Source organism: Fundulus heteroclitus, chromosome 17 (assembly GCF_011125445.2).
Source record: "Fundulus heteroclitus isolate FHET01 chromosome 17, MU-UCD_Fhet_4.1, whole genome shotgun sequence".
Lineage (NCBI taxonomy): Eukaryota > Metazoa > Chordata > Actinopteri > Cyprinodontiformes > Fundulidae > Fundulus > Fundulus heteroclitus.
Genome location: NC_046377.1, coordinates 12,236,395 through 12,358,290, shown reverse-complemented (window position 1 = coordinate 12,358,290; position 121,896 = coordinate 12,236,395). Strand labels below are relative to the sequence as shown.

Sequence of the window (121,896 nt, the reverse complement as noted above, 5' to 3'; positions counted from 1 at the left end):
TCACCTTCCCGAACCTCTGCAGGAGCCCGTGACTTCATTTCTTTCGCTTGATCTGAACACTTCCCGTTTTGGCAACCCCAACTGAAAGGCCATTCCCAGGCGGTCTGCTCGTTAATGTTTAAAGCCGGACTGGATGTGTCTAGGGGGTTGAAGAGACAGATTTGGACATGGTTTGTTTGAACCCAAAGCAGCGTTTTAATTCAGATAAAAGAAGCACTGTCTATCGTTGCGTTTTTTTTTTGTTGTTTTTTTTTTTTTTGTTGGAATAGCTTGAAAGAATCTACTCTTAAATATTTATACTTGTGTACTGACAGATCTAGGGACTGACAGATCTTATCTATCTATATATATATATATACTGTAATTTATTTATCCTGACCATTGTTCACTTCTTTTATCCAGACATATGCACAAAGCAGCCTCTGCATAACAGAAGTGCCCCGCCGGGCTTGCTTTGCGTCTTTATTTCGCCAACGTGAGCGATTCAGAGCCTTGTGGCGTCCCCGTGTGCAGTCGAGCAGCGTCGCCGTTAGCATGACCGATGAGGTGTTGTGTCGCAGTATAACGATATGAGCAGGTGGACACCTGCAACCCACAAGATATGCAAAAACAATGCAATAACTATGACTGTGTTCGAGGTGAAGTAAACATGTGTGAAAGTCTACGAAAAATATCAAGAAAATCTGCATCGAGCTGTATCATTTTTCATGAATTCATTGGTTGCCACATCAGAAAAAAAAAAAGCCTAACATACTTGAAATCGGGTTTATTTGACTTTCTCCTAGTAGGGTTTTGGTTGAGACAGTGATCTGAAACCAGCGCTTTTCCTGATGCTGAGTAATAAAACTGTTTCTCACAGTTGAGTAACAATATTAAAAAAAAATTCTTTGTTTTTGAATAGGCAACAAAAAAAGCAGCTGGCTTCATGTTCCTGCCTCAGCACTTTTTGGATGCGTCCATTCATTGTGCTTTTTTACTTTTTAGGTGCTTTTCTGAATGGGTTAAGCTCTGTGGTTCAGCTTTGTCGGCCCTGAGGGAAGTTGATCAGCTTCATCCTCATTAGGTATCCTGGTCACTTTTACAAACAGTAGTGTTTTCTACCTATGGCACACACGATGGTAACTAACATCAGCACTGGAATTTAAAGCAGCAGAGGGATATCTGGAGGATGATTTTGCATATCTTGTGTCTTCTGGGATCGTTTTATGCTTTATGATTCTCAAACCTGAGGTAGATACATGAGTACTCAGAAGACATTATCTCCCAAGCCCAAACAGGCGCTTCTAAAATATGTTTTATTTTGCCTGTCGCTTTGTCTTCAGTACTTTCCTCTGCAGACCAATAGAAGATGAACCGGTTGAAATTCGATTAAAAAGGACCAAATAACTCGTGTTCTCATAAAACAGTATTTTTCATTATCCCTTCAGTAATTATGTCAGTGGCTAATATGACAGTTTGCAGGATAATTCCAAGTATTATTCATCAAAATTATCAATATTTCTGTTTGTTTGTGACAAACAGATGTTGGTCAATCACTGCTCAGTCCATGCTTGAATGAAAATGACTCCCTCTGCAGGTCAAAGTGAAACAACATCCTCAAATGAAAGCAAAAGGCTCGACTTTCTTTATTTCGCCCTGTATCAGAATGAGGACAATCTATTTGGTAGCTGATGACAATGGGAAAGACATTTGGAGAACGTATTTAAGGGTACGATGTTGCAACTTCATTACATTTGAATTGTTTTTTTGGGTGGTTTAAGTTCCAACATGGTGAACTATATATGAAAATAACTTTTCACGTGCATGGGGTTCTCTCTTTAGAGGTATAAAGTATTGGTCCTATAAAGCTGATTATGTCTTTTGTCTCACCACTAGCTAATGATTGTATATTTTATATACTATATATATATATAGATAGCAAAAATTTAAAGAAATATAAATATTTAATCACTAGAATGTTATATAAGGAGCAGGAAGGGAGGGCTAAATGAGAATGTATTTGGATTTGGATGTCTTATTTAGGCCTAATGATAGATCAAAGTCCCACTTTGTTGACTGTATTTTTAACCAAAAGTAAAACCTGAAATAATGTAGTTTTCTGGACATAGTTTATTGTTGCACATGATAAGGTCGCAAAGACATCTTTGGTAAATTTCAGCAAATCATTTAAAATATTGCATATTGGAAGCTTTTCATGGGAATTGATGTTGATAAATAAGAAATTCTGGCTAAAAACAAAAACAAAAAATTACTTTGCCACAGTAGACACACATAAGATATATGCTGTTTTTTATTATTATTTGATTTAACTTTTTGTTTATATGGTTTGTCTCATTGAAATCCAAGATCTCGTTTACAAGAAAGACTGTTTTTTTATAAAGTCATAAAGGCAGTTAAGTAATCGAATAAAATGCCCTAAAAACCAAGAGCAAGTTTCATAAGAAGACCATAAGCAGCAATATAATTAACACTTACCTTCACTTTAAGTAGTCCCAGGACTCAAATGTGTGGCTTTAATATTCTGGTTCTCTGGGCTCAAACATGTGGCCTCAACGGTCCAGGGTTCTAGAAATCCTCTCTGCACGTGACAAAAGAATGTGTAAGGGGCCTTGGCCTCAATACCCCGGCAGTAGACGTTATGCTATGTGACTGAGGATTAGCCTATATATATATATATATATATATATATATATATATATATATATATATATATATATATATATATATATCATACTTGCATGAAATAGCTGTTTCAGACAAGGTTTTACTAAAATGTATATTTTCTCAAGCTAATCTTAAGAACATCTTAAGAAAGTTTTGAGCCTAGTCTTAAAATTTCAGATTCATTCCCATCAATTCTCGTTAAGTCCAATTAATTCCCATGGAGAGTTTCCAATGTTTACAATTTCTGAAATGTTGGCACAACTTTGAGTATAACTGATATAATTAATGTAATCTGAGGATGTTAACGATCATTTGGATCCTTCTTCTGCAATCCGGATTGTTCAGTCCACACTAGTACAGATGAACGTTGGGTTGCGAAAGGCTACAGGTGTCTGATCACCATCTATGTTTCAACTTGCATTAAAAAAAGAAGAAGAGGCCCTTTGTTTAAATGTTGACCATCACAGCATATTTGCAAGACAAATCACAAATTTCAGCCTAGCTCAAGCAAATGATCAATCTGAAATCCAACATGCTTTTGCTTGCATTTGTCTTCAACGCGTCAACCTACCAGCAGCCTGTCAGCACAGGTCAGGGTCTGCTCATAAACTCCAACTGTAGCACCGAGGGACGTGTCTCTCTGGAAGTAGTCCTACATCAGCAAAACACGCATTATCCTAGCAACAAACCAAAAAAATAAATAAAAAATAAAAAAATAAACCTCTAAAAAGGACTAGCGTTCCATATATTGTGAATCATCATAGTTGTAGCTTCTATGCTTATCTTCCAAGGTGAATTTGGGGGACTTGAACTACATCTGTATAGATTTTTATCTGCATTTTTTGGAGGCTAGAAAGCAGCTAGTTGATTTTAGCTTCACAGCTACAGCTACTTTTTATACTACAGGTTCCAGACGTAGAGTCAGAATAAATGGCCATTTATTTTATGGGCGTTAAAAGAATTTTTTTCATGTTTATCGACGACTGTGTTGCTTTTATCCTAGATTACGAAGTTGACAAAGTTGATCTGAATCTAGACATACTTTTGTGACAGATGGATGAAATGAGAGTTTTAATGATGGTGAAGGAAGGCTGCTGTGTATTATCAAATAAAACAACAACAACAATACATACAATCCTAAAGCATCACATGTTTGCGAGCTTGAGGCTGAGAGAGGATTCTCTTCACATTTCCTTATCTGGATCTACCATCGTTGCAACAGAAGCGCTTTCTATTTTTCTTGTAAATCAAACGTTTTGTTGTCCGTGGTATATCATGACAAAATATTTTAAGATTGCTATATTGGATAGAGATTTTATTATCTTTTCTAAGTAAAGTTAGCATAGCCTGTTGATGAAGAAATCTAATTAAAACACTGATTCTTCTTTTTTTTTTCAGAAGCCACAATAGAACCTATCTGTGTTGGTTGTTGTACAGATATTATTTTGATGACGCAGACAGAAAGATAACAGAAAGTAAAAGATGGGATATATTAATATATATATATATATATATAAATATAAATGGTTTGAATGAAACTGATGTATTTTCGATAATAAATTAAAGAAATATATCATAATTATATAATGTTTAATGGCAGTTTGGTGCAGGATGTTGCCTTCTGTTTCATGACTTTGATGTTTGAATAAAAAACACATAACACCAGGCTTTCGGATCCCACGTTGTGAGAGTTTTGGAATCGTGCAGACGTTGGCTTTTTTATTTTATTTTTTCTTCTGACCAAGAGAACAGCTGTTTTCCTGGCTTTATCACCAACAAGAGGCTTCCATTAAATTGACAGATAAATACTGATAAGTTTACTTCCTGCAAAGATTGCAAGTGTTGCAAGTTGCTGCTCGTGCAAAAGAGTGCAGGATTCTGCAGAAACCTTATCGGGATGATGTATAGGAGGTACACTTAATTTACAACCTGTAAAATTTGTTTTAGTAAATTGTGTTTTGTTTTTTTCTTTGTCAGTGTGCTAATTCTTTACTGAGCATATTAGAGGTTGGTGGAGGCGAGGTGCCCGCACCTTTTTTTTTTTTTTTCCTCTGAAAGCAACAGAAGAGATTTGCTTGTACTGTAGGATCACAACAGCATGCAGAATAACTATGTATAAATCACTCATTGTGTAGCAGCACATACATCAGCACCTTTATGTCAATACTTAGGATGACTGTTTTAATAGGTCCTTGAAAGCCTTGCGCTTCTCCCTTTGTTTTGTTAAGGGGTTTTCTTTACGGTTATGCAAACATTATAATAAACCCCAAAATCTTGGAGATCCCACAAGTCTGGCACTAAGATTGCTTTTTTTTTTTCTCTCTTCTTTTAAGGGAGGTGGGGTGATAGAAATTCCCCCACTCAACCCTCTTAAGTTGATATCATGGAATAAAACAGTGTCTGTGCAATGCAAATCAGTGAATTGAGGTATTAGAAGTTCTCAACCTCCCCGTTAGAATTGAATGTTTCTTCTTGCATTTGTCTCTCCCTGCTGATTTTACCCGCAAAATAATAATAATAAAAAAAATGCTTTAAAAGTATTAGCTTGCTGGAAAAGGTTTAGGGTGAGGAAGTGGAATGACAGAACAATATTTTACCGCCTATAATCCTAGCCCCCACAGTCAAAGTAAGACTGAAATCTGTGTTTGTCACTTAGGTCTCTGCAGAAGCACAACGAGTTTAGAAACATTTCTGTCTTGTCTGTCTCGCGATGAAATGCAGCTTTGTCAGTGTTTTCGTCGGGTCATCTTCAGCAGCACGAGAGCCATTGCTCCTTGTAAGGTGAAAGGTCCAGGAAAGCTCTTTTTCATTCTCTCGTGAGCCGAGGTGTGTGGGTCTGCTCTCCTGTCAGCAGTGTCTTCTGGTCCTCTCTGTGTCTTCAGTCACTACTCATGCAAAGTGTTAAAGGGCCATTACAGACGGGACTGAGCAGTTTGCTTTTTATTCACCTGGAAGACGTTTCTCCTCAAATCGTTTTTTTTCTTTTGGAGGGAGGTGATCCCACCGAGACCAACTCGTTGTAATGTTAGTAATGGCGCTACTGTTACATGTGATATTAACTAACAGCACTGTTTATGGTCTAAATAATGAATTAAGAGTATGTTGTTGTGCTTGGTAGCTTCGGATGCAGGTGGCCATTTTTGTAGTCCTCGAACATAAGCCACTCCCCCCTCGACAGCAGGTGGGATTTCACTGGTACCGATTTTGCAAAGCGACACTGGCCCAACATAATTTAGTTTCCTCTAGTTGTCATTTGGTCTCTTAGCGATGACTGCATGGTGTCTTAGTTTACACACCCTTATTTTCTTCTTCTCTTTCTTTTTTTCTAACAAAAAAAAGTTCTTTTTTTATTCTGTCCATTTAATTTAGATATTAGAAAGGGAAAGAATACAAATTAAATAAATCAGAATATTAATTCAATCACTTTTTCTACTCCTATTTTACATAAAAAGTGAAGTGAAAAAAATAAACCAAAAAAAAGTTGATTTGTAAATAAGTCATGTACAGTTTGTATCTGTAACTTGTCAGTCTGTCATTGGTGACAGAGTCTGTCTTGCTTATAACGCACGCTACCAGTAAATAAAAAAAGGAAAAAGTATATTTAGACTGTATGGTCCCTTGAAAGCAAGTTTTAAATTAATATCTGATGTATATTCCTGTAACATTGCATTTTTATCTGAGGAATGATGTTATTAAAAATTGCAAATAAATTGCATTTCCTACAGCTGCGTTTCGCTCTTCTTGCCACGTGTCACACAACCTCAACTGCTTCCAGGCCACCCCGCGACGGTCGGGACCCACTGGGGTCGCGAGACACAACGTGGGGATCAGGAGATGATCCACTGTGTAGAAAAATACCCTGAAGATTTCTGACTTTGCAAAGTTTGAGCATATCCTAGTTTTAATCTAGCAAATCTATGCCTTTTATTGTGGACAATTATATATTTCTTTATAGTGAATTTACAACTTTTTGACATCAGAGAACATCCAAGTTTTTTCTCACAAATATTTGTAATTGATCTCTAAATTCCTGATTTAGTTCAGTTGGGATTGCAAATACGTTTTCTATTTTCCGAGTGCCAGAATTCAGAAGTAGGCATATATTTTACATAGATATTTATTTTCTCAGTATTTGGTGGAATTTCTCTTTAAAAACTGTATGTCTTAGGTCAAATATTTTGTGTCTTCTTGTGGAAGCTCCCTGGGTCCATTGCTCCTGGCAGAACTGGTGTAACAGGGTCAGGTTTGTGGACTACCTTGGTACCACATCTTTTCAGCTCTGTAAGCAGTGCCTCCCACAGTTGGGCCCATAGACATAATATAAGAGTAGACACGGCGGGTTCTGCCTATGCTGCGATGCGTCAGAGCGTCCGCCATCTTTAATTTGGCAAATCTGCAGTTACTCAGTCACTTAAACAGTATGAGAGGGACTTTAATCTCTGAATATACTTTGTATTCATAGTATTTTTGTTTTTGTAATATTACAAGTGTATCTTCGTATCCCTTTAGCTTCATTCTCCTGAATTTATTCCTCTAAAGAATATTTAAAATAATCTAACCTGGCCCTATTACTCCAGGAGTGAAATAATTCTGCAAACTGTGACTATTCTGGAAATGTTCCCCCTTAATTCTCATAATATGACGGTTTTCTCATAACATTATCACTTTTGTGTTTGTTTGTTTTTTTACTTTATTGACCTAGTACTTTTTTTTCTCATATTAATTTTACCTCTTTAATACTCCCCCAAAAAGTCTGTTCCATTTCCATGCAGCACAGGAATGAGGCATCTTCTCTGATTCACGTTCACAATAACAGAACTCAACTTTTTTTCTGCCACATACAATATGGCGGTGACGTTGACGGGCGAACCTGACGCGTTTACGTATATATGTCTGTGGTTGGGCCTACATCACAACCAATAAACAAGCTCCAAAAAACACCTTTTCAAGTTGAGCATTTGATAAGAAAAATAAATAAATACACACACTCATAACAATACTGCATAAAAAAGGCACCAAAAAAACAATTTTACTCACCAAAGATGCTCAGTTCAACCCGAAACCATTTTTTTTTTTATCCTGTTCAGTTGAACCTTCAATAATCTGTCCAAATAGTCCCAAACGTCTCGTTGTTTTCTTGTCCTAATTTAGCCTTTGGTGCAGGTTTAATTAAACAGCCAACAGTTTAAGAGTATTTCTGGTACCACGCAGCCACCTCGGTCCAAATGCTTCTTCCAGCATATACCAATAACTGGACATACAGCTATTGGCCCAGCTCCTTCTCTCTCGCGTGCTGCTCATTCGGTCTTGCGTGTCTCGCGTACGCAATAACGCAATACTACGCGCGCGGGTTTTAGGTTGGCACGCGAGTCTCTGAGCCTAATTACGTTTTTTGACAGCCGCTAGCGGCTGTGCAAATGGTTAACAAATACAGGGCTTTAAAAATAATATTGCACCAAAGTTTGTTTTAACAACACATATTTTTTATGGTTTCATTTTCTAAATAAAAGAAAGGGGGAAAAAAGGAAGGTAACCGTTATTAGGCAACGCAGGCTTCTGCCCTGGGGGTAGTTAAGGAAACGTAAGGCGTGCAAATCAAAACGTGATTGGCTGATACGATCATCAATCAGAATTAGTTTAAAGCTGAAGGCATTCAGACTGTAGACTGTGCTCAGTGATCACAGACAAAAAAATTCTGATTGGTATATTTTGTCCCTAAAAAAAAACACTGTAAAGCACAGGTATTTAGCAAAAATGCCCAATCAAGCTTTGATTTATTTTAAACAAGCGATCTCATCATAATGTATTATATATGGTTTCTGGCACCACTAAGGCCCTTCTCTCAATAACCTGACAATAGCTTTTTCAAAAACATTCTTTGTCCCTGATTGCATTGGTAAACTGTGATATGGCTTTTTAGGTTATGGCTTCTTCCTCTCCGAGTGACCATTCAGCACATGTTGGTATAGACCTTATTCACTGTGAATGACACTTTCTTCCCAGCTTCAGCCAGCATCTTCACAAGGTCTTATGCACATTTAACACCAAAAGTTTTGTGCTGGTGAAGATTCTCAGTCATCCAGATCATGGTCATGATCATGGATAGGAAGCGAAACGTCTTCAAACTTCGGAAAAAAAAGTCCAGTTGTTTTGTTTTTTTACTTTTTTGGAATGACCAAAACTTTTACCTCTCTGATCTGTCTTCTTTTCGAATGATATGATGGCTGAAAATTCCCATGCTGTTTATACGTATGAATAAGGTCCACAATTCTCATACTGATCTTTTGTCTTATCCATAATTTAGAACATGTCAGAAAAAGGAAAATACAAAGCTCACAAGGCCATGACATAATCTGAGCTATCCCAGACAGTTTAAAGGTATAGTAATCTTGGACTATACACATTTTTAAATTTGAAGTGATAAAAATATAAAACCATCATTCTGGATTCTATCAAAATAATTCTAGTAATCTTAACACAAATAAAAAAAAATGGTCTCCTTTTATACTAGTAACATCTTGTTACATTAAACATCTAGTTTTCATGTAACAAGTTGCCTCCAAGTCTAATACATTTATAAACTCATCTAAGGACTTTTGAATAAACTATGATTATGTCCAACTTTATAAATCTGAAAAAAAGGCAGCCTACTGCTTTTCCAGGTTTAAATTATTTAATTTTTTATTTACGTTCAGTGTCAACATAAGCTCATAATCCAGTTGTGATGTAGCATAATTTGACAACTGCAGTTTTATATCTAAAAAAAAACTTTCCAGACAACAAAGAGAAGATGTTTGTGCCAGATCTCTTTGATTCCACCCTCTCTGTTATAAGACCGAGACCTGCAGCAGAATCAGAGTCAAGATGGACAGCCATCTGTCTCAGCTGATCCTGCGGCATTCATATTAGTCAGAGATTTGCTTAAATGACAAAACATTTTAAAACAGGATCTTAAACTTAAAAAAATAAAAGTGAGAAAATTCAGTCTGGAGGCATTAAATTAGACCCAAAAACTATTAAATATATTTTAATACATTTCACACTGGGATGCACAGCAGATAAACCAAAGTTAGCATGATTACAAACACGGGGATTTACTCACCGTCGCATGGAAAATCTGTCAAAGGATCTCGCAAACCATAGCTTAAAGTTTTTTTTGTGTGCGTGTGTGTGAGACCCAAGTCAAACCACTAACAGTCAGGTTTATGAGTCGTCATGTGTCTTTTCATGTTCCCCTGCTGAGAGAACGCCTGGTCGCAGTGCGGACACTTGAAAGGTTTCACCCCGTTGTGGCTGAGGGAGTGCCTCTTGAGGCAGTTCAGGGTGAGGAAACGTTTGGGGCACTCGGCGCACAGGTACGGACGCTCGCCGGTGTGGGAGCGCGTGTGGACGACCAGGTGACCCTTGCTGGAGAAGCCCTTCCCGCAGTGGATGCACGTGTACGGCATCTCGCCCGTGTGAGAGCGGTTGTGCAGCCGCAGCTCCCCGGAGGACAGGAACGCCTTCCCGCAGGTGGTGCACAGGAAGTTCCTTTCCCCTCGGTGCATCTGCATGTGCCTTATGAAGCCGTTTTTGCTGAAGTGTCGTTCGCAGATGACGCAGAAGTTGGTGGGGCCGTCGTGCACGCGCTCGTGCTGCTTCAGGGAGTAGCTGCACAGGAAGCCCTTGTTGCACTCCTTGCACGTGAACACCCGGCCTTTTTTGTGAAGCCTCTGGTGGTGGTAGTAGCCAGACTGGCTCGTGAATCCCTTCTCGCAGTCAATGCAGCAATAGCGGAAGGAGTGGAGCTTCACGTGCGTCTTCAGCTGATTGGGATGTTCGAACGTCTTCTCGCACGTCGAGCATTTCGTTTCCTCCTCCGTGAAGTTTTTGTTCACCGGTCGCGTGCTCAGGAACCTTTTATCCTCCCCGGTGGGCTCTTTCCGCTTCCGTCGACTTTTGTTTTTCAACCCTTCCTTCTTCTGATCGAGTTCCTCCTTCTTGTCGATACCGTCTTTCAGTTTGCCTCTCTGATGATTCTTCACGCCGTCCTCTAGTTTCTTGTTTTTACTCTTGATCTCTTGGCTCTTCAGCTGATTTTTGTTGACCTTTTTCACAGCTTTGGTGTTCCCAATAGGAGCTGTCCAGTGCAGCTCCTGCGGGATGTTCTTTCGAACCGCCCTCGGTATATGCTGCGCGCCTGGACTCTTGGTACAGATGAATAAACGGGAGAGAGAACCTGAAAACAGCAGAGAGCACAGAGCAGTTCAGAAAGGCACACGGGTGGCGGATTTAAGAGTATTCCTGGACGGCAGCTGACCTGATTTATTTTTTGGCAACCAGTCTTCTGATTTGTCTTCCAAGCTCTGATTTGAGTCTTCCTCCAAATCCTCAGGAGAGTCTTCGTCGCTGTCGAATTTATCGTCGTCGTCTTTATCGTCCTCGCTGAACTGGTCGGTTTGAGTGGAGAGGGCCAGCGTGGATAAAATGACATCCTCTTCAGTGCTGGAAGAAGCTGTGAAAGACACGTTTCTTACAAGCCGGAGTCGCTTTAGATGAAGAGAAGAGGACGGATCCTTGATCTCACCAGAACTGAGAGTCCCCAGCTCTCTGTGATGCAGCAGCAGAGTCTTCAGAGGGAAAGGCTCGGACAGATGAAGTCCGAGGTCCTCTGAGGCCGATGATTCATTGAGCCAATTTGCTGTCTGAGAGACCACAGACATGCAGACCCCATATGAATGTTAGGGCTACACAATGTCAGGAAATCATGTCCCACCATTTTCTAAGAGCTTTAGTACCGCAGCCACAATAAATCTACATCCAGTTTGTACACCAAAAGCAGCGAAAGCCAGATATCTAAAATTGGCATCTAAAATTGTGCGTGCTTGGCACTTGGAAATATAATTTCCTACCAAATATAGCAATTTGGTATGCGGCAGCTCTAATGAAAACAGTTTCAAAACGGACATTTATCATATTTTGACAACAAATGCGTCAAAGTTGCAGCTGTTCAGTCTGCATTAGACATGGACAGCTTTTGAGTATCAAGGAACCACACGGCTTTAAAATGTTCCGGTTTCAAAGCTACAAAAACTTTCTGTCAAACTGTTCTTACACTTCAAAATTTTTAAATTCAGATGCAAGAGATTAAAATAAGGCACTAGCCTCCCCAATCTGTTGCTAAGCACACAAGCCAGTTAGCTGGGGGAAAAAATAAATATTAATATTAGTCTGTTTGGAAACATTCTAGTAACAAAAATTGTGGTGTTGACACCACAATCCATCTAATCCCAGAGCTACAGTTTGTGAGCTCCAAGCAGCAGACTACAGGCTGGCTATTGGATCCGACCATCTGTCTTTTCAAACCAGCAAATAACTTCTTAGACTCCAAGTGTAGTTCTTAAAAAAATAAATAAATAAATAAATAAACCTGAGCGGCAGAACGGTCAATATTCAATAACTATCCAAAAGACACTGTATTATTATAGACAGCATTGTGCCAATTGTAGTAAACAACATGACGTGGAGTAACTGTTGCTTTTTGACTAAAACCAGCAGGATGATATTTAACGTTTTTGTTTTAAATTTGGTGGTATTCCTGTGAGATGATGAATTTTGTACTTTCATTCAAGGCGTTTATACAGACACACCCATGTAGGGCCGTGCTGCGCCTGTGTCCGTGGAACCTTGTGGAGTACCTGCTGCAGGTCCGGTACGGGCATCAGCTGCTCCAGTCTTGTCAGGAGCAAAGACACAAGCTGTTGGAGCCGCTGGTTGAAGGCTGAACCGTAGTGTTCTGGAAAAACATCCTACAAACACAACCGGAGGACCAGATTTAACTTTGTTTTACTTTCTTCTAATGTTAGAAATAAATACTTACTACTACCACTTATCAGAGGGTATGTTTTCAGACAACTTTGCAAAAGCTAAAAGTTTGAAACATTTGGAATAAATTTGGAATTTGCTCCAATGTGATCGTTTATTTTTGACATCTTATTTCTGTTTTTAAAAAGTAATTACTTGAGTCACACAAACATATTAGATAATAAAAAAAACTCACTTGGAAGAAGAGTTCCTTTTCCAAGGGAAAATTCAAAATGTTCTGCACCAGGCTTGCAAAGTTGCTGTATGAGGTCTTCAGAATATCACAGCTTTCCTGTCAAGCGGAGGACATAAAAATTCTCAAATCTTCAATGAGTTTTTGCTTTAGTCCCCCCCCCACGCTTTTTTTCCTATTTACTTCTGTGATTAAACAGTATGAGCACAGTCCAGTGAAGCTCACCATTTGTTCACTGGTGCTCAGTTCCAGACAGCAGGTGTGAATTTTATCCAGGTGGCCTTGGATAGTCTTGAGGTTGGCGACGGCGTTGCCCCGACACAGCTCCAGAACAAACTGCAGGTACAAAGGTCAGAGTGGCGGTATCAGGACTGAGAAAAGCTAGAAACATCTGGAAGACTGCCACAGATTTCTACATTTATGATTAAAATAAAGTGTATCCTCTTTCAAATTAAGGGTTTTGTGCATCAAGAAATAAAAATGATCTTGTCCACACTTTCCTCTAAATGTACAAAAACATAAAAGAAAACAGTTAAATCGTTTCAGTCCAAAAACAGCACAAGTTGGACAGAGGCAACCTTTTCATTAAAAACATTGTGTTTGAGATGGAAATGATGAATGGTTTTGTTGTTTAGCAGCTCGATCGACTGCTTGTTATCTGGGGTCTGTTTGCTATGATCCTACAGCAGAAACAGTTTAACGCTCAGTATTTAATGCAAGCTATATCGTTATCGCAACATTTACCTATGGTATTGCACATCACAACTTTTCCTATTATCATGCAGCCCTGTGCAGTATGCAATGCGCAGAGGAAACAAAAAAAGGCCTCAGTCATCATGTTAATGTTAACAATATTACGATCAACAAAACACTAAACTAGTATTCCTTGTTGGGAAGGGTTACCGGACGATTACTTTTCTATCTGGAAAAAATTGCTTAAATGAACCCTCTCAGAATCCCCTTCCACAATCAAACCCACAAATGCGAACCACACTTTATGCATAACTTTGTCCTTTACCACCCACAGAGTCTATCCGGCTAATTTTAATACATCAGATTAAATACGAGACAGATTGTCGAGCAACATGATAAGGTTTTGACACCAACCCTTCGGGTTTTGCAGAATAACGTATTTCTCAGATTCTTCAGAAACCGACAGACTAAATGTAAAGAATATGGACTCAAAGGACGATGTGAAACGGGTTGTTTTTTCACTTTTGGACGGATGAGACCAAAGTGTCATTTTTTTTTTTGTTGCCAAAATGAAAAGTACAATATTAATCAGCTGCATGCATCACCTCTAACAAGCCTATTCTTTGCAGGGGCCTGTGCCTGCTTCAAATGATCAATCAGCAAGTACATCACAGGGCAATACAGAGACAAAAGGTCTCTCTCTCTCTCTCTCACACACACACACACACACACACACACACACGTAGGGAGTTTAGAAAGACGAATTGACTTGACATGCATGTCTTTGGTAACCTGACAACAGCCAGCTGCATGTCGCTCCGCCTAGCTCCACTCACATACATCTGGGACACCGCGATAGGAATTGCCTTTACTGAAGGCTGGGCCTTATCAAAACTCCTTGCATATGATTGGATAAGCCACTTGTCTGTCATGTTTATCGACGTGCTATTTCAACCACTCACACCGAAGCTAACCCGTGACGCTGATGAGACCGACGCAGGAAAAAAAAAAACTTTTTTTATTTTATTGACAGTGAGCTGACAGGAAGAGGGGGGAAGACAGGCGGCAAAGCGCCGCGGGTCGGAGTCGATCCCGGGCCGACCGCGTTGAGGACTAATAGGCCTCCTTATATGGTTCGCGCTAACCGCTCCGGGGAGCGTCCGCGTTGCGCGTCCGCGTCCGCGCCCCGGAAAACAAAACTTGCCAAATCTGGTCGGGAGAAGGGCGAAAACATGGTTTCCACCAACAAAAGCCTTCAGAGGCGTTCTCTGATGTTCTTTTAATGAAACAATATCAGATAGATTGGACAACACAGAAGAAATAGCAGCATCAATGCTAACGCTTGCTTCCTCGATGCGAGCCGCCATTGTTGTTGGAATCTCACGGTAACTTCTCCACTACGTCACATCCAGGAAACACCCGCCCTGCGTCCTGATTGGCCAGACCATAAATTTGGTTGGGGAAATCACTTTCAATGAGCGGTGTCCCAGATGTATGTGAGTGGAGCAAGGCGGAGCGAGACATACAACTGGCTGTTGTCAGGTTATGTCTTTGGACTGTGAGAGAACACTAGAGTACCCAAAGAAAACCCCTGCAGCCAAACCCCCTGTCCAGGGCTGGAATCCAGAACTTTCCAGCTGCAAGGCAAAAAGTGGGCTCATCATATTAGCACAAACTTCTGACAGAATCTGCCATAATACTTGGTTAAGAACAGGGCTGGACAATTAATCGCATTTGCAATATAATCGCAATTTTACAAAAGGCAATTTACAATTCCTGCAATTTATGGCAATGCAATAATTACTGGATGGGGCACGTCCTTTACGTGTTGTTTATATCTTTAAAGTGGGTTTGCCTCCACATGACAGGGAAGAGACTTGAAGCTGTGAGATAATCTAATTTTATAACTTGTTTTAGAGTTTATATAAACATACAGTTTTTACCAGAAACTTTCAGGAATCTCAGCATAGCATTAAGTGCCGGTCAAACTGTTTAACACATAGACTTGTTTGTTGGTTGCACTTTATGCACAACAAGGATTGCTGTCCAACTCTAAAAGCTATTCCCATGAATAATAATATTCTGATTAATAAAAAAAAAGTTAAATGTCTTGTTTTAAATAGTCCTTGTTTACAAACCTCTCTATCTAATGGTCATTTTGGTTGCTTCTGGTTAATGCTGAGAAAAGCCAACATTATATTGCAATTTTTTATTTATTTTTTTAAAACATAAAAGAAAACAGCTAAATAGTTTCAGTCCAAAAACAGCACAAGTTGGACAAGGGCAACCTTTTCATTAAAAACATTGTGTTTGAGATGGAAATAATTAATGTTTTTGTTGTTTAGCAGCTCGATCGACTGCTCATTATCTGGGGTCTGTTTGCTATGATCCTACAGCAGAAACAGTTTAACGCTCAGTATTTAATGCAAGCTATATCATTATCGCAACATTTACCTACGGTATTGCACATCACAACTTTTCCTATTATCATGCAGCCCTGTGCAGTATGCAATGCGCAGAGGAAACAAAAAAAGGCCTCAGTCATCATGTTAATGATGTCTTGTTTTAAATAGTCCTTGTTTACAAACCTCTCTGTCTAATGGTCATTTTTGTTGCTTCTGGTTAATGCTGAGAAAAGCCAACATTATATTGCAATTTTTTTTATTTATTTTTTTTACAAAAATTGCACAGCCCTATTAAAAAAAACAAAGTGGCTACTTTTTTATTGCATTAAGGAGAAGGCAAGGACCTACGAATTCACCGAGATCTGGGTTTAAAGTATGTGCCTCACCCTTGCCCTGAGGCCCAGGACCAGCTGGCCCTTCTGACTGGCACTGAGAAGCTCCGGGACGATCTCTGTCACCAGGTCGATGAAGTCCACCAGCTTCTCGTACTGCACGGCGCTGTCCTGCTGCACCGCCTTCCACACGAAGGCTGACATGAGCCTCACGGGAGGGACCAGCAGCTGCAGGGAGGCTGGAGGAAGCGGGGAGCCTAGGGGGGCGACACCGCGGACAAGACCCATGAGACGTAAAGTCCATTTTGGAAGACTAAAAGAAACTACATTCACATTTCAAAGCGGAAACTAGCTTTGCAACCCTTAGGAGATCCTTAGAAATACGCTGAGTAACGACACCAGCAGGCAAGTGGGCAACATTATCAGACAAACCTTTGCCGCTCCGCACCATATTTCAGTACTGAAAACGTCTCGGCAATAAAGTAAAGCACAATTAGTCTCTACGAGCCCCTGAACTGCTTTATTCTGCTCCCTGTGATGTTTTATAGCGTTTTTTTTGCAGCTCAGTGAAAAAGATGCATCGCCTCCCACCGAAAATAACTTCAGACAATAACTTCCGGATGAAAATGTTCTTCTTCTTCTCGGGGCGATGCGCAAACAACATCACGGCGCAATACCGCCACCTACCGGTGAGCACAGTGGATCACAAAAACAAAACACCAAAAAATAACAAGATACATTGAACTCTTTGATTTTTTTGTGAAATGTGGTACTCTTTAATTCATTCACGACCCCTAATTAACAAAATTGTTTCAGTATTTTCTTTTAATTTCTTCTCAACCCCTCACTGAAAAGAGGGGGGTTCACTCAAAACTCCTGTCCAGTTGGCTGACTTTGGTCATAGTCCTCAGCAGACTCAGAGGAAACCAGCCTGGCCTTGAAAAACAAAACTGCTCCTGAAACACTCAAAAGTGAGTGCAGTCAATGCGAGCCGGTGGAACTGGGCCTCTAGATGCTCAAAGGAGGGCTTCTGCAGGTCGTTCCTCTCGCAGCTGCATGCTGTTAGACTTTATAAACAGACTCAACATGCTAATGGTTGCTTGGGTTCTGATCTCATCATGAATCGTTCACACTGTCTTTGAGATCAAGGCACACTTGCACACGCCTTGGCAACTTCAAAATGCTGCAGTAATATCGTGCATATTGCATATTATGTCATGTCGTTCTGCAAATAGGCTGATGTTTTTTTTCCCCACTTCTTTTCCACTGTTCAACGTGAATATTTCATTTTTTTTTAATCTGAGTATGCCAATGGTATTTATTTTTATTTTGGCCTTTGTGATAAGCTCATTCTCTGTCGCTTTAGAACAAACTTTAAATTAGATAACCTTGTTTTTTCTTTACTATAAACACCCATGTCTGTATTTGCCACTGATACGCTCCAATTTCCCCAGTGTGGGACACTAAGGGAATTTCTTATTTTATTTATCCTTTAGTTATCTTTCCCTTGGTAAATCACCCACTCGCCTGTACTATGGATGTCTGGTTTGCCTCCTGAGGTGATCTGACAGAGGATGTGCTTGAACTGGAACATTTTCCGGATCTTGTTGCGTTCCTTCACGTTTCTTTCAAAATAGAATTTAGTGCTTTTCTTTTTTCTTTTTTTTTTTCAGTTTCAACACTAAAAAAGACACTTAGGCTGAAAGAAGGGGGGCTTTATGAGTCATATTCAACAATGGTTTAAAATGAAAACATGGGATTAAAAATATACTTTTTAGAGTCTTCTTACTTATTCTGAATTTAATTTCACATAGAACAACGTAGGTCATCAAGGAGCGACCCTCCCATTTGCAAGGAAGCGGTTTGTTTGTATCATGTGATCACCTGGAAAGGCGTGGGTTACAAACGTAACAGACAAGCCCAATCAGCTCTAACTGTAGCTGCAGGCAATCTGTCGTTTGTTGAAGCCGATCTCATCCAGTTATCCTCATCATCATCATTTCTCATCGTGCGTATGACTGGGTCTGACTTTCAGGAACGCGTTTCTTCACTCCTTGGCTTCTCTGTGCGCAAACTTGGATAGAGCGCCTTCGCGCTGCTGGAACAGCCATGGGAGGAAGGCGCAGAGCCCCACCTGGATCCAACGAGGATTTCACATTTGTTAGTCCAGTTGTGAAGTACCTGCTGTTCTTTTTTAATTTTGTTTTCTGGGTGAGTGATCAAAGCGACTTTTCGCTCTCTGCGTGCTAGGTAATCATCCATCCAATCACGAAGTAGAGATTATCACGAAGTAACAATTTTAATACGATTGTTGACAAGATCTTTAGAAAGTAAATGTTTTTTTGAGTTTCTGTGGGCTTTCTGCGGCCACCAGCCGCTTCATTTTTGTTTGGCTTTAGTTACTTTTTAACTCGGATTAAACGTACTTTACACAGACCCAGTTGTAAAGTGACCTTTACATTTTACATTATAAAATGTAAAATGTAATCATCCTGTTGATCATCCAAACCTGTAGGAACAAGATTTTTCAGACTTAAAAAGCTCAAGTTTATTTTATGGAGTGCCCAAGCGAAAGCAGATTTTGCCAACATTCATACTTTTAAAGTCCAAAGGAATCAAATTTCTTCCAAATTGCAAAGCCTCGTCAATGTATTTAGTTAATCTATGTATCTTCACCAGGTTTTCAGCTTTATAATTCAAATGCAAATGCAAAACTTCCTTCAGTGACTCAACAAAGTTGAATACAATAGGGTTTCAGCATCAGGTGATCCCTTGCAGCATTTCCCAGTATGGTGTGTTGTTACAGATTAAACTTGTTAAGATTTAGAGAATTTAAATGTGTTGCTCCTGCATACGTGGGGAACAAAATCCCACAAAGTTCAGTCATAGCTGCCAAAACAAACTAGACCTGACCTTACAGCCTTTCAGGTGTGCTCCTCTGACATCGAATTTGTCTCTTAATGAATTTGCGTTTGGTGCTCAGTCAGCACGAGTTGCTGCTGTTTAAGTAAGATGAGGTTGTGTGAGAACTTGCAGTATGGAATGTGTTTTTGTGATTTCTACTGCCTCTGGCTGTCTGGGATCCAATACACTACACGCAAGCGTTTGCTACTGCATGTTTGGGCTGTTTTCTAATCTCGGTTGTCCAATCAGGACTCTGATAATGAGGTTTTGCTGATTCAGTCAGCAGAACCTCATTAGTTGTTAACATATTTTTACATTCCCCGGCAGAACCCATGTGTGTCGGGTGTCACAACTGGTTTGTAGGCTGTGCCTTTAGGAAATGAGGCAGATAAATCTGTTTCCTTATACTGATTACTGGGCTGTAGTCGCTCTGGTAATCGGATCCATTTCATTCTGAAGCTTTTCCTTTATTCTCTTGATAATGGGAGAGGAGGGCTGAATGAAGAGCTTTATTACTGACTTCTTTCCACTAAATACCTTCATGATGAAGATGAATGCAAGAGTGGGAATTTTTTATAGAATGTTTATCAATCCAGCAGTGACTCATAAATTCCAGCTGCACATCTTTATTATTATCAAGTTGAAGTGTTCAGATAGCACCACACCCATTACAACTAGAAACGCATAAAAACGGTTTTCAGCTGCTCTCTTGAACATAATCCCGTTTCTGTGTTATTTTTCATGCACTCCTCAGGTGATCTCCGTCATATTGGTGGCAGTCGGCGTTTACGCCCGTGTGATCAAGCACACAGGTAAAGTGTAGCATACATCTGCTGGGGTTTAGGACTGGGCCTTTGCTCGACAAGGCTTCATCAGACACAAGGATCAAGCAACCTGTAATGGAAAGCAGATGAAATGTAGCAATTCTCAGTTTCCTTCTTTGTTGCAGAGGCAGCCCTGGCATGTCTGGCAGTAGATCCTGCCATGATGATTATGGCAGTGGGAATCCTGATGTTCATAATCACCTTCTGCGGCTGTGTGGGCTCTCTTCGAGAAAACATCTGCCTCCTGCAGACCGTAATTGAGTTTTAAATATTGTTGTTTGTATTAATCAGTTATTTACTTAGCTAAGTTTTTATCTGAATTACAACAGGGCAAAAACTGCCTACAAGCAATCGTGACTACATATATATCTGGTGAAATAAAGTGCCTTGGGTACTCCTTTTTTCATGCTGACACATTACATCCACAAACTTGAAGTTTAAAGAAAAAGACAGATTTGAAGTTCTATTGCAAATAAAAATCTGAAAAGTGTGGCAAGTATAAGTATTTAGTCAGTATTTTACAGTATGTCTCCGCGAGCTTTGCTCATCTAGAAACTGACAACATTGCCTTTTTTTTTTTTTTTTAAATCAGGCTCAGGCTCCGTCAGACTGGATGGTAACCATCTGTGAATTTCAATTGTCAGGGATTACCAGTGATTCTTAATCTTGCCCATCCCTACCCAGCAAAAATCTCCCCACAGCATGATGCTGCCACCACTATGTGCCACCATGCTGTTGGCGTTTTCCGTCACACATAGCAGTTTACATAGAGAGCCAAAAGTTCAGTTTTGGTCTCATTTGATTGGAGCCCATCTCTCCCACGTGACTCATGGTAAGCTGCACAAATGACTTCTTGAAGGCCAGATTTGTGAAGTGCAAGACTAATTGTCTTGACAGCAGATTGTCAAATCTGAGCTGTGCCTCTCTGCAGCTCCTTCAGAGTTACGATGAGGCCCTTGGCTGCTTCTCTGGTTAATGCTCTCTTTGCATCGCCTGTCAGCTTGGCTAAGCGGCAATGTCTTGGTAGGTCTACAGTTGGGCCATTCCGTTTCCATTTTCGGATGATGGATTGAAACCGTGTTACGTGAGAGGTTCAAATTGTTCTGTAACCTAATCCAACTGGTTTTGAACTTCCCCACAACTTTCTCAATGACCCATCTGGTGTGTTCCTGAGTCCTTGCTGCTGTTTGACCCCTTAGTTTCCTAAAAAAAAAAAACTTCAGAACTACTGAATTCATACTGAGTTCAACCTTTCAGAGTAAAGGGGGTAGGGACTGAACACAAATACATGCCACTGTTGTTTAGATTTTTATTTGAGGGTTGGAAAATGTCGAAAGGTTTAAGGGGTGTCGTATGTCATAAATTGTAAATTAATAAGGTAGTAAAAACACAGTGACCTTCTTTGTTGTACAGTCATATTATATTACTAACATAACTTTGTTTTTCTGTTTTTTACCCGTCTCAGTTCTGCATTTCTCTGACAGTGATTTTGATAATCCAGATAGCTGCTGGCATTCTGGGATTCATCTTTTCCAATAAGGTGACTGAGCAACAAATGAACACATTTATGCCAGTACAACTGGTTTGAAGATGGTTTAAAAAATTCAAGATTACTAAAGAGGATTTAGACTCAAATAGTATCTGAAGTAGTTGTTTTTTTTTCATACAAACACATGTAACTGAAAGTAATATGTAAATGTACCCTATTGTTAAGAGCTTTGATAGTCTTCCAAAATCCCCAAAAATTCTAGACTTACAAAAGTCTTGCAAAAATTTTAAGTTGCGATCTAAATACTTTATTCTCACCTCAGATCTTTTTATTGTGTTTTATTTCTATTAACGCATCACAAGTTACTGCCTTTTAACTGGATTGGGTAAAGATTTTCACCAAAATGTTGAATTGAACAGTAATAAAAGCATCAATAAGGAATGAATCTGTACCTTGATTACAATGTAAAATTATTTTTCATTGAGGCTATAACAGAGACTAAATATCAACAGTATATACTTGTGTTATACATAACCAGTGAATATTGTCACTTGCCTTTGCATTGCTTCTTACACTTTCTCTGAAAAAAATATCCAATCAAAATGTCTTAGAATTTTGTTTCAGAAAGTCATTAATGGACATTTATGTACAAATCATTCTGGAGGGGCTGGGTGGAGAGAATTGATGGAACCCCTGTTGCACTAACTTCTGCCAACTTTGAAAAAGTTTTTCAATCAACCTGATTTACATGCATTTTTTTTTTTAAAATGTTGTTTTAACATGCGTATTGTTCCTTGTTTGTTTTTTTTTACCTTTTCTTTCAAGGCAAGAACTAAAGTAACTGAAATTATCAACAATGCAATCGTTCATTACAGAGATGATGTTGATCTCCAAAACCTTATCGACTATGGGCAGACTAAGGTAGGAGTTTTGTTCACATTTAAATGGTTATTTAACTTTTTTTGTTGCTAATTTGAATATTTCCACATCAATCAAAATTCAGTCTGAAGGTTAAATTCTTTCCTTCCCAGTGGTTGTTTTCTATTAAAAAAAATGTCTCAAGCTCTATTTAGTTTTTTTTTTATAAGAACCAATCAGAGCTAATGAATGATTCAGTCAATGATTATATTTATTTTTAATTACTGTCAAGTCTGTTTACTAATGATTTAATGAATTAAAAAGAATCCAATAAAGAAATTAACATTGAATCTACTCTTCTGCTACTCACTAGCAGTTTTGTGAGTAAGAAAATGAATGTTGAACATATCTTAAAGTAAGTTTGCTTGTCTCTGTCAGAAAGGGGTTTTATGACCTAAAATGTAATCACTGTATTTAGGTTTGTGGAGGAAAAGAAAGAAAAATGAAATTGAGGTTCAAATAACTTTTTATCCTTCAGCTTCTAATAGCGCCATAACCACCGGGGAGTAGAAGGAGTAGGAGTGCCTTACTTTGATCAGATCGGCTTTTTATTTTCTTGGAGCAAATTTATTTTACTGGGTTCCATCACCTCCATCTCTCTTCTCTTGAAGTCGGCTTTTCTGCTCCAGCAGTGGTCTGCTCTGTCCTGGTACTGGGTTTTGGATATGTCAGGTCCCTCACTTTGGTTCGGAACCCTTCAAGGAAGTTACCGAATGACGCCAAACCCTGTCCCTGTGAAGAATACTGCGAGAACTTCACACAGAGTTAGAACATCATGGCAACGTGTGTGATGCAAACAAAAAAACAATTGATTGCAGCCGAATCCAAACGGATGATCAGGCATACATTCAGGCATTTAAACAAATTCCCTGAATTTATTATTAAAATAATGCTTTCTGAACATAACAGTCATGTTAAAAAAAAACCATTACTTTTAGGGATACTGGGTTGTTTTTGTGATAATATCTAATAGAATATAAGATATTTTAAAGTAATCTAGATGAAAAAGGTTCTTATCTGTGAAAGGTCTAATCTTTATCCCTGCTTCTCTTGCGTTAACATCCTATATCTGTATTAAAATAAGATCTTTTTTTCTTCCATGTCCTCAGTTTGGATGCTGTGGTGGTATGATGCACAAAGACTGGTCCCAGAACATCTACTTCAATTGCAGCCAGTCTAACCCCAGCAAAGAGCGCTGCTCGGTCCCCTTCTCCTGTTGCATCCCCACCGGAAACAAGGTCAGCTTCTGATAAAATGCAGATTCACAATATTTTGTTTGTTTGTTTCCTTTTTTAGGGTATGTGTGTTTCTGTCGTATGTTCTGTTAAAGATGTAAAGATTTCTTTCTCTGCAGACGGTAATCAACACCATGTGTGGTCAGGGCATGCAAGGCATGGATCAGCAAGAAGCTGAGAAGCAGATCCACACCGACGGCTGCATAGACAAGTTGGTTGACTGGATCCACAGCAACCTGTTCATGCTGGGCGGTATTGCCCTGGGACTGGCAGTACCACAGGTACATTTTGGTGCCATGAATAAAACCCGATCTTGTTTGGAGCTGAGCGTGCAGAAAATGTTCACGCTTCTTTTCTCTTTTGCAGTTATTTGGCATGGTGTTGTCTCAGATGTTGATAAATCAGATCAAAGAGCAGATTAAACTGCAGAGCTACAACCTGAAGCACACATTTGATCCATGGAGTTGATCCTGGGCGAGGTTCTCATAAGGGACATAATAGCTCGTGGAGAAAACGGAATTGGCTAAAAAGCACACAGTGAATGCAAAAAAAAAGAAAGAAAGAAAGAAAAATAAAGGAGTTTGTTTGAAGATGTGAGACGTTGCTGCCACCTTCTGGACAGTTAAGGTGCTTGCATTACCAGAACTGCACCGGTCATCTTATTATTATTTTTTAATTGTTTATCTGTTTTTAGTGGATAAAGAGAAAGAGGTACAGAGTACTCATTCCACTATAATTTGTAAATTTCTAAAAATGGTTTGTGCTTCATATTTCAAGCATGCTTGATTTGTTTGAACTCAGGAATGATGTTCAGTTGATGTCCTCTGTGTTCTTCATTTAGTTTTCTTTTATATATATGTGTGGTGTGTATATATATATATATATATATATATATATATATATATATATATATATATATATATATATATATATATATATATATATATATATATATATATATATATATAAACATTTCTGTTATATGTCATAAAACATAAATATTTCAACTGTGAGCTTGAGAGGTCACTTTATGTTCATTCAGTGTAGGGTAAAGCCAATCTACCTGTTTGTCCATCACTGTATGGTTTGGCTCATCTACAAAACGGGACAGATCTAGACTGCAACAAACAATTAGGTCTGCAGAGAGGATCATCGGGCGGATGATCCTTCCCTCCATCCAGGACTGGTACAGGTCTGGATGACAGTCAATATTCCTGCAGATCCCGCACATCCTGGACACCCGCTTTTTAGACTTTTACTTTCAGGTCAACACTAAGGGGCACTGTTTAAATTTGCCCTTTTTGTATGTTTACATTTAATTACACATAGAAAGCAAACTGGAACCAAGTCAAATACCTTGTTTGTGTAACAAACTTGCCGATTAAAGCTGATTCTGATTTTCTGATATTGAAATGCATAAGCTACTTAAAATTGTTCTGACACACAGCATGATTAGATTCAGTTCCCCTCTTAAATGAGACCCCCCACCCTTTAGCTCCTGAAAATTATTTCTTTATTTTATGTGTAAGTAAATTAATCTTTGCTTTGAATATTATTTTTGCAGTCCTATCATGAATCAGATCAGTTCATTTGCATGCTCCATATTCAACACTATTTATAAATTGGTTTACCCTTTTCTGCATTAGCCTATATTTATTCTTTGTATATTACTTTCACAATAGCTCAGATAGAATCAGTCTGCAGTATGTTGTAAATAGTGTTTTCTGATATAAAATATGCCTCGTTTTCCCCAGGATAGCTATGTTCCATGGCAACTTTCCTAAACATATTTTACGTGTGGTTTCCCAACAGTTTATATGGTAAGAGGCCACACCAAGGAATTTTATTTAATTTACTGGTTGCATGTGTTTTCTTCTAATTTAAAGGGTTAGGGTTATTTATTTATTTGGAATATCTGCATTCTTTGATTTCTTTCTCTTTGTTTTGACCACCTCCAAAAGCTGACCAGAAACAAAAATATTTGTCTTCCTCAAATAGTACCAATTTCCAAATCTCTGATACTCTGCACATCAAGAATCTTTATTGTCGCCATGTCACTGGCTCAGGATGCACAGATAACATATAAATAAGTATCCGAGTCCAAAGAGTCAGATTTCAGTCCCGTTGCGAATGATATGAATTTCAGTGTTGTTCCATGAATTAATTACTAAACACTCCCTCAATGACACACTCATGCCTGCTGAAAATACTGAGCAATAATTTTAAGCCTTCATTTAAAGAACTGTGCAAACGGACATTCGTTGAGAAATTAAAGTGTAAAAATAGGTATTACCAGTAGTGTATTTATATAACGTAACAGTTTTGAGTCTATTAGTTTTTGATTTAATGTTTCTGAAGCGTTTACCTGATGGAAGTGGGACACATGCATTGCCAGGGTGGCAGGGATCTGTGGCAATGCGTCTGGCCCTTTACTGGACTCGTGCGGCATTAACCATGTCCAGATCTTTTAGATGCCATCCCACAATCCCCTGTGCTGCCCTCAACACCCGTGCTAAATCCTTCCTCTCCTGCACTGTGCAGGTCCCATACCACACTGTTATGCTGAGACACAAAATGCTTTCAATTGTAGCTCTGTAAAAGTTTTTTTAACAGTTTAATGGTAAGTCCAGTCCATTTCTAGAAGGAAGAAGGTGTCATTGATATATATAAAATGAACATTTTGGCCTTAAAACTGACCCTTGTGTTATACCACATGAGGTAATCACGAATTTAGATTTCCATCCATTATACCTGCTATTCCATTGAGGGTCACAGTGCGGCTGATGTCCATCTCCAGTGGTCTATGGATACGAGGTGGGGTACACCCTGGGCAGGGCACACACACACACACACACACACACACACACACACACACACACACACACACACACACACACACACACACATGCAAATGGAGAATTTAAAGAGACCAATAAATCTTGGGTCATGTTTTTGGACTGTGGGGAAGGAGAGTACCCAACAAGAACCTGTGCATGCACAGGGAGAACATGCAAACTCCATGCAGAAAGACCCCAGGAAGACCTCTGAACCCAGGATCTTCTTGCTACAAGGTAACAGTGCAGCCGTGAGTTCAGATTTGCACTGGTTCATTTGTACACGTCATTGTTGAGTATACCGCTTTTTAAGCAGCCCAAAACATCCCACTCAAAAGCCATACTTTTTCTAATTAACGCATCGTGGTCAATAGTGTCTCATGCTTTCTCCAGATCTAAAAACAGTCCAACTGTTTACCTTATATTTACTTATACTATAAATAAGTTTAATTCCAATTACATCTAAAAAATATGCATTTTATTAATATATTTTTTGGGCTTTTTTCTCTCCAGTTTATTGCATTGTTCTGTCTCAGCTCTGTCGTTTGCATTATCACCTCTAACTGTCCGTTAACGTATCGTTAATGCTACAGGATTTTTTAGGTATTCTTTTACATTTTGCAGTTTCACATAGTCGCCTACCAAACCATACTTCCCAAATAACTCTTGACATGTTGGAGCATTCGAATCAGCAGTGCCTTTACCTTGAAAAGGATTCGTTGATGTTTGACTGTTTAGAAAACAGGAACGTTATTGTTGGGAGTTTATTCAACTTGATTTGCTTTGACAGCAAAGACTGGTGTTTACCTGAGTAGATTTTAATATTAAAAGTGTGTATCTGAATGCTAATGGCAAACATCATTAGACCCATTTTAACAACTTTCATATGACTTAAGATGAAACGGTAAGAACTGAGGCTTCTTGTCTCCGTTTCAGTTTTTCTTTTCTTTTTTTTCCCCGATTAAAGGAAACAAACTCTTGGTTTGAAACATGATGCTCGTAATCTTTTGGAGAAGAGGCAGACCTGTATGTAAACCAGCTTCAGCGCAGTTCTTCAATCCAAACATTTCGTGATTTGTCTGTGGGTTAACAACTGCAGCGCTACCCCTACTACTCACCAGCCCGACTGCAGAAACAAATGTTGTGATTTAGTGGGGAAAATGATGAAAGCGTGACGTCTTTGTGGGTGTTTCTCTTTGTGAGGAGTATCATTCGACCTGTGTGTGTTGGTCTGGCCTCCACCGCACTGTGTGTGGTCCTGTTTTTTTTTTTTTCCTTCTTATATAGTCTGTGACTCACTCAGACAGCCATGCCATGAAGGAAGGCCCGAGCACATTCTCTTGCTTACAGGATAGAACCGATTGTACCTAGTTTTAACCGGTAAGAAGAAACAAGGAATCCAAAGCCGTCCAAATGCCACATGTGTAGTTTCAGCAACACATTTTTTACCAGATATAAATAGGTTAGCATTGAAGTCCTCTGTGGCCATCTAAGGCAGAAAAAGGAATGCCCAGTTCATTATTGTATCCGAAAATGACTCCCAAACTAATGAATCTTAGTCATTTTGAACTATAAACTTGGCTAAATCAAGCACACATTTATCACATTATCAGGGTTTGGTGCCAATGACCTCCTAAAATTCTACCATTCTCTCTGATGAGTGTGTCATGAAATGCAAAAAATATTTAGATGTCAGCCTAATTTGTTGTAGCTTGTGCAGTTTCAAGGAAATCTGCACCCAGGAAAAAAGAGGAAGAAATGCTAGAGACCTACTGATGAAAAAGCTAAAATTCTGCAAAACAAAAAGACATCAAATTAAGGCGTTTCATAAAAATTGTGGGTGCCAAACAGCTCATGCAGAGTTGAAATAACATGGCAAAGCTACACTGATAAAAGAAACGGTTAAAAATGTGTCTAAAACTTTGTAACCATTTTATTTGGGCAGATTTAATCGTTTTGAATAGAAATAGCGTCAGCAAAAAAAATATTATAGTATAACTAAATTATTGAAATGATCATTAATTCATGTCACAATTTTATGAATCAATTTAAATTGGTTCTGGTTGTTTTGGATTAAATTAATTAACCAGGGAATGCTTCAATGTACAAAAGGATTCAACAAATCACAAACTGTGTTGCCCTGTTCTTTGTGGAAAAAAATCGAGTTCAGGTGCAACCAGTGCACCGGCGGATGCGTTCTGCATTTTAGATTAGATTAGATTAGATTCAACTTTATTGTCATTACACAGGTACAGGTACAAGGCAACGAAATCCAGTTTAGGTCTAACCAGAAGTGCAATAACAGCAAGTGCAGGATAAACAATGGTTCCATAAGTACAGGACATGGGATTTTACTGAATAAATATAGAGACTATTATAAACAGAATTTTACTGATAGATTTGTCCTATCAGTATAATATATAGATAACTAGTATTGTGAACTAAATTTACAGCTGAATGTGTACCGAATATGATATACAGGTGGATATTACTATAAATAGAGGTTTACAGATATGCACAATAGCATAATATACAGATGATTGTTGATTGTTATTATAACATTTTGAATGACACTATCCAGATTTCTTAAAACAAGACGCTAATTTAGGGCACGTCCGATTTGCCGTTGGACGTACAAACAAGCAACACAGACGATTTGTTATTGCGTTTGCATCAATCCTCCCCTAATGTTGAGCCACCCTGGGTGTTGAGCCAGTCCTTCAAGTCCCATCTCAGTTTCTTATGGGAGCATAACACTGCAAACTTTGAAAAAAAAAAGGAAAACTCCTTTCACAAGAGCAAACCTGTTGGATCCGTGTTGTGTTGATCATCTGGGGGGTCCTTCAGATGAGAAGCTCTGAGCAAGGCCCCTGCCATAAGGCACATTCTTCCACTAGCAGAGGGGGGATGGGAGAGGAGGTTTTTGTTGCTCTGGCTCTCCCCCACCATGTGCATACCAGAGACAAAAAAACCCAACCAGACACTGAGCTGCAACCAACAGGAGCACAAACACCGAGGGACTGTTGCCACCAGATACCCTGCATGGAGGAAAAACAGATTCTTGGGACGTATACACAGCTTTTAGGATCATTTCTCAATTTTAGTTTTCGGCTGAAGAAGAAGAAGGGGGTGGTGCATGTGAGCAGGAGATCCTATTACAGAGATCCTTGACTTTTTCAAGTTTTTTTTTTTCCATAGGTGGGGGTAGGGAAAAGTAACATTCTCTGTTATCCTGTTCTTCCTAAACCCATCCAGCGAATACTACTATTTTCTTTTACTCATTAATACTTTTTTGGCCCCGTTGGAGCTGAATAATGAGGAACTTTAGGACGACTCTGTGGCACACGGACGGAGAGAGCAGAACCAAAAAGTTTGAGAGGACTCCGGGGAAACTTTAAAAAAGAACAGAAAAAAAAACGCCCTGCAGCTTTCCTCCAAGCATGGAAACCTCTAAATGCGGCGTAAAGGCCACCTTTCACCAGAGTAGCGTGCGGTTTGGTTGCTGAAGCCTCAAAGAGTTTGAAAACCAGCTGGATTTTTTTTCCCTCAGGTCCGTCTCTCCTCTCTCAAGATGTCTTCCCAGGGTCGGAGCTCCATTGTTGGGATGCTGTGCGTCTGGGCTGCTGCCTGGCTGTCGGGCTGCAGGGCAGTGTTGGCCCCGAACGGGACCATGTTTGAGGACAACTGCAAGAAAACCTCAACTTGTGAGGCGCTGAAATACAACACATGTTTGGGATCACCGTTACCCTACACCCATACATCTCTGATCCTGGCCGAGGACTCCAGCAGCCAAGAGGAGGCTTTTGAGAAGCTGACCATGTGGTCTGGTAAGTTAAATTAGAGCAGTGAAATCGTAAAGATGCTAAACTGATAAAGCTCCGTGAATATTTCGCATTTTGTAACAGTTCAACCACTAATTATGTTATCTGATCGGGTGTCAGTGGTGCATATGGAGTTGAAGAAAGATGATCAAAAGTCTCTTGTAACCCACAAAAAAATCTGAAAAGTGTGGTGTGCTTTTCTTTTCAGCCGTCCTTTATCAACTCTTTGCAGAACCACCTGTCGCTGTGATAATAGCTCCAAGTCTTTCGCTTTATGTTAAGATTTTGCCCAAACAAAGCTCAAGTTCAGGCAGATAATCTTTGACATTTCCTGGCCTTGCTGAAGAAGAAACAATCCCACAGCTTAATGCCGCCACCCCCATGTTTCATAACGGAAAAGGTTTATTTTAGCCTCACCCAAGCAGAATACCTTCTTTATATATTTGCTCCATTCACGACATGGCTCATGGGTAATTTTAAATTGCACTCCTAATTTTTATTTATTAGGTGAATTCTTATGACAACTTGTTGCAATGAAATTTGTTTAGGGGAATCATAGTAAAGGTGGCTTTGTAAGATAAACATGACCCTAGCTTCAGAAAGAAGAGTCATAATGTGCACACTGAATCGACTTCTAATTTGGCCTACCAAGGTTTTTAAGTAACTCAATTTAATCATAACCAAATTAAGTCAATTTATGTACTATGTTGCATTAACACAGCAACTAATGTCAAAAACAAAGTAACTTACTACAGCAGGTATAGGAAAAAAGAACAGATTGATCAGTAAAATAACAGTATAGTGTTTTACGTTCTTTAATTGTGTGCCGTTTTACTACAACAGGATGATTGAAGTGATTATGGTCTGGGATGAGCTGTATCAGCTACTCATTTGTAGAACTTCAGGGTATGAAAGTTTAAAAGGTAGTAAAGGTAACAAGGGAGACAATAGTCATTATAGTAGAAATAAATGTAGAATTACACAGTCAGAATTGTTGAAGGAGCCACATTCTCCTAAACATTTTAACCAATGAAAATTAATTTGCTGCCACACATGTGCAGACAGTCATTATCTTCTTCTGTATTTTGCAGCAGCTATTGTTAATTAAGAGTGTTGTATTTTATTAGTGGAAGGTGTGATAATTTATATTTAATGTACAAGTGAAAGAACAATTACTGCTGGACCTGATTGTGGAAATGACAACAAATTGAACCTGAAAACCAAGGAACCTGATCACTGACCATTATAATAATAATACTATCCATAAACAAATCTAAGTGTTGTTAGCAATACAAGTTAATAACAATGTCTTAATTTGCACTTTTAAACACATTAGAAACATGTTCACAAAATGAGGTTATTGTTTGCACTACTGGTTTAATTAGACATAAATTGTCTAAACTACAAATACACGTAAAGGTTTTGCTATCACTAGGTTTTATGTACAAGGCAGCCATATTGAATTTTAGGAGCAGTAAGTAAGATATTTACTGTAAAATCAACCTAAAACATTCTCATTTCTCACTTGGAATGGAAGTAACAGTCCCAATAAGCAATCGGTCCTCTCCATCAACAATGACTTTTTTGTCTTTTCAAGAATAGTCCGGAACTACTTTGGTTCAGAGTGTGGCCCGTGTTTACTTCCTGGTTCCTGAGCCAATCATATGAGAGTTCCCAGCACAGAGCGCAGTATTTGGCATTTTATCTTGGCAAAAAAGCAACAGCCTGCTAACATGGAAGCCAGTAAGAGAAGCGGACCAGAAGTATGCAAACCACATTTTTAAATGGAGAAGTTGTAATACCATCACTCCACCACTGGTGATTTCGACCATAGGATATCCTGGTAGGTTTAGTCAAGACTTTCCCTGAGCCCTCCAACCAATCTAAAATTCTTCTGTGTTTAATCGGGTTTAACTGATGAGGCATATTCTAGCTGATACCAATATCTGGTTTACCTTAAGGTCTAACGTAATGATTCTCATTTTTACCAATGCTGTTTTTATTTCTCTAAAGACCATAGTGAAAAAATGTGGTGCTGGTGTTCTGACAGTTCACCATATCCATCGGGAATGGCACACCCTCGGTTTATGCGAATGCGCTGCATTGAAACCTGCATAACTGCGCATGCGTTTGATTCCATTCATCGTTTCAGTGTACCTCTGACCAGAAGTGGTTTATGTGTGTTATGCTGCGGATTAATTACAAATTACTTAATTGCATCCCTTGTAAGAAATGTACACTGAAGTTTTCTAGAAGTTGTTTAGAAATCTCCTGTAAGCTTCGTCGATAAAATAGTCTACAACGACAGACTGAGATAAAAATCAACTAGCAGTATGCTTTTCTGGTTCTTTTGTTAGGGGGTACTTAAAAATGTAAAATCTTCTAAACCAGCCTGTTTTTGATTAAACTCATAAAAAATGCATAAAATCAGATGCTGTTGGTTGAAGCATTTATAGGCAAGGCAAGGCAAATTTATTTATATAGCACAATTCAGTACAAAGACAATGCAAAGTGCTTTACATCATTAAAATATAGCAAAATAAAACAGAATAAAAGCAAGTAGGAATAAAATATAGATAGAAAATAGAACAAAAAAGTGGTGATTCAGTTAACTAGGACAGTTGAAGGCAATTTTAAACAAATGTGTTTTTAATCTTGATTTAAAGGAACTAAGGTTTTAGGCGGAAAATGTAGAGTTCTTAGTTTTGATGCATTTAATGAATGACCAGGTCAGTTCCGATCGCTTGCTTCTTGATTGGTGCATCTCTAGCAAAAAGTATTCGCCGTTAGTCAAAAACCTCACCGATACGTTATAAAACGGGAAATGTTCACAGTCGTGTTTTGTGTAGCTTTTTGAAGCGGTGAACACGTTTGCACTTTCAGTGACGTTTTTGTGTCCTAGGACTGCGAAACGCTCCACGCTGTTGGTCGGTCATCCAGCCACTGCTCTGTGCCATCTACATGCCGAAATGTGAGAACGGACACGTGGAGCTGCCCAGCAAGAGCCTGTGTTTGGCCACACGTCGCCCGTGCAGCATTGTGGACCGGGAGAGGGGATGGCCCAATTTCCTCAAATGTGACCATTTCCCTGTGGGCTGTTCGGTATGTCTGCTTTTATGTGTCTGTATTGATCCCCCGGGAGAAACTTTCTCTGTCTGCTTGTTGAAAGACCCGAGTATAGGTCAGAAGTACAACAGTGTGCCATTACCAGCTACTTAGAATTACAAAGTTAGAAAATAAAAATCACCTTATCTTTAATTATCAGATTTTTCTTTTGTTTTACTTCACAATAAAAAAAAAATAGAAGCTGGTTCTCTTGCCAGATGGCCTCATTCGCATTGCTTTTGTGTGCAGAACGAGGTGCAGAAGCTGAAGTTCAACACCTCCGGCCAGTGTGAAGCTCCTCTGGTGAAGACCGACATTCAGTCGAGTTGGTACAAGGACGTAGAAGGCTGTGGCATCCAGTGTGACAACCCCCTGTTCACCGAAGAGGAGCACAGTGATATGCACGCCTACATTGCTTACTTTGGCACAGTCACCCTCCTCTGCACCTTTTTCACTCTGGTGAGACATAAATACACCCTCCACCAAAGGAGGAGCTGTTTTATTGGTCATGTCTTCCTTCACTGTTCGGAAAAGTATAGAATTTGATGACAGTATGTTCCAGGGCCGGATAACTAGGGGAAGATATTTTTTCTGTACAGCCTTCCTTCCTTAGAACCCTTTCTCATGTATTTCCATCAAATCATCAAATTTTTTTCTTCCTTTGTTCCTTTTGTCTGTTTCTTTACCCTGTCTTCCTTTTATTTTGAACTTTCTTTCCCATGTTGTATCCTTTCTTTCATGGTTCTTCATCATTGTCTTTAATACTTTGCATTTTAAAATGAGCCTCAAGGATAGAAAACGGTTCACATCTGTTGTTTTTAAATTTGTTGGGGCCGTGTGTCAGTTCAGGGCTACATGTCGGGAACGGCCCTTTAAGGGTCCACTGTTGGATCTCCTCTAGATGACTGTATATCCTTACATATTAACGCACGGCCACCGTCTCCCTTCTGACTCGATTCAGGCCACGTTTCTTGCCGACTGGAAAAACTCGAACCGCTACCCGGCCGTCATTCTCTTCTACATCAACGCCTGCTTCTTTGTGGGCAGCATCGGCTGGCTGGCCCAGTTTCTGGACGGAGCGCGCAAAGAGATCGTGTGCAAGAGCGACAACACGATGCGGCTCGGGGAGCCCTCGTAAGTGGAAAAGGCTCCGGCCCTGGTTCGGGTGACGGCAGGAACGGAAAACCGCAGAAATACAAATAAAAGACGCTTTCAAATCGTCGCCCTCTCTACAGGTCTTCAGAAACGCTGTCGTGCGTCACCATCTTCATCATCGTGTATTACTCCATGATGTCAGGCGTGATTTGGTTCGTCATGCTGACCTACGCCTGGCACACATCCTTCAAGGCCCTCGGTACAACTCACCAGCCGCTGTCTGGGCGAACCTCCTACTTCCACATGGTGACCTGGTCCATCCCTTTTGTCCTCACTGTTGCCATCCTTGCTATAGCTGAGGTGTGTAAAAAGCCTTCTTGAGGTCGCAGGCTTTGAGATTTATGAAATAACCTGAAACTGTCACGTTTTATCCTTTGCGTTTGTGGCCCAAAGGTGGACGGAGACTCTGTGAGTGGGATCTGCTTTGTGGGCTACAAGAACTACCACTACCGGGCCGGGTTTGTGCTGGCGCCCATCGGAGTGGTGCTTGTTGTTGGCGGCTACTTCCTCATTCGGGGTACGTTTGTGTGTTCAAATTCATCCTTTGCTCTTTCATGCATGAAATGATGATAACCTCACTCTAGATGTTTCTTCTAATGTTTTTAAGTCACCCTCATGTTGACAAAATGTGGTCAGAATGCAAAAAAAAAAAAAAAAGAAATTGTAATTTTTCCTTTAAACTAAAGTGGCCACATATTTTTCAGTTTTCCTACATTACACTGTGTGGTGAAAATAAATCAGCCTCTTCTTTCTATGTACGTAATACGTAACAAAGAGTCATCAGTAAACGCCATAATTAACCCCTAACTTTATACGCCCAAAAATACTGGCTCACCTTTCTAAATCATTAAATTCAGTTGTTCCACTAACTTCCACTCCCAAAATGATTTACATAACTAATATCCAGCGAATAGACACATATAGGACTGCTTCTAAAACAGAAAAAAAGTCCTGAAGATGAAATGATTTGGTAAGAAAATGCTTGATCATAGCATCAAATTAAATCATCACACAAACAAAAATATAAAGTTTAGTGCCAATTGTGGTATTTTAAAGAATAAAACAGATACAAATGTAAAATAAAATTATATATATATATATATATATATATATATATATATATATATATATATATATATATATATATATATATATATCATTCCAAAATAACTAAAAACATTTCCAAAACAGATTTTATTCACAACATAAAGCTTTTAAAACCAATAATCACAGTAGCTGAAAAGTGCAAAGTAATTCTATTGACAATATTTACTGTTTACCGTGTATTCACTTGGCTTAAATGGCACCACAGGCTCATCAGATAGAAGATAACTTTAGAACAAGGAAGCTTGTGTACTAATCAAAAATCTGTTTTTAACATAAGCTGTGCGGGTTTATGTCTGGGTCCGATGTATTTTTGGATAAGACAGGCTTATTCTTCATTCGGTGAAGTAATTAAGAGTTGGGTGGAGCTGAAAGTAATTGTACTCAAGTAAGAGTGAAGTTGCTTCAAAATGATGCTGCTCAAGTAAAAGGTACATATTTTTCAAAAACTGACTAAAGTAAATGTAACCAGTTGATACCTACTGTAGTGAGTGGCTCTGAGCTCCTGTTTCATAACACTCTCCTCTAAAAAAATCTCCTTTCTAGGTGTCATGACCTTATTTTCCATCAAGAGTAACCACCCGGGACTGCTGAGTGAGAAAGCAGCCAGCAAAATCAACGAGACGATGCTGAGACTTGGTAAGATCTGTCGTCCGTTGCCTCTCCCGTTCCTTTTTCCTGACATTTTGAGGGACGAACCTCTGAGCTGAGGCGCGGTGACGACTGTCTCCGGGAACAAATGTTTTGTCTGAAGCAGCAGGCAACGCGGCACAAAGAATGTAAACACCCTTAATACCGCCGCGTGATATGATGACCCAGGAGAACGCCTTGTTTACGTTGGCAAATGCCAGAGTTAAAGGAAATGTTTTTTTTTTTCTAAATAAGCATAAATCAAATAATCTGTTTTATGTTCTATCATTTGTTGTGTTTCGTACCATTAGGTATATTTGGATTTCTGGCATTTGGCTTTGTTTTCATCACATTTGGATGCCACTTTTATGACTTCTTCAACCAGGCTGAATGGGAGAGAAGCTTCAGAGAATATGTGCTGTAAGTTCTCAATATAGACTTCCTACTATTCGCCCTGACATCACAATGTTTTTTTTTTTGTTTTTTGTTTTTTTGGTTGGATAAATTACACTGCAAAAACGGAACTAAAAATAAGTAAAATGTTCTCAAAATGTATGTATTTTTCACTGATTTGAGCAGGTAAATAAGATAATTTGCCAATAGAATAAGATTTTTGCACTTACAATAGGAACAAATCATCTCCATCATCCTATTTCAAGTGCAATATATCTAATTATCTTATTTTAGGGGTCAAAATACTCATTCAATTGGCAGATAATCTTGTATACCTGCTCAAATCTAGGACAAAAACACAAATTTTAAGAACTTTATACTTATTTTTAGATCAGTTTTTGCAGTGTATAAGATGACACCAAGCAGCCAAGAGGCTCAATGTAACTTTGGGGTATGTGCAGAGATCCACAGCTCGTGTGAGATAATCTGTTGAAGGTACAAGCATTTAGTCGTGCACTCTGCAAATCGGACATTTATAATAGACTGGTGAGACGAAAGCCAGGAAAAGTCCTGTTTGATGTTTCTAGACTGATGAGACCAGAATGACACTTCCTAGCCTACATGAAAGACTAAAGAAAGGCTTTCTATGGGTAAAAATTAACACTCTGAACACAGCACCCCCCTGTTAAGCATGGTGGTGGCAGCATCATCCTGTGGGGGATAAAAAGAGGCTACACATGAAGAAGGTTGAGCCCTGAGAGCCATATTTTTAGATCCATATCCGTCATAATCACAATTATGACCTTAACTCTTGCCACCAAAAAAAACAATGAAAAGCTTTGAAATGTGTGAAAGTGTTACAAACTATTTCTTTAAAATGCATTTATTTGTTCTTTGTTTTTTGTAATTTCTATTACTTTATCAAATGCAGTTTTCTTTTAAATTTTTTTAGACTGCACCTGATTTAAATCAAACCAATAATAAAAGCCCAGCGTGACCCGTAAAAGTCAAATCTTGTCGAGGAGTCGAAGCTGAATGTTCTCTATGTGTCCGCCAGGTGCGAAGCCAACGTGACTATCGCTTCTCAAACCAACAAGCCTATCCCAGAATGCACCATTAAAAACCGTCCCAGCCTGATGGTGGAAAAGATCAACCTGTTCTCCATGTTCGGCACAGGAATCGCTATGAGCACCTGGGTCTGGACCAAAGCCACCTTCCTCATCTGGAAGCGCACTTGGTTCAAGTAAGGAATTACTGAGGGAAAACCTTCCCCTTTATGATCAAAAGTGGATCATAAACTACATAAACTACACTCTGTTCCTTTCCCAGGATCATTGGTCGCAGTGACAACGAACCCAAGAGGATAAAGAAGAGCAAGATGATTGCTAAGGCATTCGCTATGAGGAAGGAGCTCCACAAGGACCCGGAGAAGGAGCTGTCCTTCAGCATGCACACGGTGTCCCATGATGGCCCAGTGGGTTAGTATGCGTTGCCTACTGATGTGAAACTGCTGATGTCCCATCAGGTCCAGGGACCTAAAGCACCATCCTGTGAGCAGTATGTGCTACTGCATGGGTCTTAGGGAACCGTTTGGACAGGTGGTCACACTACACATATAAATATGGATTAAAGCTTGGTTATCGTTCATAAAATGCATTGTGTTAAAACACATTTTTAAATGGCTGCTTCAACTAAGGTACTAAAACTAGAATAAATAGATGATATGTCAGGGGTTTTCAAATATAAAAAGCATATAATATATACGGTATACATTTTGTTTTAGAGCAATGGTACAAACTGTAAGGTTGCTGTTGTTAAAAGTCTAATCTGCGATTTTTTCCAGAAATCTAATGAAATGTAATGTAATATAAAAGTAGGAAACGGCCAAGTCCATTTTTGAATGACTGCACAAGACCATCTTACCTTGCTCTTCCGCTCCTCAGGGGGATCGGGTAAAAACAAGTCTCCCAGATCCACTCTGTTCTTATTTCTAATTGTTCCTATTTCTTTCTACTGAGGCCTTCCTCTGCTCCTCATAAACTTTTGTTTGCTTCATGCCACGCTCAGCCATGTTTAAAGCATACGGTGAGAGCAGTGGAGCTACAGTGAAGCTAACATCGAACCAATAGATAAGGTGATACCCCTGAACTTGAGGGGCAGAGGGGGGCGTGGCCAGGACCAATGCTCTGACCAATCCCTGCCATTCGGACCGAGCAGCAGGGATTGGTCAGAGTTTTTGCAGGCCTACAGCTTTCACAGAGATCGAATTTTTTAATGTCCTTTTTCTGAATACATTATGTATTGACTACTACTACTACGCATTATGTATTGAGTTTTTCTTTCCACTATCGCTTCATGCTTGCTCAGTATGAGGGATTGCTGCAAAGCCATGTACAATGCAGACGACTCTCCCTGTGGCTCTATGCTTCTCCTGGAGTGAATGCTGCTTGTCAAGACTTGATGCAATCAACTGGTTCCCTTTATATAGGAAATTTTTGACCAATCTGTATAATATGATTGAATTTGACTTTGTAAAGTGCCTCGAGATGACATGTTTCAAGAATTGGCGCTATATAAATAAAATTAAATTGAAATTTAATTGAATTACTTATGGAAGGACCATTTCAGTATAACAAATATGTTTCTGAACATGATTACCAACTGTACCTTTAAATTAAGCCTCCAGGATAGAGTTGGACTTTAAAGTGATTCCAATTTGAAACTCCTTTATTTCTTGTTTCCTAGCTGGGATCAATTTCGACCTGAACGAGCCGTCCAACGATGTTTCATCAGCATGGGCGTTGCACGTTACCAAGATGGTCGCCAGACGGGGAGCCATTCTGCCTCAGGACATTTCTGTCACTCCCACTGGGACGCCAGGTGAGATTCCTGAGTGTTGCAGCTTCTGCAAAGAGAAGCAGCCTCGTTGAACATTTCTGCTCACATTTGTTCATTTTCAATTTGGCAAACAAAGACATCTCGCAAAAGTATTTATACCGCTTGAACTGAGATGTGTAGTGAAGTTGTCTCTAGTTGTTTATGCACCACTTTTTGTTGGTAGATTCCACAATATAAAAAATGTCCTTGAAGTTTGTGATTATAACACGACAAAATGTGACAAAGTTCAGTTTGGCTAGTGTTATGTTTGGTTTTATGTGTAGCTTTTATAGCAGTCTCTTTTTTTTTGTTCTTCTTTAAATAATTCTTCTTCTCCAACAGTGCCCCCTCCAGAGGTGAGGAACAGGCTGTGGATGGTGGAGGCAGAGATATCGCCCGAGATGATGAAGAGGAAAAAGAAGAAGAAGAAAAGGAGGAAGGAGGTGCGTAAGGCGGAGGAGGCGGTGGAAAACCCGACTCGGCTTCAGCGAGAGTTTGGCCGCAGCTCGGTTCCCCGCCTGCCTAAGCTTCCCTGCCACCCAAGCCTGGTGGCCAACCTGCGCGAGCAGCAGAGGCAGCAGACGTTGGAGCAGGAGGTCCTGCCAGGCTCTTTACCGGAACCTGAACCGTGCGAGGAGCGGTGTCCTTACCTGCAGTGCCAGAGCGGCAGAAACGGTTACCTGATGGCCCGTGTTGATTGTGCAGAGAATCTGGGCCTCAGGCCTCGCGGTCAACCTTTGACTTCAAACTGGCAGGCTGGTGGATCATCAGCGTACCCCAGAGAGGCGGATCATACTGACGGGCTGTCGGAGAGAATGGCTCACGTTGCTCGGGTGCCGGCAGGCCGCAGGGCCGGCTATGGACCCGTCCACTCCAGGACCAATTTAATGGAGGCGGAGCTTATGGACGCTGACTCGGACTTTTGAAACTGCAGAGTGAGCAGGAAAACCGGTGACTGCTGGTAACCTTAGGAGATTCTTACTGCAGTGCACCAGACCCCAACGTCACCAAGACCCTAAATGAGTCGTCAGTTTTACGTCTCTTGCTGTTTGCGTTGAGTGAGTGTGTCTGCGAGTGTGCAAAGAAAAAAAAATGTATTTGGAAGAAAAAAAAAGAGAGAAATAAACTTCTGTAAATATCTTTAGAAAAGATTAGTTTTTATACTGTATTTTGTACGTCATACTCTATTTTCTGTGATATTTTAAAGCGACTCTGTGACAGCAAAAGAGATCGGGGCAGCTAAACTGTTCATGTCTTTGAAAGCATGGGCTGGAATGAGGTTCTCATGGTGTGATTACGTTGAGTAAAAGATTTTAAGTTTCATGCTATTATGGTATGTAAAGTAGTTAGACAAAGGTTTAAAGCAATAGATGTATAATATGAGCTAATTGCTTTTATCATATACAGAAAAACAACAATTATTCCCACTGGTCCTGAGCAAGAATAATGTTAGTTACAGAGGTGCCAGAGTTCGGAACCGGCCAATTATTCCTTGATGGGCAGCTTAAATTCTTAATGTTCAAATAAAAAAAAATCTGATTTTTTTTTTTAAATGGATGACAACTACTTTTCTACCAGGCCTACCTTAATAGGAGGCTACATTATTAAGGGGCACACTTTAGCATCGACATTAAATCCTTTGATTTTTGTCCAGGAATGTTTTAAAGTAGCTGATTTTGTATTATTTTTCCGAGCAGGACAATTTAGTAGAAGCCTCCTTTCAGCCAGCTGGCCGTCAGTGCCCAGTTACAGGTGAGTGTGGAGCGTTGCTCCGTGTCCCGTAGAGCAAGAGAAAATGCCAGCTTTTCTGTCACGTCCTCTAGAATCTAATTAAAAGACCTTCAACCTGGCAAGGATATAATGAAAGACTTTCCCTTAACTATTTAAATATCTTTATACCTGTAGTCAGCCCCTTCCTATAACAAAATGAGTCATTTTTATTCCTGCAGCCCGACCCATTGATCAGTGCTGTCCTAGTTAAAGGTGATTTTATTCTCCAGGTAATTCTGTCAAACTGTTTAAAAAAATACTTATTTGAATGCTTTTATTTAAAGAAAAATCATATCGCTTCCTTTAAGGAACTATAAACTAAACATTAGCTAGCTTGATGTTTTAACTGTTAGCTTCCATTATTACCAACATTAGAGAAAAAATTACTAACTGGTCGGAGCTTAACATTTGTTCCTGACAGAATAAAGCGTAAAAGTGGAGTGCAGAGGAGTAAAGTCTGCATGAGCCCGTTTTTAAATTTCACACTACACTTCACCTCTTTTTTTTACAGAGAATCCCTTGCAGTGCCATCATGTCCCTACTTTTATTGCTGCAGTGTTTATTGATCTTCTGTAAGCGCAACATTCTTGTGCAAAAAAAGAAAAAAAAAAGTATTTTTATATTTGCTTTGTTGCCTGGTGCAACAACGCATCTCTTTGTCTTTTGTTTGTAGAAAAAAAACGTTTTATTCAGTTTAGCTGCATTTGTCATGTTTTCTGCTTAGTTTCCACTTTTCTGTTTTGTACATTTAGGGAAAAAAAGACATGTATTTCTTCTGTTGTGTGTGTATATATATTTTGTTCAAAGTGGTCTCTGGATGTTCTTGTCCTCTTCAGTCTAGCGTTTTCATCTGCATCACAGATGCTTGGAAAGGTCGGCTTCTGCAGAATATTTCCTCATTTCCCTGTCTGAATTAAGGTGCTGTTTATAGTCTTTATACGGCTCTGCATAGTAGCTTATATGTTCAGCGGAGTTGATGAATAAAAAGGGATGAGTTGGCTGTTTTTCTTCTTCTTTCAAATAAATCTTCCGCTGTTATTTGTGCTTCAACCAAAACAAAAGTGGTGAGGTGCAAGCTTCTGTTCACTGTGGATAAAAGACGCTAAAATATACTGTTTTACTGTTTCCTAGCCAACACACTCACAAGAAAATTGTTTTATGTGTTTAGTAAAAAAAATTATGTCAGATTTATTTAAGCTCTTTGCTACTACACTTTCAATGACTGAATTGTGGCATAGCTCATGTGCACAAAATTATTCAAATTTTAAATGAAGTATTTTTCTTATGTCCTGAAAAGTTAATACTTCTGCTTTTGTATTCTGTAAAAAAAAAAAGAAAGAAGAAAGACCTTGCAGCGTTGTGTAGAAATTAATACTGTCACTTAACTGTGCAGCTATGCTTGTTTTTTATATATATATATATATATATGATAATAAAAGTAATATCACTGAAACAGGCCTGGCAAGAGTAATCATTGCTCTGGAAATCAGTCTAGACAACCACGGTGGTGAAAAGGAGTCTCATATTTGTTTTCTTAAAAATTAGGCATTCATGTTTCCTAACCTTGTTAGGAAAATGTTTTCTATTTTGTTGGCCTAGAAAACATTTTTTTATCGAGTGTCAGCAACAAAAATGGGAACTTGCTTCTAAAACCTTTGCAGCATTTAGACAAGTTTACAGACTGGTTGTCCAAATCTGTTGTGTCTCTGAAGGTTTAAATGAAAGAAACAGACATGGCTAGTAAAAGAAAAAAGCTCATCCTAAAAATGATGGAAAATGTCAATCTGTATCCGCTCCATTTGCTATTGCGACAAATTTGTACCATTCCTAAACTGCATTCAAGGTTCCAGGTAAAACGGTTCCAGTGGCCACAGATGGCCCCCAGGCCACATTTTGGACACGCCTGGTTTAAGAGGTGCTGCTTTCCACTGCTACCCCCTCAAATCACCTCAAGCCGAGTTAGATTGAACGGAGAGCATAAGCTCAAATCAATCCTCAGATCTTGCCACACATTCTCAGTTGGATCAAAGTCAGGTCTGCCATCCTAACACACGATGAGCACGCTTTGATCTACACATTTCTATTGTGGCTCTGGCTGTATGTTCAGGGTGTCTACTGAGGGAAAGTGAATTGCTACCCCTAGCTAACAGGTTTATTTGTCTTCCCATCAGTCTGACCAGCTTCCCTGCCTCTACTAAACGCTGGCACAACAATGCTGTGCAGTCAGTCTAGGGGAAGATTTACCAAATCACTTTTCAACTTTTCTTTTTTTTTTTGCATGTGTGGCAGTTTGGTCTCCTCTGATCTATCCTGACAACAGGTTCTTCCACCTGAGCTGTGGGTCTCTGCAGCCTCTCCAGAGTTCCTCTAAGTTGCTTCCCTTATAAATGCAGTTTTGCTCAGCTTGTCGGTTTAAACACTCAGTTTCACCTTTTTTTGCACATTTTTGCAGTTGTGCCTTAATGCTTTTGAGTTTGAGATGGTGAATTTTTTGGCGGTTTAAATCAGGGCAAGAAATGTAAAAGTTTGCTTACTAATATTTTCTTATAAACCTCTGAGGCTTTCATAGAAGAGCTGGATTTAAATTGAGAATAAATCACCCACTGGGGCATTGTGTTCACTGATTACAGGGCATGTGAAGGGTTTGGGTTGCGCTGGATATTATTCAGGAGTCTCAGGGTGAAGGAGGATGAACTGAAATGCGCTCCACACTTTTGATAGTTAATTTGATGTAAAAATATATTGAAAAACATGTATCCCTAAATTGTACTCCACAATTAAGCACTACTTTGTGTTGGTCTGTCACAAAAAAAATAAAAATAAAATAAAGTCTAAGAGACACTGTCATATCTAGAGTCTAATCAGGTTCAGATTTTGGGGGCTTTTAGTCAATATGCTCATGCTCTGTGGAACCGATGCGGTTTACATACATTTTGCTTGTTTTTCCCTATGATTTTATCTCCAACCTTTCATCTTACTGTTATGCGTTTCATTCATGCTTTTGTGAAACACATTTTATAAAATCATCTGTGCTTGATTTTATTTTATTTATGTATTTTTTTTTTTTTTTTTTTTTTTTTTGCATTTCTCTTTCGCCATCCTGAGTTTATGATGATCGTATTTGATACGCTTTATAAATGAAATGGAAAACAGAACTTCCTGTTGAATTCTGTAGCTGGAACATTGCCTGCTGTGTCCCCAATCAAACCACTAGGGGCGCTAAATTTACACTTTCCTTAAATCGGGCATGCAATAAAAAGTAATAATAGTCAAATATTATTTGTACAAAAATAATTAGAGCTTAATCAAACAATGTATATCAAACAAAGGGGGATCAAGAGTGTAATAAACCTGAGTAAATACCATTATATTTCGCAGTAAAGGGAGAAAATAAAGAGCCCAGATTGACGCCCTCCACCCCGTGCCTGTGTGTAATGAGCAGCCAGTCAGAGGTCGGCTGGCATAAAGAGGAGACGAAGCTCTGAGAGCCCATTTGGACAGGGGACAGTCCAACGAAATGTCTTTTAAAGCGTCCTCTCTGCTGTCTGGGGACGTCGACAACCTGCGGAAAAGATCAGTGGCTGAATCGACAGGTGAATCACGCCGCTTAATTTTCTCCTAACAAATTCACGCCTGCGTTTTACGTTTTATTTATTTATTAAAAAAAAAATCTGCTTATGTTGCTGTTGGTTTTGGCTAAAAGTATCTGTTGTTTGTCTCCGGCGTGCTCGTTAAGTTCACCTGCGCAGGTGAATTGGTCAAGTCTCAGTTTTCTATCTAAGCTCCTCAGAAGTCCATTTAGAAACGTAAAATATACATTTAAAAAAAAACAGGTTTTACTGATTTATTTTTCGGTGAGATTTGTATTTTTAAACTGCCAAAAAGAATATGATTATTATAGTTTGCATCTTATTTTTCACAAACAACACTACTTTTACGTTGCTGAGTAATAGTTTACTGTTTAGCTACATTTTATTAGTAATTGACGCATTGCCTTGCTTGCTTTCAATTTATTTTATCTTTATGCTCTTGGCCATTTTTTTTAAACCTGAATAAAAGTTTGTTTATTCATACAGACCACATAGTATTATTTGCATTTCTTGGTTTTGAATTTCAAATCGATTCATAAACATCTCATCTGTGTGTTGTTGTAATGCACTGATAATGTGATCAGTCCCGGCAGACAGTAAATAGGGGAGGGGGGGGACACTGCATGACTCTCATGAGCTTTTTGTTAGTCTCACACATTTCATTAGGCGTGGATGTTGGTCACGTCAGACAATGACTCCTCAGCTTTTATTGTTGTCTTTCAGAAAACTGCTGTGAGCCTGAGCATCATCAGCGGTTCCCACGGCTGCAGACCCAGCCTGAAAGGCTGTGCGTTGGGCCCCACCATCCAGATGTAGGCGCGCTGGCGACACCCTCCCCGGATGCCTCTGCGCATCACTTCTGCCATTTCACGCCAAAATGTCTGCTCGCCGTCTCCAGAGGTGAATGGGTTTATTTTCATAGGCAGCCGTCAGGATTCCTCTTCCTGTCCTGCCTGTAAACTACATGTTTTAATTGACAGAGAGGACGGTAAAATACAGTTTCCATTTCCATAGGAACACATGGGAACTCTCCCCCGAGGCAGGGAGAGGAAGGATGGCACGATGGCACCTCGAGGACCACAATAAGAGTTGACAATGAGGTGGAAGCCCACAGAGAGGCCAACAACTACAAGGTAGGTGACAATTACTGCATTAAATCAGCTAGTTCACCATCCAATTCTCTCATGCAAGCAAGAAACAAACTCTCTTTTTCAGCTTTTTTTCATGAAGGAGATACCTGATGGAACGCAGATGAATAACATTTAGGCTTGTCTAATAATTTACAAGCTGGTCTTTTGTGTGTTCAACAGAACAGGCAGATGATAGTCAAACAAGAGCTGACTGAGCTTGAGCTGTTTAGCAACAAAAATGCATCTCTTTATGAGACGGTGCATTAATACTTTTGCTAAAATGGTGTAATTGTCTTTTTTATAAAGCCCCATAAACTATTTTTATTGTGTTTTTATAACGTGCCCTGCAACTTTTTGCTTTAATAAAATATTCTGCATTTTTTTATTTTGCAGTTTGGATTTAGAAAATGGAAGGGCAACGTGACTGAGAAACCGATCGAAGACCGATCTGACATCGACAAAGAGCTGCACACCGATCTCAGCATTGTTAAGCACGTAGAAGGTCCTTTCCACCTGTTGTTTCTTGTAATCGAAGAGGGCTGGACAATATTAGGCAAACAGCAAATGTAGACCCTAGATGATAAGTGGTCTGTTCAGCTTCTGGAAAAAGCAAATAGGATTCATGATGTCCACCTTAACAACACAAGACACAGTGTTTGGCAATGAAAGGATTTAGCTGATGTTCCTTAATGACTTGTGCCATTTTATCACCTCTTTACCTTCTAAAACTTTGCATTAAATAAGAGTTGCCATATATTGAGCTGCCCTCTATTTGAATCTTCACGCTCATACACAAGTTTTTTGACTCTTACCAGAAAGCTCTCTGCTTTTCCCCTCCAGCTCCGGTGGTCACCGTGGGGAACATAGTTTATGTGTTTTTATTTGGCTGGTGGATCTCCTTGATCTACCTGCTGATTTGTCCTGTGATGTGTCTTACAATCTTCGGCGTCCCATACGGTACGCGTTCTAGAAACTGCTGCACCAATAAGAAACTTGAAGGTTTTCCAGCATGCTGAGCCATTTGTTTCACTTCTTTCAGGTAAAGTCTGTTTAAAGCTGGCCTGGTATGTTATCTGGCCATTTGGAAAATCCGTGCAGAGGGTAACTTGATTATAAATCTTCTACATTTTATAGCAAAATACTTTTGATGCTGGGCTGTTCGTTGTGTGACGGATGCTTCAAAATTTCAGGCTTGTCATTTAGTCAATATATCTGCCGTGAAGCCAACAAACTGTGAGATTATTCCACCGCAAGAGCATGATGATGATAAGGATGCGGGCAGGGACAAGGACTGCGCACCGCTTCTGGTGTCCTCCCCCCTCCCTATTGAGATCCCTGTTCCTACTCTTCCTCCAAGGAAAACCTCAAAGCACTGGGTAAGAATGTCAGATTGGATTTTAAAGATGTTTTCATGTCATTAAATCATTCGCTGTTGTGTTTCCGCAGTGCCGCGTCAGCACTTTCCTCTGGCTGCTGCTGTGTTACCCAGTGCTGGCCGTGGTCCATTCCCTCGCATGTGTCCTGTCCTGGCTCCCGGTCTTTAGCATCCCCATTGCAAAGATGAACGGCCGTATCCTGACCACAGTTCTCCTCATGGCACCGGAGGACATTGAGATCCACGCACTGGACAAGGTTCCCTGAACTTTTTGTCACCTGAACCTTTCTATGGTGGAATGAAGTTCAATGATGAACATTTCAGAAGTTTGAAAGGCTCTTATTGAGAGATGTAGAACATACGCTGTTTTTAATAACTTTGATCAATTCAGCAACTAAATGCCTTTAATCTGCTCTTTTTTTTATCTTCCAGGCAGATGTGTGTGAGACCAGAGTCGTCTTGTACTGCTACCAGGCCTTTAATGTGTATTATTACAAATACACTGTCCTGGGGATCAACATTTTTGCTCTCAGTATCCTTTCTTTTTTTTTTTTTTTTTTCTTTTTTTTTTTTTTTAGTTTGTCAAGGATGTGTGACACGGTTATGATCAAACGGCCTTTCAGATAGTGTGCACATAAACCCTACATTGGTTCTACACTCACGTGTTTGTTCTCCTTAATTTCTTCCTGCAGACCTGTTGCCATTGGTATTTATCTCTTTAATTGCTGGCTACACGGACCGAGAGCATAAATACTTCAGCGCAGAGACCGTGTTTACAATAGCCATCACCTCCATCATTCCCCTGTCCTACTATATTGGAATGGGAATAGCGAGGTAAAATGTCCACATTTGGTTTGAGGGGGAAAAAAACACAGATGCTGCATTGGAAGTACTAATAACCCCTTGATCCCCACAAATGCCAATCTATCATATTGGGAACAAGCATGCAAGGATTTTTGCCCTCTGTATCCAATATTGATCAAACTCTGGAAGATGGGATGAAGAGCATCTGTAAATACCAATTTCTGTGTCTTGCCTATAATTAGATTCAGGTTTGAAACTTGGCTGAGTTCATATTGATGCATAAACTTTGATCCAAGCTTTTTCTCTTGATGCACATTTAGTGTCATTCTCCTTTTTTTTTTTTTTTATAAAAGGCGAGCTTCTGTTCAGACACCGTCTTAAGGCCTTTTGAGACTCCTCACAGATTTTCTTTTTGTCCTGCATTTCACTTCCCCATCATCCGCCTATTCTGATCACCTTCTCTATCCCTACTAAAGAAAAACACCCCCACTGCATGATGCTGCCACCACCATGTTTCACCATGGAGAGGGTGTTTTATTTGGGTTGATCAGTGTTAGTTTACTACAAAACAATGTTTCACATGTAGGGCAGGAAGTAAAATTTTTGTTTAATCTGAAAGCACACCTTCTTCCTAATGTGCATTGTCCACTCATAGGTGGCTTGTGGTAAACTTTCAATATGTTGATACTTCGCCATTAATGCAAGATTTGTGGATTGACATGATCCTATCAACAGATTTTCCATCTGAGCCACGGTTCTCTGCAGCTCCTCCAGAGCCTTCTTCCATCACTTCAATATATCCATTTGATGTTTTCTTTTGTGGAACCTGAGATTGTTTCACGGTCAAAAGTCACTGTAGTCACGTGGCTGAGATTCAGCCATCCTCTCCCTGTAGTTTTGCAGATATTCCACGTTGTTAAACTGTGCCTCAGAAAAATCAGCAACTCTGACAAGTTTCCTTCCCCTCCAAAAGAAAAACATCCACGTAGCATGATGCTGCTTCTGCCATGTGTCATCTGACCAGAGCACCTTCTCTACATTAGCCTTGTTCCATACATGGCTTATTGCAAACTGCAAATGGGAATTTTATTAAAGCACTTTTAGTCAGTGTTTTATGTTCATAATTTTTGCAGTTGTGCCTTGATTACATTTGATTTTGGGATGGTGCACACTTAGGGAAGTGTGAAAGTTCCAGGGGTATGAATACATTTGCAAAGAGCTATATGCTGCCTATCGAGTTTGTTTTTTATTTTTTTTCTGGCGTTCTCAGTATTTCTGCGCAGAGTAACTTCGCAGTGGGAGCGGTGGTCAATGCAACGTTCGGCTCCATCACAGAGATGACCTTCTACATCACGGCGCTGATCCGGGGGCATCGCGCCGGCACTAAATGTTACGAGGAGATTGTCAAATCTGCGCTGGCTGGGACTCTAATCGGGTGCATTCTGTTCATCCCCGTAAGTTTTATTGAAGGACACGTACACCATCATGGTGGGCACACCCCTCATATTTTTGTAAAGGTGTTCATACATTTTCAACAACACTTTGATGGAAAGGAGTCAGTTTATAGCTTGTACAAGAGTGTAGAGCTGCTGCCTCCTCAAAATAACTGAACGCACAGCTTCATTCTCTTGGCCATGGAGTTCACTCAAGCTTCACAAGTAGCTAATGGACTCCTCCACGACGACATCATGGAGCTGGTGGGTATTGGAGACCTCTTCCATCTGAATAAGCCCCAAAGATGCTCAACAGGCTTTAGTTCTGGAGACAGGCCTGGTTAGTTCACCACCTTTACCCTCGGTTTCCTTAACAAGCTCATGGTGCTGGCAGCACTCGTACGTCGACTTTTGGAAAAGACGATCCATGGATGTGATGCGTGTCAGATATTCAGTGTTGTCCCATGAAAAAATGCAATGCATTTACAAAAATGTGAGGAGCATGCTCCCTTTTTTAACAGTGCTGTAACTGCTAGTCTGACTGACGCTAAAACTCCTTTGCAGGGTATTTGTATGACTATTGGGGGCATCAAGCACAGCGAGCAAAGATTTAACAGTCGCTCAGCCGGAGTAGGCTCTGCTTTGCTCTTCATATCCATTGGAGGTAAGGGTTGTGTTTTTAAATGGAATATTTTAAACATTTTCCACACTTCCCAATTAATATGCATCCTAGCACGATTTATCTGCCGCTTTCTCTGTAGGGGTGTTTGCACCTACGCTCTTCTCTAAGACCTTTGGTAATCTGGTGTGTGAAAGCTGCTCTAATGTTCCGGGCAACGCCACTGTCCCGTTCATCTGCAAGGACTGCCACTATGACACGGTGGGCAGTACAAATTCAAGATTTTTACAGAAATGTCTTGCGCGTTTGCTTAATTTCATGCAACTGAAATGCATCTTGTGATCTGTCAACAATGTGTTTGCTCCCAACAGAGTACAGCTGACCCACATTTGGTTCTGTCCCATATTGAGTAAGTGCAGAGGGTACTTTGTGCACCACACTTTCTTTACATCTATTCTGCTTCAATTTGGATTAACTGGGGATTGAAAATATTTTCCAGGCCTCTGGTATACACAGTTTCTGTCCTGCTTCCTGCTTCATATCTGATCGGACTCATCTTCACCCTCAAGACCCACGCCCACATTTATGATATCCAAGTCAGTGATGGTCATGGGGGCCAAACACACGGTCAGTATGCACAGGAGGGTACCAATGCCAACAACCCCACTGGTGAGGTCACAGCTGCCCATCTGGTTCCTACCAACATGTGTATTAATGGCAGCATCATTGCACCAAGACACGTTCTGACAGGTGTGTGGGGTGCATGTGGTTCTTTGCATGGATGGTATTTAAACCCTTTTACATGTTGCTTGCATGTTGCATGAGTAACCATTATGTGCATGTGATCATCTTAAGTGGATTTCCAGTTCGTAAATTAGTCATACATCCTGTAGCTGTTTGACACACCTTGTTACACCTGTTTATGTAGATCATCTCTACTGTCCCTGCTTCTGCTGTTTTTTTCTTTTCTTTTCTTTTTTGAACAAAATTGTGCAGCACATGAGAAGTTGTAGTTGCTCCTTTTACGATTCTCCCAACAAGTAGCTGAAAGAGGGTTGTAATATCATTGGTCCAACTCCTTTTTTTTTTTAATCATCAACTCCTGTCTTAGTTCAATAATTACACCAACTGCTTATATACATTCTAGAGTAAGGCCATTTCTTTAAAAAAAAAAAAAAAAAAAAAAAAAGGAAAAAAAGAAGTAAACCTCACTCCATCTCGTTGGGTTTGGCTCATTTTAGGCCTAATTCTCATCTGCTCTTCCATTCCAATGTTTTAGAAGATTTTACCCAGCCACAGCCATTTTCCAATTATAATTATAGATGTATCTTTCTTAATGTTGGCATGGTTTTACACTGTGACCTTACTAAAAGTAGATAATGACATGGCTATGTTCTTTGATGGAAGGTGATTTGTTGTCCTGGTGCTGCTGGACCTGATGGCAGCTTTTGATGCTGTCTATCATTCTCTCCTCCTGTCTTATGTCATTATTTAGGTATCTGTGGTTTACATCTTACCTGACGGGTCTTTCACAGTAATGAATAAAGTATTTTCCTCCAGTACTCCTGTCATTTGGGGTGCCACAGGGTTCCATTCTTGGCCCTCTTCCTTTTTCTCTCCGTCTGCTACCACTCTGAATGATTACATCACTTTAAAACCAAATAGCAGTCACATTCAACACTCTCTTCTTGATGTTTTCTCTATGCTAAACAAAATCTCCAGTTTCTCTTTTTTATTTTATTTTAAATGAACAAAGGATCAAATAAATTTTGTTCAGCAAGAGTCCCACCACCGCCGTCAGTGCTCTGAATTTCACATTCGAAACTGTAAGAAATGTGGAGGTGATTTTTGATGAGGGTTTTTAAATTTAAACGAGTTGATTCAGTAGCAAAATCTTGCTTTTACCATCTTTTGTCTGTAAGCTAGTTAAGCCATTTTGAATTGAGCTGATAAAATGTGTCTCAAAATCAGAACAAGAATTTTACCGTAACGCTCTGTATGTCTATCTCACTTTTTAACATGTATAAATTGACTGAAAAAGCTTCCTTTGGTAAACAAAGCATTTAACTGGGCACAGTTAAATGGGAGGAAATATAAATGGGAGGAAAAAATACCTGAATATCTGTGTAGTTCCAAAACCTTATCAGAATTGAAAAGGGTAAAACTGCTCCCCATAAAGTGATTCATTATATAATTTCACATTTATGTATTTTATTTTTGAGTGTGTTGGTGAGTTACTGTGTTGTCCATTGCTATCAGGTCATCATGTTGTGCACTGGTCCAGATGGAGGGCTCTCACAGTGCTGATTGTTGCCACAGTGCTCATGGCGAGCTGTGCGGATCTTTGCACTGTCAACATCGAGCCCATACTGAGTCATTCCTCCGTCTCGCAGGTAGTTAAAATGCACTAGATTTATGTTTTCAGCCATAAACATGATGACAATTTGTTTAATATTGTCAGACTGAAACTTTTTATGTTCTGAGATGCGGCTTGTTTCCCTGCAGTACTTTATTGGCGTCACCGTGTTGGCGATGGTACCCGAGCTTCCCGAGATTGTCAACGGGATCCAGTTTGCTCTGCAAAACAATATCAGCTTGAGGTGGTGGTGTTTACATAATTATGGCATTCTCACAGTAAAGTAAGATTTGTCATCTATTAATTTGTTAAAATGTTCTTTCTTACAGCCTTGAAGTTGGCAGTTGCATTGCTGTGCAGGTTTGCATGATACAGATTCCACTTCTTGTCCTGTTTAATGCTTTCTATGTAAGTATGTTTTTGACCTTTGGCCAAATAAAGCAACATTTATTGCCACATTTTGTATAATATGTGTAAAAAGTCTTACTACCACTACTACCACACTTTTTTTTTTTTTTTTTTTTGAGTGGTTCACAAAATCACTGTCAAATATTAGCAAACTAAATCTGTATGAAATATCTTTTTGTTTCTGCATACCAGGAGGCCTAATCCTATAGATTTTAGTAGGAGTATGCATTTTCTCTGCTGGCTTATCACACGATGTCTGACTGACAAACGTCTCAACCTAAGAGCAGTTTGTTGATTCAGATCTTTTGTCATACCCAGGATGTGGGATTTGTGCTCGTGTTCAGCGATATTCATCTTTGGGCCAGCATCTTTAGCGTCATTCTGGTGAACTATATCTTCATGGATGGAAAATGCGACTACTTCCAGGGTAGGTTCCTCATCTTATGTTTTGCAAGACTTGAAAGATATGCTTGTTAAAAAATAAAAAGGTTTTACTGGGTAGACCACTGTCCCTTATAATCCTCTGATATGTTTGCAGGTACAGCCCTAGTTGTGGTATACTTCATTCTTTTGGCCGTTTATTTCTTTGCTCCTTCTCCACACTCATGTTAATGTTTGCAAAGAAACAAATGCACTTTTTTTTTTTTTTTTTTTTTGTCTGTAGTTGTTGTTTTCTGTTCCTGGTGGTTTAGTTCCAAGACAGAAAAATTGGGAATTGATCTGAGAGTTTGAAATGTCCTTTTTTTTTTTATTAGCTGATACCATTATGGCTTTGTCTGCTGAAACATTTTTCTAGTTTGTTTGCCCCCCACCCCACGACTTTGTATTTGTGTAAATCTTAAGTATTAAAGTGAATATTTGAAACGTTGACATAAATACATTTCTGAATAATTAAATCTGTAAAGACATTTTTATAGTTGTGTATTGACATTTGCTACAGTTAAGTGGAAAAAATGAACAAGCAAAATAAAAAGATAAAATGTACTAATTTACTGGTGCCAATTTCTGTTGCTTTAGCAATTTCTGCAAAATATTTCAGTCATGAAAAATACTGAAGCACTCTGTTTGGGGTACAAACAGAATGCACAAAGGAGAGTTTCTTGCTCATATCTGGGGCCAGGAGCCTGTGTTTATGCTACAAAGATTAAAAAAAAAAAAAAAATGAATCTCTAATCGTTCACACATCTTTACCGAGGGAAATGTAAAGGGTGCTCTTTATCATGCTGATTAGTCAAGCCAGGGATTTTGAGAGCAAGGGCTATTTGGACAATACTTTTATTGACAACTAACAATGTTCATAAAAACCAACTGTACAACATTTTTAATAATAGGAATCCTGTACAGCATCTTTGCAAGTAAAGATTTAAAAAGCAGGCATCATGCATTAAAGAAATTTGAATAAGGATTCATGCAGCTGTAGTGGTCAGAAAAAAAAAAAAGCTAGATCTTTTTGAAAGGCGAAACGATATTTGGCATCGTTCAAATAAAGGAGAAGTCTGAATGCTATTATGGCAACATGCTGCAGCTGATCAAGAGTCGCTGACCTGGTTATCAAAGGGGAAAGATGTTTTAAAAATCTGTACTCGTATGCACTGCCTGGCATAAATGGGCTGAGATGCAGGCTCAAATCTTCCATTTGTGGACTGTATATTTGAAAAAAGGCACTGCGGGATAAATGTGCTACAGAAGCAAAGCCAAAGTCTCCAACAATGGGGAAGTAAAAGAATAATTTATTGGACTAAAAGCTTAATATTTAAAGAGCACCCAATTCACAGTGACATGTGGTGTGGTTTACAAATAAAGCTAGAAATGGACACTATTGGGGAAATAACTGTCAATACTCTTTCATTTTTTACTTTGAGGATAATTAACCTGTCAAATAACAATGAAACGGCACAAATCAAGGTATAAATGTTCTTGTCATGGCGATGAACAGTGTCTCCACAGGTTTTAGGCAACTGACCACAAATCTAAAACACTTTATCACATTTTCAAGGCGAGAGAAACGTTTGTTTGCCCATCCACGCAACTGGCAGGATAATAACCAGAGAGCAGAAGCTTTCATGACTGTTACTTCATCTGACGGCTCTCAGCAGAGAGGGGTCAAAAGCAGTATGGCATCAGTAAAACTGTTAAATTGGCAAACCAAAGCGTTGCAACCTCTTTAGACGGAAACATCCAGCCACTGATGTGTAAAGAATCTATTAAATAAGGAAAAATACCAACAAGAACATGTGTGTGCAAACAGCAACATCAGTTCATAAGAGGGAGGGGGAAAGAGCCAGAAAATGGGAACAAGTCCATTAAATAAATATACATTATTCCCTTGTTCTGTATTTATAAAATATCTGTACGATTTGCAGAATGAGTAAATAGTGTGACTTTCACATGGCAAAATAGTTTAGTTTTTTTTTTTTTTTGTCAGTTTGTTGGAAGATGATGCCCAGAATCGAAACGCTGGAAAGATCCAGTGATGGCACAGGGATTTGAGTAAAATCCATAAAACATTCCAAAAATATTTACGCTCATCCTCATATCTACAAAAAAACAGGCAAAAAAAAAAGTGAACATAAGAAAGGCATCCCATTGTTTTTGGTTTTAAGGCGGGGCTACATCAGGCATCATCCAGAATCCTGCTGGGAGTCTTCTTCCGTTTCCCCCCCCCCTGGACCTATTTCACACGTTCTACGAGCTCCTCTGTGAGGCCCAGGTTATGCAGGTGAAAGGTGGGGAGAGAAGTCAGGTGGGGGAAGGCCTTGAGGAGCTTCTCCCAGCACAGCTCCAGCAGGCTGGGCACAGTCAGCCAGATCTTGAACAGGGAGCCAGTTCTCTTGTTCTCGTGGATGTTCACTACGCCACCGTGGATGTACATGCAGCCGGCCTGTGGAGAACAACAACACGAGCTGTACTTTATGCCTCAACACAAACATGAGCATCACCTCTTTCTACCAGCTAATGGCCTCCATTTTTAAATCTCTTTGGTCAGAGGGGACAGAGATTTAACTGTTTGGCAACAATGACAGAAGAGGGTCTTAAACCTACACTGTACCGACAGTAGGGCATGGTGGTGGCAGCATGATGCTGAGGGCCTGTTTCTCTGCCAGTGGTATGGACACATCTCAAAGTGGGTGGATTAATCAAGGAGGAGGACAAGACCTTAAGTCTTTATCTTAAATCAATTTAAGATAAATACTTGGATATTAGACAGATATTAAGATGTGTTTTGACAGAATGATCGGCGTTAGAACTGGCTTTGGCTTGGATAAATCAGGCTAATATTGCGTTCTGGAATGGCCCTAACCTTAGCTGTGGGTATGCTTAAAAGTTAGGTCTAATTTAAATTAGACCTAACATTTCAGACGAATGGTCAAATATCCAAACAAAATTATGGGCAATTGAATAAATAATGAAAGTGTATTTATATAAATTAGACAGTTAACTAAATGTATAAAAGTTAAAGTACATTTCAAAATAATTTTTTTATATTTACTGGGCTACAGCCCATACTGAAATAATTTAAACTATCCCAACGACTCGTCACATAAATGCTAACATTTGTTTAGCTGTACACCAATGACGTTGTTTGACACTTAAACTGCCCACGGTGTATACAATGTGCTGCAACACCGGTCAATGAAATAAATAAAAACCGTTTCATACAATAAATTCAACTTTTTATTAATCTCATCTTATAAATTATTAAAAATGTCATGATTAGACATGTATGTAGTTATTGCTTTCATTGAGTGTTTTAAAGTATCATGTACATTCTTTAACTATTCTTATTTAGTGCATTCTGGCCCTTTTGGTCTTTGGTTTTTGCCAGAATGTTGTGGGTGGATGTGTGCCATTCACTGCAACTTGTTCATTTATCCAATTGTGAGTCTATTTGAGCTGTAATGTATAAGAATCTGTCAATGAGAGAAAATCCACAATTAGTTGACAATTTTGCAGCCAATTCGTGTTTAAGGTTACACCAGTCCACCTTGGAGAAGAAGTTTAAATAATTTTATCAAAAGAGCAAAATTTGTACCCCATGAGGAGCATTTCAGATCACAACTGTGTCAGTTTTCATAGATGAAAAACACCAAAATGTTTTTAATCTGTCATAAAACAGTTGAATTTTTTTTTTAAGACTAATTAAGCTCATTTAGAGCTCTAAGTAGGAGGGTTAGGGGCTGCTGGCTGATTAGCGTTAATTTCATGTTAAATTACAAATTTTTTCATGGTTTATTGAATGTAGGGATGTGAAGAGCCTGTTGGTCACATAAACATTAGCCTAAATGTAACAAAGTTGCTCGTGCCACCACTATCACAGCTCTACTGACATGCAGTGTATTATTATGGTGGCTTAGCTCAGGAACTGGTATAAATTAGAGCTAGTTTTCCACACGGCTGACTTTGAACATGTTTGCTTTCATAAAAACATTAAATATGAATGGTTGATCTCACGCATCCTTCATGGCCTTGTGTTCATCTAAATCAAGTCAGGAAACAATCAAGTTTTCCTTCCGAGTCCTGCAGCGAGAAGTATGTAGGCTGCAGGAGCGGTTAAACATAGACGGAGAGGTACTGACTGGAGTTACAGCGGCACAGTGGAAGTAGGCCGGCTCGGGCATCTCTGCTGGTAGTTTGCTCCACTGGAACGTTTGCAGGTTCAGCTTCCACAGATCAGCTAGTATCAGCTCCCCGTTGTAGCCGCCACAGATAAATACATCTACAGCAGAAGGTAGGGGGAAACAACAACAACAAGGTTATGTGTTGGTTTGCGAATATGTTGGATACTTTTGTAAGGTGATACCAAGCAAGCAGACATTTCTCAGTTATGATCAGCCTCACCGTTACGTATTTGTACACAGCTATGGCAACGTCGAGGGGCGGGGTATCCTGTAAAAAGTGGGAAAGTTTTACGTTTATTGGAAGTTTTCACACCCCTTGATCTTTTTTGAACATTTTACAACCACTTAAATGGAAGAACTAGGCAAGGAAAGTATTAATCCGAGAAGCAGGCAACAGGATCATAGTAGCTCCTCCAAAATTTAAATTTAGCATCATCCATCCACTTTACAACTATGCACTACTTTGTCTTGGTCTACCACATAAAATATTAATGAAAATGGACTATGCTTACTTTGCCAAGGCACTCAATAAAAAAAACAGCAGACTGAATCATGAAACAGTGCACATCATACGGACCTATTTTCTCATGAGGTTTGGTCGTGATTTCTTCCCACGAGTTTGTCTCCAGATTGTAAGCATGCATCTATAAAAAAAAAGGAAACAAATTGTTTTCCAAAAAGGTCATATTTTGATTTAGATCTAGATAACATGACAGCGTAGTACCTTATCCAGAGGATATGATGTCCAGGAAGTTCCACCTCCCAGAATATAAATCCTCTGTCCATCGTGTGCTATTTCATGCCTGTATCTGTGACACACGAGGACAGGAAATCACCACCAGAGGGGTTATTGGAGCCCAAATCTAAGCCTCGAGTATTTGGCCGCTGTAGCACGTTTGTGAGTCCCGCCACTGTACCTTTCCTCCGGCAGGTCGTCGGGCGGGTTGTTGGGTTTGAGGTGGATCCACTCCCTGGTGGTCAGGTCCAGCCTGTGCAGGTCTGTGCTGTAGATGTAACCCGTCGTGCCGCCAAACACATACAGGAAGCCATTTATAATGACCATGGCCTGGAGAAGGGAAAAAAAAAAAAATGAGTATGCAGGTACTACAGGGGGATCGCCGTCGCCCTCTAGAGGCTAAATGTGAAATGCTAAAAGAAACAGAAGCAACTTCTGCAGCTACCTGTCCGTATATTCGGTTTGGCTTCTTCCCTCGACAGTTGAGCAGCGACCATCGCTTGTACTTCACGTTACAAACGTGAACGTCGTTGCCGTTGTTTTCCCCGAAGGGGATCCCGGTGCCGCCGAACACCAGGAGGTTGTTGCCGTGCAGAACAGCTGGAGAGAAACAGGGCGGCAAACTCGTCGTGAGAAGCCTTCCTTTTATTATAAATAAACTCTAATCCACAAGTGCTTCACCTGACATAGATGCCAGCTCTGTGGGCATGTACCCCTCCGTTCGAATCTGCTGCCAGCAGCCCGTGGCGAAATGGTACCGCCAAAGCTCCCTGAATAGTGGGTAGTCTTCGTTTTCTGAGCCTCCCGACTCGTCATAGTCCGGGTTGTAACCCCCAAACACATACAGGTTGGAGTTGTCAGCGACGCAGCGGTGGCCGCTGCGGGCGGGGGGAGTCCGTGGACCTGGAAGGAGAGGAGACGAGCTGTCACAGGAGGAACATGCTGGAGCACACCTTTTAAAGCATTGATTAAAAACATCTACTGGGAGTTTAGGTATAAATGACAGAAATCAGGACAAATTAGATACCCAGTTCAGGGGCAAGCATGCAGAGCACCAGTTCACCGTATTATGGACAGATGAAGTCTGGTAGTGAACCTCACAGATCCAGGAGAAAACTTACATACAACCAGCTCGTTCTGGTAGACCCTGAGGTGTTCCCCGGCTGGAAGGGACGTGTTGCCCCTCCAGTAAGGTCTAGCTCTACCCCCCAGTATCCAGATGACTGACCCAAATCAGCTGACTCTGTTCAGTGTGAAGGAGCAGGACATCCCCTCCTGAATGACAAGCGTCCTTTCAGACGCTTACATTTAATCAATATAAAATCTGGGTCCGTAGAAAGTGGGATTAAACTCCCAACCATTTTGCAAAAACTACTGATTTCACTTTCGAAAATACAATGAAATGCCTTTATTTGGTAGTATTTTGTAGCACAACTGCGTAAAGCAGGCGTTGAAAGACAGGTAAGCTCCATCTTTACATTAGTAATTGATTTTGTGAGTCTCAGCGTGCGCAGTGTGGCATCTTCCCTTTTATCGTTATCACAACACCTGATCACTGTCAAAATGTTTCAGATTAATTTCAAATTAGTTTCAAATAAAATAAATCAACCTACACAATACACTTTAATTATTTTATTTAAGCGAATAAAAGCTTACCAAAGCAACGGGGCACTGTGTCTAAATGTTATTGTCCCCTTGTTAAATCATGAATTAACTTTAATGTTTTTTGGAAAGCTTTGTTTCTCGATTACTGTCAGACCTAAATTATTGACAAATCACTCAAATTTAATCTGACAACATGAAGTAGGCTAAAATTCTCCCAAAGCAGCCACACAACGTGCTTTAATCTAAAGACATTCAACAACAGATGAGAAACAAAACCGTTGCTGACATGAAACTGGAAAGGGATAAAAATCTTTTTTCTAAGGCTTTAATACTCTGAGACCACGAAGATGGACAAACATGGAGCATCGCTGACTCTTTCTAGCAGTGGCAAGGTTACCAGAATTTGCTCCAAGAACACACTGGCGACATCCAGGACATCATACCAGCTGTCAGTCATGATGGTTAGTGTGATAATCAGTGACATGTACAACTTGTTACAATTGACAGTGATGAAAAGCCAAGTCAGAGTCTTAAAAAGATTTGAATCCGATCAAGATGTGATGGTGGCCGGTGTGACGGCCTCTTGCAGCTTCAGGATATATGTACGATTTTCCTCAGTTAATAGAGCTACAAATTCTGTTTCCTAGCAGAAAGTCCTGAATGTTCGGCCTGAAGGTCAAGCATTTATGCAAGCAGGACAGTGAGTTGAAACAAAGCAGCGCGTCCACCTCTGAATTACTCAGTAGAAGCAGAATGACTCTTTGGAATGGCCTAGTCAAAGCCTGGACTTCAATCTGCTGTGCTAAGGGGGGCTGCATAAAATCATCTCAGCAAAGAGGAGCATGCCTACACTTTGATGTAAATGCCAGGTATGACAAATGCTTGATAGTTGCTTGCTGCCAGCTGCCGCCAAGGTTGGTAAAAACCGGTCTGCTTGGATAGCTTTCCCCACTTAAGCAATGACAACAACATTACAAAAGTGTGTGTTGGATTCCCCAGAGCTATCTTTGTCTCATATTAACACCGTTCAGTCCTGAAAACCAGGAGAAATCTCTAAAGGAGGGAAGACAGGGCGTATAAAGCGTGTGCAAAGTCCCCCCTCATGCATCCAAACCAGAGCTGAGCAGGTTTGGACTGATCTGAGTTTCTGTGCAAAGCTGAAAAAACACACAAGAGATAACGCAGCGCCGTCAAGCCAATCAGAAAAGCTTTAGGCCAACCAGTAATGGGAGTTATGATGTTAGCCATCGTGACCAGACAATCCCACGTTGTCGTCGCTCCAACGCGCATCTGATCTGAATGATCTCTGGTTCAGATGCCCATTAAAGAGTAGCTGTTAGCATCTATGGGTGTTTATCCGTGTCCTGACACCCTGGGGAGGTCCTCTGTCTGGGGAAGCTGCTCCGAAGTCAGCCCCCGGTGTGTGTGACAGGGAAGCTGGGGTGAAACATTGTGTTGTGACGCTAATGCTTTGGTTGCTGCTGTTGTTGTTGTTGTTGACCGACCTGCTAAATGTGCTCCGTGCGGCGGCCTGCCTGACAGTTTCTCAAACGTATTCAGCTGCCCGGAACTGTCAGCGCCTCCAGCGTCCGACATCTTTTGTCCCCTTCTTCTCCCTCTACCGTCCAGGCCTTGCTGAGGTCACATGGGAGAATAAACGCGCCGTCCGCGGCAGCTTCATCGGCTCATCTCGCATTTCAGGCTATTTAGAAGCCATTCACTGTGTATTCCTTTTAGCCTCACCGGTGATTATGATGGCACGTTTCTTCTTCGGGGGTTTCGGAGCAGCAGGTGGATAATGCCACCGGGCACTTAGCGCCATCTAGTGGTTGTTGGTGGGAATTAAGGCAAAAATTGTCTGACTATCTTCAAGGTTGAGAAAAATACTTGTGTAAATTTAGGACTCTTTTGTAAATGTTTATTTACTCTATTGGGTTTTCGTCTTAACACAAATCCAATAGGTCTGTGTCCAGATTTCCTATTTTTGAATGGATTATTTCTAATTCTACATTTGATGTTTTTAACAGTAGACAAATATTTTAGCTTGACTTTTAGCTGATATTTCATTCCTATTTTAAATTTAGCTTAAATTAACTGTTTTTGTAGTTTGATTTCACATTTACTTTGAATGTATACTAATTTTTAACAATTTATTTACAATAGGTCTTATTGTATAATATACAATAGCATAATTTTGTGTAGTAGTCTATTATATGCTTAACATGTTTTGGGATTTATTTTGTTTTATTGTTGTGTAATACCATTTCATTTAGATTTCAACTAGGCTGTTTGTATTGATACATTTATTTTTGTGCTATATTATCTGGATGTGTACTTACATTTTTATGTCTACTTTTTGCTTATTATCATTGACACATGTATTTCAACAGTCCCTCATGTCTTGTTTACATACTTACCTGTTCATTTTATATTACTTAATTCTTTTATTCTTAAGTTGATTGATTGATCGATCACAAAACTATGGTAAGAGCATCGTGTTTCTTGCATATTTAAAATAGCAATAGGTCTATTTTCTGATGTTTGTTCACTATGAGCAATTACATTTTAACAGTATGTTTTAATGGAAATACTTGAGGTTACTAATTTCTCAATTTGTTATTTTTTTATCTATTATGGTATTTTTCTAACTTAAATTAGCATTATGTCGTCTGGTTGCTGTTTTTTTTTTTTTGTGTTTTTTTTTACATTATTTCCCTTTCGTGTTTAACCTATGTAAACAGTTTTGTGTCACATCCGACTGCATGAAAAAGTGCTCTATACATGAAACTCCACTGCCATTGACAAGCTAAGCAATTTAAGATATTTGGAACTCTAATACTGGCTTGCTTCACTGTAGCTGCCATCATCCATTAAGGTGTTTTGAATGTCTCTGAAGAACTGAATTAGATACTGTTTTAACATACATGGAGCTTGCTGCCTTTTGACAGATCTGCATGGTAAAATAATAATAATAATAATAATAATTTGAACTTTATTGATCTCACAATGGTGAGATTCACTTCTGCATTTAACCCATCCCCTTGGGGAGCAGTGGGCTGCCACTTTGCGGTGCCCGGGGAGCAGTCTGGGGTTAAGGGTCTTGCTCAGGACCCAGAGTGGCAGCCTGTGGGAGTTGAACTTAGAACCTCCGGTTTATGAGTACTTAATATTTATATTTCAAACATCCTTTTTTATTTAATATTTATAAAACATTTTATTTATGTATTTTTCATTTGATTATTAGTTTATTTGCTAATCTATTTGTTTGCTTTCTTACAAGAAAATACTTATCTGGATAATTTTAAACTTCATATTGTTTATGATCTAAAGCTAGAAATGGACTTTTACTATAACTAAAATGTTGATTATCCTAGTATTGATAATTTCTATTAAAAATGAATTAGAGACGTGCGTAGGGTGATTATATGTAAATCGGTCTGCTCTGCACGCCGGTAGGAACGTTTGTTCGTTGGCGCCTGGTTTCTGGGGAAACCATTTAGAGTCGACCATGGCGACGGACGGTGGTGGCCGCGGAGATCGAATAGGCATTTCCAACCAACACAAGTCCAGCCTCGCTTCTCCTGAGAAGGTCCGCGAGCTTCTTAAAGAGGGGATTTCTGCAGCAGACGTGGACTGCAACAGGTGACTCGTGCGAACCGGCGCGCGCTTTCCTTCGCGTGTTTGCGTTAGCTTACGGCTCTGGCTCTTTTAGCCGAGCAGCTGTCCGCAGCCGCGCCTTCCCCCCTGGCTTTGCTCAGGTCTGTGAGCGCCTGAAAGGCAGGACTGGATGCGCAGACTCCACCTGCATGCTTGAAATATTTTGTATAGCCTGAACTAGTTTTAAAGTTTGGCCACTCATGCTGCTGTGTACAGAGTTACAGAAAAAAAAACAGGTTAACGCTCCAAAAATAAATAAATAAATAGATTACAATAAAAAATAATAGTAATAATTAGACTTTACTCGTTATTTCACTCTATAATAGTTCTATTTGTTTATTCGTCCATCTGTCCATTCGGCCCTCCATCCACCTGTCCTCTTTTCAATTATTCTATTCCTTTATCCAGCTATCAGTTCCCTGATCGAGGTATATGTTCATTTGTCTTTTTTCCCCCATTTGTCCACTTGTTTGTTTAAGAAACCAACCATTTATTTGTCCATCCCTCTGTTCCTCATCCATCCTTTCGATGATTGCACATTAGACCTTCCCACAGCACAGAGACTGCTCTGGTCAGGGTTCTAAATAACCTGCTGACAGCGCCTGACGCCGGTTTCCCCAGCCTACTGATCCTGCTCCACCTAGTTGCTACCTTTGACATGGTCGACCATCTCATACTGTGACAACGTCAAAGTAGGAGTTAGTGGGATCAGCTTTCTCCACTCCTATCTCTCAGGGAGGCGGGGAGATGTTAAATTGGTAAATCTCACCTCTACTGCCACATTGGCTACCTCCGGTGTCCCCCAGGGGTCAGTCCTGGGCCCCCTGCTCTTTTTAATCTACATGCTCCCCCTTGGTAATACCTTCCAAAGCCATGGCATCAGCTTCCACTCATACATTGATGACGGTCAAATTTACCTCCCCTGACACTCATCTGGCTCTCTCCAGAGCCACCAAATGTCTCAGTGACATACGTCATTGGATGAGCCAAAACTTTCTCCAGTTAAATGGCGGTAAGATCGAGGCCATCCTCGATCTTACCATTTTTTTCTGCAGATCAGGTGCTAAAAGAGCCGCTGCGTCTCAACTCGGAGCGGAAATGATTGCGTTCTGCCTATGATGTATTTCAACCAAAATTGCGATTTTGATTTGGACTTCTCTCTGCATTAACCACAAGCAACAAAAATGGCCTCTAGATAAAGATGTTTGTAAACAAGGACTATTTAAAACAAGAACTTTAAATGTTTTTATTAATCAGAATATTATTCCAGAAAACAGCTTTTAATTGTTTTGGATAATCAATCATTGTTGAACATAAAGTACAAAGTGCAACCAACAAGCACGTCTATGTATTCAACTGATTGACCCGTACTTAATGCTATGGTGAGATTCTTGAAAGTTTCTGGTAAAACAGTATGATTAAATAAACTCTAAAACAAGTAATAAAATTATATTATCTCACTGCTCCAACTCTCCTCCCCTCCATGTGGAGACAAACCCACTTTAAACAAATTACCGACAGCTAAAGGACGCGTCTGATCCATTAATTGTTACATAGCCAAAAATTGCGGACCTCTGTGATTTGGCTACAGTATGTCCAGAACAGTGCTGCCCGCATCCTCACCGAAATCCGTCCACATCGCCCGGTCCTCCATTCCTTCCACTGGCTCCCTGTCAGCCAGCGGATAACCTTTAAGTTAGTCCTGCTGATTTAAAAGACTGTCAGCCACACTGGCCCAAGCAGCCTGAACACTCATTTGTTTCATGCTGCTTCAAGACTTCCCCTATGATTTCCCTGTTGTTAACTGCAGTTGTTGGCCATATTTTAATACTATTATTTCAGATTAATGTTGTTAATCTTGATTAGTTTATTTATTTTTATTCTACATTGTTCTTAAACCTGGTTTATTCTAGAACTGGGAAGCACCTTGAGAAGTCGCAGGATTTTGAAGAGTGCTATACAAATGAAATGAATTATTATTTATTTGGTTTATCATCTGTTTTGTCTGCACATCCATCAACCTCACTATGTCCATTTATTCAGTCTTCCTCCAACTAATCTGTACATTCCTCCCTCTTTTGCTCATTTACCCATCCTTCTATCCATCCATGCATCTTTTCCTTCATTCTTATATCTGTCCATCCATCCATCCATCGTTCAGTTTTTTGTCAATCAATCTCCCAGTTATCCATTGAATGGGTGAAAAAGACCTATAACTCAGGCTTTTTTTTTTAATCAACCTATAAAATGTTGATAAGAAAACCCTGATGAACCTTGAGGAACTGTGTTAATTCAACTGGTTCTCACCACTTTTTTTCCCTCTAGCAACTGAAAATCTACAACCACAGTGGGATCTTTTCACAGTTCCCAAGAAAGGAAATGTAAGATTTTGTTGCTAATGACGTTTTCTTGTCTCATGTGGCTTTCAGCAAACAAGGAGACGTAAACGCTGTGGAAGTGAAGAGCAACACCAATGCACCCTGGGAGGCTACGAACAGCGAAGCTTTCTTCTCCAGAGTGGAATCATATTCAATATCCTTTTCTCATTGCAACTCACAATGAGCATTTCTCCTTCTGTTGCATATTATTGCAACAATTTCTTAGATATGTTTTTTTTTTTTTTTTTTTTTTTTTACCGTTTTAATTGATACTTACAAAGCAAGGAAGTCTGTTTTTGTCCGTGGTACTGTAAACCTGCGAGTGGAAATGTCCTTAGCATTGTACTGTATGAAATGGGCGGCCAAGCCACGCATACTGTCTCCTCTGATGTGTGCCAGATACGGTTGGATCAACGTTGGCTGCGACATGCTTAAGTGCTCCAGCTGCCAGGCTTTCCTTTGTGCATCCCTACAACCAACGTTAGACTTTGAGAAATGTAAGAAAGATGTCAAACGACTCGCTTTTGCAAAACTGTGGTCGTTGTTAAAGCAAAATCAAGTTTCCCCCTTTTGATTTTCAAACAGACAAAACGCGAGTTGCAGAAATATCAAGGCAGCTGCAGACCCAGCATGAAAAGTATTGTCCTTGGCCTGACTTTCCTTGTCCAGGTAGGAGCAGCCATTTGCCTGCATTTCATACAGCCACGTCCTGCTTGGTTGGTGTTGTCACATTGAACGTGTGTTTCCCTAGAGCGGCTCTGGTTGGTTCCAGCGTCGGAACCGTCAAGGCTTCTTACGGCCCTTCTGGAGCGCTTCCAGAGCACATGCGTCCTGGCACAGCAGCTTCCAGCCATGAGTCCAGAGCTGCTCAAGTCCATGGTACAGTGTCCTGTGGCATGCAAGAAGAAGATATAACCCTTTACTAACAGCAGTTTTCTTAGCTGGCTAAATATCCAAATTCATGTTTCTGTCACTCTGGGTTAATTGTGCTGTGTATTTTTTATTTATTAATTTTTTGCAGTCTCTCACAGAGGATGTTATCAGCACTGTGCTGCAGTTGATTGAGGAAGAGCAGAAAAGAAAGGGAGGGATTCCATTTTCTGAATCTTTGGCTGTGCAGGTGTCGGCATGCATCGTGTCTCTCTGTGGCTGGGGTGGAAAGTAAGATGAAAATTCTTCTACTACACAGATGTCTGTGTGTGTGATATGTGTTTGTAACCAACTCGCTCTTCTCTGTTCAGCTCAGCTCTGCATGCAATGAGCCTCCCAACCCTCTCCTGCTCCTACTGTATGCGCAAGGTGGGCTTGTGGAACTTCCATCAGATCGAGGCGCTAGGAGGCGACCCAGAGCCCCAGCCTAACGCCGCAGGGCCCTCCGGTCCCACGGCGGGGCCCGCGTCAGCACCTACCGACGTAGATGTTTTTGGATCAGTCTCCACCACTCCAGCTCCGACAACTCCGTCTCGCATGAAGCTCAGAAGCCAGGACTCCACCCGCTCTGACCAGGCAAGCTCTGAGAACAATTTGGTGCTACCAGGAACAAGCGGCCATGTTTTATGTCGTTTTGAAACGCCTCCTTCAACTATTTTTTTGGTGCAGGATGAAGGCACCTCCTCTCCAGTGGCCTTGCGTGCCCGGAGCAGAGATTCACCGAGTCCAAGCGAAGATCTGCCCAGCCCTTTATCCAGGGGCAAGAGACCCGCCACTCGAAGTCGAGGGCAGGGCTCAGGGTCTGACGGCGCTGCCAGTCTACACCCCCCGAAACGCCTCTGTCTCTCATCGGCTTGCGGTCCAGTAAGTTAATCTTAAGCATCATGTCCATGGTCCTCTGCAGCATCTACTATGTATTATTTTTTTATAACCAAGACAGAATACATAATTAGAGCTATAATTTAGAACATAAATGTCAATTTTAGGTAGTTATAAATTCTTATTTACTTAAATGTTTTCCTCGTTGTTGCGTAATTTCTAGTGTTCTTACTGAGGAAGTATGGATGTTTGGGGGATTCCCATGAAAAATATTTGTATTTTCAGACTTTACTGGCGATTCAATAGTATAAAATTTCTTTCCTTCTCCATTTTGTCTCTTTCTGTGTCCCTTCACCCATCCACTTTGTGGATTTAATCTAATCATCCATCCTCTTTCTCTCCTTCGTCCTTCCAGTCTGTGCTTTTTGCAGGTTCTATATTAGTCTGATGAAAACCTTCTTACTATTTAGAAATATCTTGAAAAACGAAATTTGAGTCTTAGGAAAATTTTTATTTTCTCATTAAAAATGATCAGGAACCCCAGTAGCACAAGACTTTTTCTGTGACCCTTAAAGGCATACTATGCAACATTTTTCAGTTAATTAATGTGTTCCATACCGTTTTGGATGATTAAATGAGTCATTTCAGGTCGAACAAAGGTTTTCTCGGCCGCCCTGGTGGTCTGTGGGGGAAATACCGTACTTGCAATTGCAAGAGCCCTCGGCCCGCACCCACAGGCTCAGAAGTCTCGTGCAAGAGCGCGAGAGTCGGTCTTGCTTTACGGCGAGAACTCCATGTGTTTTTGCCCTGCTATTCACTATATGCACGCGCGAAAGCAACAACAAAGAACCGCGTGTTAACGTCGAATAAACATGCAAGCATATAGAGTTTTTTTTTTATTTAATTTTTTATTATTATTATTATTAATATTATTATTTCTTTATTTCTTTATTTATGTATTTATTTTCATTTATTTTTTTAATGTTGGCGAGGCGGTAGCGTGAGTTTGGCGACCGCCTCGCCAAGATAGCGCTGCAGGAAACCCTGATGTTCATACTTTCACTGTTAGTCATTGTTTGTACTGCCGTTTTTTCGACTTTTCATTGCGTTCGCCTGTCCGCTAAGCTCAAAACAACCGCGCCTGGCTTGATGGAGTAACCAGAACAGCTGAGCATCTTTATGTGCACTTTTACTTTCGCCCTCTGGGGGGAGCCTTGCTGGGAAAATCAACCCCGGTTGCATAGTATACCTTTAAATAGCTTGTTTTAAGAACAGCCTTGTAACGCTTTTTCTTATATTTCAGGGCGGTCCTCTGCCTAAGAAAGCGTTCGACCCCCTCGCTCAACACAGAGACTGGTGCCCCTGGATTTCAGAGGGCAAGGAGAATGTGGATCCAGGGATATCGTCAACTTTGGTCACAACTTCAGCAGTCGATCAGCAGGGCTGGAAAGCTGCTCTCGACCTCCTCATGCCCACAAAGAAGAACTCCAACGCACAAGGTGGCACACCAGCACAGGTAAGCTGAAAGCTTTGGTCTTACTGTTTGTGAAGGGAGAAAAAAATAACTGGTAACCTTATTTGTTTTTCTTGTTCTTTTTGTCTCTCTCTCCATCATTCTCCTGCTAGGGCCCTCGTGACAAGTCCAAACGAGTGTTTGCTATTTTGCGTCAGTGGCAGGTATCCACCTCATCTCAGTAGACCCCTTGGATCCAAAAGCTGTTGACCTGCCTATTTTTTTACGTTTTACTTTACAGCAAGATCCTTCTCAGCATCATTTTATCAATGTGTCGTTTTTGTTACAGATAAAGTGTTGCTAGAGGGAATTTAATGGATGTTTTTTTTTTTTCTGTAAACAGTAAAAAATGAGAAGGATTCCTTTTGGTGTACAATGCCTTGCTATGTATTCATACTCCTTGAACCCGTTTACATTTTGTGGAACTTGTGGTCGTAATGTGCCAAATGTAAAAAAAAAAAGAGCAAAGGGTGTAGCAAGGCACGGTGAAGCGGTATTAATGGCTGCTGGGGTCTCGGAAGCAGTCAACAAGTGAAGGGACTCGCATAATGACCCACCTGGAGGACGTGTCCCTGTCACGTTTTTTTTTTTTTTAATGGAAACAGGCGAAGATGAATATCTGTTTGTGTGAAACAACCATGTGGCTCAACACTCGGAAATAACATTTTTTTTAATGCTGTACACATAGCTGCTTGTAGGAGCTAAAAAAGATTAACCTCATTAAAAAAACAAGCTGTGAGAAAATTAGGTTTGTTTCCTGTATTTTAGTTTTTAAAGCATGTTGTTCTTTTTAAAGCTGGTTGTTTTTGGCGAGTAGAAAACATATTTTTTTTTGGTACTAGTGACTTTTATTGAAGTGATTTGTGATGAGTAATTAGATAAAAGTGGGGGGGTTGAATCCAGGACAACCATGTTGAGGACTGTAGCTTCTGGACGTGGTGTGTCTGCTCTACAAACTGAGCCACCCAGCTCCTCTTCTTCATGGACTTTTTTTAGAAAAAAAATTAATAAAATGGTTTTCTGAGGTATTTTGTGACATTTTATGTTTGTCTGACATTTTAACAAGAAAATAAACACTGTTTAAAACACATGAGACTGACCTGTAAACACATTTGCATACGTGTAATGGTTCGTTTGTGCTGCTTAGAATAGAGCTCAGCAAAGTGTTGCTCAGGACTCGACCTAAGGGTCAAAAATCAACAAGATAATGGGGACACACTCGTTTACAACCTGCTTGTTTAAGTGATGACATTATGGGTTTTCAGAGGGTTTTTGAGTGATCAAAGCTTGAAAGGACTTTTCAGAGCTGCCCATCTGTTTGCAGTGGCATGCTGCCTCCACCCTTATCAGGCCACATTTCTACTGCTTTCCAGCAATGTCCAGTATTTAGGCTGTGTATGTTTCTTGTATAACGTTGTAAAAACATGCCGTAGTTCTAAAGATAATTACTGGTAAGACTCATCTTCAGATTTCATGTCTATGTATGAGGCTGAGTTGTTTAACAGAACACCAGCCGCCATGAATAAAACCCAAACGTAGGTGGTTATGGAAATCTCCAAAAATGTAATGTTTTTTGTAAACGAGGCGGCTTAGTTGAAAGTGCATGGCTGCATAACGAGCAAACAGGTGCAGGCAGAGGGAAAAAAAACTCAAATTATGCAGAAAAAAATGACCATACTGAAACAAAGCAAATCCAGAATGTTTAAACGTGATAAACATTTCAATCTTTTTATTGCATAAAGTTGTAAATTAAAGTGCATACTGCTGAAAAATAGGAATATGTACAGTTTGTAAAAGTGACAGTGATGCCATTTCTTCTGCAAAGTTTTATTTTGGTATTTTATGGTAACTAACTATAAATGGGTGCATATAAATATGGTGATGAAAATGGTATGTTATTTATATAATTTAATATTAATGGTTGTAAATGTAATGAGATAAATATAATTGTATATAAATACATACATATATATATACATACATATATATATATATATATATATATATATATATATATATATATATATATATATATATATATATATATATATATATTAGTGATAGAGCTCCAATATTACGGAATAAAGTCATAACTGCATTACCACAAACTAAATCGCGATGACACATTTTTTTCCCATTCAAAGAGTGACACTCAGATTTATAACAGATTTCAAGTGTTTGTTACTGCCATATTTTTTTTAGGATTGTCACTTGCAGGTTATCAAAACCCCAAATTCATTTAAACATTTAGTACAGAGATGTTGAAATGTTCTGGTTTACACAATAATGGGGAAGACGGCTGTCTTGATAGCTTATCAACAGACAGTTGGAAAGCTGCAAAAAGCCATTGCTGCAGAAGCTGTCTGTTCAATGCGGGCTGTAGCCAAGCATGATAGAAAGTTGAATGGAAGGAAAAAGTGTGGTAGAAAAAGGTGCACAATAACAGGAATGAGCCTTATGAAGCAAAGACCATTCAAGATTTTGGTGAGGTTCACAAAGCGAAGATTTTGACTAAAGTCAGAGCTTCAAGAGCCACAACACAGAAACATACAAAAGATATATGATGAAACGTCAATCCTTGTGTTAAACCATTCCGTTTTTATTGTTGTGGGTTTACGTAATACAAGTGTTTGAAAATAATCCCTTATGGTGTCTGTACCATGTCTATTTCTTACTGTCAAGGGCCAAAAGTACCACAATTTAGTAAATATGAAACATTTATTAAAGATATTTATACAGAAAATAAAAGTGTAATAACTACATTAAATAATGTACTGGTATTTAAATAAATGTGTTTACTATGGGTGAAACACTAAAGGATAGCATTAAAGATGGGAATAATTTACAAAAACTGGAATTTACAATTTCTTAAAGCCAAATAAAATATGAATTTTAATTATTTAATTATTCTGCATTCCCCGTGCCACCAGTTATTATGAAATATTTTAAATTTAAACACAGGGCTACCACCTTAATCTCGTGATGGTAAATAGAATAGAATTTAAGTACCAGTATGTTTTCAAGTGCCCATATAATAAAAATCTGCAGATTTCATATGTTATTTTTTAGTTTTTTTTTTTTTTTTTTTAGCTCTCCAAAAACGTTGTGTCCACGATTTTAAAATGATTTTTGACCTAATGATGTAATCCTATTATCATTTGGGGGCAGGGCCAGGGGTGAGTGATATCCATTCAAAAAGGGAGCACTATTAAGGACAAAAAGAAAAGTCATTCATACAAATATTTTTTTTAAAAAAACTTTGTAACTTATCAAAACCTGTCCTTTCTTCTGGAAAATTCATGCATAAACAAAATGATGAACGTGTCCCCTGGCCATACAACCATTCGTCTGCAGTGAATAATATTGCTGGCCAATCAAGTGATCTAGTTGTATTAGCCCCGCCCATTAACTTTGTTAGCCTGCCACCAGTTTTACGCATGAAAATGAACGGGTGTGACTAGTAAAATTATACATCAGGTGACATGAGTATAAAAAAAGTGGGAAAAAAAATTTGATTCACCATATAATGGATTCACTTTTCACTTAGTGATTTTTATATTTCTGATACTGTAAATAATAAAGCCTGTATTAAGCTTGATCCCGCTAAGATGCAGCATCTCTTCTTGCAGGGAATCCTTGTCATTTATTTTACAATGAAAGTGTTTATTTATTTTTTTGAATGGAGCTTTTAAATTTTAATGGAGGCCTTTATTTCTTTTATTTATCTATTTCCAATTTCATTTGAATTTTCACCTATATAAAAACGTATTAAGACATATTTATACACTATTAATACATCAAATCACATTATTTGTTGGGTTGCAGCACTTTTCCCTGTTTTGTTTTGTTGTCGTTGCCCTGGACAGTAGTTTCCAGCGCAGAAACTACAAACATGGCCATATATGGTGGCGTTTCTGGTCGCACATATATGGCGTAATTCGCGGAGGGATCCCTGCTTGTCAGAACCATGGTGAGATCGCAGGGAAGGCAGTGAACAGGAGAGAGAGATCTAACGTATAGCTCAAACCTTCAATAGGACGGAGACGCTTCGCCGCGAGGAGGTCCTGCCGTGAACATCTCGGAAAGCCAATGTTAACTTTCGGATAGTATCGCCCCGCTAGACCGTCTAGCGTTCGTGGGAGCTGGCTTTCAGCTGACTTACTGGCGTTCTGCGGTGGAAATAGCACAAAAAAATGTCGTCTCCGAGTCCGGGCAAAAGGCGAATGGACACCGACGTGGTGAAACTGTATCCTTATTTTTGTGTGTGTGCGTGTGTCATATTCTTCTACTTCTGTAAAGCGAAGTGAGCATAAACAGCAGTACGTGTTCGTATCCGTCACGTATGTCCCAGTGCCGTGTGAGCTGTGTAAATGGCTGCTGCTCGGTGGTCTTCGTGTGACTGAACATATCGGAATTTCTGTGTGAATTAGAGCTGTTTCTTTTTTTTGTGTGTGTGTGTCAACGACGCTTCGATAGCAAAGCCAAGCGTTAGCTATTTCTGTCTCAACTCTTATTAGCCAATCACGTCGGTCACAGGCTCATGTAGCGTTTCCACACAATATGTGGCAAACGTTAGCTTAGTTTGTTGTGTATGTGCTGCTGCTGTTGTTGTTTTTTAAAAGACGTCCCGGAAAGAAGCTGGTTATGTGAATGTCCCTCATCTCGTTGGACCACTAACAGATCCAGGACTGCATGAATCACCTTGTGGCAGTTTGGTTTCTTTGTCCAGCGTGCTAATTTTTTTTCTTCTTCTTCTTCGGGAGGGGGGGGAGAGAGTTGAGTCAAACTGCCTCCTCGAGCGTTTACGCAGGAGCTTGTTTACATAACGTAAGGTTAACTGGAGGAGCGCTCTTTTGTTTCACTCCGTTTAGAGTGGGGAAAAAAGGGAGGAAAGACGACTGTAGCAGTTTAGGAGAGCTACACGCTCCCACGTCTTTATGTCGTTGCTTTTGTCCACCATCACGCTGGGGCTTTGCTGTTTTTTTTTCTTCTTCTTCTTCTTCTGTTGTTGTTGAAGCGCAGCTGAGCTTTGCTGTGTTAGTCTGCTGCTTAATTTCTCCATCAAAATGGCCACCTGATCAGCGTATCTCTCCGTTTCACTGTCTCAGGGCTTCACTCGCAGAGCCCGGATTCTGGAGAATCTGTCTGAGCTGCAAAGCAGCATCTAGCCCTGTTCCTACTTTTTTTTTTTTTTTATGTATGATTATCATTATTCAGAGCCGTCCTCAGCTGACTCGCTTTTGTGGCCCTGGTTGTGTTCTTCTGGCGCTGACAAAAGAGAATTGTGCAGTTTGAACCAGAGCAGAAAAAACGCAACGCGTTTCCAGCCCCGCGGGATGTTCCTGAACATTATGAACTGGTAGCCCCTCTTGTTTTGTGTTGTTTTTGTTCCAGCACAGTGAGGGAAAAAAAAAAAAAACCCAGCAAGGCGATTGGGCAGCCTGTTACTATCCGGAAACCGCGAGGGGGCGGGGCTTAGAACAGCTGATGGGATGGCAGTGAAGCTTAGTCAAATAAGGGGTTTGAGGAGGGCTGGTCAAATGAAATCAGCAAGGCAGGGGTTGCCCAAACAGGTTTAACATATTTCTTATCAGAATGTGGTCAACATATATATTTTATTATGGGTGTTTTGGTTTTTCTTATTTTAAAAGGTTGAGCTCTGTACAACAAGTAAACCCTGAAAGCATGGCGTTTGCGCCAATCAGAGCTGCACAGGCGTTTTATGTCTCTCACATGTGGTTTCTAGAGACAGAAATGTTTGGCTGTTTTGCTTTACAACCACAGTCAGTGCTTTGGATTTAGGTCGTATCCTCTGATCTAAACCATTGCGTCTGGCTGTGAGGTTAGGGGTATTTTCCTGATGGAAGGTGAACCTTCACCCCAGTCTGTTGTAACCTCTTAATAGATTGTTTTGTAGGACTGACATGTATTTGCGTGCTTCCCTCCTTCCTGTCAGATTAGACCATCTTCCATGTCCCTACTGAACATAGGCATCCCCTCAGCATGATGCTGCCACCATCGCATTCCCCACCAAGGATTGTTGTGTTCAGGCGTTGTGTGCAGTAATGGATGTCTGCTTTACACACTTTTTTATTTATTTATTTTTTTGTGTATATTGGCCAAAGAAGTTGAGCCTTGGTCTCAACTGACCAGAACACCTACTTCTTCATTTTCGTAGTGTCCTCTGTGTGGCTCTGTGCAAAGTGCAATCAGGACTTCTTTGCAGCAATGGCGCTTTTTATTGCTATTTCTTTGCCTTGAAGGCCAGATCCGTGATGCTGTCCTGTCAACAGGTTCTCCCACCTGAGCTGTGGATCTTGCGGCTCCTCCAAAGTTACCATGAAGCTCCTGGCTGCCTCTGTCTGGCCTTCTCGTTTAGGTGAAATGCCCAGTCCTGTTCTGATGATGACTTGAACTGAGCTCTTTGAGATATATTCTAAGTTTGGGATTATATTTGTGTTTAAACCCAGCCCTGCTTAAAATGGCTTAACAAGGCAATTGGTTGCACTGGATTTTAATAAGGTATCAGCGTAAAATAGGTTGTGTAATGTTGCAGTCATAAAGGGCTGCTTGAATGCAATATTTGCAGGGGCAAATATTTCAAGTGCTACGAATTTCAGCTCTGTGAGTAATGTATGTGGCCAGTAGGATGGGTCTTTGAAAACCAGATGTAGATCATTGTGCAATCGATATGCTAGAGCTCTAGGAAAACAGTGGGGAGTCGTGATTAAAAAGAAAAGTATCAAGAAAGTTGCTGGTTATAGTTGTAGTCGATATCATCACAATACTCAACCCCAATATTCCTCCTTCATATTCTCCTGACACCGTGCAGCTCCAGTTTCTGAGTGGGATGTGAGAACCCAGACTGGCTTTTAGGAACCTTTTGTCAACAACAGAAAACACAGAAGGTGTTTGTGAAGAGGACCAGGGCAGACTGGAACGACCAGAGCTCCCTATCGGAGATCTTTAGCGATTTATTTTGAGCCAAGTTGTTGTAAACCTTTACGCTCTGGTCGTCCACATGCTTCAGTTTGTTGACGTGTGTCAGAAGTCGCCGGTCGCCGTACTGTTTACTAATGCCAGCTGATCGGCTTGATGTCATGGAACGCACTAGAATATGAAGGTCTTCTTAGAAGCTTCTTAGAAGAAGTATTTTCTAAAAATGTTGCCATGGAGACCCATGCGCTGTTACTCAGCTGTGTTTTTATTGTAGCTGCGTTTGAATGTGGTCCAAAAATACAGGCATCAAACACGTTCCTCTCAGACTTCATTTCTCTAATTCTGGCCTTCTCCCCCAGTTCTTTTGTTGCTTTTGCTTACAAGAAACTGCACTTGTTCCAGCAAGTTTTTTGCTTCCCCTACTTGACACAGAGTGCATATTGCAGCTGTGAAAGACTAGTGAAACAGAGCAAACTTCTCTCTCTCTCTTTCTTTCTTTGCAATAGTTGTACAGCCGCTCTCCTCATTCAGCTGCCTGACTGACAGGCTGGCGCAGATTTGCTGTATAACACCTGCCCAGTTCAGTACAATGAACTGTGTTTTTTTTTTTTTTTCTTCTTCTTTTCTAGCAGAGCATTCAGCATGACGGGCGTGTGTTTAAATGCCCGACCTAAACATGGGGTTAGCCTTTCTGTGCCGTCCCCGTCTTAAGGGTGTAACTGAAGCCTGAGGCTCACACAACTTTTAAGATGGCTTCAGAGAGGTTGCATGAATTAATTTGCTCTGAACACCGGAGAGTTAAGAATCTGGAGCGGAGGCCACGGGGGAGTTTGTCGTCGTAAATCTCAGAATGACCTCAGCATGTAACGTTGTGGCTTTTTTTTCTTTTTTAAATAAAAAAATTATAAGCTTTTTCCTAAGCTAGACAGCAATTTGGGTTCTCGTCTGGCTGCTTTGTGGAGCTCTGGTTTTTCTGCAGTGTTTCTCCCTGCTCTTTTTAGAGAGACATGCAGACTGGAGCCGCCAGAGATGTTCAAAGTGAATCCCTAAACCGTAACGTACAAACATCTGACCCGCGTAACTTTTATCCCATCATACATTCCGCGTTGCTCTTGAACCTCTCGGGAACACGGTGTTCTTTAATGAGGATCTTTGCAGGCTGTGTCATAGCAAAGAGCTTTAGGTTCAGCTTGTTGTGTAGGATTAGCTGGAACGCTCTCCGTGTGCTCCATGTCATATTTGCTTCAAAACACGTCGGCGTAGCTGAATCTGAGGCCGCGTTGGCTCACGTAGAGCCTGGCCTGTGGTTAAAGTGATCTATTGTTTTTTTTTTTTTTAGGGGTTGTCTTTAACCCACTCAGTGACTCGTGAAGTGCTGTTTTTCTCATGTTGTCACATTGCTAAAAACTGCGCTGTAGTCTAGAAGCAGATTTATTCATTTATATTCTGCCTATTTTTTTTCATTCTTACTGGGTGAGGAGCTTCTGTGAACATGAGCTTAACTCTTGCGCAGATTCTCATTCGCATTTATGTCTGGACTCTGACTGAGCCGTTCGTACACACGAATACGCTTGGATCAAAATCATTTCCTGCAAGTCCTGACTGCATGTTTAGGCACGCTGTCCCGCTGGAAGGTGAATCTCTTCCCCTAACAGGTTGTCCTCCAGTGATTCCCCCTGGATTTGGCTCCATTCATACTCCTGCCTGTTCCCTGGCCCTGCTGGAGAAAAGCATTCCCACAGCATGACGCTGCCACCACCATGTTCCACTGAGAGCATGCTGGCTTTTGTTGACACGTTTTGCACACTGGACAAGACGTTTATTCGCGGTCTCATCTAACCAGAGAACCTTCTTGAACATGTTACTGTGTTCCCTACATGTTGTGTGGGAAAACTGTTTTTTTAACATTGGCTTTTTTTTTTTCTTGGCAACTTTTCCGTACACGGTAGATTGTTTCAGTGCACAATAAATAGCTTTTGTGTCACCAAGTTCTCCAACCTGAGCTGTGGATCCCTGCAGCTCCTCCTGAGGCACCCTGGGCCATTCTTACCGGTGGTTTGGGAGATTCGCTCAGCTTGGATATTGTTTTCCAGCCCAACCCTACTTTAAAACTCTCCTTATCTCTGAATGTTCTCTTAACAAACTAGCTAGAACCTGTTTACCTAACAGGTAATTTTTAAGGCAATGAGTTGCACTGGATTTTACTCGTTGACAACGAAGTAAAGGGGTATGAACACAAATGCAAACCTCACTTTTAGATATGTTTCTGTGCAAAAAACATGTTTTTGTTTTCCTTCCACTTCCACTGTGCAACAGCGTAAAGATGTATGGATACATATGGAGGGGTCCATATACACATACTCTTATTAATACTTTAAGTTCTCTAAAGAACCCTCAACATCAGGGAGCAGACTTTTAAACTCGGGTTGCTTAGGGTCTCATTTTCTTTTGAATAGCATGAAGGCACGTCCGTCTTTCCTTGTGGTAAATCTTTGTACCGTGTGAGGAAGTGCCGCGTTGCTGTCGAAATTACGGCTCAACCTTGCTTCCATTTCTGCCGGATGATCCGACAATGATTGCAGCGGGGACTGGATAAGACTTCCACGAGGCACGATTTATATTCAGGACTAGAACGATTCATTAAGGAGGGCCTCCTGCTTATTTATTTCATCAAAGTATCCATCCTATTAAAATCGCGTAACATGGCTTTTTTTCCCCCTCCCTTCTTCCTCCAAATCAGCTCCTTTTGTGCTTTTCTTTCTGTTCCTAACAGCCCCCATCCTTTCCCCATTTAAGTTGAATCCCAATCCTGCGCTCGATCTGCTCACTGCTCCGGCCCCATTGTGTTCTGGGTAACGCGACATCCGGACAGCACCGACGGTGGGTTCTTTTGTGCTTCACATTTACAGGAGCCCCGATGACCTCCACCCCCTGCCGCTGTGTCAGAACGTGTCATCCAGTCACGGGCGGCTAATCTAGACCCCCCCCACCCCACCCTACCCGCTGCACCATTATTGCTGGACTGGACTGCAAACTGCAGGCAGCTTGCTGAAGGGAATTACCAGCAGTTTTCTGCTCTTTCCTGAATGAACGATTTGATGGAAACGGAAGCTGGAGTTGAAGCAACCTTATTTTGTTTTTTGTTTTTTTTATAATAAGATGGTTTAGAGAAAAGATTCAGCTACCCAAAACAGGATAAACTGTAGGTTGCTTTTTGTTTTTCACCTTTAAACCTGATAAAAGAAATAGTTGCCACACAGTTTTCATAATTAAACCGTATTTAATGCTTTCATCATTAGGCATTTATGGTTGTGGGTTTTAAAATAACCAGGAGGTTCATCGTAATACTTGCTAAAATACAGTATCTGAATGGAAGTCATTCAATGGAAAAAGCAGCAGATTCTGTTTGAAGCTGTACAAATTATCCGGTAAAAAACCAGCTCTCCTCTCCACTGTCGCCACATGCTTGCTCAGGATGAGGGGTGGTTACCAAATCGACGATTTCCGGCAACGTTGGCGTAATTCTAGATACTCATTTCTCAGATGACATCACAGCGGATCAACTAAGTTTGCTGTATTAGGATTTGGTTTGATTTGGACTCTGGAAGTTTATCTAAATCTGACTGGATAGGGTTGAAAAGGTTCTGTTGTATAATGGGAGGTTTATTGGACCGTTTGTCTGCTGAAGCATCACGACATAACAATTATGAGTTGGAGTTGTATAGATTAGTTGGGTTGAAAACCTGTTCATGTTTGATGAATTGTACTGTTATTCAGTGGTTAGAAGCAGACCCAGGAATGTTTGATTCTACACCGTCTTTATTTAACACCTAAAAGAGGCTTAGTTGTAACTATGGCCGGACAATATTAGAAAATCACGCAGCGGTGACCCGACTTTGCAGTAAGTCCGCATGGTGCTCACTTTTCTCCATTTCTGGCATCCTGGGCTCTGGGATCCGTCAGGCACCTACTGAAGGGCAGACTGTTACCCCAGCATGCAAAGTGTGAACTCGGGACATTTAAATACACTGCGCATCAGTTCCTATGTCTCTGAGTCCCCCCCAAACCTCTAAGAATTTGAGCTGGAGCTTTTGGAAAATATTCTTTAGACATCTCAAAGTGACCCCTAGCAACTCACATTAGCCCCGTATTTATCTGACAGTTTCCTCATTTAAACGAGGCTTGCAATTCTTTTTTTTAAATCAGTAAAAATGTATTCAGTCTGTCTGGAACGTCTAAAAGTAGAAGAGCAGAAAACCTTTGCTTTTTCATACTTATTGGTTGTTTTAAAAGGTTCAGCCTAGCTGATTCTTGAGCAAGGCTTTTGTCTTAGCAGGTCCCCACTTTGATTGACAGTCTCTTCCTTTTTTTTTTTGGGTCCAAGAGCAAGGCATCTTTCTCTGGAGAAGATCTGAGGCCCTTGGCGTTAATCCCACTGGGCTTACAGTGACGCTTCCTGTATGCTTGGCTGGGTACCCACAGAAAAACAGATGGACTGAACTTCTGTATTGCTTTGCCTTTTTTTTAATGGCATAGGGGGGCTTAGCCAGTCTATTCTGCTCAAATGTATGAATGCCACCTTCAGGTTTGATTTTATTTTTTAATTTTCCCTCAAATGGCTCCTAAATTTATTTGTCTAAACGTGAAAATGTATAAAGTTAAAGCCCCCTCCTTATCCTAGAGTGCGTGCCACGACGTCCACACCCTGGTGATCAGCTGCTGTTCATTTCTTGCCTGGATGAAGTTGATAAAGCGCACAGTGCATTATCATTTAAGCCACTTTGAGTTTCAGGTTTGCTGTTCCTTCGTTGCACAACTGGAAATCTCTTCTTTTTTGTTTGTTTTTTTTTGTCGCTCACGCCCCAGACAGCCAAACCTTGTCTGTGAGGTTCTCTCATTAGGCTGTCGCCTCCGATGCGGGCCGCTGTGTCTCTTGCCCTCGCTCAGTTTTGTGTTCATTAATGATCGTGTCATTTGTTCCTACGCGCGCGTCGCACACACACACACACATAGGGACGGGGCCCTGTGTGCTAAAGCTGTAAATAGACTGTTGATTTAGCGAAGGGCTGAGAGGAGGAGCAGCTGAAGGATTCACATTTGATTGCAGTGGGTGGGCTCTCATCTCTCGGCAGTGAAGACAAAGAACTTGGCCTGTTCGTTTCTGAGCCGCTTCAGCTTGCTCTATGGGAGGTAGCCTTCAATATATTTAGGCTTTCATCTAATGGAAAGCGAATCTGCATTGCAAAAGAAGTTTTTCTGGGTTGTCGAGGGTCTGTTGAGCTATTTTTTTTTTTTTTTTTTTTTTTTTCCGTCTGTTGGAGTTAGGCTAGTATGAAGCTTTATAGATCTTCAAATACATTATTCTGTATTGTGTATATGTTTTATTTACTGAACTGCAGACCTCTACTCCAAAGACATCATCTTTTGAGGGGAAGAAATCTCCATAAATCTGTATTAATGACCCGAGTATGTAATTTTAACCACTAAACAGTATGTTTTGTATCTTATAAATATGACCTTACGGTAAGGTTACCTATTATTTTACCCTCTGATTGCATCTACATGCTTCCATTTGCGGCTGATGTTGCTGTCGGTTCGCCTCAATTTTCCCACTGCGGGACAATAAAGGATACTTCTCTCATATTCTTCTGTTTTTTTTTTTTTTTTTTTTTTCAAAGCAGAACAAAACAGTTCATTTATTTCCCATCCGACCTTTAAAGTGAGAGTGCACCACTTCATCTGCCAGACATTTACATGTGGATCTGAGTGAGTCATGCCTTTGGGGCCATATGTCCATTGATATGTAAAACCGGCTGCAAGGTTTTCTCCTGCACGGCCCACACATGCCGGCCCCACCATCAGTATTCCGACACTAAAAGTGTCAGAAGGAGCCGGACGCTTTGAGAGCGATTCGGTTTTGTTCAGGAATACCAAACTTGAAATGTTTGGGCGTTGGTAAATCGTGTCCCGCACTCAGTTTGAGCGCAAGCGTTTCTTCTATTGTGTGTAAAGGTGAATGGTTGAAGCATGTTTTTATGTTTTCGCTTCCATAGATTCCTGTGCTTTTTGGGCGTAATTGTAGGAGCATGTGGTAAACACCGGAGGTTAGCCTGTGTGTCTGCAGGTCCAGTCGGATAGAGGTTGCCAAAAGCTGTAAACAAACTCCCCTTTTCTCCATGTAAAGGGTTAGAAAACAAGAAACCTTTTACGTAAATGCGCATTGATTATATATTTTTGTGGACTTGGGAAGATTTCTTGTTTTCATGATGAGTTTCGAATGCAAACAAACTATTCTGCGTTGATGGAGTAACGTTATAAATTAGTCTTCAGTAGCATTAAGATAAGCTGCTGTGTATGAACATATATATGCGCAGCATTCAGATGATAAAACCTGACTAATGTTGACACGCTTTGTGCTGCAACACCCACAATGTTTTGGGGAAAAAATACTATAAATTTGGGCCTGGAAAGGTATGATATTTAGAAATGGAAAATGTATAAAAGCCCAGAGATTTTACCCCATTTTAGACACCAAAGAAACTGCAAATAGATAACATAATGTGAATCATTACCAGTGTTTTCATTAATCTGAGTCATATTCCATGTCAAGATTGTTCCTTCTGTAAAATGTGTTACTTTTGGTGCTTTGTTGTTCTGTACTGCTTTAAAAATACATGTACATCTAAAGAGTGTTAGTGGAAAAAGTTCACTTTTATATCACTCATTTCCAAAAGAGAAACTAATACATTATAGAGACTCGTCACACTCGGAGTCAAATATTTTCAAGCCTTTATTTCTTGTAATTTAGATGATTATGACTTGCAGATGATGATATTTTAGTTAGAATAATGTGAAAATGTTGAATATTGGAAACTCAGTGTTACAGCCTTATCAGCTAATGAACTCAGAGCTCCTGCAGAGGTTCTGAGTCTCTAAATAGTGTCTCAGTCTGGGTCAGTAGGCGACACCGTCATGGGGAAGACTGCTGACGTGACAGATGTCATCGTCACTGTCCATAAGGAGGGTAAACCACAAAAGCCTATTGCTAAAGAAGCTGGTTGTCACAGCTAGTCAGAGTATTGTATCAAAGCATATAAACAGAAAGTTGAGTGAAAGGAAAAAGTGTAGTAGGTGCAATAGCAACAGGGATAACCGCAGCCTTCAGAGAATTTCAAGCAAACCCTTTATAAGAATATGGGGTTGCTTCACAAGGAGTGTGATGATGCTGGAGTTAGAGCCACACACTGTCCTGGACCAGAGATGTTAGAAGCATCTTTCCTGGGCTAAGGAGAAAAACAACCGGATTGTTGCCCAGAGGTCTAAAGTCATCTTTTCTGATAATGCTAAACTTGGTATTTCATTTGGAAATCAAGGTCCCACAGTCTGGAAGCACAGAATCCACAATGATTGAAGTCTAGAGGGAGGTTTCCAGTCGGTCATCATGTTTGGGTTCCATGTCATCTGCTGGTGTTGGTCCACAGTTTTTTTTTTTTTTTTTTTTCTTAAAGCCCACAGTCAATGCAGCCATCTACCAGGAAAATCTGGAGCACTTCTTGCTTCCTTTTCCTGATGAGCACAGCTTACCCTTTTTAAAACCCTTCTAAAGGTGTTCTGAGTTAATTAGCTGACTAGAATGTGGCACCAGGTGTCTACAGTATTGGATCTTTCACCATTTGGGGTTTTTATTAGTTGTTAGTTATAAATCATCAAAAGTAAAAGCAATAAACACATGAAATATATCAGTGTGTAATGAATTACTATAATATACAAGTTTCACTTTTTGAATGGAATTACTGAAAAACAAAATCAACTTCTTCATGATCGTCTAAATGTATATCCCCCCCAATATTAGCTGGCTTGTTAGTTAGGTTATCCACTAGGGTAGATGGCATACAGCTGCTAAAACATATTGTTGACTCCTACTAGTTATTGAACTGCAATAGCCCAGATAAGCTAACAAATTAGTCTTGTGGTTTTCCAACCACTAGTTTGTAGTTTGTCGTGTCAAGTTGGTGGCTATGTATCTGCCTGAGGAAAACGTGTCAAAGCATGGAGTTGGATAACTGTTTCATTTCTGGCTTAAGTACTGAATAAATGTTTTTTTTTTTTTTTTTTTTTTTTTTATTCTGTATGATAAAGCAGTGTGGCTGCAGGAGCGTCTCGTGATTTCAAGATGCAAACAAATGAAGCCTGGGCTATAAGCTGAGAACACATGTGGGTACTCAGAATCAACATTGTGTTCAACTTTGATCATATTTATTACTATGCTCACATAGCAGAGCAATAAAGGAGTTAGTGGTTAGAAAAAGGGTCTGCTTTGTTAAAAGCTACTGTTTTTTTGTTTGTCTTTTACATTTTCTCCCCCATCTTTGAATAATCTTAATAAAGTGTTTTGTAAAAAAAAAAACTTGCCTTACTTTGTCAACTAGAAAAATCGACTCAAAAGTAGATTTTTATTTTATTTTTAATACGATTTCAATAGCAGATTAATTTATATCAGGGCGTTTTGCACGTCTTCATCAAGGTAACAATAAATATGGCTGGAACTGGATGTATTGACGTTTTACCGTTCATCTCCAGCTTTTTGGTGCATTGTGGGATTTTAATGGTAGCTAGTTCCTCAGAGTTGAGTATTCCTAACATTTATTTTCTGTTTCTTCTGAACGATGACCTGCTTTGGGGGGGTAACGTTAACCTCAGTGATATGAGGGGAGAATCGAGTCAGGATCAGTGAAGTTTGAAAGGGGGGGGGGGGAGCGGTGTCTTTGTTGATGTGGTTTAATCTCGCTCCCACAGCAACACCCAGGCCTGTCGCTCAGCCTGCCGCTGCAGGGCGGCTGCAGTGCCCGCTCGGGCTCGGCCTCTGTTTTTGTGCACAGTGTGTACCGTCACGTTGTAATCTACTTTGCTCGGTGACATCCAAAGTTGAATGCACAAACAGCCGCATTTGAATACAGGATTGGACTTTAAACGGAGCAGGATGCATGCAAAGTGAATGCTGGGGGAGATCTGAAACCAATAGACTCTAAACTAAATATGCAAAAATGAATTCTCCTCAGGCTGGTATCTCTAAGCTCACACTGAAAACAGCAGTTTAGTGTTATTTATTCTATGCTACAATCCCCCATTTTTATTGTTTCTTTCAATCTATATTACAGCATTTTGATTGCTTATTAATTGTTTATCATCATTGTACGGATGAAAGTTTTTAAATCTATAGGTAGGGATTATTAGCCCGTGCATTTCTAGTTCTAGTTCCTATCTGTCGCCCACACCCCGAGGGCAGCCGCTGTGTTTCCTGCCTTTCATCTGCAAGGCTTTTCATTGCAAAGTCTTGTTTCAGTTCGTGTTGGAGGCAGGGCAAGTGAAAAGGAGGTCTGAGCTGCAGAGTTCCTCATCTCCGCCGTCAAAAATGTGCTCTCTGTTTCTCTCTCTCGCTCTGTCGAAGCCATGTTGTCTCATCTTCCCTTTAAAAACGAAGTTCCACTGACGCGCTCCTTCATGCAGCCTTTCATGTGTGAGCCTCGAAACCGGCCTCCAACTCTTCTGCTGGTATTGGTTGTTCTTCTGCGACGCCAGGGCCAAATCTGGATTGAGTATAAACAATTAGAGCTGTTTAATGAACTCTTTGAGCAGGCCATTTGTCCCAGATGGTTTTGGGAAGTTGGGGAAATTGTATTGCTTTTCAGGCAGAGTTTTATTAATAATGTTTTATTTAAAAGCAACCCTTTCAGGACACAAGATAACCTTACATAAAAAAAGCAACAGAAAACCAAAATGGAAAATGAGACTCTTAAGATTCTTTTCCTTATTCCGTTTGTATGATTGTCCATCTTATTAATAGCTTTGGTTTTTGAGTTGCTGACACAATAACTAAACACATTAAGGTCAGTTTTGCAGCTTTTCGTGGTCTCTAGACCCTGTTATACAAGGCTTTTAAACTAAGAAACTACTTCCTGCGACAAGATCAACGAGTGGCGTCTCCAAGAAGGAGATGTTTCAGGGGGTCTGACTCCACATTGTTTGACAGCGAGCAGTTTGAGTCGTTGTTTTCTTCCCGCTCGGACAGTGGTTGTGAGGGATGTGATATTTTGATCCTGAGGTCGAGCGGGGACAGCGGCCTGTACGGACCAGGAGCAAAACAAACATGTCTGCACCGCAGCCGAAAATGCCACTTACTGAACATTTTTACTTGGTCTAAAGGTTTGCTCCAGAAACAAGAAAAGGAGGAGATTTGGGACCGTGGTGTTTGCCCTAAAGTAAACCTGGAGATGGCAATTAGTACTCAGAAAGTAGTTGTTGTTTTTTATTTAGACATTTTGTCATGTAACCACAAAATTGTTGGGATTATATGCGATAGACCAACACAAAGAAAATATGGAGTAAAGGGAAAGCGAGGCATGTTTTTATTTTATTTTACTAAGAAAAGTCTGAATAGTTTGGCAGGCCCTTGTGTTCAGCCCCTTTACTCTGACACTGCTAAATAAAATCCAGTGCAACCAGTAATTCAGCCATTGAGTGCAACTATGTATAATTTAATCTCTGCATTTTAAGCAGCTGTTCTGTGAAAGCCTCACGAGTTTCAGTTTACATACAAAATGCTCTTTAAACAACTAACACTTTACATCATTTATCCACCAGATCTTTATTTTATTAATTTTTTTTGCACTGAATTGAACAGAATCTCAATAAAATACATTTCAGATTGGTGATTGTGATGTGACAAAATGTTTCCAACTGTGGAATAGTGTCTGTGGGTTCTGGAGATGCGTTCCGTTTGTTCCTCTGCTTCGACTGACCCCTGTGTATTAGATTATGCGTGTATATAAAAAGATATTGACCTGCTACTGTCCCCAGATTACGATGCACACTAATCCAAGTTGGGGGATGGACAGGCTTTATGCTGAGATCGGGAACCAAGAAAGCTCATTAGCATTGAAAAAAGTGTATTTTCTCTTAAAATGTCCCCCTAAAACTCCTGTCGGCATGCAGTTCATTTCCACACCTTCAGGTTCCTATAATCTTTACCGGTCTATTTATTCTAGATGCTTGTTTTTAACGTAGAATTACACAGAAAAACACAAGCAGTACGCATGCAGACCCGGTCCTCTGTATTTCAGCCATTAAGTGAAAATCCTTTCTACGCTGTATCGCGTCAGCCTCTGTTTAATAACCAGATGATTATTACTATGTAGTACACTGAGGCTTCCGGGCATCCACCTATCTTTTCTATCTTTAAGGATGAACGCTTGGTTGCCAGATGCGCGCTCTGTCCACCGCCCCCATCTCCTGCTCCACCATGCGGCTCACAAGCAGAAGGACCGGGAGCCTTTCTGCTACTGAGACGGCTATCTGCCACATTCCTTTCTGTGGTGTAACGCAGTTTTCTTTTCACAGCGACACGTTATTTACCCTGTAAGGGAAGCGATGGCCTCCAGCCTCCCTGAAGTTAAAAGCCAATGAGCGACAGCATTGGGCTCATGTGATTTAGATAGAAGAGGGCAAGACGGCGTTTGGATTAAAGTCATCACTTCAGGACTTGCTCATCACCACACAGTTATCTTGATATGATGCTTTGTTGTTGAGGGGGTGATGTGAAGTAGGTGGAATGTGCCCAGTCCAGCTGTCTTTGCTGTTTTTTAAAGGAACGGCGCGCTCCTAAAGAATTGGCTGGTAGGGATATTCCCATAGCATGAGGAGCTTGAGTTATCGTGGTAATAACTGGAACATTTTCTCCCAGTAGTTATAAAATGATCTTGATGCTTTGTGTTAAAACAGACAGTTCCTCCTGCTGATAAAATTATGCACATTACTGATTACATGTAAGGTTTTGTCATATTTCAAGTTTAGTTGTTTTGCTTTTAAGAGTTTAGGCCAAAATATTGCACCCACTGATGACCTCTGCCGCCTGTAGTGGTTATACCGCTGCATAACCACGGTGGGATGGCACTTCTTTGATTTCCAGGAAACTATTAGCTGTTTGTGACTGGAAATGTTTCCAAGCTGCCATATTTGTCTTTCTCGTATGAAATGGAAGCGTGTGTATTAATTTTTCGACCAGCAGCAGTGTACGACAACAGGTGGGGCAGGGACAGCACTGCGCTCTATTTACCATCTCACTAAAAATACTTTAAACTTTAGGAATGGTTTAACATAAAATTCTGTTTTTTTTTTTGTTTTTTTTGTTTGTTTTTTTGTGTTCTTTTTTAATGAAATTCATGAACCAATTTCTTTACTTTTATTATTTCAATGTTGCCGCTCATGTTCTCCCTCTTTATTCAAACATCCTACTTGATGTTTTCCTATTTTAATCCCTATTTATATGAATATTTTTGCAAGACTGTTACTTTCCTACCTCCCATCCACACGATAACAGCATTTCTGGTGATAAAAGCTAAAACTTCTTTTTAAACTTTGCTCTGAGGTGGAGCTTTTTTTTTCTAATCACTCTTGTTTGTGGCATGAATATATTGACTTGATATCCAGAGATTAAGGCTGCTTGGTATCTTGAACACAGATGATCACAACAATGTTATGGGGAAGATTTTGATTCAGATTTATGAACATTTTCCTGACTAGTGTTTTCTTATACTTTTCGTTTACTTTCTGTGGAGCTATTTTTGTGTTTTAATGTTTTTTCAGCATCTGTCTAGCTCAGCTCAGGCTTTTTGGTCGGGGTTGCCACCTATGGCACTCTTTAGGAATTTTTATATATATATATATATATATATATATATATATATATATATATATATATATATATATATATATATATATATATATATATATATATATATATATATATACTAAAGTGTGACAATACAGACGACTGAAACTTTGTATTAAACAAATATAACTAATTCATTTACAAAAGGAAAGTTCAGAAAGGATTACGGTCTCGTATTTCACCAGCGTTACTAAAGTGAACCCGTCTGGTCGAGTTTTCAGCACAGAGTCTGGTTACAGTGACGCGCTGCATTGAAAACCTTGTCTGTCCAAATCAAAGCAGCGTATTTGGATTCACTGGCAGAATTAATTCACACGTTATGCATGTAGGATTTTCAGTTTTTCAAAAAAAAATTGGGGACGACCTAAAGGCTGAAAGAACCAATTTCTGGCTTGGACAAAGTTTTTTTTTTTTTTTTTTAAGCAGGGAAAAAACATTTGTTTAATAAAACATCCAGGATAGTATATTCAGGACCTTGTGCCCTCATATATTATGAAGACATATTTTACCACACTGTAATGGGTCCTACTTTGAGTGTTAAAATGGTTAACATGCAGCACTATCAGCATGAATTAAACCCCATTAACGGAGGGCTTAGGCCACCTTGCAGCGGTGCTGCCCGTCTCTCGTATTTGTTCACTCACACCAATGGTTTCACTGTTGGTCGAATGTATCCAGAGCTGCAGGATGTGAGCACTTTGCTTGTTGCTAGAACTGGGACGATGGTTTCTATCAGCCTGAGGTTTTGCTGCTGAGCTCCAGATGAATGTGGCTGTCTTGGTAGCAGTGATTTATCTGTCTGGCTCGGATTTTACTTCACCAGCTCCCAGACTCAAGTTCACGTCAGAACAGAGAGCTTCCTCTTCTGTCTGACTTTGACACATTTCCTCAGCGAAGCCAGGGATCCATTCTGCTCTTAGCAGACTCAGCCGGAGCTTAAAATAACCTTCAGTTCCATTTAACCCTTTGGTATCATTGATACTACTAATGGGATACTAGTGCAACCTCAATGATGACGGAAGAGCCTGCTGCTGCTTTTGCATCTGTTGTTTTTCCACCTTCTGTCTGTAAAGGGCTCAGTTATGGCTTTGGGCTTTTTTTTTTTACCATACATGTTTAGTGGCTGATTTATTTTTTTTTGATTCTGTTCTGTGTGGTTCTTTCTCTGCTCAGACAGGAAGAAAAAAGGAAAGCATACTTTTAGAAGAGTAGAAAATCAGAGCAAACATAAGATTTACAAAGAATATTTTTTTTATTGCACCTCAATCATTGAGGGTTTTCTTTGGCAAGTTGAGCCCGATTTTTAGATTTAACTCAAGGACAGCTTGGGATTTCTTCTACAAACACAATACTCTTCTGTGACAGCATTCAGTTATCAAATTCTAATAATCAAGAGGACTTACCTTGATTGGGGAACAAAAAGTAAATGGGGGGGGATAAATTGGGTCAAACTAGTTGTTAGACATTAAGGTCGTTGGAAGTCAGAACAAAATCATATTTGATATTTTTCCGTACTATTTCTGATACTGATATGTGATTTCCTCCTGGAGACCTCATAACTTGTGATGCAATATAAAAACAGTAAACGGCGGGTTAAAATGTGGAAAATGTCAGAATCTAAACACTTTTGTCATTTTACAGTAAGGGCCTAGAATGAAAATAGAAGTAAAACAGATGTTTTTCATTTACCCTAGGAGCCAGATGTCAATGACTTTTTGATGTTTTTCATAATTATAGTGTGAATGGATTTTTTTTCTTGTTTGTCTTTGTCCAATCACGACGCAGCTTTCCTTAACAGCCCTTTAGCATCGAGAGCAAGCATGAAGTCACCATCCTCAGCGGACTCAATGAATTTGTAGTGAAGTTTTATGGACCACAAGGAAGTAAGTATTTCTGCTTCAGTGTTTTAGTGCATTTTTCAGTCCCTTGTTCTCCCAAATTTATTCTCATGAATATTGTTTCTCTGAAAAATTGTTTAGGAACCAGTTTTAAAATGGTCCTGAGCTGATATGATACTCTTATGATAAACACCCAAGGTATTTATACAAGAAGTTCAAATATGGTTGAATATCAGTTATTGCAGCTGTTGTCTACAACACACACGAAATAACCCGCTAAATGCACTAATTAATAAATTTTCTTTATTTAACCACATTGAGATAATAGATCCAATTTGTAAATTATGTAAGAAACGCATAGAAACACTTGCATAAAGTTGGCATGAAGTTTTGCTGATTAAAGTTTAGATTAAGGATTAAGAGAATGAGTGAGAAAGCCATACATACTAAGCATATGTATTCATATACACTATATATCCTGAGCTATTCCTCAGCAAAATGTTGATTCTAGTATTCAATGTTTATATGACAAGAAAAACAAGACTTCTGCGTAACAAAATTCACATAAGAGCTTCAGTTTTTAAGTTAATGAACAGGTAAAATAAATCCTAGGAATTAAATGGCTTGTCAATATTTCGTCAGAACCTTGTGGAACCCCCTCAATGGAGGATTTCAAAATCTTATTGTGCAGAATGCTATCCCTTTTTGGGTGATAAGAAGCACATGTTTGCTGCTAGGTTAGTCCGCCTGTCTGCTCAGGTAGCCAGACTGTAGCCAGCTTGTTAGCATCATCATCTCAGTAGGAGAGATGTGTGGTGCTCCTTTAGCTTTCATACCTAGGCCAACCCTAACCTGTGCTATTTATGAGCAATTCTACCTTTCTTGTTAAGTTAAGGGCTTTTTTTTTTTAGCCAGGTGCACAGCAACAGGTGCAGGAGGGGCAGCCAGCTGTTCTGGCACTTTCTCTAGCATCATTTTAAAAGTACTTTATGCTCTAGAAATAGTTTGATGACCAATTTGTTGTGGGTGTTTTTTTTTTTTTGTTTTTTTTTTTTTCATTAGTGGTTGTAAATAGTTATTTTTCGGTGATTAATTGATAATTTTGATACTAAACTGAACTCCAGAAGGAACACTAAGGGATAATAAATGCTATCCTTCAGGGCAGGGAAGTGTTATCAGGGATGCTGTTGTGTGAAAAATAGAGGTTCTGCACAGCTGGGTAGGAATGTAAAATGAATTGAAACCAGACCTCAGGCAGGAAAGTGTAAAACGGAGTGAAGCCACGGCCTCATCAGCAGGAAGCGCTTCCTCCCTGTGCTGTACGCAACATCTGTCCCACACTGGCCCTCATGCATCGGTAAAAAGAGGAAGAGGCCCCTCTTGATGCCTCTGGACCGTGTCAAACGAGACGCCGCTGCTCGCCGTCATCCAGCCACAACAAGTGCGTCTGCAGTCATCTGTGTGCTGCTCACTTTCAGCACACCAGGGTCTTGTTACACACAGCTATTCTGGGAGAGCAGCACACTCGCTAACATCGCTCTCCCTTCCCCTTTGATGTCCGTGAATAATCCGCAGCGATTCGAAGGTAAAGATTTCTCCAGGGCTGCTGTTCATTCGTTTGTAAAAAGGGCAGAGAGGTGGGGCGCAAAGTCTGTGCGGTGAGGAAAATTGATGTGACTCGGCATCCGCCGGAGTTTGTGAAGGGTGGACCGTCACTAAGATAAGTCTTAACTTGTGTGCTCGGACGACTTCCTTTTATCATCTCCTTTCCTCTTGTCATGCACAGCGCCGTACGAGGGAGGTGTGTGGAAAGTGCGAGTAGACCTCCCCGATAAATACCCATTCAAATCGCCATCAATAGGTAGGAGCTCTGCCTGGAACGCGCGTCATGTGTCGGGATGGCTGTTGGCGTTGACTGAGACTGTGCTGATTCTCACTTTGCCTTTTCAGGATTCATGAACAAGATTTTTCATCCCAACATTGATGAAGCGTGAGTCCATCTAAGTCCCGTTTTTTATGATAAAGGTTTTCTTGAGTGTTTTTCCTTTTCTACTCTGTAATTTCATTATATGCCGACCATTAAAACTATTAGGTTTTTTTTTTCTACCTTTTGCATTAAAGCTAATTGCACTAAAAAGGAAGTCTATTATAGAGATGCAGCTCCACTTCTGGTCCTTTCATCCTAAGGTTTTTTGAGCACGCCACACAGGTTATCTTTAGGGTCCAAGGAATGATACGGCCATAAATAAAGTTGGGTTTTGTGTCTGGTGAATCATTTCTGTATTGATTTGGATCATAGTCCTCCTAAAGGACCCAATGATTGTTGTTTTCTTTTCTGGCAGAGTCGACCAGATGTTTACTTAAAAGGTCCTGGCTTTTCAAATAAGCCACGGTTCCATGCAGTCCTGAAAAAACGCCTTTGTAGGACAATCGACGATCCTAACTCAAGATGTTTGATTTGTTGCGCTGGCTACATCTGTTTACAAGAAAACAGTCATTTCCTGACTTAAAAAGATGGGGTTACTAATGACAGTTTATGCTCTGATCAACTTAAATAGACTTCAGTTACATTTTACATTTATTACACTTTAAGAGGAAGTCTTTGAGGTATCAGTCATTTTGCTATCTAGGGCTGGGCGATATGGACCAACATTTGCTTATATAATTAGAAAAGGGCATCTGAATAAATGTTTTATCCCAAGACCCATTTGTTAACAAACAGCTTTAGATAAATATAAGAAAAAGCAGAAAAATAACCTACTGGAAGGCATAAATGTATAATTCTAACACTAACTAGACCTTACAGATATAGTCCTTTTTATTTAAAAAAAATATATATCTTGATATATTGCCCAGCCCTAGTGCTACTGCTGAGCTTGTGCATTGTATCGTTTTCTTAACGAGATTTATTTACCTGCTAAATTGATGCTTTAATTACTTATTTTATAGAACAGACCCTTGTAAAAGTATTGGAAGAGCAAGACCATTTCCGTTGTGTTTGTTGGTCACTAAAGACATTTGGGTTTAAGATGAGACGGTGAACATGAGGCAAGAGCTCCGAATATCACCTTTTATTCCCTGGTGTTTAAATATAGATTTGTTAAACTCAGGATATATCAGCGTTTGTGTTACACCACAGCTTTCTGGGTGAGAAGAAGGAAAGAAGCAAATTATCTTAAAGTGGATTACATTCAATATTTAGTGACATAACCCTTGCTTGCAATGACTGCCTCAAGTCTGCGACCCATCGCCACCACTGCATTGTCGCATTCTTGATTTGTGACGCTATTCCAGGCTTTTACTGCAGCTTCCATCAGTTCTTATTTGTTTCAGTCTCCTCCAAAGGAGGTGAAATGCATGCTCTGTTGGGGTTGAGGTCAAGTGATTGACTTGGCCGGTCTAAAACTTTCCGCTGTTTTCCCCTGATGAAGTCCTTTGTTTTGTTGGCAGTGTGCTTTGGGTCATTGTCCTGCTACGTGACAAAATTCCCTCCTGATTAGTTTTGATGCGTTTCTCTGTAAATTATAGCAGACAAAATATTTCTGTACACTTCAGGATCCATTCTGCTGCTACCATCATCAGTTACATAATCAATAAATATTAATGAGCCTGTTCCAGAGGCGGCCACACCGTGACAATACCTCCACCATGCTTCACAGTTTGTGTGCTTAGTGCTTTCTTTCTCCACACTTTGGCCTTTCTATCACTTTCCATAAGATGGAATGCAGAACTTTTGCAGCTCATCTCTGTGATTTTTGTTTTTTTTTCTTTCGCAAATCCCTATCTGGCCTTCTGATTCCTTCTACTGATCAGTCTTCTTCGAACCGTACTTACTTCTTACTTATTCAGGATATTCCACATTGTTGTGCTTGCTTTGCTCAACGTTTGACCAATGGCTCTGATTGATTGTCCTCCTTCTCTCTCAGCTTCAAAATGGCTTGCTTTTCTCCCGTTGTCAGCTCTCTGGTCTTCATGTAGGTTTATCCCCTTTAACAAGAGAGGCATGCTTTATAGGTCTGAACCCGGGCCTGAAAGTAGACTAGTCATGCTGAACTATTTAATGTTTGAATAGTCAACCTTAAAGGCAACACCTGGTCAACAAAGACTCTCTGTCAGTCACATGTTCCAATAGTTTTGGGTGGGTTCAAACAAAGGGAGTTGTTTTAACACATCGACACGTAGAAACCAGAGAATAAAAGCTGATATTCTGAGCTCTTGTCTCATGTTCATCTTTTGATCTTGAACTCAAATGTTTCTAGTGAACAACAAAAACAAGGGAATTTGCTTCACTATTCCAATGCTTTCGGAGGGGGCATTGAATGTTCCTGAAACAGGATGTTTCTTGGAAGAAAAAAAATCTGAAACTTCAGTTTTTGTTCCTAAAAAATTTTATGTAATAAACCTTTAGTTCATCCTGGAGGACACAGCTCCTCATACTGAGTCCTTATCATAAACAGGCCAACTTAAGTATTCTAAGACTACATAAACTATTCACCTAAAAAGTTTCTTGCTCTCGACGAGACGCATTTAGCCACATTTCTGTGAGACATTGAGGCGCTTTGTGTTGACTTTGGGATACAGGACTAATCCACATCCACTAATGCCCCACGTAGAGCTGGACGATAAATCAATTTAATCAGTTAATTTTAATAAAAAAAAAATATTAACATTTAATTTTTAGAAAATCTGTATTTTATCTTGCCAGTGCACTCATTGGGCTTCTATGAAGAGAATAGCATTCAATGCAGAATGTATGTGTAGGAAAATGTACTGTCAAAATATTTTAAAGAGGAAACTTTTTTTTTTTTTTTACCAATATGAGGCACGCTAATTTACTAATTGGTTTATTTTTTTAAGTTAGTTTGAAGTTACACAAGTGAAGGCTGTTCTTAGCTCACTGTGTAATAGTATTTCCATTGTTTACAACAGCAGAGCCGCCATCTTGTTTTACCAGCATGTTGTATTTAGTTGCGCTTTGGGTTCAGGTCAACTCCCAGATGAAATGCTCGACATAAAAGCAAATTTTTTAAAATAACTCCTTTTAATTTCTTTTTGTGAAACGAAAAGGAGGGAAAACGGAATCGATTAATCAGGTCTGGTATGATGAAATCAGAGATTTTATTTTAAGCCATATCACCCAGCCCTAGCTCCAGGTGGCATGAAATCTGCAAATGTATGCCTGAAGTTGTGCAGCTGTGCACAATGGTTTAAACATAGTTTTATTAATGTGCACAAGTGAAGTTATTATGTTTGTTAAATGAATAAGAGCCCCCCTTGGGTTAAGCTGAAAGTAAATGGAAAAATAATAATTATGATTTCTGAGCATATCTCATCTGAATGCTTTCCATTTATGAGACGGCTACAATATGAATATTATTGGAAAACAACCACATTATTATTTGATTACCACTGGTATCCTTTCATATACATAGTCTGTTTTTCACGTGTATTAAAATACAATCTACTTAGTTTAAGTATTTAACACCTTCATAAGTTTTGCTCATCCTTGATATGAACAGCAAAATTATTTAAGGTTTTTAATTATTTATTGGAACCACTTTGTTTCCTCTGGAATTAATTGTTGTCACGGCCCCTTTATGTCATGGTGGGATTCTTGATTGTTGTTGAACATCGTCACCTCCTCTTCTAACGGTGACAGTTTGGGTCAGATGACTGAAGCTTGAACACAGTTGGTGGTTTCAAAAGGACAATAATCCCAAACTCTGATCAGAAGCTGGTTTTAAACGAACAAAGCGGGTTAAAATTAAGCTTTTAGAATTGCCCTGAATGTAACAAAATTTTAAAACGGTGTCTCCAATGCTGAAAAATGCTGATTCTGCCAAGAAGAGTTATTAAATATCCTACAAAAACCCCTGTGGTTCAGATGCATCTTGCCAAGACATTTCTCCTTACAATATTAAGGATAAATCAATACATTTTAACCTGTATGCATATATTTATTAAGAGAAATAATATTAAAAGCGCTTCTTGGGCTGTTGTGGGAGAAAGACCTGTGCTTTCAGGTTGTGCAGTGACAAGCAGGCTCCTAACTCTGCCTTCTACTTGGGTTTCAGGTCAGGAACAGTGTGCTTAGATGTCATCAACCAGACATGGACAGCTCTTTACGGTGAGTGGCAGCGCAAATCCCCCCCAAGACCCATGTGAATAATTTGTTGTGGTACGGCGTCTGTAACAAAGGGAAGAAGGGGAAAAAAAAGGTATCCCCTTGAGCTTACCAGACAGCCACTGTTGGTCCTAATCTACTTACTGAGGGGAAAAGTAAACACTAATAAGGTAATGCTCTCACCCACCAAGGTCAGGAAACGTTCACCTCAGACACAGGGAAACAAAACAAGAGCCGGCAACCAGTCAATCATCTGTTGGTTTGTCTTCGTGTCCAGAGCTAAATCAGCTGTTGAATAGAGGAATGATGTTATAGTAATGTTTCCAGCCAATGTTTCTGCTTTTTTATTTATGTTGATTAGAGCTGGAGGTTCTCACACAGATGTATGAGAGCTGGATCTGAGTTGGAAACGACGGAAGAGGTTCAGATTTTAGACTGATAGGCTCCATTCGATGCGTTGCCGTTTTAGTTTTTATGTTTAGAAGAAGCCAGTCAGATTGGAGAAAAGGATTTAAAAAAAGACCAATCAGCAAAGAATCGGGTGTAATGCTTTCCTGCAAAGGGGCATGTGTTGAAAGCAACCAGTTTTAACTTTAGAGCTCATTAATGGCTTTCACAAGACAAGGAAAGCTTTTTTTTTTAACTTGAACAAACCCAACAGTGACACCTAGTGGAAAACATGAGAAATGCAGGTTCACCACAAAACACTAGCTATGGAAAATAAAGTCACGCCTATTTGATCTCATTACCAGGCAGATTTTAAATGCACCACCTTCAAAATATATTAATGTTACATTAAAGACACAAACATCTGTGTTAAAAACTGATACAAGGTAGTAAAGATAATTTATTTAACAAAGTGTTTAACAAATGTATGAAAATTGTAGCGTTTCTTTTTCTATTCACTGTTGACTTTACTCCCCATAACTGCGACCAAATGCCATCACCTAACTGGAAAGACTAGGCCACAAGTGCAAGCAAGACGTGGTTATCAGCCTGAACTCACAAGCAGGCAAGGAGAGCATTAATCAGAGAGGCGGCCAAAAGGCCAGTGGTTACTCGGGAGGAGCTGCAGAAATTTACAGCTCACATGATACAATCTGCATTCCACAAATCTGGACTTTATGGAAAACTGGAAAAACTGTGAAATACGGCTTACATTTAGGCCATGTAAGAGATGCCTATGTTTTATAACATGCCCCATATAATAAGATCTAGTTTGCCCAATTGCCTTGTAGAAAACATTAAAGCATTGTTAGGTTACAAAACATCTCTGAGCCCTGTTCAGACATGGAAAGACTTGATTCTGATAGAAAATCTGCGGCAAGTTCTGAAAATTGCTGTTCACTGATGCTTTCCATTCATCCTGAGTGAACTTCAGTTATTTTATGCTAAGGAATGGGCTAAAAATGTGGGACGTTCTAGGAGATGAATACTTTTCAGGGTGCTGAAGGTGAAAGTCAAACTACTATTTACCCAATTTACTCAGCATATTTTATATATACAAAAATAGGTTTTCATTTGAATAGAAGTGAGACACTCTAACTAATAATTTTGTGAAGTATATAAAAACAGAATATGTATTTTTTTTATGCCTAGATCTGACCAACATCTTTGAATCGTTCCTGCCCCAACTGCTGGCTTACCCAAACCCCATCGACCCCCTCAACGGCGACGCAGCGGCCATGTACCTTCATCGGCCAGAGGAGTACAAACAAAAAATCAAAGGTTAATCCTGAGGCAGGAGTCGCTTTTGGATTGTTGTTTTACTACATTGGAAATCTCGTGAGCCGTTGTCAATCCGTCTTCTGTCTTTTCCTTCCAGAGTACATTCAGAAATATGCAACAGAGGAAGCTCTGAAGGAGCAGGAGGAGGGGACCGGTGACTCTTCATCCGAGAGCTCCATGTCTGATTTCTCAGAAGATGAAGCCCAGGACATGGAGTTGTAGTAATTAAAGGGCTCCCTCCCAATCACTCCCTCCCTTCAACCCCCACAGAGACTATATTTGATTTCCTAACCGCGAGAAAGCAGACTTATAATATTCATATTTAAACAAGTTGATTTTTTTTTTTTTTTTTTTTTTTTTTTTTTTTATTACTACTAAACAAGGATTTTTATGGATATATAGCCTTTGGTGTGTTTTGACAGACGCCCCTTCCTCTCTGTAGTCGTTTACCGCCCCACCCCCCGATAGCGTTCACAATCTCTGCTGCATTTGTTCGATGTTGTAAAATTCCCCCCCCCCCCATCCGAAGCGTCCAAGTTCACACGGCCAATACTTTTTGCCGTTTCAAAGCAGTCCGCCCAGGTCGCCAGCGTGCTCCCAGCTATCTCAGACAGTATTTGAAAAGCAGAACTGGATGACTTTGAAGCAAAAAACTGGCTTCGCTTGCAAATTTCAAACAAACACATTGCGCAGGTCCCTCCTCGTCCCCCTCTGCCGTGCTGGTGGCGCTGCTTCCAGCTTTTCTCGCACTTTCTGACTGCCGTCGAAACGAAGGCAAACGGGGCAAAACGCGCATTCTTTTGTTTTTATTCAGGTTACAGGACTCTGTTTTAAGGCACTCAGTAGACACTCATTAACAAAAGCCGAGTACTTGTTTGGGAACATTAATGAAGAAAAGTCTGGGGAAAAAAACGAGGTTTCTTTTCAGTTTAGATGTCGGATGTTACATATTTTCATTTTATTTCAGTCTTCGACCTTCTTGGTGTTAAGAAACAAGCGGATGTCAGAAAACGAAACAGCCGCGTGCCTCATTACGGCATAACGCGGGTTGTTCTGGGTATTTGATTTCAACACGCAGCTTATTTGGTCAAAATGAGACTCTACAGTCTCTAATAATAGAATAAAGTGAGCCTTGTTGGTCAGGAAGCAGCTCGTCCCTGTTGCTGAAAACCAGCACCAAGGTGAGTTTTAAACTGCAAGGCAGCCTAGTGATCTTAGAGGTTTTGGGTTGATCCAGGTGAAAATGAAGAGTGCTTTTTGTTCTTTTTCGGGGGGGTTTCTTTGTCGCTACATACAGGTTAGTCCTTCTCACATTCCCACCGCTGCTGTCCCATACCATTTGTAATCGGTCCAGTCTGCGCTGCGTTCCAGAGGCAGTCTGCTTTTACTAAGATCTTTTGGATTCCTTGGTCGATGATGACGGAAAATACATTTAGAAATGGAGGAATTGGACTCCTAATACAAAATACAACAACTCTCAGTGTGGGTAGGTAAAGAAGCCAAAAGAACAACATTACAAAATGCAACTATAAATTGGTTCATGAATCCATAACTTTTATCACTTGTACTCTTCGAAAGATCTTTTGACTTGGTGGTGAAAAGTTTGAGGGGGTTTTTTTTCTGTTGTTTTTTCTTTTTTTCTTTGTTTTAAATAAAGTGTCTGTATACTGCTTTTGGCTCTGGCCTCATAAAAAAAACAGTGAAAAATAAGAAAAACCTGAGTTTGAGCCAAAACAGACAACTTGGGTTCCAAAACATGGACACCCAGGTTAAAAACGCATGCTTTCTGGGAACTCACCTGATCGATTTAACCCCCCCCCCTCTTCTGTGCCTCATCATTGCAGCATCAAGGATTTCAGCAGAACCATGTTTCTAAGAAGCCTTGGCAGGCTAAGACGACTCGTATGTTCTGGAAAAGCACATTGTTTTAACTTTCTTCCTCATTTTAATTCTTCCCTCGGTGCAATTCAGTTTTGTTGTCTTTGTGAGTTGACACCAAGTTCTCGGGAAATGACCCAGGTTTGTTCTAGCTAATGTTTGAAGTACTCCTTGCTTCTGTTCTGCATTGTGGTTAACCATGTTTCACCGAGAAGGTATTAAAAAAGAAAAAAAAAACAGAAAAAAAAAAGCTGGAAATCATGCAGCGATTGTTGAGCTGTGTTTTTGCTACTTCAGGATAGATAGATTTGTAGTTTGGTAAACCTTCCTGATGATAAGAAATTCAATATTCCTCTGACTTTTCACCTTCATAAATATATAGACACATGCGCTCGAGCTTGTACAGTTGAGTGTGAGCGATGTCAAACTAGGCAGATTTTATTTTGAGCGGTAGTGATTGTGATGGATCCAGGATGTACAGAAAAGCAGAAATGTGGCTCAGATCTTTCTTCCGTCGGACTGTTTTTCCACTGTTTTGTGCTCTTCGACATCAACGCGTGTGAATGCAGAGACATCCCTTTTGTTTTTTGGTTTATAACAGAAGATTTACTTTTTTTTGTTTTTTTTAAGATGTATAATTTCTCTCACCTGCTGCTGTTTAGCTCTGGGTATATAAAAAAAAGAAGTTTCACATGTTCATTTCACCTATCCAGTTCAATGCAAAAATGTTGTGTGTTTTAGGCATAAAAGCTGACTTGTCATGAAAACATCTCAAATTTTTTATTATTACTACATGATTTTCCTTTGGTCAAATCTCAATGATAATCAGGTCTAATAGTGAAAAATATCCAGTTCATTAAATACACCAAAACTAAGAACCAACCATTTTTGGCCTACGAATGCATCGTTGCACTTGAGTTTAACAAATGTCAGCTAAAACTTAATGAAAGAATTAGATTGTACCTATATGAATGCATCCATTAATGTATCGCTGTGTGTAAAATGCAAAACTAGTACGTCTATCAAGCAATTTGCACCACATTTTCCCTGTTTTGTACATTGTAGTCCTCGGGGGGGAAACAACTAGAGGTTAAAAAAATGGCATTGTTGGTCAGTATCGGCTGGGCAAAGCCTGATCAGTGCCTCTAATTTGGAGAAAAATACTTGAGCTCTGAAGTAGGTGTATTTCTAAAAACGATGAATATGAAGCATGAAGATGAGTTTCATTCGATGTATCCAAATGCAAAACAAATCATTTCACTTTCCTGCCTTTTTGCATCCGCTTAGCACTGAGAGGTCTAGTTCTGATCTGATGTTGCTCTCTATCTTGGAGCGTCTTGGTGGAATTTATTTAAATCCCACTTTTTTGTTTTATTCAACTCAAAAACGAAAGAAAATCTTCTCGGATTGCTCTGTCTGACACTAGCCCGATTGTAAACGATGGAAAACAAACTTCTATTTTCGTTTCCTATTCGTTTTTTTTTTTTATCGCTTCCACGACCTCCGACTTATAGGTTATGCATTAAGAGCTGGTAGTTTCGAACCTTTTCAGCGCTGACGGATGGATCTCTCTAAACAAAACCTCACAATTCTGACAATACAGCTGCAGATCAGGAACAGCATGGAGCTTTAAGGACATAATCTGTGCTCGCCTGCCCTCCCTGCTGAATAAAAGCCAAACTTTGAAAGCCCCGTTCTCTTTTTGCACAACTGAAGAGTCAGCTGCACAAAAAAAAAAAAAAAACACACCACCTCTCTTCTTCCTCTGTTGACTGTGTCTTCTCTAGCGGTTGCATGCTTCTCAGTGCACACCTTCACTCAGTTTCTGGTGCTTGTATGGATTTCTAACCCTTTCCAGGCACCCCTGCCATCATCAGGCCCTTCTATCAAGCACACACAGCGTTGAACGTGTAAGTTTAAAAGGGGGGAGGGGGACAATGTATTTGGTACCTATTGTGTGTTATTTGCAGGATTTTAAAAAGTCAAAAGGTTTTTATTTTTCTGTTTTGTTTGAAGTTCATCCTGGTCTTAATTTCATCTTATTTTCCCTTATTTTATTTTTTTTTTCTCCCCCCCCTCTCCCTCGTCGTGAAGTGGGCATGCTTTGTCAAAAAGGACAACTGCTCTCTGTTAACAGGCTTATAATCTCATAAATAGTTGTGTATAAAATAAACTGTTATAACTTTTTTTAAAATAAAACATTCAATATGTATACGTGCTCTTGTGTGATTCTGATTTCTCTTGTGTGCCTGTCTGTAAGGAGAATAATACGATTACGGTCGTGGTAAGTTTTGCCGTTGAATAAATTCCATAAAACACGCAGTGCTTTTTTTAAGAAGGTGGGAAAGCATGTTTTTATGTTTGAAAGGATAAATTATTCAGAAAAATTCCCCCAAATTAATAAAATGGTTTTCTCTAAACCAGTTCATGGACAAATATCCTGTTTTGTTTTTTCATTTACTGCTTTGCGAAAGTATCCTTGGTCCTTGAACCTGTCCACATTCATGTCAGAACTACTAACTTAATATAGTTTAGTCTAATGTACAAAGTAGTGACAATTTGAAGGAAAATGCCACATGCTGTTTCAAACGTATCCCCACAGCATGACTCTGCCACTACTTTTTTTTTTTTTTTTTTTTTTTTCTCTTACACCCAGCATGGAGATGCTGTGTTCAGGGTGTGCAGCTTTAGTCATCTGCTGCATAATGTAGTGCGACTCTGAAGGCAGTTTTTGGGACTGGTTCCATCCATCCATCCATCCATCTTCTTCCGCTTATCCGGGGTCGGGTCGCGGGGGTAGCAGCTTCAGTAGGGAGGCCCAGATGTCCCTCTCCCCGGCCACTTGGGCCAGCTCCTCAGGAGGAATCCCAAGGCGTTCCCAGGCCAGCCGAGAGACATAGTCCCTCCAGCGTGTCCTGGGTCTTCCCCTGGGCCTCCTCCCGGTGGGACGTGCCCGGAACACCTCACCAGGGAGGCGTCCAGGAGGCCTCCTGACCAGAATAAAATGAACAGATTTGTAGCTGCAATCTGGTAAAATGTGGAAAAGTTAAACGTTATGTTTTCATATGTGCCCTAGCAGTCCAAAGGTTTGGACCTACTTCATTTTTAATCACCACCTACATTGTAGATGCTGAAGACATCAAACCTATGAAGCAATAGTATATAAAAATGTGAAATAACTCAAAAGTTTCTTTTGTTTTAGATTCTTCAAAAATAGCCCCCCTTTGTTTTGATCTCTGCGTTTAACACTCTAGGCATCCTCTCGATGGGTTTCATGAGGTTAGTCAACTGAAATGGCTTTCCAACAGCTGAAGGAGCTTCCTGAGGTAGGAATAAAAAAATAACAAACCATTGAACCATCCAGACTTTTGCCTGGTAGTGTGTATATATTATTTTTTTTATTTAACCTATAGTCGGTCAGAACAAGCTGCCCCCGAAAAAGAAGCATAGCACGTTTAAAGTCTTTTCATGTTCCATGCAAAGCAGATGGATATCTACTAGATGTACGGCTGGATGGTTTGCTTTAAATAAATACCAAAATGCCTAAATGTACTGGAGTTTTCTTACATTTTAAGCAAGATTTTCTACTTTGGCTAAATAAGAAGAAAATTGGATTTGATGGTGTGGTCATACAAAACCAGGCCGGCGAGAATCAAAACCAAACTCAGGAACTGGCGGACATGAGACCAACAGAGCTTAAATTCAGAGGCCAGGTTGATGGATGCAGAAATTCTAAAGGCAAACCTTAAAAGCTTGAGAAAAAAGTTCATGTTTGTCAGCTGTTCGATATTAGTAGTAGCCTTTTTCTTTGGTTACCTAGAAACATCAATCTTGGCTCTCTCTCCCTCATTTACCTCACACTAAGGTAAATGCCAAGAAAAGTCAAAATGCAGTTATCGGAACCATCATGTAAAAATATTCACCTGTTATTAATCTTTTGTTTTTCTTTGGCTAAGTTTTAAATGCCACTACTAGGCCTGAATACTGCCAGACCTGTAGAATCAAGAAATCACTGGAATAAACACTTCCAGTCTGCTGTTCTGAAGAAATTCAAGAACAGATGAATATGGTCATAAACGGTTATAAAGCTATTACCAAGACTGTGGGGCTCCAGCAACGCACAGAAATATATATTTTTTTAACAACTGGAGAAAGGTTGTATCAGTGGTGAACCTTCCGAGGAGTGGCCGGTCTACAAAGTTTACTCCAAGAGCTCGACTGATTCAGAAAATCACGAAAGAAGCTAAAGAGATGAGCCTGACTTGCCTCAGCTGCAGTCAGTATTAATGGTTCAAATATGAGAAGGAAACTGGGTAAAAAGGGCATCATTCCAAGGCAAAAACCTTGGAATGATGATGGCTAAAGAAAAAGATTGCACAGGGCCTTTTGAAAAATGTCCAGCATTTCAGAAAATATGATCAAACCGCTGGTCAAACATGGCGCTGGGTAGTGTGATGGTCTGCGCTGCCTTTCCTGCTACAGGACCTGGATGGCTTGTTATAATTAACCAAACCGTTGATTATGCTGTGTGGCAGAAAACCCTGAAGGAGAATGTCTGACCCTCGGGCAGATTTAGACCAAGCACACTTGGGTCATGCAACAGAACAATGATCCACATCAGCAACTCTGGTTGGAGACACAAACAGACAAAAACGCAGAGTGAAGGCTTTGTGGAGGCCTAGTCAAAGTCTGGACTGACGTCCAATTGAGATGCTCTGGCATGCCCTTCAATAGGCCATTCATCCTTGAAACCCCTCCAATAGGGATGAAAGAAAATAAAGACACAAAGTAGATAAGGCCAAACTCCTCCACAGTGATGCAAAAGATTAATTACCAGAGACTGTAAATGTTCATCTGGGTTTGCTGTCGCCATGGGTGGTGCTGCCATTTGTGAGGTTCAAGAGGCGGTTACATTCTCAAAGCCCTGGGTCGGATGGGTTCGGATGATCTTGTTTTCTTTTGTTAAATGAAATCATATGAAAATAGTTGTTTTTTTCCAGGTTATATTTGATGCTAAAGTTTGTTTAGAACCATTTAAGTGAAAACATTTTTGTAGTATTGGAGCAGTGGTAAGCAGCAGTGGTTGAAAAATGTAACCTGTAGTTCAGTCTGAGTGTCCCAAGCTTTAGCTGTGTGTAGGAGCAAAAAGTTTCATATTTATAATGTCCTTTTGCTTTTAAGGATGCAGTCAGGAATAGATCAAATTAAAATTTTAGCTTTCCACATTATTCCACAAGGTGTCAGCATAGCCTCACTCTCCTGTCTGTTTGTGCAGAAGTGGCCAGTGTGTGGCATGGTTTTTCCTCACCTCCTTTTAAATGATCGGTTCTTTTGGATTAAATCTGCTTCTGCCACAATAACTGAACTGCGTCTCAAAGCTTTAGATCCCTGCTTGGAGTAAGTACAGGCAGCTTTGAGTTGATCACCCCCCCCAGTTTGGAGCGCACCTATAGTAAAACATGAGGTTTACCAGGTGCTGTTTAACCAGAGGGCCAGATGAGGTCACTAGCTCCTGAATCATCTGTCCCTAAGCAGAACCCCCCCCCCCCACCCACCCCAACCCCCAATGACCCTCTGTATCGTCCCAGCAGGGGGGGATAAATGCTCTAAGGCGGTTTAATCCTCTCTCCTCTGAAAAAAAAAATGTATTCTGTCACGCAGCAATCTGTCATCTCTTCCTGTTTGTATTTATCACTGCTGTAATGCATGGGCTTGCTCTCCCATTTGAATAACGGTCAAATAGCCACTGCACAACTGAAGCTGAAAACTGTAAAGACAGGGTTTTATTTTTTCATTTTTATTATTATTTTATTGACGATCACTGAATCATTGGACAACAGACTTAGTTCTCTCCGTGTATATTTTACTGGAGTTTCACAAGACGGACCAACACAAACTAAAACTAAAATGGGCGCAAAGAAAAACTGCATTTTTGTAAACTTTGCATCAAAAGTGTTGGCCGTCTATCAGATTCTCAGTTGGATCCAGACGTGCACCTTGTTCGAAACCTCATGTTTAGTTTTTTTTTTTTTGTTTTTTTTGCAGCCTATAAGAGGTTTTCTAACGAGACTGCCGGTTATTTACCTCCACCCATTATTCCATTAGCTTCCAAGCAGCTTCTGTGTTTCTTCGTAAGAAATCCATCCGCATGTATCGTCATGGAGACAGTGTGTCCCGAGTGATGCACAGCGTTAGTTTCGACTTGCACAATAAATACACTGTCAGATGTTCAGCGCCTGTCGTATTGTCTTAAACCTCTCCAAAATCCCATCCCTGTCCAATCTGCTGGGTTCCTTGATCTGAATGAAGTTTGTTCACTGATGTTCTCCAACAATCCTCTGAGGCCTTCAAAGAACAGCAGGATTGATACTAGGATTAAAGTTAAAACAGGCGGATTGTACTTTCTGATTAGGGGACTTCTGGTTGGTTGGTTGGTTGCAGTGCATTTTATTTAGGGGTTGAAGAAATGCCAGAATACAAATAAAAGATAAGATAAGATAGGCTTTATTGATCTCACATTGGAGAAATTCACATGTCACGTTGGCTCAGAATCAGAATCACCCTTCTTTAAAATGGAGGGAACAATATTGAAAACCATTTACCATTTTCTTTCCACTTGACATTTATGCACTACTTTTTTCTGGGCTATCATGTTCAATTTCAATAAAACATAATGAGGTTTCTCTTTCCTGCCGTGCTTTATTCCGCATCAGAGGAGGATGATTGGAGGAGGGGGGGGAGAGGAAAGAAGAAGGAGAGGGCCCTCTCATCCCCGCCCTGACCTCTAGAAGTCCAGCAACCTGAGAACCTCAATGAAATATTTAAAGCTTCTGTTTTATCCGCAGTGCGTTGCTCGAGACCAGCTGACGTAATCTCAAAGCCTTGCAGCAGCCGTCCGATTGGCCCGTGCAGAGACGGGGTGGTCAGGTGTCCTGTGCCACTGCGGCCTTTTAAGGCATTATGAAGCCCTGAGGCTCCACATTAAGGCTCATGAGCTGTCTGCTGCGAGGTATGATCAATTGCTGTTGTCTCAAGCGTTTTCCAGAACAAAGCTTTTAACTGGAAATGCACCTTGACTAAACACTCTTCAGTGAAAAAAAAGAATAAGTTGTGTCCTACTCATCACTCATAAAACAGACTTCCACTGATCCTGTGTGGCTCTTCGTCCACTCACAGACAGAATTCTTCCATATAATATTGTACGATGAGATCCTACTGGGAAGCTGGGAGCTCGTCAGCCAGTCAGGGGGAACCGTCACCAGCGTTGTGGCCGGGTGTTGGGTTCCTCAGAATGGAGCTTGGTGGCAGACGATTTGTTCTCTCAGGTTACAAGCTCTGTTTCCAACCCATAATTGGTGCATGGGTCTGCAACAGCAGCAAGTAGTACAGTGATCGCTGGGTCTTTACTAATGGATAAGCTACTGATTAACAGGCGCTCCCCTACAAAAAGAAAAAAAAAAAAAAAAAAAGACACCCTCAGAAACAGCTCCTTTAGCTGCAACTGAGAGGCCCGTAAGGCAAAGAGACAGTGGCGGACCCTGCAGGACCAGGAACGGAGACCGCTTCCCTGAACATAACACTAATTTAATAAATCTGCATGTTTAATGCATTGGTCTGCTAAATTTTAATCAGATAATAAAAATAGATTGTCATTCCTACACATTCCCGCTGTTTAATGAAGCAAATTATGTGTTTAATTTGTTTGTGCAGTCTGACCCACAATCACGGTGGATAAGTAGACAGACTGCAGGAAATTTCCATAAAACGTATTTAAAAGCCTGAAATATTGATTACAACGGCTTTAGAAAAAAAATATTTTCCTTTTATCTATTTATTTCTTATTGTTGGTATTTTCTTATAATAAGAAATTTTTTGATTGACAGTAAATTCTGTTTGGTTTTGGTTGTGTAACAGTATTATTTATGCCATGTTGGATCTTGAAAAAATTGTCTCCATCCTAAAATTTATATCAATCATTGCATTTATTCAATCATTCGTTTAATCCGCTTTTTATGTTTCTGCCTCCTTTTTTTGTGATTAATTTCTGATTGCAATAAATATTTATTTATTGAATTTATGTTTATTGCGTCTTCTTCTTCTTTTTTTTTTTTGTTCACGTTTTATCCAACCAGATGGTTATGATATATTTCTGTATTTATTTAGTCTCTTTGCTCATGTGCCTGTTTGTTTTTCTTTTTTCTTAATTGTGCCACGCCCTTGGGTAATTAATACCCAGCCTATTGAGATATTCCCTTTCAGCGAACCAATAAACTAATTCTTGTAGCGTTATTGTTTCATCAAGCGTCACGCCGGCTGGATCTCCTCGGGAGGGGCGACCCAGCCGCTCCTGCCTCCATCTGATCTCTCTGCAGGCAAACACCGATCGGGCTCCGTCACCAAAGGAGCCAAATGAGTTTTTTAAATATTCATAGAAGGCTCCTCGTCTTCTTTACCAGCGGCCGCCCCTCAGCCGGTGGATCCGCGGCTCGGGTTTCAGCAGGTGGAAACCACGCCGAGGCTTTTTGGAGGGGCTCCGGGCTCCTGCTGAGCGCCAGCGGCCGGGATTGATTTCACCGTCGCTATTCGCTCTGAATGGAGTGTAACCAAAGCCAGCGGCATCACCTCTAAATATTAGACGAGTTTTGTGCGCCTAGTTATCTGATTATCAACAGCAGGTAAACGGACTCTGGCTGCTCGTCGGCGAGGAGCGTGGGTTGCGCGCAGCCGCATATATTAGGCATCCAAAAAGCAATGTGGGCGCACTGCTGCGTAAAACCAGGGAGGAGGAGGACCAGAGGCCGTCTGAAGGCCCAGAGATGCAGGCCTTCGTCAGCAGGTTGTATGAATTTTGCCTGAAGGGTTCCGGTGGCAGATTATGCAGGTTAGGTTTATAGACCAAACGGCGAAAAGGAGATCTATTCTTACTTTGGTGTTGCAGCAAAGGCATTTCCCCCTGCTGATCCCTGACAGGAAATGTTATGCAATCTGCAGGGAGTGCGGGCTTTAAATGCAATGCTTGATAATCATTAGCCATCTGGACATGGTCATTTGATCTCGCAGCATCTCGAAGGGAGAACCGAAGGCTCAACAGCATCAGCCGACTGAAACTAATCCTGTGTGGATGAGGGGGCTGGGAAGATGTGGTGGATATAGTCCGCATGATGCGCACATTGGTTCGATGTGGGGAAAAATGATGTTGAGTGCAGACTGAGCCTCACAGTCACAGCTCATTTATGAGGTGCCTAGTTCTGTTTTACTTTATTTAGAAATTGCAGAATCACCTCTTTAATACAAATATAATAATTAAAAATGTTTCTAAATGGTATCATCAGCTCATTATACAACAAACAGCTTTGTGCATTATTTGATGATTTAGCTAAAGGATTTGAGTGTGAAACTTCTTTTGAAAAGTCTTGATTCGGGTGAATTTGCCAAGCCTGCCGCAGAAATTATTAATTTGACAGAACCTCAGAGTTACTATGGAAAACATTATGCCTGCTCCATTTACTAATGATGTTCCCATTTTTTTTTTGTTTTGTTTATTTATTTATTTTTTTTAACAAATGAATGGGGTCAGGAAATAATAACGTGTCTCTTCATACTCTAAAGTTGAATTTTCAAAATTCCCAGTTGAAAATTCAACAAGGATACCATCCGAAGCCAGGATTCTGACTGTAAAAGTCTGAGGTCTCTTGGCAGCCAAGTATCAAATAGGACTGTGGTGTATTATGTGCTGTGCTTTGCACAACTCTGCCCCCTCTGGCAACAACTGGAAACGACACTAGTGTTGTGTACGTGCATGCTGCGACTGCACAGGTCTTTTGTTTAGAGGTGCAATGTCTTCTGAGGTAGTAAAGTTAAAATAAGTCAGTACGTGTTCTCTCGCTAATGCGTCGATTACGATGGAGACTCAACAAAGTAGCCAGGTGAATGAAAGCGCTCAGTGCATCACACCCCGAGAACCCAATCACTCTCTCATGAACTGACTAACAAAGTCTATAGAGGCAACTGCAGTAAATAGAGGAAAACCCATGTTACATGTCAGGTAATTATAAGGGCATTTATGGGAAAGAAAAAAATAATAATTTAAATAACCTTTAAACTTGCATAATGTTTCTTTAAGACTTTATGTATTCTGCATGCACCAGAACTGCAGCTAGGATACATTTATATGCTGATGACATGGTCATTTGCAGCTCCCTTAAGGTTTCCTATGTTGTTGTTTTTAGCTGGTCAGATTGGAAATGATCCTCTGATAACATTTTTCATCTGTTAAAAAAAGCTGAAAACTAAGCTGTTTTTTGTTTGTTAAAAAAGTGTTTTGCTTTTACCCCCCCCCCCTCCTAAAAACAATGTGCAATTTTCCTATCTCTGTTAATATTATTTGTAGCCATGCTTCCTTCTCTCAAAAGGACTGAACTCAGCATGTCATGTCCATTACAACAGGATCTTTATAACAGGACCAGGCCCTCACGGTCATTGTTGCCTCTTGCAGGAATGTCCAGGTTGGATCTCTTTCCATTTATTGTAGAAGCTTTGGAAGGTGATCTCACTGCCTACATGTCAAACCTTTTCATATTGTCATATTATACTAGAAATAGCATAAGTATGACAAAATATTTCCTCCAGAACTTGGTAAAATGCTTTATCTTTGGAATAATGTTCAACATATCATCTATCCTCAGACATTTTTTTTTCTGTTGAAGATGTTCTGAAAGAAACCTTTTACTGATGGGAAAATGTATTTAGTTCAAGTTACTAAGGTTTTATATATTCAATATGTACCTAATCTTTATCTTGTGTTAACGTCTGTAATTGAAGTTTCTGTCTTTTTGAACCTGCTTGTATGTTTCTGTGTATTTTTATGCCGCCATCTTGCACCACCTCTTGCGAGAAGAGAAGCAGTAGGACCTTTATGGTTAGCTAAATAAAACAATATTATTATTAGTAGTATACTGAAAAAGATTTGTGAAGGTACATCACACTAGTGACCTATAGACAGCACAGGCCTTTAGGCCTCTCCAGGCTTTCGGCCTGTTAGGCAGTTATAATTTATCTTTAAAGCATTAAGGGCTGCTATTTTTTAGAAAAATCAATTTGAATGAATTTACCTACAGCATATCAGAACAAATTAGTAAACTACTGCAGGAAAAAAACAGGTTTCTACTGTCAACTGTAAAAAACAAACAAACAAATAAATAAAAATGGATGAAACTGCTGTAATTATATTTAGGTCCAATGCTTTAGAATAGCTTATGCATATTAAAATAAATATAAACTACTGCTACTTTAATTTGAGTATACGATTAATATAGAAACAGAAAAACAACAAAAACATTTAAATAAAAGAAAGACAATGATGCATCATTAAAAACAATATCTGCTCTATTTAAAAAATAATATATTTTAAACACTGCAGAGGATAGGTGGAGGTGGGGGTTGAATTTGGTTGAATCAGAGGAGGGGGGTTGCTCCAAATTATTTTGCTGCAAAAGCGTTTAATCCGCAGAGACTAAACCAATCCTCATCCGCTCAGCCTGTTTGAAGTCCAGCAGGCGGATGGAGCCTCCGTGGGCCCTGCCTGCCTGTGACAAAAAAAGCCTCTGCAATAATTTCCGTGTACCCTGTTGTTTTCAAAGCCTGTTTCTCGCTCAAGGCAGACCAGTACATACCCGGCTTCCCGTTCCCACGCACACCCATTGCGGCAACACCACTCGGAAAAAAAAACACCAAAGACGAATAAACGAAGATGGACCTAAATAAATCTTATTAAGGTAACGTCCTGGCTGGAGCTGGAGCCACTCCTGTGCGCGCCTGCGCCTTTAAATAGGTGCGCCTGTCCTTCCTGAAAGAGTGCAGCTCAGAACGCGCAGGTAAAAAGGGAGGAGGCTGTTTGGAGAGGAAGAGGAGGAAGAGGAGGAGGAGGAGAGAGGAGAGGAGTCCACAGGGCTGAATTTGACATTTGATACTCAGGAAGTTCAGGACTGCGTTTGGATTTCTTTTGTCTCATTGTGATTGTGCAGAGCTGCAGCGGGCAGCGCGGAGTGGAGGCTTGCGTCCCCACCGGCACCACCGACTCGGCATCAGACGGAGGAAAAGCTTTGCGGCTTAATCATAGGCTTGCGATGAAATTAAGCGACTTTAGAGGCTGCGACGTGCCGCTCAGCTGCAAGGGATTCAAAGGTATGAAGCACATTTATGCTTTAGCAACAGATGAATGTTAATTCAAGGTTTTCTTTAAAAAAAAAAAAAATCTTTAACTTATTTTGGGAAAGCTTATGTGACCGATAACCTTAAATGTTTTTATAAAATGTATTGCAGGTGAGCTTTAAATAGTTAAAAACGAATAAAGATAAATTTACGGCAGTATTTTTAATTGATTGCAGCCCCAACGAGAGGTAAGGTCTATTTTTTGAAAATAAATACCGTAACACGTTTAATGAGGTCAAATCAAGCGCAAAAACGAGCGCAGCGTTCAGACAGGCGGGTTTTTTTTATCGTGCTTCTCAGGGAACTAAATAATCCGAAAATTTAATATCTTTTTTGGCGTTATTGGTATGAAACCCTCGAGAATACTGCCCACCTGTCTTCACCTTGTGGCACCTGCTTTAATGTGTGTTTAAACAGAGTACTATATAATCCAGTATTTCTTTTGTGACTGAGCAATTTTGGGCTCTTTTTTAGTTTATTCATGAATTGGATTCAGTCGAAAAATAGAAATCATAAAAGCATCACCCTTTAGACAAACTGTGGTTTAATACATTTTATTTCGTAATTTTAGGCGACTTAAACAGAATTTGTGACTAGAATAGCCTAGGCACATTTTCACCCCCACCCCCTTTTCGAGACATTTGTACATATAAATAATAATAATAATAAAAAAATACAGAGATTGCATGGCTGATAGCGAATTGGGATCTCGCTGCAGGTCTTAGAGGAGCGCTAAATCCTCCTGAAATAACCGTGAAGTTGAGGACTTGTTGGTTCCTACTGAGACAAATGCGATTAACTGCGGGGGGTTGCATTAGCATGCAGCATGCAGTTGTTGATTTAAGGCCAGCAGAGACAAAAGGACACGTTTTAATTTTGCACATTACAGGAATTCATATTAGATAAAGAACGCCCTTTTGAATATTTTACTTAATCCTTCCTTTCTATTTTAAAATGGTATCTTAATTGGTTGTACTAAATCTGGTCACAAAGGAGTCTCAGCAAATTCCCAAATACATTTTAGTTGGAATAATTTGTGTTTAAAGGTTATTAGGTAAATAAAATCAGTGGAAAATGTAAATACTTAAAAAAAAAACACCTCAGTCTGCCATGGTCGTGACTCGTAAAAATGTAATATGTAATTTATATGAATCCATTCTTGATTATAATTCACATTTTCAAGCCCAGACTTTAATTTTCTTTTTGAGGCGATTTACAAATTGAAAGCCGTAGTTTTTAAAGCTCATATATTGTCTCTTCCACTTCCTTGCGTTTTGAAAACCTCTGGTCAAAAAAACATATTAGAGAGGGAAAAAAAAAACTAATTCTAGATGGGGTAGAAAAAGAAAAGAAGCCAGTGTTTTCTTCTTCTTTTTATTTATTTATTTATTTCCCCGGCTTGGCTTTTTAGTGCTATTGATTTCTCCAGGAAATGGCAATGAGAGTCTTGCTCAGGGAGCCATTTGGGTGTCTGAGGAATCACTTAGTACATGGTTTGATCGCTGACAATCAATGGGAGCTCCGCGCGCTGCAGGGCCCCACGGTGCAGGGAGCTAATGGCCAAATCAAGGGTGGGGCGTGTTCTGCAGGGGCCCTGCATGGCAGGACAGGGCCGAGGACTGAGAAAGCACGTCCAGTTCGGATTATCTGCGGCAGAAGGATGCTGTACACAGCAGAGTCAAGGTCAGGCAGTAGCTGTAAGGTCATTATTGCATCCTGAACGCATTCAGTCGTGGTTTTGGGCTTGAAGTAAAGGGGGATTTACAGTGTTTCTCTGGTCGTGGTGTAGACGGGGCCAAGATGTTAAGAGATTAACTCTAGGGGCCTTTTGTGTGCTAAACCTCATGTCTAACATGGTTGTGCGAAAATTTACTTTTGTAATGCTTTTATTTGGCTCTGATAAAGAGCAAATTGGTTTGAATATGTTATTTATAACCGCTACGTTCAATATATATATTTTTTGGTGGGCTTTACATGTCAATAAAACTATGTTTCTTTTTGCACTTTTCATTCGTCAAAGCGTTTGCATTGTTTGTGAGTCTTAATTTTATGTTCCTTGATGATGCATTGGTTAGATTTGAGTAGATATTGAGTAGATCAGCCAGAGATCGGAATAGGCCAACGCTTCCTGGATCTTCTGGTCAAACAAAGGTAAAAACAATCAGACATTTTTAATGCATCAAAATTGATAACCCCAATCATTTTTTGACTAATAGCAGGTACTTTGATACACTTGTCTGGAGGTTAATAAAAACATGATAAATGTTTTGAAGTGGGTTGTGGATGCATAAATATGGATAATTACTTAATTTCCTCTAGGATTCAAAACTACTACCACCCTCAAAGCACCTGCAATGCGTTTTGTTTTGCATGTGAAACTTTAAAGAGGTGCTGTCAAATTAGTCCGGCTCTAGATTTTTGTTTTCCGTGTCTGTGTTACACAATAACTAAGCCAGACGTCCCTTGTTCACGTTTCCCTTTACGGATACTCGTGTACCCGACCGGTTAATTCTACTCTTAATTTCCTTGAAGTCTAAAGATGGCAACGCAGGTGATTAGCAGCGAACGACGGCTAGCCGAGGGTGTTTGCGCACCCTGAGGATTGGCTGGACTTATATTTAGTCCAGACACAGTAGTCTTTGACCTGTTACTCAATGTCTGGATCAGTCCGCTGCAGTGCAGCACATCCGAGTTAAAGCTGCGTCACCGCCACCAGCCCCGCATATCCCTCCACCTTTGTGGCGTAACCTCTCCCCGGCACTTTCCCTCTCTGGGCCACTGCCCCTGCTCCTCTCGTGTGAGGCCCTTCTGTGGCGTTTTTATAGTTTGCATAGCTTAGCTGCGCTGGGCCGACTGTCCTCTTACAGGCTCGCTAAGCGGCTGATCTGTAGGCTGTCGGGCGTTGATAACGACTCCTGTTCTGTGTATGGCACTGGTAGAATTCACTGTGAGAGCTCACTATCAGTGAATTACCATAGGGCCATAAACAGAGCAGAGAAAGAACCACTTGCTTCTCGGCTTCCTTTCTGCCGCCGTCCACTCCTGATGCTTATGGGCGGGATGGGGAAAGTGATGCAACTCTTTGGTGCATGAGCTGTACTGCAACGTGTTGTTCATCTTCTCATCTACCCGTCTCTATGACGGCAGCTGCTTGGCTTTGGACGCCCGAGCCTCTCCTCTTCTTAGCCCATTTTGGCACTAGCACATTTTTGCTTCTGTATATATACTTTGAGCAATTATGTGTAGTGCCAATATAGGACGAGACAGATATCCGACGCATTTGCCGAGCTGTGAATTACGATATTCATCCAGTTTGATCTGTTTGGTTGTTTACCTCTCCTCCATGTTCCTTGGGGGGGGGGGGGGGGGGGGGGGACAGAGCCATTTCATAAGGACATAATAACGGAAAACCACAACCCAAGAGGATTCTACACACACCACAAACCTGAGAAAAAGCGAGTCATATGTTGTATTTTTTTAACCCATGTGCATCTAAGGTACCACACAGCACTCCTTTTGTCCTCATGTCCCTGTTTTTAGCCTCTGTGGGTTCAAAGAGTCCCAGCAGCTCTCAGGCGGTGTTTGGCAATGGTAGAACTCACACTGGTGAGGTAGATGGATCCGGTGGTTCTAGACTTGCCAACTACTGTCTGGGAGCGTCCACTAGCTTAAAGGCACAACAACGTGGCAGATCCTTCGATGGGTTGCGGATAAATGTCTGCAGAACGTTCTAAGTGAGTGAGTTAGTGGCTGAAGGTGGTGAAGGGTGGGGTGAGCCTCAGTTCCTCCCCTGCACACCCTGGCCTCAGAGCTCCTGTGACTCCACGAAGGGGGGGGTTATTTAGGCGTTGGGTAAATGGTATTCAAGGTTTACTATTCAGTACCATCCTCCATACCCGCTCAATCCTTGCCGGAAAATGTCGATGCTGGTAAATATCTGCAACGGGGTCCAAATCTGATCAGCTACAATCGTAACGACTGGATTCAGACAAAGACTGCGCATTATTTGTTTTATGCATGTAAAATACGCAACACAACTGCAGTGTTGCAAATGTTTCGATCATTCATGGTGAGTTTGATGTCCATTGCACCCATATCTACGTTTGTGCTCTGTCAATATCCTGAGTGGTTGGAAGGAGGCTTTTAAGGAATAACAAGCTTTAAACTGTACCAAACCCCTACAATGTTTCATCATGTCAGTCCTACAGTTTAAGGAGTAGATGCTGAAGAAAGTGCTGCAGTGACTGGGATGTTTCAATGCATCTGCCCCTCCCCCACATGTTGCTTTGCTTATCATCCACCTCCCTCTTGTTGAGGAAACACTGCTGTAAGAATAAAGTTAAGCTAAGACTGACTTGCCAGTTGAGCAGCTGACTGTCTTCTGGCCGACTGACCAACTTATAACAGCTTGTAATATGTCAAATTTATTATAAATATTGTGAAACTGTGTTTTTTTTTTTGTTTTTTGTTTTTTTACCCTATTGTGAGTTTCTCATTCCAGCCTATCCTTTTTGTGAGTGTGTCTACACCAAAGACTTTGCTGAGAGCTTCCGTGAAGACTTTGTTGAATATATGCTTTTCGGGGCTTGTGTCAGACAAGGTAAACATTTTTATTTTGCACCTCTGGCATTCTATGTAAATTATTTTAGCAGAAAGCCTGGAGCTATTTTCTTGTAGGCTGGAGCATGCATCCTCATCCTGATCTGCTAGCTAGCATCTTCTGCAGCAACTCCAAGGGAGGGTTAATGTTGACCGTCGTCATCGACCGACAGAATTAGTCTCTGAATCCAGCCAACAGCTCATCTTTGTACAACATTATCCATGCCTGGAGGTGAGTCATCATTTTTACATCTTACAGTAATTTCTTTTTTGCAATATGAGAGCAACATAGATAAAATTTGACTGTTTTGTGCCAAAGTGATAACTTAAGAAACATTCGGGGTATAGTTTGATTGGAAACAGAACTCACCACCCGGAAGTTCCCTGATTGTCTTATCCGAGCTGGACATTTTACCACTATCAGTTTTTTTTTTCTTGATATGCACTAAAATAACTAATGTATTCTTGGAAAGAATAGATAAGCGGAGCTCTCAATAGCAGTCAGTCCTTGATGACCATCCATGCATTTAATGGATGAAACGATTGCTCGTAGTTTGTGCTGATAACGCTATAACAATAATGGATTCCTGTGCACATCAGTAAGTTTCTCCTGATGGCTTTTGACTTTGATGGAGCTGCGATATGAGACGTGCTGCAGTGGACTTTGTGCACAGATGTCCAGCTATTCCTGCTTGCAGCCAGCGGCCATCAGAGGACTCGTCTCTTAGCTCTTGTGGCATAATTGCCAACCCATGCGGTGTCGTCTTACCCTCCCCTTTCAATGCGGCCTTGTTGACGACGAACGGTTGCGAGCGAGAGACTCTCCTTTTAGATGTCACTTTGCTCCAACAGTGAATTGACAGTTTGGCTTAAATTAAGAAAAAAACAAAACTACTCCACTCTGAGCTTCACATATCTGGGTCAGGGTCTGCTAATGTAGGTGTCAGGGGGATATGGGGGGATTTAAATCCCTTTATCTGCCTTTGCATTAATCCTGCTTTATGGGCTACACTTCAGCTTTAGCTAATATGATTTGTATTGTCAACGGTTTGCCTGGAGGCTGGGTATATTTGATCTATGAGGACGTCATCATGGACTTCTGCAAAAAGCTCTTGTGCTCATGCACAGTTGAGCCATTAGAAGAGAGGAGAGTCTGTAAGTGCTGAGGTTGCTCAGATGCACATTTGAGATTGTATGAACAAAAACGTGTATTCAGTTCGCAAATGACTTTGGAAAACTATGCAGCGTGTACGTTTCTGTGTGCCGGCACCTGCTGACTCATCTCTCAAGTTACTTGTTTTTCTTTTTTTAGCACGGCAAAAAAAAAAAAAAAATGATCTAATAAATTCTTTGAAAAAGACTGCGTCCATTGTGTCAGCCTCCCTCTAACAATCTTCTCTGCAGCAAAGTGCACTGTGGGATCACCCGTCAATGCGAGGCCTTCTCCAGATGGGCTGAGCAGCTCAGGTTACACTGCATTTTTGAGTGCACCCTCTATCCCCACAGACCACCCCGCCTACCCACCACCACCTTCAACAACCCTCTGGCCCCTTTTTCCCTCAGTCTGACTCACTCGCAGTTTCCTGGGTGGGTAGAGTTGAGCTGAGACAGTGCTTCTCCTGTGTCCTAATGCAGGCCGCAGAGCATTAGTGAAATAAGATTATCTTCGTCCTTACGCAGTGTCTGGGCTGGAGTTGGACAGAGGTGTGAGTCGGCTACTATTAGACTACATTAAAGGCTGAAAAAGCTTCATCAGCAGCATGTCTGCATTTTATTCCATTATTGTCATTGCCTTTCCACAGATCGTTAAGTATTTTCCAACTTAGTGAGACAGTTGAAAAATATTACTCGTGCATAACACCTCTTGTGGCTCTGAACTCTGGCTACGCCATTCCAAAAATTCAGTTTCCCTTTAAGGAAGTCATGGTTTAATTTGTTCATAAGTTTGTTGGGCTCACTGTGATGCTGAAGAAGAAATCATTTTTCATTCTTAACCATCCTGACTGTTTTTACCCAAAAATAAACCAGTATTTGGGCTTTGACTCAGATAATAAACACATCCCTTCTGTCATGTTTTCGCCCAGTCTCTAAAAGCATCAATTATCAAACCACTGTTGGAAAAAGAACATTTTAGACAAATTGCTACTGGAGAACTACAGACCCATCTCAAACCTCCCCTTTATCAGTAATATTTTTGAAAAAGCTGTATTTCAACAGTTGAATAGCTTATTAACAATGACCAGCCGTTTTGACATTTTCCAGTCAGGTTTCTGTGCTCACCACAGTACAGAGGCCGCCCTTGTAAAGGTGTTTAATGACATCCATATAAATGCAGATTGTGGAAGAACCACATTGCTGGTATTATTGGACCGCAGTGCAGCATTTGATACTGTCGATCACTCCATTCTGTTAAAGTGCCTGGAGAACTGGGTCGGCATTTCTGGTACGGACTGGCTAAAATCCCGCTTGAAGGACAAGGACTTCATCAGAGACGACAAAAATCACATGTGGGGTTCCCCAAGGGTCCATCTTGGGTCCCCTCTCAATATCTACATGCTCCTACTAGCTCAGATCATAAAAAACAATAACATCAGGTATCATAACTATGCAGATGACACACAGCTCTTCGTCACCAGGTGACTATGAACCCATTCAAGCACTGGGTAAATGCTTAGAAGAAAACAATGCATGGATGTGCCAAAACTTTCTACAGTTGAATAAAAACAAAACTGATATAATACTTTTTGGACCAATAGAAGATAGATCAAAAGTTAGCACACAGCTTCAGCTGCTACAGCTAATAACCACCGATCAGACCTGAAATCTGGGTGTTGTGATGGACTCAGACCTGAAACTCCAAAAGCATCTAAACACAATTACAAGGTTGGTCTTCTATTACTTGAAGAACATTTCCAGGATTAAAGGACTGATGTCTCAGCAGGATTTCTAAAAACTAATCCATGCGTTTATTTCTAGTCGAATAGATGACTGCAACGGTGTCTTCACAGGTATACTAAAAAAGTCGATCAGAAAGCGGTAGGTCATCCAGTACGCTGCTGACCGCGTCCTCACTAAGACTAAGAAAGTAGAGCACATCACCCCAGTTCTAACGTCATTACACTGGCTCCCTGTATCTCAGAGAATAGACGTTGAATACTTCTGTTAGTCTACATCACAGACTTGTGTATCAACTCTTCAGACTTCTCAGGTCTTCTGACTCCAGCCTGCTCTGCAGAACCAGAACCAGAACTAAACAAGCAGAAGCAGCATTTAGTTCCTATGCTCCACTTATCTGGAACAAACTTCCAGAATACTGTAAAAGTGCGGAAAGCCTGAGTTCTTTTAAATCAATATTAAAAACACATTTGTTTAGGATTGCCTTCAACTGTTCTAGTTAAACTGTTTTACTGAAACATTATTTTAAGTTTGTAGTCCAACAGTTTCCATTTGAGTTTATCTACATTTTATTTCAACTTGCTTTTATTCTGTATTTATCTTCCTATGTTTTAATCATGTAAAGCACTTTGCGTCATCTTTGTACTAAAATGTACTATACAAATAAATTTGCCTTTCCTGAATGCAGCCATCATCTTGTTTTACTATGAATCTGGTGATCTTTGAAGGACTACAGTGGCAAATTTGCAACAAACAGCATTTGAAACTGCAGCCAGAGCTAGACACATTCTCCCACAAGGCTTTGGTTGACTTTAACCATGCTGTATGTTTTATTTGGAAGTAAAAAAAAAAAGTCTGTCTTGCAACCCAACTCCTTAGCGCTGACATTTGGGGAATACAAGAGATTGATGCCACAGGTCGAACACAAGGGATTATTGTGGTCTGCCTTCACTGTGCCATTGTGCATACATTTTACCATAGATTAATTTATTACTTTCTCCTGAATGATACATTTAATCAAGGAAATAATTTTTATCTTTTCTAATCCCTCTAATGTAAATATGCAAATCAGTAAATGTCAGGAAAATCCCACTAGGATAATTGAACTTTATTTTAGGTTCATCAGATTTACTCTAACTGATGGAACGTGAACTGAATAAGTCTGAATGGTGACGTAAAGGCTGCATATTAAAGCGTTAATATTTATCAAATAAATATTTTGTATATCTTGATGGTTCTTCAATCTGGATTTGAAACTGAGCATGATACAAAATGCTCTGAAGAAAGTTACAAAGTGATTCTGGACACATGTCTGAGGAGGACAGAGGAAGACTGGAATCTCCACAGCTTTACACAAAAACAGACAAATGTAGCATATGTACAGTCCAAACAAAAACATTTACCCCAACCGAATTTGAAAGTAATGGGTCATCTTGGTCTGGCAAATCCTTTTGGTGGGTTTCAAAGTTCTTTTTTACTGAATCCCGGTCTTAGCACTGCTCTCCGCAGCATGGGGTTCAGGAAGAGGATTTGTCAAGAGGAGCTTGTCAACCAATCGGAGGTGGACTTGGAGTAATGTGAAAGCTATCTCAAAATAGACACCAAATGAAAACAATGTTTCTATTATATTTTTTAAAACACATTCTTTAAGCTCAGGGAGAAACCAAAGATATCTAATTATCTCTCTAGACATTTTACTACTTCAAGAGAGGGGAATGTTTTTTTTTAATATAATACAGGTTGGAAACATGTAATCATTCCAGTCAATGAAAAGACAACTTCACATGTAAGGTTTAA

At 40.2% G+C, this 121,896-nt stretch overlaps 7 protein-coding genes across 7 annotated transcripts; 5 read left to right on the top strand and 2 right to left on the bottom strand.

Moving 5' to 3' along the window:
• Nucleotides 1-9,675: 9,675 nt before the first annotated feature.
• Nucleotides 9,676-16,757, bottom strand: LOC105916304 (zinc finger protein 578). The gene is made up of 8 exons (XM_012850732.3): nt 16,563-16,757; nt 16,185-16,387; nt 12,926-13,036; nt 12,704-12,799; nt 12,342-12,452; nt 11,231-11,348; nt 10,964-11,158; nt 9,676-10,882 (listed from the first exon to the last, which is right to left on the bottom strand). Exons 1-8 carry the CDS (start codon nt 16,579-16,581, stop codon nt 9,855-9,857), a joined length of 1,881 nt encoding a protein of 626 aa, XP_012706186.2. The 5' UTR covers nt 16,582-16,757; the 3' UTR covers nt 9,676-9,854.
• Nucleotides 16,758-18,239: 1,482 nt separating this feature from the next.
• On the top strand, nt 18,240-24,363 carry tspan33a (tetraspanin 33a). The gene is made up of 8 exons (XM_012850746.3): nt 18,240-18,341; nt 19,789-19,846; nt 19,984-20,111; nt 21,324-21,398; nt 22,173-22,268; nt 23,375-23,503; nt 23,620-23,781; nt 23,867-24,363. The coding sequence occupies exons 1-8, from the start codon at nt 18,240-18,242 to the stop codon at nt 23,966-23,968; spliced, it is 852 nt and encodes a 283-aa protein (XP_012706200.2). The 3' UTR covers nt 23,969-24,363.
• A 5,542-nt stretch (nt 24,364-29,905) lies between these two features.
• smo (smoothened, frizzled class receptor) lies at nt 29,906-41,861 on the top strand. Its single transcript, XM_012850720.3, has 12 exons — nt 29,906-30,161; nt 33,058-33,257; nt 33,510-33,719; nt 34,222-34,394; nt 34,496-34,715; nt 34,809-34,932; nt 36,066-36,158; nt 36,461-36,569; nt 37,600-37,785; nt 37,872-38,020; nt 39,288-39,422; nt 39,762-41,861. Exons 1-12 carry the CDS (start codon nt 29,906-29,908, stop codon nt 40,343-40,345), a joined length of 2,439 nt encoding a protein of 812 aa, XP_012706174.2. The 3' UTR covers nt 40,346-41,861.
• Nucleotides 41,862-44,614: 2,753 nt separating this feature from the next.
• On the top strand, nt 44,615-53,722 carry cax1 (cation/H+ exchanger protein 1). The gene is made up of 20 exons (XM_021309586.2): nt 44,615-44,782; nt 45,503-45,679; nt 45,794-45,912; nt 46,303-46,411; nt 46,750-46,866; nt 46,949-47,010; nt 47,100-47,285; nt 47,356-47,541; nt 47,717-47,816; nt 47,977-48,118; nt 49,359-49,542; nt 50,086-50,185; nt 50,283-50,401; nt 50,512-50,549; nt 50,640-50,767; nt 52,400-52,533; nt 52,646-52,740; nt 52,826-52,904; nt 53,223-53,331; nt 53,443-53,722. Exons 1-20 carry the CDS (start codon nt 44,707-44,709, stop codon nt 53,514-53,516), a joined length of 2,334 nt encoding a protein of 777 aa, XP_021165261.2. The 5' UTR covers nt 44,615-44,706; the 3' UTR covers nt 53,517-53,722.
• A 440-nt stretch (nt 53,723-54,162) lies between these two features.
• klhdc10 (kelch domain containing 10) lies at nt 54,163-61,646 on the bottom strand. The gene is made up of 9 exons (XM_012850696.3): nt 61,370-61,646; nt 58,941-59,162; nt 58,705-58,859; nt 58,441-58,589; nt 58,248-58,332; nt 58,101-58,167; nt 57,744-57,791; nt 57,482-57,621; nt 54,163-55,785 (listed from the first exon to the last, which is right to left on the bottom strand). The coding sequence occupies exons 1-9, from the start codon at nt 61,458-61,460 to the stop codon at nt 55,576-55,578; spliced, it is 1,167 nt and encodes a 388-aa protein (XP_012706150.2). The 5' UTR covers nt 61,461-61,646; the 3' UTR covers nt 54,163-55,575.
• Nucleotides 61,647-63,343: 1,697 nt separating this feature from the next.
• On the top strand, nt 63,344-69,622 carry zc3hc1 (zinc finger, C3HC-type containing 1). Its single transcript, XM_012850682.3, has 10 exons — nt 63,344-63,506; nt 65,951-66,053; nt 66,246-66,396; nt 66,485-66,568; nt 66,651-66,778; nt 66,921-67,060; nt 67,141-67,405; nt 67,499-67,693; nt 68,952-69,164; nt 69,275-69,622. Exons 1-10 carry the CDS (start codon nt 63,373-63,375, stop codon nt 69,344-69,346), a joined length of 1,485 nt encoding a protein of 494 aa, XP_012706136.2. The 5' UTR covers nt 63,344-63,372; the 3' UTR covers nt 69,347-69,622.
• Nucleotides 69,623-73,095: 3,473 nt separating this feature from the next.
• Nucleotides 73,096-102,607, top strand: ube2h (ubiquitin-conjugating enzyme E2H (UBC8 homolog, yeast)). Its single transcript, XM_036149315.1, has 7 exons — nt 73,096-73,407; nt 90,634-90,710; nt 92,452-92,526; nt 92,616-92,655; nt 96,740-96,792; nt 98,389-98,517; nt 98,615-102,607. The coding sequence occupies exons 1-7, from the start codon at nt 73,355-73,357 to the stop codon at nt 98,737-98,739; spliced, it is 552 nt and encodes a 183-aa protein (XP_036005208.1). The 5' UTR covers nt 73,096-73,354; the 3' UTR covers nt 98,740-102,607.
• The last annotated feature ends 19,289 nt before the right edge of the window (nt 102,608-121,896 follow it).

Coding starts and splice junctions, on each gene's coding strand:
- klhdc10 (XM_012850696.3), bottom strand. CDS start 61,460: ATGTCGGACGCTGGAGGCGCTGACAGTTCCGGGCAGCTGAATACGTTT. Junction 59,163..61,369: donor GCACGGAGCACATTTAGCAG/GTCGGTCAACAA, acceptor CTCTCCTTCCAG/GTCCACGGACTCCCCCCGCC. Junction 58,333..58,440: donor GACGACCTGCCGGAGGAAAG/GTACAGTGGCGG, acceptor CGTGTGTCACAG/ATACAGGCATGAAATAGCAC.
- tspan33a (XM_012850746.3), top strand. CDS start 18,240: ATGGGAGGAAGGCGCAGAGCCCCACCTGGATCCAACGAGGATTTCACA. Junction 18,342..19,788: donor TTTTTAATTTTGTTTTCTGG/GTGAGTGATCAA, acceptor TGCACTCCTCAG/GTGATCTCCGTCATATTGGT. Junction 23,504..23,619: donor GCATCCCCACCGGAAACAAG/GTCAGCTTCTGA, acceptor CTTTCTCTGCAG/ACGGTAATCAACACCATGTG.
- LOC105916304 (XM_012850732.3), bottom strand. Junction 11,349..12,341: donor CCGTACCGGACCTGCAGCAG/GTACTCCACAAG, acceptor GTGGTCTCTCAG/ACAGCAAATTGGCTCAATGA. Junction 11,159..11,230: donor GCTGGGGACTCTCAGTTCTG/GTGAGATCAAGG, acceptor TGTCTTTCACAG/CTTCTTCCAGCACTGAAGAG.
- smo (XM_012850720.3), top strand. CDS start 29,906: ATGTCTTCCCAGGGTCGGAGCTCCATTGTTGGGATGCTGTGCGTCTGG. Junction 30,162..33,057: donor GAAGCTGACCATGTGGTCTG/GTAAGTTAAATT, acceptor TTTGTGTCCTAG/GACTGCGAAACGCTCCACGC. Junction 34,395..34,495: donor ATGCGGCTCGGGGAGCCCTC/GTAAGTGGAAAA, acceptor CCCTCTCTACAG/GTCTTCAGAAACGCTGTCGT.
- cax1 (XM_021309586.2), top strand. CDS start 44,707: ATGTCTTTTAAAGCGTCCTCTCTGCTGTCTGGGGACGTCGACAACCTG. Junction 52,741..52,825: donor CAAAACAATATCAGCTTGAG/GTGGTGGTGTTT, acceptor TCTTTCTTACAG/CCTTGAAGTTGGCAGTTGCA. Junction 52,905..53,222: donor TCCTGTTTAATGCTTTCTAT/GTAAGTATGTTT, acceptor TGTCATACCCAG/GATGTGGGATTTGTGCTCGT.
- zc3hc1 (XM_012850682.3), top strand. CDS start 63,373: ATGGCGACGGACGGTGGTGGCCGCGGAGATCGAATAGGCATTTCCAAC. Junction 67,694..68,951: donor TCTCATCGGCTTGCGGTCCA/GTAAGTTAATCT, acceptor CTTATATTTCAG/GGCGGTCCTCTGCCTAAGAA. Junction 69,165..69,274: donor AAGGTGGCACACCAGCACAG/GTAAGCTGAAAG, acceptor TTCTCCTGCTAG/GGCCCTCGTGACAAGTCCAA.
- ube2h (XM_036149315.1), top strand. CDS start 73,355: ATGTCGTCTCCGAGTCCGGGCAAAAGGCGAATGGACACCGACGTGGTG. Junction 90,711..92,451: donor GTTTTATGGACCACAAGGAA/GTAAGTATTTCT, acceptor TGTCATGCACAG/CGCCGTACGAGGGAGGTGTG. Junction 96,793..98,388: donor GACATGGACAGCTCTTTACG/GTGAGTGGCAGC, acceptor TTTTATGCCTAG/ATCTGACCAACATCTTTGAA.